Source organism: Ischnura elegans, chromosome 2, assembly GCF_921293095.1.
Source record: "Ischnura elegans chromosome 2, ioIscEleg1.1, whole genome shotgun sequence".
Classification (NCBI taxonomy): Eukaryota; Metazoa; Arthropoda; class Insecta; order Odonata; family Coenagrionidae; genus Ischnura; species Ischnura elegans.
The window spans coordinates 32,010,015-32,154,193 of NC_060247.1; the positions used below are offsets into that span (position 1 = coordinate 32,010,015).

General features: G+C 37.5%; 3 protein-coding genes and 1 long non-coding RNA gene across 9 annotated transcripts; 3 read left to right on the forward strand and 1 right to left on the reverse strand.

Moving 5' to 3' along the window:
• The first annotated feature begins 2,204 nt into the window (after positions 1-2,204).
• LOC124153554 (cytochrome P450 6k1-like) lies at positions 2,205-20,041 on the forward strand. Of its 4 annotated transcripts, none has more exons than XM_046526788.1 (8): positions 2,205-2,340; positions 6,919-7,173; positions 10,397-10,705; positions 11,186-11,382; positions 12,658-12,913; positions 15,886-16,107; positions 17,374-17,625; positions 19,333-20,041. In XM_046526788.1, the coding sequence occupies exons 2-8, from the start codon at positions 6,948-6,950 to the stop codon at positions 19,509-19,511; spliced, it is 1,641 nt and encodes a 546-aa protein (XP_046382744.1). In that variant the 5' UTR covers positions 2,205-2,340; positions 6,919-6,947; the 3' UTR covers positions 19,512-20,041. The 4 variants fall into 4 exon arrangements, with proteins under 4 accessions (XP_046382744.1, XP_046382741.1, XP_046382742.1 ...); XM_046526785.1 differs by lacking the exon at positions 2,205-2,340 and adding an exon at positions 3,536-3,684; XM_046526786.1 differs by lacking the exon at positions 2,205-2,340 and adding an exon at positions 6,167-6,339.
• Positions 20,042-29,930: 9,889 nt separating this feature from the next.
• LOC124153557 (small integral membrane protein 12-A) lies at positions 29,931-30,504 on the forward strand. The gene is made up of 2 exons (XM_046526791.1): positions 29,931-30,040; positions 30,124-30,504. Exon 2 carries the CDS (start codon positions 30,149-30,151, stop codon positions 30,431-30,433), a length of 285 nt encoding a protein of 94 aa, XP_046382747.1. The 5' UTR covers positions 29,931-30,040; positions 30,124-30,148; the 3' UTR covers positions 30,434-30,504.
• A 136-nt stretch (positions 30,505-30,640) lies between these two features.
• Positions 30,641-73,987, forward strand: LOC124153556 (anoctamin-1-like). Of its 2 annotated transcripts, XM_046526789.1 has the most exons (16): positions 30,641-30,978; positions 38,684-39,010; positions 42,493-42,564; positions 47,995-48,155; positions 50,422-50,590; positions 55,750-55,982; positions 56,256-56,416; positions 60,929-61,161; positions 61,456-61,620; positions 64,252-64,455; positions 64,546-64,643; positions 64,920-65,080; positions 65,199-65,404; positions 68,659-68,831; positions 68,957-69,062; positions 70,639-73,987. In XM_046526789.1, the coding sequence occupies exons 1-16, from the start codon at positions 30,883-30,885 to the stop codon at positions 70,942-70,944; spliced, it is 2,871 nt and encodes a 956-aa protein (XP_046382745.1). In that variant the 5' UTR covers positions 30,641-30,882; the 3' UTR covers positions 70,945-73,987. The 2 variants fall into 2 exon arrangements, with proteins under 2 accessions (XP_046382745.1, XP_046382746.1); XM_046526790.1 differs by lacking the exons at positions 30,641-30,978; positions 38,684-39,010; positions 42,493-42,564 and adding an exon at positions 43,330-43,419.
• A 1,260-nt stretch (positions 73,988-75,247) lies between these two features.
• LOC124153558 lies at positions 75,248-90,446 on the reverse strand. Of its 2 annotated transcripts, none has more exons than XR_006863694.1 (3): positions 90,350-90,446; positions 90,032-90,156; positions 75,248-75,639 (listed from the first exon to the last, which is right to left on the reverse strand). It is a non-coding gene; the product is annotated as an uncharacterized LOC124153558 (long non-coding RNA). The 2 variants fall into 2 exon arrangements; XR_006863693.1 differs by having other exon boundaries at positions 90,032-90,159.
• Positions 90,447-144,179: the final 53,733 nt, after the last annotated feature.

Consider the following 144,179-nt stretch of genomic DNA (forward strand, 5'->3'; position numbering starts at 1 on the left):
TTTCGGCCTTTTTTTACCCAGCCTGTGGTAGTTTCCAAGATCACAGCTAGAATAACGCATACTTTTAGTGCAATTGAGTCAGCAATTTGTAAGCAGTGGAAGAGCAATGACGACCATTGATCTAGCCGCTTTTAAAGTACTATGATAATTTTATATTGATAGAGGACTCGTATGAAAGTGGTATATGATGATTTTTTCTTTTCCACATTACCTGTACTTGATTTTTCGTTCCTTCTCTGGTGATAATCCATTCGAATCGGTTGAACACCAGAAGAAGATCAAATAATGGCTCAATGTTGGCCACTAGAGTGGAGAACACCCTACACGAGAAGTATCAAATCATCTTGTAGCCAATGGAGCTTAGATGCACTGATTCTGTGGCGTGTTCTCAAGTATTCAATGTGCTAAAATAAGATACCGAGCATCCAATAATTCTTTGATGAAATTACATATAAAATCCGGATAAAATGGTCGTCAATCCATGAAAATATTATCAATTATATATTATATACAGATGTTTAGAAAAATAAGATGCACGTTGCACATAATATTCACGTATCAAGTCACTAATGTAAAAAAATAGACACGAAAAAAGAAGAAACACTCACAGGAAAAATAAAACTTGGAGCTTTTGAGGTTGTAACCTCCTCCTCAGGTAAAGCGAAAATGATATTGTTGGGAAAAAGGGAAAAGGGATAATTTTCTCTTTAGCTGAGGAAGAGGTTAAAACCTCGAAAGCTCCAAGTATTTTTTTCCTGAGAGTGTTTCTTCTTTTTTTGTGTCTATGTTTTTAAACCAAAGTCAGTACGTAGGTGCATCTCATGCTCTCAGACCCCATAGCACTACTTTTGGTTGCGTCTATCGCGTCCTTTGCGTTATTTTCCCATTACCGTTTGTTACGTCAGATCATACAACTTAGGAGGTAGGACATCCTACCCGGTAGGCAGACCTCTTGATACGATAAATGGGAAAACGGAACTCTTAAGCACTCTTCACTTGACTATTAATCCTCTTCATGCAACTCCTTTTGCTACAGTATGCGTTCATGCCACGTTTTTGGTCTACACACCTACTTCACAATGCTGTGAAGCGGGGTATAAGCTCATCCCGTGCGCGGTACACGGAAATCATTTTTTCCATTGTTTCCTGCTATATATGTATACCATTATCATACCTGCTTTGTTCTTTTGCCTAAAATACTGCCATGTGACCATGAATTCCAGGTTCCTAGCTTTTCCAATTTCCTGGTTACTATCCTCCCCGAACAACGCCAGGTGGCCTGCTAGATACCTACTTTTAAAAATAGCATCGTGATGATGCTGATTCACGGCACTTTTTGGCAAAAGTAAACAGTTTAAATTCATGCCATAAAACGAGCTTCTTTCTTTCAAAATTACGAAAGATAAAGAATTATCTTTTTAAATATCGAATCAGTTACCCTGGCACTATGCCTCGCAGATCAACAATTGGTCATTTGCATGTATGCATCAGTTTCAAGCATTAAAGCTGGAGAAACATTTCATTTTAATAGCGAAATTGTTTTTTTGTCACGAAATTTCTATCTCCTGTTTAAAATGCCTCTGAACGCGCTTTGAAATGACTTTGATATCCGCTACTACAGGCAGTTCTCTTAAAGCATATCCAGTCATGACTGAATTGGGTCACGTGACGGTTATCAATTCTCCTTTCAATAGATATCTATGCTCTTGCATGAGCTCAAATTAAAATATTTGCCTAGTGAAGCAAAGGCAGAGCAAGGAAGACGTGTCAATATCAGAGTATCTGTATAGGACTTGGATCTTTCGACCCAAAGTATTTCATTTTTTACCTTCTGGTATGTACGTTGCACGTTTACGATCTACGATGTAGCACACATTAGACCTTTGGAAAGTCGTTAATTCGATGAAGATCATTGGCAATTTTGCAATTAGCCCTGTCAAAACTGCTCACATTTTTCAAATTCACCCTATCAAAATACTTTGATCACCTAGTCCCTAAAGTTTCACAGTTCCTAAAGTTTTAAAGTCCCTAAAGTTGATAGTCCCTAAAGTTTCACAGCGAAATTTTTATTGACTTTTTCCTACGATTCTTGTAACCTGTTATCAGATCATACTTTCCAATTAAGAAAGCAGGATTAGAACTGCTATTGAAATGAGTTTATGATCGAGTTCATGAGGCAACGCATACGGAGTAAACATATCTTAGCATGCATACCATTTTTATCACTCGAATCTTGCGATCTGCTGCTTCAAGATACAACTCTGATTGCTATGCGAGCTAAATAAAGTAGATGACATTGCATCTTCGCAGAACTAGAAAGGCTGTTTTGTCATTCTCAAGGTAAGCGTCTGGAATATACAGTCAATCTCTTATTATCTTTATTGATTTCATATCATGAAGCATGAGTTGATAGCTTAACTATACCGTAGATCACGTAGATTATGATATAAGTGATAAAGATGTCTGGTTTGGTGTTTAAATGTAGCTATCAATTACGTTTATCGAAGAGATTATCGTGTGCATGTAAATTCGCAGACAGCATGGTACACTGCTGGTGCTATCGATAGGGTTCCCGTTGTTATCAGTTGCCCCAGTCTTATATAGTAAAGAGTAGTCTTATTTGCAGGATTTATTGAGTCTACTACTTGCGTGATGTACTTGTTTTAGAGCTTCTGTAAGAAAAGTTATTCGCATCTTCATGACATCGAACTTATCAGCTCAACATTACAATGATATGCAAAGAAGTTCTCAGGTTTACTGCAAAATATCAATAATGATTTATTATTAGTCCAAGACTCGATTAATTTTCATAATCAATCGATTCCATCATGATTAATACTAGGTGTTAAAGTGGCTTTATTTGGAAGATTTTTGCTTGATACAATGGTTTTCAATTTGTGGTTAAAAAATACAAACTGCATGACTTTTCAATTCCAATCTATGAATTAATCCTCACTTTTTATCTTTAATTTCATGAAATTATCGCCATACCTGTATTATGGAATAATATTTGGTGTACATAGTGTGAACACTGTGTGATATAACAGTTATCATAATATAACAGATGATTTCATAGTAATCACGTATAACCGCCAGCAGTTTTGAACTCCGGACGTAAAAGCGGCCATATTCGTCCACTGAGATCGTCCAGGCTTCTTCATTATGAAACAGCGGACCGAGAATGGAAACGGAACCTGTTGTCCCGCAGAGGAACCTGTCATTTCGTGAAGATGGGATAGCTCTAACATATACGGATTGTATAATAGTTGGCTGGGAAGGCGTTGAATAAAAAAACACACACGCACATATATATATGCGTAGATTTTTTTCCGTTCGGAGATAATTCGCCAGATTCCTCCCCCGAAATTTCAGCAGCTCTCCACTTTCTTCTCCCCCTGACGATGGCTTTCCGCCCCCCTTCTCCCCCCTGCACACGGACGGCAACCAATCGCTCCTTTCCCACAGCTTCCCTTGCCCCCTCTCCCCCCTTCACATCTTCGAGAAGGTGGCGGCATACTAATAGCCCGGCTCCTCTTTTTTGTCCACCACTTCTGGTCACAGATTTTGCAGAAAAGAGCGAGGCACCGGTCGTGGCACTGGGGACCACTTTGGATCAGCTACTCCTCAGTCAAACTTTTTTTCCATTTCCCTCCTTTATATCAGTTGATTCTAGGTTTGAATCAGGTATGTTACACGCATCCCATGTGTTTTCTATTGTAAAAATTGCCATTTTTCTTTGCTAGCAATAATTCACTTTTGAACAATTCTCTCCAAAGCAGTGCGAGAAGGTTTGATTACTAAAGATGGTGGATTCATCTGCAAGTATTTCAGTGTCAGCGTTAACATATTTTTTCTAACGCAAAAAGTGGCATTTTTCTTTTCTGGCAATATTTTACTCTTGAACAATTTTCTCCAAAGTAGTGCGAGAGGGTTTTTGATTACTGAAGGTGGCGGATTCATCTGCGAGTATTTCAGTTGTGTCAGCGTTAAAATATATTTCAGAATGAGTGTGGTAAATTTTATTGTTACATTTGGTGGAATTGTCTGTGATTTCCGCATTCAAGGTGGAATTATTCACAAACAAAATAATGTAAGTGCACTAATTCATCGCAAAATAAACCTTTAATTGCAAACTATGTATTATAATTTAGATTCCGTTCAGTGAAAACCACTACTGGAAAAATGTAGCCTTCCAGGGACTAGATACATACTTTTCCGTCTTGGTGAATCTGCGCAGTTTCATGTACAAGACATTTTCTAAGAAATTAATTTATCAGCTATTACAGTGGCAGCTATTGCTTCAACGGGATTCGCTTGATTTTCCATTTCTTCCAATGGAATTATTCTTTAATTACTTCCTAGGTGACTCAAGATCTTGCGTTATTTTGCCGCAAAAAGTGAATTTACTTAATATGTACATACTGTTGTATAATTTTCAAATTTAAAAAATATCCTGGAAATGATTGCATTAATTACATGGTTTGCTGTCTGATAGTTATGTTGCATTGGCTTCAATTATGAATCCTTGCCGATATGAAAAAATAAGTAAATTTTAGTAATTTTAATAGCTTGCGGTCACTTCCCTCTAAATTCAGTTGAGTTAGATTTTTATGTCGTAGAATAGCGATGATATTTACTGTTGCGGAAATCGCATGATTTACGGATTAGTGTTCCAAATTATTTTTTCATAACCTTCTATATTGACTAATTCTTTAATATTTGTATATATCGGCTATTTCTCATATGTTTGTAGCAAGCAGTAAAAATGTATTATTTTATTTAACGCTAAAATGTTTTAATAAATAAAAGAACGAATGATACAGATAGGTGATACCCATCGGCTATTTGACGTTTTCGCAATATGGTGAAGGTCTGAGGTAAGCAGTCTATTATTCAAGATGCCGGTTGAGTAACATTTCATCTTTATCTAAATATGTAATTGCTACGTTATTTTCTGCTGCCCAGATTCTATGCGGGTGATAAAGCTTTATCGTGTTGTAAAAAAATTTCTCTTTGTTTTATTCCAAAAAAATATGTCACCACCATACCAGACTAGAAGTAGAGAAACCTTAGAATAAATACAAGGTTTGAATAACGTATCAGTCAGTCATTCCATTTTTTTTAAGCAAAAAGTAGCATAAATACGCCTCTTAAAATGATATTATAGTGCTTGAAACATTAAATACTGCAAAAATGGAGGTTAAAAATAAGAACACACCAAGCAATTTGAAGTTCTTCAGCAAAAAGAAATACTTCAAGATCTAATTATCATAAAATTTAGTTTAATTACGGCCTATAGTGGACGATTTAATACCTAAGGCTACTCTCGATCATCAATTTCATCTCATTGAATGCCGGCTGCACATATTGTTGCCCAAATTTCTCTCAAGCAGTTTACAAATTCCCGCGATAAAACTTTTTTTTAAATCGCTTTTCAAAGATTTATATTTGGGAAGAGGCTCAATTAAAAACGTGTATATCGTCATTTACAAAATACTTACGAATATACGTTGTTTCATGGCAAATGAAAAGATGTCGCATATAGATCAGAATGACGAGTTTATTCTGCAGATTATAGTTCAGTTGCCTTTGAGAAATTACTCTCTAGTGTAGCAATAAAATTACTCTGCTTGATTTATCAATGCGCCTTAAAGTTTTTCAAGCAAAGCAAAAATTGAGAAAAGTTTTATCTCAGATATGCTACCAATTGAGTTAAGTTTTTAACTCCTAAAATAATTCGCAACTATATGCTGTTACTTTGTATACAGGAATTTATCCATACTCTTTGTTTTATTCCAAAAACATATGTCACCACCATACCAGACTAGAAATAGAGAAATCTTTGATAATTAAATGGAATATATTTATATCGCTTAATAAGTTAATAAATTGCATTGACATAGACCTTGAGTTACTGGATGAAGCAATCTTTATTTTCTTAATGGGCTGTCGATCCCCTCGTGATCACTTTCTTGTCAATCACGGGTATCCATTGACTCACATAATTGACAATTGAAAAACTCTTTTTTATGAAAGAATGGCATAATTCTTGATAGTTAAATACGTATATTAATGATGAAGTATTATTCGCGGTTTAAATATCCGCGCCAAGAGCCATTATTCTGCGCCGGAAGACCGCATTCTTTGATTCTCGTTGGGATAGGATATCTGACGACCTTGCCCAAGCCAAACTCTAAGAAGAGCGTTAGCTTGTTGAGCGTGGTGAAGGTAATGGCTTTCAAGCTGCTAAACTAAGGTTGTATACTTGTGTGGAATATAGGAAAATCTACTACCGCAGTGATCTAGGCTGGAATTGTAACGTTCCAGAGTGGAAAAGTGGTAAATAATTCTCTTATTACTACGTATTCCCTCTTGAAGAGCTACTGATTTTTATGCTAAGTCAATCTACGTGTTGCTAAATTATCAATACACGCTACTTATTAGAATCTGAAAATTGTTCAAAAGTTTAGAAACTGTTGTAAAATAACTGAAGAATGCTTAGACTGTGTGTTGTGTGAGTACAGGCATCCATCAATATTACCAGATTTCTTTCCAGTCAATTTGCTTCATAAATGCAGTCTCTCACTTACTCAAGAATTAAATCAATTTTTTTAAGCGTCTATATTGATATTTTTGATTCTTTTGAAGAATTTCCCAATGGATCTGACGATAATACTGAATGAATTACGATAGTACCGATTTGAAAATAGTGTTAAAGAAACCGTGACATCTTGAATTTAACCAAAACCTTCCACATTATTTCTCCAAAATCTGAAATGAGCATTTAAATAGAATAGAAATTCACTTTAAGCTGTCTAATATTGGTTCGTAATTTCAGAAAGAGGTGAGTTATACAGTAATTCGTAAAGTTGAAACATAAATTCCATGAGTGCATGCTTAACAATTTCATTTCTGCAGGAGTTCGTGCATTGGAGTAACAGCCAGCTATGGTACTTACGGAGCTTGTGGTGACGGGACTCTCGGTTTCCGTGGCCATCTTCGTCGGTCTTGTTACGGTGGCCATAGTTTTTCTGAAATGGCGATTCGGGTACTGGCGACGAGCCGGAGTACCTTACATTGAACCCACAATCCCGTTTGGCAATCTTAAGGACTCTTTTCTTGGCAGACGTCACGCTGGATATGTCTTTGAAGACATACATAACAAAATTGGAGGTAAGTCGCACTTCTCCTCTTCATAAGACTGCGGTTATTGTGCCTCTTCCGTGTGATTTAGTTACTAATTGGGATGAATACATAAACGGTGAAAGGAAGTACATATCTTCACAATGAAAAAATTTAGGCTTACAATTAAGGTCATGGACGTTTTTTTAAAAGTTAAAATTTCAGCTATCAATATCCGGTTATTTAGTTTGGACATACATGTCTGCAATTTAAATAATTATCGTCTCGATGTACAATAGAAATCAATAAAAATTAGTCCTCCTACGATTGTTCTAACGACATATTTATTTGAATCGGTTCGAGCCATCATACATAGTGATAATAAAACTATAGTGTTTTTAACTTCTGGCATTAATTTTGAGTCCGAGTGCATTCATAGTGTTTATATTATTTGGTTAGTTCTCCCACATCATGATTTTATGAAGATCTCCGAATTAATAATCCCCTTAACGTGGAAATTCTAGCGCTTACAGTTTATTTATAGCGATAAAGACGCGTTAATGCCATTTTATATGTCGACCGATTTCATTTTTTTATTTGATGAAATATTCTTGCTATTTTCCTAAGATTTGAGGTCCACCTTAGATCCTCCTCTGTGAGTTTGATGGAGGTTATAAATTTCATCAATTAATTCAGGATGTTAATAAACGTTAAGTTAGACATAAGTTTAGCATAAATAAATGTTAAGTTGATGTCTTACTTAACTATTAATTGTTATCTGATAAATGCAATCTCATAATATTTAAACTGAACAAGAACCTTATGAAAATCTCAAGAACCTCCAAAGAAAGGTACGACAGAATATCCGGAGGCGAGCCCTGATTGGTCGTTCAAAGAAGCTTCAGTGAGAAATTTTTATTTTCGCGCAGCCAATGAGGATCGCATGATGGTTGTTTATGGAAAAAAATCTTGTCTCAGATTTTTTGTTGGGGATGGGGGGAGGGGTTCTGCAAGTGCCTTCGTGGAAGGAGACAGCCTTCTCTTCCAAGGGCAAGGAACTAATTTAGCATGAGCAAGATGACCGTGGTCTGCACTCCTCCCTATATTTATCGACCTTGACCTTGGAATTCGAACTTCAGCAGGAGATTGGACTTAGGCGCAAAATATAACAAAGCCATAGCGATTTAATTAAATGAAATTTTCTCCATATTAGCGAGCCGAAACGGTTCTGGATGCGCAATGAAGCGTTTCTCTTTAATCATATCCGCTACAAAGACCCTACGACAAATTACATGCTTTCAAAAAATATATAAATAAAAAACTAGATCAGGTGATCAATTTGGGATTCATTTTAACCACTTTTGATTTTTACTATTGTTCTCGAGTCCATTTCTCACTGCGGTGTTGGCAAACTTTTTTTGGTCTCTTACGGAAGATGGTATTGAGGAACGTCTTATTTGGCCAAAGGAATAAAATAATTGCGAAGGTGGGTGTCATTAGCCAATATGGTGAGTGACACAAATTTTTTGCATTCCATATAATGGCTTCAGCGCCACCGATGAATTATATAAATTCCTGTACGCGCAAGTGTACATGTTAGAGCTGTGCCGGTCATGACTGAATCGTTCATTCGAACGATTCATTGCTATGAACTATAGGAGTTGAATTACACTATCGTTTAAAATGGATCAAATAGTTTTTGTGGCTCATGTTAATCACGTGGTTATTGAAGAATCGTGGAATGGAAGGAAATATAATAGTATCACACGGAACGGAAGTTGGCCAATTATTATCTCCTACACTAAGAATTCTAGGCATAGCGCGTTATGATGATTAAAAAATAATTGTGAACATATGAATGACAATCGGAGAATTTCGAAGATAGCATCTCATGAAACAGGCTAAAAATTGTTATTATTGGCAAATTTTGGCATAAGATATTAAAATGAAACATTAAAAATTTAAACAATTTAAATTGGTAACTATTTTAAAATTTTCATTCGGGTATGCAATTTTAAAATTTCGATTAAAAATCTGCATTATTTCTGTAGTTCTACTGATTCACCATCGACATAGCCTACAGCAATAAGAAGTACAGTCTGCGATGTGTTTTATGCTCGTCATATTATTTTCGATCGAGTTATTATTTGGCTCACAGTGCATATTCTGATTGCTCTTCTTCATTTGGTTCACGAGGTTCATTATCTTCATTTGGATCATTGTGCTCATTTGGTTCACGTGGTTCATTGCGTACATTTAAACATTTTGAGCGATTTAAAAGAACGATTCATTTGCATGAACCAAGCCACATGATTTGAATCGTTAAAATGAATCGAAATGCCCGCCTTTATAGCATAAATCATTGATAGCTGACCCTGCTTACAGCTAAGCCCTCATTTTCTAACCCTTGATTTAGACAACTCCCTTGGGTTTCGTGAACATTGTATTGCCTATGCTACAGGACACTCGATATTATCAGGGTTTTGGCTCAACTTTTATGACGCAACTATTTTAGATTATTATACATTAATAACATTTATAGATTAACATAGATTTTTCTACCGCTCAAGAAAACTAGTCGTGGAATTATTGTGGCTGATTCACATATGAAACGGCTTTTTATAATAGTGACAATCGTTGAAGTATTTAAATAAACAAAAACTTGTATTTACAATTGTACGGAGTAAGTTCTCCATCTATTTATATCGTCTCTCAAAAAACTCATGCATGAATATTAGATCAAATTTTAAAGTTTAATTAAATGATTTTTTTTGATATTCTACAGTGATAATTACAGCTCTACTTCTAAAAGTTAAAGTACGACTTGATGCTGTTACAAAATACTTGGATTTGTCTCTAATGATATTGACTTTTGTAAATCCATGTTTTAGAACGCAGATTATAGTTGCCATTGAAATATGATTTTGCATTCCAATTATTTTTGCATAAATTCTTTATATCGGTAAGGTATGATGACTTATTCATGGCTACTGCCGAGATGAAGCACCCTAAATCGTGAAGAAATTTATTTTTATAATGTATTATTAATATGGGATTATTGAAAAATTCTCAAATAGCAGGACTTAATTTTTCCCCTTATATTTTTTCTTTTGTATGCGAAAGTACAGTTCAAAGGTATGTAAACTCTTCAGCTTAAGAGGAACTATGTATTTAAAATGATTCTCACATATTCTGCGAGTGACTTCTAGGTTTAGCGCAGTTTAATTCTTACAGCATATTTGACCTCTTTCTTTTTATATTTTTTTCATTTAAGACAAGCCATTTGGAGGAATATACATGTTCTACAAGCCTACGATCGTCCTTAAAGAGCCTAAGCTCATACGAGATTGCTTGGTCAAAAACTTTGCGACTCATTTCAATCATAGGGTAGCCAGCGGCCACGAAAAATTGGATCCAATGCTCTACAAGAACATGTTCATGACAAGAGGTGAAAGGTGGAAGAGCCTAAGGACTGGTATTAGTCCAACTTTTACTTCTGGCAAAATGAAGATGATGTATCACCTAGTGCAAGAAAAGGCGGAGGTTTTGGCTGATCAAATTGATGTCAGCATAAAAAATGGAGGTAAGTTAAAGGAAACGGCGACTATTCCCAGCGCTAATACCATTGAATTACACAAAAATATTTTCCTTCTTTGCAAAAGATATGATTTGACACATTGCATATTTTAATCTGATTTCCTCGTTGGAATGGCTTCGTAAGTAATACAGAATCAATTAATTTAAAAAAATACAGAATCAATTAAATATTAGTCCTTACCGACGAGGACTCTTGGGAAATGAAGAGGATTTTACAACTACTCCATGATATGATGGCCAGCAATTACTTCAGTAATATAATTTCATTCGATCAGAGTATCAATTTTTAACATAATTTTAACATATAACTACATCGTCTTCACCCAAAGACGAGGTATTTTAACGAGGAAATAAAAATAAAGTTAAAGCAAATAAAATCACATTCATGACAGTATAGCATAATGTTTAAGTACTAAATGGTTGGAAAAGTATTGAAAAATATAAAAATTTGTATTTTTCGTTCTAGCACCCACAATTGACGTGAAGGAGCTTCTTGCTCTCTACACCACAGATGTGATAAGCTCCTGTGCTTTTGGGATAGAAACCGATTCCCTCAGAGATCCACAAAACGAATTTAGACAAATGGGAAAAAGGCTGTTCCTTCTGGATTTCAAGCACATGTTAAACACACTGATAATATTTTTATTTCCGTCATTTGTCAAGGTGAGGAAATGCTCTCACACCTTTAAGTACACGGATATAATTTCCATCAATATTTTGCATTAATTTTTCATTTGGTTTTTTCGTGGTTTTCGATACGATTAAGGCTTTCCTATCATTTTAAACAAAAGGAATGTTTTGAGATGCAATGGAATTCAAGTCTACATTTAGACTGATGAAAATAGTAGTGATTTATTTTGTTAGTTCAATCCTTAAAAATGCAAATAGAAATGTAAGTAATAAAACTCCTTAAAATGCATAATTCTTGATAAGATATTCGAGCGGAATTACAGCGACTTTTAATCTGGGACGAAGGTAATTTAATTTTTTAACCTAACCTAATTTTTTAACAAAGTAAGAATTTTATGATCGTGGGGCACGTAGAAAGAGTAAATAGTGATCGTTTTAAGATAATTTATAAAATAAAGTATACATTTTATTCCTGAAAAATATTTGTACGACTATTTTGTAACCATAATGTGGTCTCCTCATTTTAGGCAAAATTTTAGAATTGTATTCTTTTTTTATATGCTTTTTTTCCAATCTTAGCCCTGTAAGTATGTCTTGCAGTATATACTTATGCATAAATACACCCGTGGTTCAAGTGTATAGACTTTAAAAGTTTCTTTGGTCAGAGGTTACTTTCGAGTAAAAATTTCTGCAGGAAAAACCTTAAGTTTATTTTCATTATATAATGATTGTTCTGAGCTGGAAATATAGGCATAGAATTAAGGAAACAATTCATAAGATGCTGCCAATGGAGCATGCTCCTTTGTGGAAGTAGGGACGTTAATAGCAGCAGAGAAGTCAATGAAAGCATTCGATACATGGTGCTACCAGAGAATGATGAGGATAAAATGTATAGACCGCGAAAGTACATTGGAAATGCAAAGCAGAGTAGAAGAAAATGAAAGTATTTTCAACATTCAATCAGCCGCATTATGAGTTATGATAGTCTGATGAAGGCAATCGTCGAAGGACTAGTGGACGAGATGAGAAGAAAAGAAAGGCTCAGAATGAGTTATGGAGGCCAATTTAAGGATGTAAAGAAGAATAAATTCGTGAAAATGAAAATATTAGCCGATAGGGAAGCGGAGTGGAGAGCTGTATAAAACAAATCTCTTTTGATGATGGAATGGATGGATGGATGGAATGATTTTAGTAAGCCAAAAAAATGCGTTTCTGTGAACATTAGATTTAGGTTTGATTGTGGGTAAAACTCGGAATGGAAATTTATTTTCATTTATGTAATTCAATACTGATATTTTCACATTCCAGATCACGGGGGCAGTCTTTATCGAGCCCGACGTTGCGGCATTTTTCCGGAAGGTAGTGTGGGATGTAGTCTCGGAGAGGGAGTCTAAAGGAATCTTGAGGGGTGACTTCATTGACCTCCTCATACAGCTGAAGAACACGGGCCGCATCCAAGAGACTGATGCTAAGGAAAATGCACAACAAAATGGCTTCGCTCAGAAGAATGGATCAGCTGGGGACGCGAAAAAATCCTCAAAACCAAGCGAAAACTCTCTGAAAAGTTAGTGATTGTCAGACTTTTTTTAAGGATAAGAGCATTCAGCACTAAATTTTTTACCTCGGGAGTGAAAATTCCACAAATGATAAATAGCCATTCCAATTGATGCAAATTGGTTTTTCTCCGAGAAATTTTTGCACTTTTTCTACTTTTGCGGGTGACTCCGTAAAGGTATGCCGCTGGCTATTCCGTGGTTATTTCCTTGAATAATTTTAACTTCAGAACTTCAGGCCAAATAACTTTATTTAGATAGTTGAATGTAGACCTCACCGCACAGTAAGCCTCAAGCATGTAAATTCCACGGAGGAGGAGCTTGGTGAACTATCGGGTAGGGAGTTTGGCTGCAGTTCAGATTATACCAAATTCAAATCAAGGGTGAAGCTTTTGGGCATGCATTCAAAATCTAAGGAACATCCTCCCTGAGCGAGGAGTCTTTGGGAAAAAGCTGAGTCCCGTATCCTTAACGTGAGAAGTTCAATTGCCTGTGACCTAGTCCGAGCTTTACCCGTACCTACCCATGGCAACCTTTGGGTTAAATGGCTGAGTGAGTTAGTGAATTTGAACCTCACCCTTGAATGAGAAGAGATATGTATATTTATAAAGGTATTTTAATCAACTTCTCATAAAATAACTATCTGCTTTTCTGTGGCGACCATAATAAACACCATGATTGGATAAAAAGCACCCTAGGATTGTAGAAGTAACTATAACAATAACCACAGCCATAATAATAATTATTTGAAGGCAATATTTTTACTAAAAATTTATTTACCATGGAAAATAGGTAACTGTGCTGGTGGTTTGAAGTTAACTCATAACTTTTAATCATTATAAATATAAAGTTCAGTTTGTATTGAAAAAATGCTGTTTTCGCGATGGGAAGCGAGAACTTAGTCCCGAGCTGAAGCCTCTGAAACTCAAAGTGTATTGATTTTCGGCCTCTAAATTTTCATGACGTGACTGAAGGCAATATTGTCTACATTTTCCTATATTTCAAAACAAGGTTTTTATACATATATTTCATACATATTGAGACACACATGTGCCTTGATATGTGTGATCTTTCATGTCCTACGTTCAAATCAAAACCATTGGTTCCCTCTAGCTCGGTTGAGACTCAGAACATGTGCGTGTTTGAGGACGGAAAGGAGGCAATAAATTTAAGGGTAAGAAGAATTATTCTCTACCTTCACCAGAGGAAATCAATATAAGAGGTCTGGAGAATGATAAGACGAATTGACCTCCACATGTCAAAGAATACGTTACAGCTGCTGCCTGCGTGTAGAAAATCATGAAATATAAAATTGAATTTTGCTTGTTTTAAAAGTTGATTCATATTTATTTAATGAGTCTACCATTAATATGGATAGAACTATGGGCCCTAAATTCGACATAAATTATTAACTGCGATAATCTTAATCCTTCTGTACCCAAGTGCTCATATCTGCAGAGCGTACACTCTTTGAAAGGATCTTCAGGATTTTTATGGGAGGCAGCATCTTCATAAAATTCCCGCGGTGCCTTTTTATCATAATCTTAATTTTTCTGCTATTTGTTCCATGCGCTGGCGGGGTTATCGCCACTCGGTATCTCTGGAGTTTGAAAGTTACTTCATTAGCTTGACCAGCAAATCTCTGAAAAACGTTGCAATAGTCCATAGCCATATTTTTTAGGAGCTTTTACAATTTATTTTTTATAAATCATTTATAATTACAATGCAGTTAATCCTCATTGCCTTTGTAATAAAATAATGAAATGTTGTTTATTTTCCTAAAGCACCATAATCATTTTTTAAGTATCACAGACATTTTTTCTTGCTCTTTATATGCGTCGGATTCTAGCTTGACTAATTTGAATTACTTACCTACCTACCCATCGTAGGTATTCATAAATGTATCTCAAAATCATTTCAAACTTCACCGAAGTTGTCTCCTTTTGATGAAATAACATGGTCAACGACAGTTCCTTTCCAAGCCAAACAGTTGGCTTATATACCTAGAATCATTTTCACGATAATAACTGATGCATTTGACCGGGGAATATTACACAACTTTCTGAGAATTCAAAGAGACAAGCTCTATTTATTACCTTGAGCATTAAGTTAAATTAACTAGTTTTTGGCCAAGAAACTTATAAGTGAAAAACGCATTTGAATCAATGAAGTACCTGCCTCGTATTTTATTGCATTAAAATTCACTTACTCGTGTATTCTCTCCGCTCACAAATATCTCCTATTCATACCTTATATTCAAAATATTATTATCTTATAAAAAAGTCAGGAGAAAATATTCCGCTCAAGTAACATCTGTCTGCTTTCAACTGTGTTTCTGCCTCCCGTCAAGTTGACGCGTCATCAAAAGTTCAGGCGTCTACAGTTAAAAAATATTTGCTCCGCTAATTGATGGCGTGCTGCCAAAGCGTGTCTGCATGATAATTGATCACAAACATTCTTGAATTGCTTACACTTCAGCTTTTCGACGTCATGAGAAACTAACCACTCCGTGAATAAATCCGTTTGTAGCAAGCTTTTTATTGACAAAAGACCTTAAATTGAATTAGACAAAGGCAGAAAACGGAACTGCCATCCAGCAGGAATTTGATTCTGGTAAAATAAAATACGTGGAAAGGAGATCACGAGACGTTAGTGCATGAGAGGCGATAACTCTCTTGATTACGATAGTTTATTCATGAACTATGATATGAGGATGGGGATTCGTGTGCCTAAAAATACTCATATTCACCTCATAGGCTTGGGTTAATGTTATGGATGACATGTTATGTTTACCATTGCGTGTAGCAACCACGATTGACTAATTTCGTGAGAAGAGTAGCATTCCTCCTTCGAAAATTAACAAGCCCATCTTAAATGTATCAATAAGCATGTCTTTAGCATTTGTTTGTGCCGGTAAAAAGTAGCAAATTTTGAATGCACTGCCGACTGATGTGGCACACGCTTGAAACGTGATGTTTTGCAGACTTCGACGGCGATGAATTCGTGTCTCAAGTCGTTCTCTTCTTTGGCGCTGGATTTGAGACTTCATCCACCACGGGGAGCTTTGCGCTCTTTGAGCTAGCCGCCAATCCAAAGGTACAGGATCGCCTGACTGAGGAGATTGACACCACTTTGGAAAAATATGGTGGAAAATTCAGCTACGAAGCAGTTCAGGGAATGCGATACCTGGATATGGTAATTAACGGTAAGGAATTTTTTCCGCAGCATCAAAAATCTTTTATGTATACTTTTTTCTACTATACCTCCTCCTACTAATCTACCTTATATCCATATTTTTTTTATTTCAACAATATCCTGCGTGATAGTAGCTTACAAGCAATTCAAAATAAATTAATGCAATTTTCATTTTTACTAACTTCTGTGCTACATTAATGGTCGAATTCAGATGCTTGGTAGTTACATCATTCGCTTCTTTACATTACATTTCATTGAGTATTTTATTTGACAAAAATAATTTTAAAAATTTCGCAAGCTTTTGACATTATTTTCATAATGATATTTATAGATAAAACCTAAGGTATTATTTTACGATAAGGAGCATAATGTAACATTTTGAAGAAAAACTCCTGTATTATTTTCAGAAATAGAATAAAACACTTCTTGAAAAACCCGCTTTTATAAAGACCATTGATAACATTGCATGCATTAGCTTTGTACCGGCATTCACTTTCAAATAAAGTTAAGCAGTTTCGTACACTTCTTATTGCTTTACCTCATGATATTTAGCGCCTCTCAATAGTAAAGTTATAATTGCTAAACATGCACCTTAACTATACCAGTATGATTCAACTATCCGATCCGATTGTTTACGATGTTGATTGGAGAATTTTGTAGCCGATTGGTGGCTCTAATTTCTGATATAAATGTCACTGAGCCTTATTATTCTTACCATTAGGGATATTAAATGCTCTTGCGTTAAAAAAACAAACAAATATATTTTGAAAATGTCGTGTGCAGCGTTTTTTTTTTAAGAATAGCAGCCTATAATTTTCAGTCTTTCACCTTGTCACATACTATTAGCGTAAAATTTTATTGAAATGTCCGCCATTTTGCCATCATTTCTGGCGTGCGACTGCTATCTCATGAATACATTCCTCATGAACAGTTTTTTTTCTTTCCACCTTATCATTCAGAAGAATTTTAGATTATCATACACTAATTAATCCGTAAAAGTGTGGCCCTAAGTGGCCGCTGTAAGAAGGAATTTAACCTCCTATGTGGCCATTGTCAAGGGGTTCAACTCCCTTCCCCCACGAAATTTGTGGAATTTTTTTTTATACCGCCTCCAAATAAACCCCCCAAAATACAATTCAACAACCTCAAGTTAATCCCCCACGTACAAAATAATTTTTCTTTGTCATTCTATAGCCATGGAACTATGGGAATCAATTTATATCATATAATTAAGGCTTTGTATGGCAGATTCATTTAATATGTTTTTACTTTACAGAGACACTACGCAAGTATCCACCACTAGCCGTGCTGGATCGAGAATGCGTCCGGGATTATCACAACGAAGAATATAATCTGCACGTGCCGAATGGAATGGCCGTGATGATATCCTTATTTGGATTGCATAAGGATCCTCGTTACTTCCCCGATCCAGAAACATTCAACCCCGATCGCTTCTCGGAGGAAAACTTCAAGAAAATACCAAATTACGTGTATATGCCATTTGGCGAGGGCCCCAGGAATTGTGTTGGTAGGTATAACTATTCAGTTTTCCTATCGTGTCGCCGCCGTCAAAAACTGAGGGTATTGATCGTATATGGCCTACCGCGCCTAATACAGCGAAACCTACCAGAAAATATTCTCCTATTCATTTGGATCGCGATCTTTTCGGATCCCGTGGGCACTCTTACCACCGGACACAGTCTACGTGAGGGACTTGACGCATTTACCTCAAGAGGTGATAATGATAATAGTAATAAAACGCCTTCATTGGGGCAAGATTGAGACTGACGTCTCTTTTTCTGTTTAACCATTAGTCAATACATTAATACTAAATATTCACAGTGACATTCGTAATAAACTAAAATGACGCAGAAAATATTTAAAATTTAGATTTTTAAAATATAAGCAATGATATACGACGCTGTGTTGACACGTTCTGTTAAATACTCCGAATTACTTCCTATTATTCCACTTCACTTACGACAAAAATTATTAGATTTAAGTGCAATGGTATGTTTTAATAAAATTTCCTGCAGAATTCACCGAAGTCGATGGTTTCCGCTAATCTCAATGTTTTTCCCCGATTTACTTACTTGGAAATGTGATTATCATAGATATCTTTCATGAGCATCGATCTAAACGACAAGATTTATTGGATTAGGTGTTATGCAACTCCTCAATTCAGTTAACAGGGGTTGATTTCGAAAACTTTCAGGCGACATCAAAACGTGGGGGAAAACAGGTTTGAACCGGTTGGCTAATAAAGGCCTCAGTAATTTTTATACGCATATTTCCAATCATACATTCATAAAATACCCTTTCCAGTCTCACATTTGTAAAATTACGTAGTGAAAATTCACAAAAACTTTGGGAAAATGGCAGAAATTTTTATTGAAATGGGTTAAAAATCACATCTGGTATCTTAAAATATTCTTTTGGGGTCTGGTTCGGGTATTAGGAGATTTGACTTACTCCGCCCTCGGTGTATATCTATTGGCTGGGAAATATGAGCGTAATTAAAAATTGACTTGGGACCGCAAGGATATACCAGCGTCTAAAATCAACTGGATGATAAAATAATGGGAAGAAAGGAAAACTTGATTTCCAAATAACGGCTGAATTATCGGGAAAAAAATCTTCTTATATCCAACGCTACGTCACTTTGAACGTCATTTTCCCCTTGTGATCTACTACTTACGCATTTATAGTATTTCTTATTTTCTGCAAATCATTATTTTATTAGAAATTATGTTACCCAGAATTATTTACTTTCAAAATTAATGAGTTTGCTCGGATCTTGTATTTTTAATAAGAAATGTCATTTCAATTGTCAAAATTTATGAACATTATTTTTTAATTGGTGTGTAATCAATGTATGCGCGATTGAGTAATAATTGTTGACATTTATCTTCAAATAACTGGTAAGATACACCATCAACAACCCCAAATCAGGATAACGAGCCATGACGAGACATTTTCGCCGAAGGCTACAGAATGAAATCGTACAATTATTGCTGAAATCCCTCTACTACTAGTCTCAATTTTAACTCCTGCAGAAATGTGAAACCTGCTCTGCTTTGTGGATTAGCATGGTTACCATATCAGAACCGTGGTTATCATAATTATGGTTATCTCTGATCATTCAATTTGGTTACCCAGATTTGCTCTAATACCTACGACTTAACTGGAAGATTCCGTCAATTAAACATCTTGATCTTTATAAACACTCTTGCAGGGATGCGGTTTGGAGTTATGCAGACCAAAGTTGGACTTGTGAATATCTTATCTCGTTTCCGAGTGGAGCTTCCAGATCACATGAAAGGAGTAAAAACAGTGCCTATCGATCCAAGGATATTCGTACTCGGCGTTAAAGATGGCATACCATTGGTGATCACCCGTAGGAAGAAGCATTGAACTAAGTGCGGCCATGTTATCTGCCAGAACTTGTCAAGATCACCTCGGAAATCAGCATTGAGATGGTGGTGGACTAAAGCTTTCGCTTTTCAAGAGAGTATCATATTTTTTGTGCTGTTTTGCGAGCTGTGGTCAAGTTTTTTGCTCATGTGTGGAATTGCAGCTAAGGATAATGCGTATACAGAAATATTTCGCGGATTTTTCTCTCATGGGTCCAATCGCTATCTAGGAATGGTTACAAAATGCTTTTATGATTAGCAAGTAAAACCACGGTGGAAAACGAAGGTACACAATTGGGATATTTTCAAATTTGTATCTTCATTTAATACATCGCCAACTTTTATTGGTGTTGAGCATTTAATGTATTCAATTGTCATTTATTGACGAGGAGTAATAATAATACGAGCTATATCTTGTGAAAATGGATGTTAAAGTACCGAAAAATGTTTTTATTTTCACTTTTCAATTACTGAAAACTGTAGCATCAGTAATAACATTTGTACATAATAAAGCTTTTCTAAATCTTGTAAGGCTACGTTATATTCATTGGTATCCTATAACAGTGCCTCCTTTTCGTTTACCTCAATTTGGCAGTTAGACTTTCATAATTTCAACGAAAGTAAACAATATTTTTGTGGCAGTATATTCACATGATACATCTACGCTTTCGATTTGGTTACATATTCATTTCCACGTTAAATTTAATGCTTAATTAACTTGTCAAGTTAAGTCGCACAAAGTAATTAGTCAATAGTAATTTTATAATAAAAAAGCGAAATAGTCAATTGATTGTGGAGCATTCCCCAAAATGGAAAATGAGGTGGAAAAATAAGTATTATGGACAATTATTTGGCAACATTGAGCATCTCAATTAAGAAAGAAACCAATCAATTTAGAAATTCATCATGGTACTGTACGTTTCTATTTGAGATTGATTTTTCCTAGTAGTCGATAAAATTTCCGTGCTGGCATTGAAGATTTTTTAGCTTCTGTTTTTTAAAACAAGAATGCCACAGATCTCACGCTCTCAGCCGATGGAAAATAACCCCAAGGACTTGGGATTTCTTAAAGTACATGTTTTGACCTTTGTATGATCGCGCAGTCTTTGGCCAGCCGACCGACCAGCCTCTTTTTTTAAGCCAAAACGGACCTCGTTCCGTTCAAAGACTTCTATATCTTTGAAAACGGTATGATTTTACGTGCTGTATTTATATTTAGAAATGCTATTGCCATTGAAATTAACACTCCGCATTTTTTTTCTGATTTTCGATAGATATTTATTCCAAATATTTACCCGAGAAATTGTAAAAACAGCGATAAATCATAGAAAAATGCTTTTAAGAACAACATTTTCAGTGAATTTCTGTTAATTTTTGTTTAGTTGAGGAAGGAGAAAACTCGAAAAATAAGTAAAGAAGAACATGAAGATATAATTAATAGGTTTAATGATATCCCTTTTTGAAATTTAATTTAAAATTTCGTAAGTACAGTTGAACCAGAAGTCATTATCATACGTGAATCGTTCGGATCATAATCACTGACAACAACCGATAATCATTATTTGATTGTGCGCGAATGGTAACCGCGACGCTATCACTAAACGATAACAATAATTATTCTCTTCTACTTTCGCTGCAGGGTTTTGCAAATCGACGAGATTTTTCAATCGGAAGCGTTCCACACAAGGAAAATCTTCTTTCAAACTGACCTGCACTACAAAATTTCTGATGCGGAACCTCGTCTGCATATTCTTCCTTCTTCCCGTGATCTTTCCGTTTTTCTTTCTTTATTTTCAAGCTCGATCTCTGGTCTGGAAGTGCTTGACTCCTTTCAAGGCCAACGACTCTTCTGCCCGAAGGGAAGGGTCTCTACGGCCGGAAAACGCTCTTTTAGTACTTGGAACGCTCCTCAATAATTGTTTTTTTTTTTAACTCTTCGGTCCGGTCCATCATGCTGGGAAAAATTCCATCGATTATGGGCCCAAATTTAGACGAAGAGGCTCCTCCGGTCCTGGAACATGTTTTCTTTCGAGTGAACCACTCATAAAATTCTTCTCATTCTTGATTTGATCAGCAATTACCACTCTTTTTCGACGGCCGTATAAAAAAAATTCCGGTAAATGTTATTTTTCTTTGGAATGCTCCTGCTCACTTTAATATTTTGCATTATATCAAACCCGAATGTGAGTTCGTTCAAATGCGAAGGAATAATTGATTTTTTTTCGGTTAAATGTATTTAAATTCAAGGTTTGAAACTAGATTATTTATGTTTTTGCCCACGTAATTTCTATATTTACATTCAGCGTTTGGAAATGAGTTTGATTTCACTGATATAAGTGGCAAAATTTATAAAGTCAATACTAAACAAAAATTGTTAAATATTCAAATAAAAATTATAAACTCGGACAAATGTCATTAAGTCTGTAAGGCAATCTAATTTCTGAAGACGACGCATTGCTCCAGCTCGAGTGGTATTTTGTTTACCTAGTTTAAAGCATAAACTTATTATCTTGAGATTCTCAGGGCATACAATTTAGGCCTTTTTTCCAAATTTCCGGTACCAAAAATTAGGAAAATTATACTCAGTATTTTCTCAGATGAATTTTTTCATATACATGAGAGAAATGTTAATATTGAAATAAAAACTCTATGTATCCTGAAAATTTCATGATGAGAACGTTATTTTTATTTTTTTAGTGTCTACGTAAAAGACATGATAAGAACGGTCACGAGTAGGTGATCCATAAACATCTCCGTATTGAAATTAGACTTTTAGAATATTTTCGCTCCTCTTTACGCTTTTATCAAAGGCCAATCCTTCAGCATAGCTGAACAAATAAAATTCCTTAAATTAAAAAATTAAATAAAAGAACCCGTACTTGCGTAGAAAGAAATGTTTAAAATTTTCTCAAGAGAAGAGTACACGTAAGCTTTTTCTCTCTTAATTTGAGGTCGAGGTTTCATATTGTCTAACGTATATGCATTTTTTCCACAGTAACGGTGATATGAGACTGGTACAAATACAATACTGAACAACAGATATTAATTCCCTATATAATTTTCCACTGTTTTTACGTGCTTATAATTATCCTTTTTGACTTTTCCTAATCATTGAGGTCACATTTCCCACAAAAAAATGTGATTCGTCGCGGGATAAAAAAATTGATGAATTCTAATTCATATCGGACTTAGGATTCACCAAGTGATATCTATTTTATCTCAAAAGTGAATCCAAGATGAAAGACGGTAAAATTAGATTTTAAAATTCTGTTTCATCAATTGAGATCATAAACGTAATGCGCTCTTTACTTTTTTGATTAAAAAAATATGCTCGTGCGATATGAAAACCGAATTTCAGTGATAAACTTGTGGTCAAAAAACTATTTCAACGAATGAGCCGTAAGGAAATTTGGCGATAAGAGATTTGATAAACGCAATCGCGTGACACTATCCATTCAAAAATAAATTACATATTGAGATAAAATCATATCTTCAAATGACGAAGGCTGTATCGCTTTATCGATCATGAAAAATATGATTTTTCCCTCCCATTCTTTTGAAAACGCTCCCAGAAGGAGGAGTGAAACGTCGAGCAGATAATGTTACCAACGCAGCATTTCCCGAAAGAAACCACCAACAATGATTTTCTCCACTTGCCAACTAGGAGAAAACGTAAATAATTGAGTTCAATTCTGGATTATTTCCACTAATTTAGCTAGTTTAGGATTCAACCAACATTTATTTATCCAACATTCAGCCTATAACGGGCTTGTGCCAATCACTGATAAGCATAAAACTCTGTGCATCGAATCAAATAGGCAACGGCAAAAAGGATATAAATAGAAGCTCATCTCCACATTTACTCGATATTGTCCAGAATGTGTCTCTTTTCAGCAGTTAAATTGATAAATTAACATTTTTAATCGTTCATTGTTTTCCCATTCAGCCTATTTCCTATGCACATAATATTACCTTAGCATCAACATCATTATTTTTGAGATTTTGAATTATTTTATTGCTGTTTTACAATAAACAATTGGGAATATATTAGAGTCTCATCCACTTTTATTAAATGGCTATAACGTTCTTCCTTTGCGACCATTCTTGGTTCGAGCCACAGCCTGGCCTGAGAACGCTTACAGCACTTAAGAGTAAATGGTAAGAGAAAAGTTTCCGTGATAAGGAGAGAAGGCACCGAAAAACCTGTCCAACAGATCACTTATCATTGGTTTCAATTTTTCAAAGAGATTTGAATTTTTTATTTTACAAACACTCTCATTTATGTATTCAAAGACAGTGAATATCATCCCCTCCTATAACGCAGTTTTTATTTCATCATCCATAATTACTTAGTGAGCGAAAATTATCCTGGTATCAATTACCTGGTATAACTACATCATCCTGGCATGCCGCAGTTTTTTATTCCATTATTTATCAAATATATTTACTTAGTGAACGAAAATCATCCTGGTTATCCATTGAGAATAATTGTCGAATAGACACATCAATTTCACTCATTCGTAAAAGTAAAAAAAATGATATGAAAAACAAGATATATTTTATCATGAATATTACGAAAATCACCATGCTGTCAAAAAAAGAATTGTTTTCGTTTGACAATGAGATCAACCGTTAGTTTTTAAGCCTAACTTTATTAAGGTAGCGTCAAAAAAGCAGTGACTAGTCAATTTTCGTGTCAACAAAGATGATCTCACCAGATCTGAAAACATCATTCCATTTCAGAGATAACAGAAACGCTTGCGATTATATGTGTTTCATCCAGTGGTTGCGGCTTATCAAGTGCGAACGAACCCTTCAAAAACTTATCAAAATTGATGTAAACAATTTTGGCGGTCAAGTATCTTTGAGCCACAATTTCCTGGGCTACCAAGATGGAAAACGTGCTTACAAAGGTAGGTACTTTATTCCGTAACAGTTGTCAGAAAAATAGTCATCCCAGTCATTGAATAACACGATATTCCAATCGTAGGAAAGGTTACTATAAAACATCTTTGCATGTTCAGGATTTCAAAGTCCATAAGCCAAGGCAAAAAGGGAATCTAAGGTCTAAAACAAATAATTAAATGCAAATAATTATTATGTAATGCAAAAATCGAAGCGAAAATATTGTGGCCCTCGTTTCTTATGACTCACAAATAACATGAATATTAGCCTCGTGATCTGTTGCTGATGTTATGTTATTTTCTGATAGAAAATACTTCTTCTTGTAATTGATCTGAGCCACTACCTATTGAAAGCACGGGGAAAAGAAACCATAAAACCTATTTGGCATTGAAAATATTAAAAGCTTTTGTTCCATTCTCTAACAGTGAATAGTTTTAACCCTCCATTGGTCGCATTGGCGTCTACCAGACGCCAGGCCATTTTCTTTTCTCTGCCCATATGGTATTTTTATAGTTAGGAAACTCATATTCATTGTATGTCATTTATTTTATGATTCTGAAATAGTCACCAATATGATTAATTGTTTTGTCACACTTCTGGAATAAATTTTGATATTTTGTTGCTTATGGAGTCTGGTCGACGCCACACGACAACTTGAGTTACAATACGTTACATGGTAATAGCTTCGTGTAATTCATCGCAAAGTTTTTAAATGCGTTTATAATTTAAACAAACAACTATCTAAAGCAGTAAATTTTGGATATGCATCATATTGATATGAAATTTTTATTTCAATCGATTTGATATTATTTCGATGAAAGAAATACTCTAAGAAACGTCAAATTAGTAGTATTCAGTCTTTTATTAATGCAAATATCTCGATCATTATAATGCATAAATTTGTTGTCAATTCATGAAATTAAGTATTCAATGAATGATTCATTGTAATTAAACAAGTTATTTCTACTTTCATGCATTTTGTTTGACCATACCAAAATGGCGTCGGTGAGACGCCGCGCGACAAATAGTGTTCCAAAATGTGACGCGACTGACGGAGGGTTAAGGTGGAATATCTGTCCTCAGTACTCTTTCAAAATATGCGGCAGGACGTTTCTTGACCCGGGAGACGAAAGGCACAAATTTTCGTCAGAAAATTTTTTACGCAAGCGATCGAATGCCGAAAATATACGTTTCCTTGCTCTCCCCCTTTTATGACGGTCACGGGTTCGCAAAGTTTGTTCCGGGGCCAACAAAGCGTCACTTAAAGACGGAGGACCCTCGAAATCCGGGAGCAGGTACCCGGACCCCTTGCCTTATATTACCCCTCTTTGCGGTAAGGGTCCGCGGTCATTCAATTGCTCATTCAGTCAATTTTCGAAATAAATATTTGTTCATTTCTCAAAAAATATAAACTAAGAATTGAAATCTTTCTCTTTTGAGCAGCGTTTACAATTTTTACACGAAATTCTGCGATAAATATAAACTTATATCTCGATTTCAGTATAAACATCAATATGCAAATTTTTTTTGCATTAAATGCATTAATATTGACGGTAGAGCTTCGTTCAAAATTTGACAATTCTCAGAATAAAACGAGGAATTCAATTCGAAGCCTGCAATTTACGAGCAAGCAACCGTTATCCATATAGCTAATTCATATAAACGAAGCATGATTGACCGCGACCCAATGCCGCTGATAGGGTTATAAACCCCGAAAGGAGGGAGCCCAACCAGGGGCGCAGCTAGGAATTAAGGCTAGGGGGGGTTTTAGTGTAACTAATACTTACGTGTGTGGAGGTATTGCATACCCACCAGGGTAAGCAGGAGTTGCGGAGGCCTTCCTCCGGAAAAAAATTAAGAATAATGGTTCAAAATAGCGAGTTTTACGGCTTTGTAAGGGATATTTGATAAATCCTAACACTATTCTATACGTAATACTGATCCAAATAAGTAAAATGGATTAAACTTAAATTTCTCTGAGCTCTGGGGGGGTTTATCCCCCAAAACCCCCCCCCTCGCTGCGTCACTGAGCCCAACTACCCGCGGAGTCCAAGATAATGCGCAGTCCCCGCTAGGAAGGGTCGAAAAAGGTTGGCGCTGAGAGCGCGTGAATATCAGAGAGACCCTTCCTAACGAATTCCCTTCAAAAATGCTTCGTACAGAGGCACGGAAGAGTCTTGGAAGAAACTCTTAGGACAGAGTCCTCTATATTGCCATATAATAACATGATGAGAAAGTAGTGTTGAGAGAGCAATCTAGAGGACTCTTGTCTTGGGACTCAATACAGCAGTCATGCTAAATCCTCAGAGTAAGGCTAAAGCGAGAACTCCACCGTCTCGAAAGGAAGCAGAGTATCCTTGCTTGCTCGCGCTAAATACCTGCTGGCTTTTTATGGGTGCCTACCCCCACCTTCTACTCATAGACCCGACGACTCATCAAAGCCTGACCGTGACCACAGACTATGCACTCTCTGGCGTGACTACTAAAGTACTCTCCTAAATAGATATATAGGCTCCTCCACCGAAAATTTGTGTCTATTCTTCTATCCTCACAGCTGCATTGCCTCGCTTCCTTCCAACTTAATGATATTTCTCGTAATTTATTTTAAAGTTATTTTTACTGTATTCCTCACTCCAAATTTAGTCTCCAAAAAAATATTTTAATGGCCCAATGTGCTCCATCAACCTCCTTCCATTCTCGTGGGTACCCCTGGATTTGGATTTTCATATGCATCTCTACACTACCCTGGAGACCACCTCGAAAAGCGTGTGGCAGACGGTGTCTAAATATCAACCGTTAATCTGTAATATTTTACTTCCCGATTGCGATCTAGCATTTATTAAAGTCCTTTGTTGCTTTGGGGGAATCGAATTCCCTCACCTATTCGTCTGAATTTTTTTTTACATTATATCGTTTGCGTCAGTCCTGGAAATGTGGTAATGTTCTAAGATTCGACGTTTGACGATTCGATGTTCTAAGACGTTCTCCGTGTAGCTTTTGGAGCAGCTGGTTGTCCATTCATTATTGATTGCCTTGAATATTTTTAGAATGGTTCCGTATTACTATCAAAAAATCTGATAACCGAATAAAAAATACTGTTTCTTCATGCCTATCTCACTCAAGTTTTTGTGAAGGATTGAACGGCCGATAATCGCACGGGTGCCGAAAAGAAAGCTGGTAGAAGTTCAGGAGAACCTTCCTCAATTTATGAATGGTCTTCTAGGAAAGAGTGAAAGTGGAATACGAAGAGGATCTCAGCCACCACTTTCTCTGCGTTTTCCCGCATAGATACGTCATCAATTGTAATGCACATCGTATAGACCTACGCAGGGCTGGGAATGCCGTCTAGGTAATAAGTGTGCATGACGAATTTAATTGGGTGATTATGATGATTAGAACATGATTTTGAATGTTTACGAACTTTCGATGGAGGAAGAAGATTAATATATTGCTTTAAAAAAAAAATATTTATCATAATAATTTGGCGAAACTTGACTGTGAACTATGCTACCGCCTTACGCGCGTTACGATCGTGAAAATGTTCTTGAGAGATGTCGGGCGAGCTTGGCTGATGATGAATCGTAAAAATTTACAAGTTGTAAAGACCTGTTTCATGAGGCGAGAAACATGAGTACGGGATGAATAAGGAAGGTCTTGATGCTGTTCGTAGCACATCTCGGCTACATACTGGTGACGTAAAGCAATATCACACCTGGTGAGAACAAGCTGACTGGACCCCATTCGGGAACCTCGATTTTAAAGAGAAATTCTTTGGTGGAATTCGCGCGATGCATTTATTCCGGTTCTTTCGCCACTATGGGTTAGCTACAGCCGCTACAGGTGACTCTTGTCTGTGGCGGATGCATATGGGGAGCGCGCACCCTCACCCTGCGGGGCCGCCCGCATTGCCGAACATCATAGAACCACAATAGTGACTTTTTCATATCATAAGATGGCATTGTCTTGTACATGTGTATAAAACTGTCTTTAACTTTGCCAGTGACTTTGATTATTTTTTTATTTTTGTACAAGTATTTATTGGTACAATTTCTCACAAGAATGGCGACCGCGTACGAATGACCAGCATTAGTACATCAACGAGAACACCTTAGTGTAGGTGGCAACACAAGTACAAACATAACGATATCTACATATAACATCTCCCTTCCTTAATAGAAAAACAAATCTTACCATCATTATTAGAAATTAAATAATAAACCTTCTTGGAAATAATACCTATAACATACATCAGAGTCGGAGTATCTTTTTTATTACGACAAAAGTAAAGGTACATCAAGATATTTTTGCGCCCCCTTTGAGTTTTTTCTGTATCCGTCACTGACTCTAGTTATTTGAATATAGTCATCGTAGTACCAATCGCTTATTTCTTCCTTATCTGATGATGATGATCCATCAAGATGCTGTATTCCCACGTGGGATCCTCCATCCCACGTGGGATAAAATATCCCTCAGAAAGCCGTAAAACTGACCATTTTGAACCATTTATCTTAAAATTCCGAAATTTATTAATCTCGCACCTACCGCTTATCCTGGTGGGTATTCCATATCCCCACACACCCAGGTATCAGTTGCACCTAAACCCCCCCCCCCCCCAATCCTTAATTCCTAGCTGCGCCCCGGCTCCAACCTACTAGTTTCCACGAGGGATCACGTACACTCCACGTGTCTCTCATATCAGTTATTCATGCTCCTCTTCAACTAAAAACATTTCCCTGTAAGATTCATGTTTTTAATTTTTATTCCATCTTCAATTGAAATTTTTATTTTGGTCGTAAAATTTTTATTTAGTGAATTTAATGCTTCGTAATAAATCAGTAAGACCCGCATCTTTTAAGCGTGTTTTAATCTAATTCAGGAATTCAGAAGTCTCCATAAATTCCATTGAAGGAAAGGTATATAGCTGTTACATGCTTAGAGGGTCCCCACAATGCTCGCGTCTGTCGAGAAGCGTATATGAAAGGGGTAATTAAAAAAAGACTCATATAGCAAAAGTTTTTTGGCAATTGTAAAATACTACTTTTTCATTAGTTGCTTTATTTAAATCATACTCAGTGTAAAAATATTATATAAAATAAAGGCGTCAGAAGATGAAAGACAAGCAATCGATATAGTTAGTATGATTGTTTGACTCAAGAGCAAATAAATTTGCGGTCGCACAAACTGGAAATTTAGTCGGTGCAAGGGGAATGAGTTTCGGGGGGTTCATTTCGAAGAAGTGCACTCAAGGCTGCACCTCCCATAAATTTTGGTGGGAGAGGAAGGAGTTGGGACCCCTTGACCCAACTTCCTCTGGCTATTTCTCAGCCATTTTACGCGCATTTGAACTCCCCTCTTATATATATTCGAAAATAATTAACACCCAAAATAGTGTTGAATATAAGAAATCTTCTGAGTATTTACCGAGACTAGAGTTTATTTTGCAGCGGTAAAAGAAAGTGCGTAGTTCCCCTTTTCTAGACTTGCAATGAATCTTATGAAGATGGCTCTGACGAACGGCGAATAACCACGAACAACAGAAAATGAATCCCGCGCTTTAACTTTCGCTTTTCGTTTCTCATCTGTTCCAGAAACTCATCTCCGGTCTCGTCGAAATTTATGTGCATGGTAAGGCGATTAAGTCCTGAGGCACTGTATTATTGTAAATTTAAAGCGTTTCTCTCATGTGAAGTGTTATTCTTTTCCTACAGTAATGCTGAAAAGTCTGTGACCGCGATGCTACCTGTACTTTTCAATTTCTTGCGAATATACGCTCCGTACATAACATTACCGGTGGCTGCAGTGATAGGCTTTGTTGGTTATCAGTTGGAGAGCAGACTATCTGATAGGTATACTCCTGTTGAACCAGGAAGTATTGAAGAAAGGAGGGAGGAAAGGTTGCTGAAAGAGGATTTGGGAAAGGACTTGACCAACGTCGACAGCTTGAAGGATAAGAAATTTGTGCCTAAAACGGTTTTTGAAAGAAATGTATCACCATCATTAATGGAGCCGAATAAGTAGTTTTATTGTTCTATTAGACTGTTTGTATATAGTGGTCCAGTTATTGGTATAAAGTTTGTATGATGAAATGATGTTTTTATGTGTTTCTTATTTACGTTCCCAGAATGCATCGAGGAAATGAATTGACTAATGAAATGCCCCTTGAGGTCAATGTGTTTGCGGTGCGAGCAAACTTCGTAATGTCGTGCAGAGTTAGATGTTAATGGGGCTAAAGTGAGATTATCGATGGGCCGAAGGAGTATATCATTCCCTGAGGGGATGTATGCATAACAGTCTAATCCTAGGTGTAACACCCTTCACTTGAGGCGTCAATTGCGTTTACATGGCCTATGCCGTGGAAAGTGGGCAAGTAGTATATCACAAGTGAAATTCTACGTTATGTGTCTGGATAAGAGAACTCCTATTCAGTGTGTCTTTGTGGTTTAAGTGGTGCACAGAAATACGTAAAGATGAGTGACGCCGAGGAAGAAATCCAAATGATGGATTATCCCAAATTTTCTGCTGGAGGTGATCATAATCTTGGAGATGGTTCTCATCAGCCAAGTGTAAGTATCGTTCATAATGACAATTTACAAACAATGCGCATCTAGATGCTCTGTACAAAATCATGATTCTGTCTATACAGATTGTTCTTTGTGCAATGGCATAAATTTTCCTCGGAGTGTAGTAATTGCACTCACTAAACACTGATGTTGTGGATTTGTAACACAAAAACGTTAAAGGAATGGGATTGAAATTCATAACGATTTTAAATTCTTGGTGGCTCAGTTATGGAAAAATACCATGTGACTTCATGGTATTCCATTGATATATTACTTCTTGTTATTACTTAGTAAAACAGGACAAATTTTACACAAGGTATTGCACGTCTATTGCTTCTCTGTAAATTCCAATAATGAAATATATGATCACGCATACACCACTTCTACACATTATGTTTTAATTTTTTCTGTTGTTGTTTCCTTACGGACATCAGCATCTTCAGAATAAAATGAATACATTTCGTATTGTTAAATGAAAAGTATTATACTTTAGCGGATACAGAAAAAAACTCAAGGGGGCGCAATGGATTTTACTTTTATCGTAATAAAAAAGAATCAAGTCACATGCAAAGTTTAAGAAAGTTTTAATTAAAGTGATTATACATTAATTAAAGACAGTGCCATCTTATGCTGTATGAAAGTTACAACAGTGGTTCTGCAATGTTTGGCTATTCGGGTGATCCCACAAGGGGAGGCGCACGCCACCTGCGCCCCCCATATGCATTCGCCACTGGTTTCATACGGTTTAATTCTTCGAAGAACATCTAAACTTGCATCATGGCATCATTTTGTGGGATAATATATTCTGGACATTGAAATTATTTGCAAAACCCTCCTACCAGAAATTTCAATACCACTTATAAGTTTCAATTTTATCTTTGTGACTCATAAATATAAAAAAATAAAAAGCTTTGCTTTTCCCCTTAACATGACATTTTATTAATTGATTTATTTTGAAAAGGGGCCTATGGAGTAAAGAGTAATGTTAATATTTTGTAGGCCTACTTCGCATGGATACTTTGGTCCATTGTGATGCTAAGTTTACATCAACTTTTTGTATTCAAATGTACTCTTGGTGCTGCTCTGAGTGGTGCTAGTGGCAGTGGTTATTCTTTCAACTAGAGAGGTTGAAGCAAGTGGAGGTTGCATGCATGATTGAATCATGATTGCATAACATAATACTGTGTTGAGGTGTGTACCTTAATGTGATCAAAAAATCACTAAATTATCCAAAGACCACTGACATAGGATCTAACTTAATGCAAGTCTAAAGGCCTGGTTACACGATACATTAACACGTACGGGTTAATTTCTAAATGTATGAACGTGTGATTGAACACGAAAATGTACCGTGTAACCACCCAAATTGTGCGAATGCATTAACGGAAAATAGAACCTGTTCTAATTTGGTTCATGCATTCGTACATGTTCCATTCCGGTCCACCAAAATCATTCACGCAAACGTACATTAACTTGTACGTGTTAATGTACCGTGTAACCAGGCCTTAACAGTTGACTGTCGAACAGTATTACACACTGCAATGGGAGAGAATCCCGTTAAGTTGATGTACAGATGACTGCTCTCCTTTATTCACCAAAATAATCATTGAACTAAGAATGATTTCTTACATGATGGCTCTCTGCTCAAGCATGTTATGCCTTTATTTTGGTGAAATTGTGTGAGCATACCCCATGCCTGCTTGCAGCATTGCAGGTGTTATCAAATGATGTATTTTTGGGGGCTCCCTCCCTCGCTTCATGATTCAACTCTAAAGCCATAGTTACACCGGGCTGTTTAGCAGTTGCTTCTATCTAACTGCTGGTAATATTGTCAGCTAGAAGTCTAGTCTGATCCAGAACCAGCGGCTGGTGATTGCCTGCAGGCTAGTGTTAACCAGCCGCAATCAGAAGTTGAACAGGTTTAACTCTCCGCTGGTAGTCACGTGATCTCCTTGCTGGCTCCAGCCAGCCAATGTGAACCCCTACTAGCTCACTAGTGGCTGGTGAGTTAAGGTGTGTCTAGTTAGTTTTATGCAGTGTTATTTACAAGTAAATATCACAGAATCAAACTTATCACAGAATAACGAAATCGTTATTCTGTGATACTTAATTTAGGAACTAACATTATTAAAATGTTCGCACAAGATGATAGATCTTCCTTGTCTTGTCTTCTTCAAAATAAGTCTTGCTGATGCCCTCATATCATTTCTTCTTAATATTCAGGATCTAACCCACCATCGCCTTTTCTTCTGTTTCGACATCTGTTCAGACATTCTCTAACTCCAATATTTAACACATGCCACAAAACGTCATGACTCACACCAATAGATGACATTTTGCATGCACACACTCAATGTTTTCAAGTTGTCAACAGCAACAGTACCAGATCCACTGGGTAATGGTGATAGTGGCTGGTTAGTAGTGGCTGCTAAACAGCCTAGTATGACAGTGGCGTAAGGCTGATTGGATTGGTGAGGGCTTACTTACTGCAAACTAATCCATAAGAATGTGAAAACCACAAATTCAGGGTAGGGGGCATCTAGCTCCTTTTCCAGGGCCATAATTATCTGGGATATATGAATTCCAAGGGCTTCACCCAAGATTTGAATCCAAGAATTTTCAATCAGTAGCCCACAAGTCCTCCCACTGTGCCACAACACTCCCTCAATATTAAGAAAAACTTCCTAAACATGCAATTGGTTCCTGCATGCTCTCAAGATAAGAGTATGTTCAGCACAAATTTGTCCTTTTAACATGCATCAAGGATATGTTTGTGTGCAAATGTGTTTAAGGTGCAAAGTTTGGACTTTTAATGGTTGAAAGGGGGTTCATCTTTACGGTGTAAATTTAGTACCTTTTCCAGCCACATTGCTGAGAAAACTAAGTGATTCCTGTGAAGGAGCCAGTTCTGGTGTAGCCAGTCAAATGCATGAATAGGTTGGTTTCCTATTATTTTTTTATTGCCTAAATCGAAAGATTATTACTCCTGGAGTACATACATATTTCATGCTTTTAAATTTTTAAACGACGATATCTATTTTTCGTGATTAAATGTTAATGCGACGGCTAAGTATGAATGCTGGGAAAAGCCCGTGTGACGTCTGGCTGTGCTGTGTGAGGCCACCAGGGTGCGAGGCTATGAATGCCGCTACGATGCAGGCTGCTTGCTGCCGAGCATGGAGGTAGTGTTGAGTACCCTGCTAGCAGGTAGGGCTTGGCTTAAAATAGGATTATTAATGCCCTATAAAACGAAGGAAATTTTCCGACCATAGGCAATTTTAATAGGTAATTTTTAAGAAATGTTTCACTGAGCTCTGTGCCTCGTGCATGTATTGGCAATCTCAGACGATGTAAAACTCCTATCTACTCTTATAGAATCTAGGTCCCTGTGACGTCACGTGGAGTGGCATCGCATGGGCGCCAATCTGGCCTTTTTCAAATGAGGTTAAAATTGACGTTTGTCTAAACTGGGATTTCTAAACCAAATAATTTGTATATTATGAATGCACTAATGGTGGGTAACGAATCGCAATCAATGCCTTTCATTTTCTTTGATGAAGGAAACTACCCTAATGCCATGAGAAAATATTCCCCTGGACTGGGAATCAAACCACGGATCTTTGGCTTTCCGGCCACAGTGCAGACCAATAAGCCATCCATGTTCTTTGAATCCCATGGAAATTTTACTGAGGCTAATGGTACTATACTCCCTCGCGGTCCATCAAGGATGGCAATGCGAGGGAGAGACAACTTCAATGAAGCCACAATTGGTTGAGAGCCTCAAACCTGCGCTAATAATGCATATAGCATGTGTAATATTCAAATCCTGCCAGATGAACGGCGGTGAAATATACATGAATTGCAATTAAGAGGGGTGCAGTGGCGGATATGTATCCAATTTTCACTTGATAGAATTGTTATTTTTTTCGAACCCTCACCACTGCTGGTAGGTTAACCCCCCTTGTCCCTATTCTGGATCTGCCATTGGAGGGGTCTGATAATCAGAATTCCCATGAGAGAAACGACAGGCATAGAAACTTTGTTTTGTACATTCCACTCTTCATTTTTATATACTATGTGTCATTATCTCAGTATTGCCCTGATAACTACACACTTTCTCATTAATATCAAGTTCTCGTCTTTTAACTCATTCATGATAATTACTCTTTTGAAATCCTGGTATGTAAAAATAAATTGTGGAATGTATAAAGCAAAGTTTCTTATCCTATTCAGTAATTCCATGAAGTAAAATGTGAAACCTTAAGTTGTGTAGATTTTGCAGGTCAAAGGATTTGAAGTCAAAGCAGATAATCTCTCTCCTTATATTAGGATCTGCTGGGTACCAGACCACACCTGATCTGGTTCCGCAAGGTGTCCTAATACAGGCATATCCCTTAAGCCATGAATGAAGGCATATTTTCTAGCTCTGTTTACATTGTTGAGGGGGAACATCTTACCCTCTATCACTTTAGCCATCTGACTCTTTCCTGCAAACTCAAGGTTCCTAAACGAGGGCAATTTTGACCCTACGCTCACACAGGATCCATTGGAGGACCCTTGAGTTGGCGTTGGTGTGTTGTAAGGTGATTTAGACTTTGCAAATGCTTGTCAGGCTACCTCTCCTCTGCATTACTCTTCAAAAGGTTCATCATCAGAGAATTTTGGATTCACCTCCTTAATTTGTGCTCTACTCGGGAAGGTCATCTCAAGAGATGAGGCTGTACAGGCCAAGAGATCCTCTAAAGTTTACCTCAGAGATGTACTGATGTACTGGGTAAATAGATAAATTCTGTGCTATGAGCCATCTTTCTCCCATTAGAGGGTCATGCAATGTGCCATGAGCCATCTTTCTCCCATTACTAAAAAGGGTCATTTTCTGCCATGAATCCTGACCTGCCTTTTCAGGATTATCTTGGTAAAGGGTCTTGCAATGTCTGCTGCAGAAGAATCATCTTCTGCTGATGTTGGGATATTGTCCTTAATAGTGGGGTCTTTAGGAAAGTGTGGTGGCCTAATGGGTCGAGTGCTTTGCTACTAATCTGAGGGCCTTGGCATCAATTCCCAGTTGAAGCCATCAGGAACTCCCAAATAAAATCCTCAGAATGTGAAGTGGCCCAGGGAAAGGAAGTGGCCTCCCTACCCTGAATGCGTGACTTTCATTCATCTGTGGTTATGTATGCGGTGAGTTTACCCTTACCTTCCCAAACCAACTTTCGGGTTCCAACTCTTAGTAATTGAGTGGAATCTTAATCACCAATGAATCAGTCCATTGAATGGAGGAAACTCATCAAACTGCAACCCTCATGCGCAGTCTACATATGTGCGCCAATGGGTAAGACTATACAAACAGAGGTCATCAGAAACCTTGAGTTACCCCTGTAACATACTCCCAAGGGATCCTCTAAAGTTTACCTCAGAGATGTACTGGGTAAATAGATAAATTCTGTGCCATGAGCCATCTTTTTCCCATTAGAGGGTTACTAAAAAGGGTCATTTTCTGCCATGAATCCTGACCTGCCTTTTCAGGATCCCTCCACCCTGATCTCCTTCGGACCGGAGACTTCTCTGGTGGAGGGAGCAGGTTATTGACAGATGGGTCTAAACTTGTCATCATCCTCAAAACGTCGGTGCACCTCATTGAGGATGAGGAATGAAGGGCCTCTGGTGGCTAGTTATCCCATCACATATGTTTTGCATACTGTTTCCTGGGAAGGTAATTGTAAAAATACCATTGAATACTCTTCTGTTTTCCATGATACCTAGCGATTATGTATTGAGATTGAGTTTTGAGTTAAATACGAAGGAAAATTATGGCCATGTATTTCATATGCATATGCACCACAGTTCCTTTACTATCATTGAATTATGTGAGAAAAACTCGAGGACTACTAGATGAATTCTCAGATTAAGCCAGTAAATTCGTATTTGTCTGAATTTAGTCCCCCCTTTTTTTTTACAAAAATGCCCATGGTAAAAGTAAAGGGGGGACTATATTCAAATCCATTTTTAAAATTTTTTCCTGAGACTCAAGCCTCAATATTAGGGGGGGGAGGACTATATTCAGAGGGGGACTATGTCGGAGAAATATGATGTACATGTGTCATGTTGGGAGTGCGATAAACTATGTACTATGTAATTGTAAGCAGAGCATGTGGATGCTGATCAAAGGGTTCAAGTTTTTAGTCTTGGGTGAAGCTTTGGGACACCCCTGAACAAAAATCCTTGAGGTACATGGTGTCACAGGGACAGGAACTCTCCCCCCTACCACATGAAACGTGTGAAATCCACATGCTTATTCCAGGATGAGCTGTACCCTAAACTATCCAAACTAATCTGCAAAATGAATCATTGAGTGAGTGAGTGAGTGCTAAAGGCATGTATTGATACTACTCACAATTTGTTTGGTACCGAAGAGATTCTCGCTAGAAGGTTAAATCTAAACTATCTTTAATCATTTGGGAAATCCTTTGGATAATTAAGAACCAACTACTGGCCCATAACTACCTAGTCCTCTGCTTGCTCTGTGTTCCTTGCATACCTTCGTCTGCTTTTCCCATTTGATCGGGTGTGAGACTGCTTTTAAACTTCAGTATATAAATATTCTTGTAGGTGTATTATTTTTAGCCTATCTATGTAAGTGAATAGGCATGAAAATTGATATTATGTGAGTCAAAATAAATCATGAACTATCATTGCTGCCAGGTAAACAATTGATTACATACAGTGCTGAATTTAGGTTCAGAAGTCAAACAAAAATGCCTCTATGATACACAACATGTAACTTATAAATTAAGCCAGTAAAGGTGACATCTGTTGACAAATCACGGACTTTTAGGGTTTAGTTTTATGAAAAATTTTCCATTTCAGAATAGACAAACCATTTGACTTTCACTTAACAATTATTTTATTCACGGCAACCTGGGTTACAAATTCTACTTTTGCAGGTAACAAATTCTCCTGAATATGATAAAAATTTTGACACCCAAATTATATTGTGCTTATGAAATAATAAATGTCAAATCAATGTATTAAATGAAAAATGTGAATTTTGTTGTTTATCCAACTCTATGACCAGAAAATGATTACCATGAACTGGTGTAACTTTGGCCCTACTTTTCATGATTTCTCTGAAACAAACAAACTTATCTAATTTTAAAACTAATAAATAATGTTTATAATGTGGTTAAAATTATTAACGGATCACATACCTTCAATTTAAGGTTGTTTCTGAACCTCCCGACTATTTGAACAACCAGGATTTTTTAAAAGTCATCTTAAATTGGGATAATCGTGGCCGAATATAATAAAAAATACAAATCTTGTTCCAAACCATGAGTGAGAGCAAAGATACCCTCATGAATTAACTCGTAGTATGCTGTTGTTAAGTGTTCCTTGATTTAAACCTGTAAATTTATTTTATTCGGGTAAAAATAAAAAGCAAGACTTCTGCTTGGAATAATCATATTAAATTGCAATGCATAAATGTATACATAACCAGTTAATGTTCAAAATTCCTTCCATTCTATGGAACTAAAACCAAAACTAATTCATGAGTAAATTTAGTGCTATTACCTGTCGCCTTATGCGAGAACTAAGTTGATAATACAAATGGCAAAATACAGAACTATGAATCCTTATACATCTCGGGGCCAAAGTTATCCCAGTTGACCGTAGTTAATATTTCAACTTGCCATGTTCTTCTTTGTAGGCAAATGGACAGCAAAGATCAGCATCACAGTGGCGACGTGAATGCAATCCATCATTGTATTTCAATGATGGAGTTAGGAGTGTCGATTTTGTACTGGTGTGGTCCATACATGGCTATGATTCAGAAAACACCACTCTTGTCCAATTAACGACAAATGCAGATAAGAGGGCCATTTTTGAAAATAATCTATTGCTGGAAGGTTTGGAGTTGGAACCAGCATTTGAAGAATCCAGCACTGTGGGACTCTGTTTCATGAAGATTCATGCTCCAAAGAATGTCCTCAGACGTTATAGTGAAATCTTAAAGTTGAGAATGCCCATGAAGGAGGTAAGGAAATCCGTGTTGATTAATTTTTAGCCTACGACATATTTTTTCTAGTTCTCTTATAAACGCATGCATAGATAAATGAAAAACTTTGTGTATGTCCACAGTATATATTATTGTACAACGCGTTTCAGCGAATCACCTTCGCTATCATCAGGTACACAGCATCATTACACACAGGTACATAACATCTCGCCAAACACCGTTGTATATGCATGCATATTTGATTCACTCCATATTTTTTTTCAAATTATTTGAAAAGTGTTTAAGTAGGGGGTTTTCTCTTAAGGACTATATTCCTGTAATTTATAGCACTTAAGAGAAAATACTCTTAATTATGAAATACCCTCCAGTTTTTGAGGATTCAAATATGGAAAAAATAGGTCACATGTACTCAAATATGAGTTCCCTATTACTATGTACTTTTTTCTCACATATTGTGGGTGTACTATATTCACTGCTAAAAGGTATTAATGTAGTATGTAGATGTATGCAAGCTCTTTGCAATAGAGGTAGCTAATTAGTGAGATGTAAGAGTATTTTCTGTACATGGTAATGCAAGTTTATCTTGGTAAGCGTTTAAAAAAAGTTTGGGAATAAGTCAGGATCATATCATAGATCATTATTGGGTGGGGAGCCCTGTACTTGGTGGGAAAATTGAAAAGATGGCTATCTATAAGGTGGCTCAGCAATCAAAGTTTTTATTTCTCCAGCTTAACGAGCAATATTTAAAAATAATTGATCTAAAATTCACTTGCTCATACATGCCAGGCATAAGGTGCATTATCGCTGAGAGGTATTGCATACCAGCAAGGCTCCATGGAAAGTAATGAACTGCCTTTCCCCCATAATAAAAACCTCAATCTGCCCCTGATTAGCTCTGTCAATTAAATTTGATTTACTTGGATCTATTTTCGATTCTTAGTTTGCCACATCACTTGTATTTTGCTGCGTAACTCCATATAGTTTGATTTCTTTACAAGAGTATTCAACTAGGCTAGTTACAATTTGGCCATATCTTTTTTCAATAAGGAATCGTGTGGTTTCCTATTATATTTTAATTGCCTAAATCGAAAGGTTATTACTCCTGGAGTAAGCATTTCACGCTTCTAGATTTTTAAATGACGATATCTATTTTTTGCGATTAAATGAAAAGTGAAAATTTTCAAAAGCGCCCGAAAACGCGACATTTACAGTAATTATTTGAAGTACGAGCAAGATGAGTTCGAAGAGCTTGTTCACAAGTTGATGAACCTATCAAGGCATCGAAAGTGTGGTTATCCTGAAGAATGCAGCACTGCATTGCAAATTTGCGTTAACTCACAGCTCAGTTTATCTATGGTGTCTCTTTCTTGCGTGTTGAGCATTTTATTGTTGATGAATAAGAACTGTGACAGTGAAGCATACGAATAAGTCGTCAATTAAAGAAACAATTTAAGCCACATAGTGGAATACAGAATATATTTTGAACTGACTCACAAAGTTACTACAAATTAACGGATGATGTCATCAGAAGTTGGGGGGGAATTTCACTATTGATCCTGATGCTATGTAGTATGTAAACTGTGCTCAAAGCATATTTTTTGGGGCCCTTCAAAATCAAATCTGCCAAAAAAGAATAGATTAGACTCAGACTGGTTAAAATTGGTGAATTTTTTAAAAGCAAAACCTGGAGAAAGACCCAGTGGCTTCCTAATTTAATGTGATATATTGGTCAATCATGCAGTTTATCAACTTGTTATTTAAACTTTTTTACTTGGCATATAAAATTATGGAGAAAATCTTGTTTTTTTACAGAGCTTGCCTACTGAGATGAAATTAGAGAAAATACCCTTTCTGCATATGTAGTGTGCCCTGGTGTGCTGAAGAAATGCAGTAGACTTTCGCTATTACAAAGTTCACGGGACCGAAAAACCGGAAGTTCGCAATAACGAAGCTCATATGAACGTTTCTTTTAGGAATCATCGAAAAAAAAACACTGTGTCAAAATTTCTTGTCTATTCAATCTCCCTCACTTATAATCTTCAAATTCGAGTCATCATATACGCGATTAAATTATGCGTAAGTCCTCGACGTACGAAGAAGATGCGTTCCGAGACCATGATCGTAAGTTGATAAACCGATACAAGGCATCGAGGAGAGTCGTTATCCTGCATAATGCAACACCGCATCACAATCGTGCGTTAACTCAGGATTGTGACGAACTGAACTAGCTTGCAACGTAGCCGGAGCCGAAAAAAAATCGCCGTCTGCAGGAAGAAAGAATTGACGAAACGCTGAACAGTTCCTGACTTCGCAACAGATAAAATGCTACTTTGTTCAGATTATGGCCAAAGTGCGAGTTCCTTCCTCTACGCCACGTCGTGTCGCATCGGCAAGCTAAAGGCGCCAAATTTGAAATATTGGGCATACTTGAATTTTTCGAATGTTCGTACCTCTGAGAGTTCGTAAATCTAATGTGCGTCGGAAGAGGACTAACTGTACGTCCTATTTACAAGCATTAATGAGTGGGTCACCATAATTCCACAGGAATGAAGCTTGTTTTATGATGTTGCGTGTATATTGAAGTATCTCCTTCTGAAGATAGAACCATAATTGACGCTCTTGGGCACAGTAAAAGAAGAGAACATAAACGTAGATCAATGATGATAACGTAGCGTGGGGTATATCCACCTAAATACCATCGCTTTTTCGAAGAACTTCATAATAAAGTTCATTTTGTAACCGCCGGGACGGAGACTGAGGTTCGTAATTTCGTAACAACGAAAATTTCGTAATAACGTTTCTTTTACTATGATTGGTTAGGCCTTTTCGTCGGGCCAACGATTTGCTTCGTAATAACGAGGACTTCTTAATAACGTTGTTCATAGTAACGATAGTGTTAAGAAAGTATTAAGAAATTTGGAGAAGTTGTGTACGGCTATTAACAGATTTACTATGTATCATGACTTCCAAAAAAGGAGGACATTTTGTGATTCTTAAAAGCATTGCATGGATACTGGAGGAACATCTGAAAAGGAGGACATGTTTGGATTAATCCGGACATCTGGTCACCCTAATTGCATGTCATGTTGTCAAAATGGGGATGTTGACCAAGTCACAAAAATACAATGCCTAACATCTAAAGAGATACATAATATGGCCAAAAAATTCTGCGTAGGAGACGAGTCTGCAAAATAAAGCAAAGTTAATTTTTGATTAAAAATTCTAATCCCCCCTTAACAACTTGCCAGTTTGAGTATCACACTACACACCACTCTTTAATTCAGGATATTTTTTAAAAAATCCTGAGGGGACTATTGGTTTAGAGAGTGAAAAAATCTTAGTACAAAAGGTTAAAATATGGAGTTGTTGGGCAGAAAAGAATAACATCTTTCAACAACTCTATTGAAAAAGATGTAGTTTTTAAGTTCTATGGTATGACTTTCTAGCTAAAGTATCCTTGAAATTTTGTGCTGTTACTTATGATTGTTTTTTATTCTCAGGTTCCGCACACTGACATAAAATCTGGAAGGAGAAATCCTTTTCATACAGCTACAATGTATCTAACTGAGAAGGTATAAGGTTATATCCTGGTGGCAAATCATTTGAGTCGGTACTGCCTATTAGGCAGTATTTAAGGTGCATGTTGTGCATACTAACTCTTTGTCTAAGTGACTATTTGCTTTGAAAATATATATGTATACCTTTGATCTTACATTTATGGTACACAATAAATATATGAACTGGTGATGTTTTGGGAATTATGTGCTTTATGGCATGCAATAGATGTTTGTATCAAATTTCTTTACGAGACAATGGTGCTAAGCACCTTTAAGTTAATTTGCTAATTTTCAACTAATTCTGCTCCATTCAATGAAAGCAGTCATGCATAATACATTAACCTGGTTTGGTTGTGTTCCTTTTTATCTCATTGATACTAATGTCTGTTTTATGATTCATGAGTTATTTTTCACTAATTGATTGAATTTTTTAATATCACCTATTTTGGATTTATTACTTCATGGATTGGAGTTGTAACTGGAATGGTAATTTGGCTCATTGCTTTTCTGCATGGCTTTTATAGCATTTATATAATTTATGTCCACTCATATTTTTTTGTCTGTCAAGTACACTCCTTGTACACATTTCAGTTCATTGTTCCGTTGGCATGAAGTTTTAATGATGGAATAATTTTTCACAATGTCATATTGTTTTTGTCCTTTTTGGTCCTACTTTTTATTACATTTTTGGTAGCCTTTTAGGCAGCTCTGAGTTTTTGTGCTGCTTTTTACAGCAAATTGGTGTAAGGGTTTGGATGGATGTGGCCAGCCTCCTGATCGTGGGAGGCTAATAATTGATTTGCAGTGCTAAAAACTTTGGGAAGTGTTTCGAAACTTCAAGATGTCATGAGTGATGGTTCATCTACTGATGTAAGTCCTACCTAATTACTTTAGGTGCTTGAACTTAAAGGTAATATTGTATAGACTAAAATTAGCATTTCAGTTAGCTGTATAGGAGATAAACCTGTAAAATGCCATCACATATCAAATCCAAATTTTTACTTGCATATTGAATCTGCTTACAGCTTATGTTGATGGCTACAGTATTTTGTACCATAAATCCAAGTTTTTGCTTTCTGCTTTCTGAACATAGTTGCTTTCTGAGGTCTTTCTATGTGGCTTTTCTACCTTTCTCTCATTTTCCAATTCTTTTCACTCATATATTTTATTCTCTGCTGTACGAATGATTTTTCTTGATTACTTTTCTAAAATTACATTGCTTTCCTGGAATACTTTATGGAGTGACTTCACCAATGAAGCTGCTAGGCAACACTATGTATAGAAAATCAGCAGCATGTATGGGAATGCTGTATATTCTTCTGAGAAATAGTAGCAATTGAGGGAATGTGGTTTAAGATAGGGGTGTAATGAAAGAGGGATATTATCTCTGTAGTAGTGAAAAAGGCACTGGGGTATACAATATTTTTTAGAAGGCCCAAAAAGTTTATACGATGAAGCTTAGGGCAGTTCATAAAAGGAAGGAAATAGGTTTGTATGTACAATTCTCAATGTAGTGAAACCCCTTGTGAAGAGATAATTCTCCATTTGATACTGCTGCTAAGTATGTACAGTGGCGGAAAAAATTAACGCAAAGCTCGTTGGCGTCTGAGAGCGGCCAGTTCAGGAACTATGTACTTGTCTTCCAAAATTTTGCCCTCGTAATGCTCTCATACAGCCGGGAGTTTTAAAAGCAATATATCCCTTATACCGGGGAAATAATCATGCCCGTCGCATTATGACAAGGGGCAAAAGATCCAGCTACGAATCCTAAAGTGGGTAAAGTATCATGCTTCAAATCAGAGGTTCCACGGATCAAGTCCCAGTGACAGATGACTTGATGCAGCACACACACACACTTTAAACATTTTTCCGATCGTAAAACTTCGAAATACCTACCACAAGGTCCATATGAAGTTGCATGGCTATTAAATTCTTACGCACTTATTTATTTGTTGAAATTCAACCACTATATTGCATAACCATTTGGGCAGTTGATTATGGAGTGAATTTTGACTACCATTTCCACGTATCCAGCTTTGTATTCTTCCCCATATTCTCCAAAGTATGCTTATCCCACGACTCACCAAGAATGGAGTTTACTCTTGGTGGGATATCTGTGGACACATCCAACATATTGGGCATTGAGACTGCCTGGGGGCACAATCGTTCCGGTGGTGTAGTGGGTAAAGTATCATGCTTCGAATCAGAGTCCCACAGGTCAAGTCTCAGTACGGATGATTTGATGCTGCACACACACTAGATATTTTTCTGATCTTAAAACTTTGCAAAACCTATCAGAAGGTCCAGAGGATGTTGCCTGGGTATAGAATTCTTACACCCTTATATATATGTTGAAATTCAACTACTCTATTGCATAACCAACCATTTGGGCAGTAGACTGTTGAGTGAGTTTCACTACCTTTTCCGCATCGTCCAGTCCTGCTTTGAGGCTCCTAACATTAGCTGCATGTGCGATGTGTCACAGCCTACTCCTCCTTTCTCCTTCCAAGGGAAAATACCTCCTAAGTTCTGCAGAGCTGAGTGAAGGCAGAATATCAAGCTGCCCAAAATCAGTAGTTTTCAACTGGGAAATTTTGGGTGTCTGTATATGGATTTCATAAGATACATTTAGCAAATGAATGAGCTAACAGAATTTTAGGCTTGCTATTGAATAATCTGGCAAAAGGTGCATCACACACGCATCAACATCATCATCATCATCATCATCACTGGTCAACAATCCTGTGATTGCTTTGATGCAGCTCTCCACTCAATTCTCCTATCAGCTTATCTTTTCACACCTACGTATTTCTTCTTTTCCACATACTTCTTTACCTGTTCCATATATTTTGTTAAGGTCATCCTTTTCCTTCCTTCCATTATGCACACATTAAAAAAATATTTCATCATTACCATGAAACTAATGTTAGTTTGAAGTCATAGAAATATTTGATTTTTGGCATTTTCTGCTGCTTATTTTATCCCCACTTTGAGCTAAGAATGACTTTTAACACTAAATGTAGGTTTATGAATAGAATAGAGCTCAATTATGCATTGGAATTTCGTATCATAAATGCTGTTGTAAAACAGTTATGTTAATTTGCATACTAATTTATAAAATCCACTAAAATGGTATAGATATTTGTTGTTATTCATTCAAAAGACTTAGTTATGAACCAAAATGTAGCAAACAGTAAATGACTTGCTGGAAATGGAAATCGCGCATGCTGCTAATTTTAGGGGTTTTGAAGCAGGGCTGGATGACTGGAAAAGGTAATAAAAATTCATTTTACAGTTAACCACCCAAATGGTTATGCAATATAGTTGTTGAATTTCAACAAATAAATAAGCACATGAGAATTCAATAGCCGTGCAACATCCTCTGGACCTTCTGTTAGTTTGCAAAGTTTTAACCCTTTCACTGCTGTGGACGTACCTAGTACGTCCGCACGGCAGACTGCGGTGGACGTACTTTTTCTTCCTCCCTGCCATGTGTTCAGCCCTTACGCCGAACCACTTCGAAGAGACCCACTAATCCGCGACCCTTTCCTCGACGAACTCACCCACGCAGGACCGTCTCATCGGCCCTACCAGCGGGGGCCCTACCTCCGGAAAAGTGACCGCTCTGAATGCAATTTGAAAATCAATCAATCAATCCGATCATCACAAAATGATTGTTTTCATCGCACTCCTGCCAATCAAGCAATCAAGTACGTCTTTGAACCGTGTTTCTGCGATGAAAAATAACGATTTTGTTAACTTTGATATAATGGCCATTTTCCGGTGGTCCGCAGCCACGTTTTGTTGCAAAGTTAACAAAATCGTTATTTTTTATCGCAGAAACACGGTTCAAAGACGTAATTGATTGCTTGATTGGCAGGAGAGCGATGAGAACAATCATATTGTGATGATCGGATTAATTGATTGATTTTCAAATTGCATTCAAAGCGGTCACTTTTCCGGAGGTAGGGCCCCCCGCTGGTAGGGCCGATGAGACGGTCCTGCAAGGGTGAGTTCGTCGAGGAAAGGGTCCCGGATTAGCGACCCTTCGGAGGGTATACCACACCCATCCTGGAAGTACCTGCTCCATGGGCCCAGGAAATGCATTTTAACATTTTCGCCGCATGTGAGGAGAAGGTTTCCGGAGATTGAACAGCAGCGAAAGGGTTAAGAACAGAAAAATGTTCACAGTGTGTGTGCAGCATCAAACCATCAGTCACTGAGATTAAACCCCTGATTCATAGCATGATACTTTACCCACTGCACCAATGGAAATATACATAGAAATAATTTTCGTGAGCAAGTCTGACAAGTTTTAATATTTATAAGGTGTTGACAATTCCTCGACCCCAAGAATGACTGAGCCTATTGGAACAGGAAAGATTTCTCAGGGCCGTAATAAAATGAACACCAGAAGAGTGCATGTAGAATATCAGGTGCTCTCAGGCAGTCTCAATTCCCAATATGCCGGGTGTGTCCACAGATTTCCCGAGGAGAGTATGTGTACTCCATTCTGAGTGAGTCGTGGGTAAAGCATGCTTCGGAGAATATGGGGAAGAATTCATAGCTGGATCTTTTGTGCTTTGTCAAGGGATATGGTTATTTCCCAAGTATAAGGAGCTAAATAGCTTTTAAAATTCCCAGTTTTAAGAGAGCATTATGTGGGAAAATCTTGGAAGACAAGTGGTTCCTGAACTGGCCGCTTTCGAACGCCAATGAGCTTTGCGTTAATTTTTTCTGCCACTCTACATTAAGTTTACGTGGAATGACTTGAACGGCATTACTGAGTATTAACAATTTAGATCTACATCTACATGAAATGAATAATAGGAAGTTATTATTGTTTACAATATCATATTTCTTTCTGACAAAGATTGATACTGGCGATTTTCAGGATATTCATTATACTAAAACACTTACATTCTTAAGTCCTTTGTCAAGGAAATAGCTAGTGTTTTCCAATGCAGTAAACAATTATGTATTTCCATTTCCCACCAAAGCATTATAAAATTCGGTGTCGGTGAGCTTTTTGCAAGACATGCAAGCAATATTTTTTCTCAAGCTTTTCCCAAACCCTATGCAAGCCTTTCAATTTTGCCTGGGGTGGCAGCTTAAGGTTTCCAATTTTATCGCATAAATCAACAGTTTGTATTGTGCTATTTTTGAATACTCTGTGTAATGAAATCAAGCTTTGACAGCCAAATTTTCTGGTATACCATCAATTAAATGGCTTTTATTAAAATATCAGGTGCTATTCTATCTTTGGCAAGTATTCATATACTGCTGCTGTAACAATATCATCAAAGATTTTCCTATTTTTAATGCTACTTGTGGCATATTTATGCTTTGAATAAAATCTGATAATTATGATTGTAATTGAGGGATGAAAAGCAGTGAACCTTCATGTATAAAATGTATTGATAAGACTTTTTCTTTTCGTAATAGATTCCTGGTTTGCATGAAGTGCAAGAAAGAACTAAATCAATTACTGGAGGAATTGATTCTATGGCCTCCTATTTAAAAAGCAAGTTTATGGTAGATCCAGAAATATTTCCTCCTTTGCCCCAGCGTTTTACTGCCATATACAGCAGGGACAAGGAATATTTGTAAGTGATTTTCTCAAAAGAAGAGTTTATTTTGTTTTTCTACTTCCTCAAGTGCTTGGTGCCACTTCATTGCACGAATTTCAATGGTATATATTCCATGGGAGAAAAAAGTACCCCAACAAAGTTCGTGCTACTGCTACATGTGTGGGAGAGAATGAGATTCATTTTTTTGGCTCATTATTCTCAGGAAAAATCCTTGATGAGAGAAATTCAGATGTTTTACATGGTCTTCCTCATAAAAGTGGGAGACTTAGTACTGGCAGCTTGCCTACCCCTAGCATAATATGTGCTGATCATGTAAATACTGGTGTGTTACATAATCCTTAGTTAATATCCTTGAAACTTTCTGTTTAATTCTCTTGCCAAAAATTTCTCTCATATTTCCTATTTTCCTTCTTTTTCCCCAAAAATTATTCCCTACTCTTGCACTTGAGCCAGCTCCAGTGATTCATTCACTGTTCACTTCTGCATCCATTCTCTTTTGCCATTGAGGAAGCAGTGGAGGTTATGCTCTTTGGACTTAGATTTGGGGGAAAAAACATGAAAAATGCTAATGATATCTGTGCTCTAAATAAATCACAATTGGTCATTTGTAAAATCCAGTGAACTATCCAAGTAATTAGTAGAGGATGGAATTTAGAGATTCATACGTGAATAACTTACTGCTGGAAATTTTTAAATATGAGCTGAGCGATAAACAGCCCATTAATCCATTAGTGCCTAGTGATGGCAAAGGGCAACTGAATGCATTACTTTGCATTTTTTGATTTTTGAATTAAACTTGTAGAATACTTATCAGGGCCCAAAGCTCCTTTAATGCCTAGCGATGCCAAATGTCACCCATTGATGTTTAACATAAATAATAACGTTTTTAAAAGAAAAATGTTATAATTCATTTCAAAGGTTCATAATAGGGTGGTTTCCTATTATTATTTTATTGCCTAAATCGAAAGATTATTACTCCTGGAGTACGTATTTCACGCTTTTAGATTTTTAAATGACGGATAGCTATTTTTCGTGATTAAATGAAATGTGAAAATTTTCAAGCGCGCGAAAATGCGACGCGTAAGTATGAATGCCGGGAAATATCTCCGTGTGACATATTTCTGGTTCCCGCTGCCACCCAGTGAGGTGACCTTGAGGCGAGGCTTAACGCTGATACGACGCAGGCTGCTAGCGGGTAGCTGAGTACCCTGCTGGCTGGTAGCGCTTGGCTTAAATAAGGATTATTAATACCTTATCAAATGAAGAAAACTTTCTGACCTTAGCCAGTTTTAATAGGTGATTATTAAGACATGTTTCCCTGAGCTCTACGCCTCATGCATGCATTGGTAACCTCAGACGATGCATAACTCCTATCTTCTCGAATAGAAACTAGGTCCCTGTGACGTCACGTGGAGTGGCATCGCATGGGCGCCAATCTGCCCCTTTTCAAATGAGGATAAAAATGGACCATTGCCATTCGTCTAAACCAGTATTTCTAAAATGAAATAATTTGCATATTTTGAATACACTAATGGTGGGTAACGAATCGCAATCAATGCCTTTCGTTTTCTTTGATGAAGGAAACTACCCTATTGTTACCAAATCGATGGCTAAGTTCTAACAACACGTATCTCAAAATTTTGCCGGTCTGAGTTAATATGTGCTGCTAATACTGTTAATAAAAAATAAAATTCAAGCAAAAATCAACTCTTTGTTTGCAAAGGTATGCATCTTTTGCAGTTTTATGTATTTTTGGTTTTTAATTTCAATTAAAATTACATGCAATTAAAAAAATAAATCTTTTATTTGCTCTCCTGAAAAATTGCTATTTTTGAGATATGTGTTTTTCAATTTTAGCCATTATTATTATAATTAGCCATCGTTATGATAAATTTTGAACAATTTGAGAAAAAGATTTATTCAGGCGTTAATGGGTTCAGAATGGCACTGTTTGTTCTTAAGGAACAAAAAAATTTAAGCTGGAAGTATGCTGCCATATTTGGTGCACTTGAATAAGGGAATTTAGCTGAATCAGGCTATCTGGCTGTTTACATGTGGGGTAATTTGAGCTGAAAAAACAATAAGGGTGAAAATGCATATGAAAACAGTCTAAGCCTATCCATGTATGAAACGTGCCTATCATACGTTTTGAATTATCTATTCCTCCAATAAATATTTAGCCTATTTATTGACTATTGCTTTTATCTATTACAGCACTTAAGTGTGCCATTGTGATATGAATAACTCAGTGTATGTTTTTGTTGAATTTTTCACGTTTTAGGTTTGACACCGAATCTGAGGATTTCTTCAGCCCTGGTATTCGTTCCAGAATTGTGCAGTTCATTTTAGATAGGAAGATTTTCTCCACCAAAAAGAGTGATCCCTATGCTTTTGGAATTAGGCGTCTTATTACTGAGGGGGCTTATTGTGCTGCATACCCTCTTCATGATGTAAGTATTTATTCGATGATGCATGAAAAGAAAACTATGAAAATGCAGTCATGCATATGATATTCTATAATCCGTGAGTGGAGGCTGTAGGAATAGAAAGGTCAAGGAAAATATCAAGGTTTGCTTTTTGTGGTGGAAAGTGGACAGTTGATTACATATCATTTCAATTAGTTTAACATATGTTCTTTGAATAGTTTGTATAATTCAAGCTAGCATATAGACTCCTCTGTTCTTTCTATTGCTTGTGTTCTTTGATCAATAATTTTCCCATCAATCCTGGCCAACTATGTATTAGTGAAATTTGTATACATGTATCCACACTTGTAATGTATTTATTTGTGAAAATTCTGATTGAGAAACTTACATTTTGCTTAAATTCACCCTAAACTGTCTCCCTGTTCGGCTTAAAGTGGTCCCCCAGTTAAGGGCATAACCTTTGCTGCCTTTTTGACTGAGAAACAGGTGGAGAGCATGCACTTTGATGGAATAATCACTGACTTGTGGCCTTATTCGAGAAAACTGAACCATGCATTGACGAGTGTATTCATATTAGGTTATCCTCCTGAAAAATGGTTCCTAGCTTATGCAACTGCCAGGATTTTTGCCTGCAGGTTTGACATTTTCAGACGTGAAAACTCCAGTTTGTGTGCATAGTGTAGAAAAAGAAATCCCTTATGATCTCTCTAAGGAAAAACATGTAGCTGTGATGAATCCATTTTCTTAGGTATAACTGTGGACTTTTTGATATGATGACAGTTTTGCTGGTTTTCCACCCGGTGTCTTCAGGTCAAATATTGGCAAGTGGGTTGATTGACTCATATAAGGCCCTAGTGGCAATTCCTCTCGCCGGAAAATGATTGGTAGTTTTGATTTTTTTTCAGAGAATCCTCTTCCACAAGCTGTAGGGGTGAGGTGTCCTCTTGATTAATGTCGTGGGTGTTTTAAGTATTTTTCATGACTTCTTAGATTAACCTTTGATATTTTTGCCCCTCTTTGGCTGTGATTGTTGCCTCATTGAACAGGATGTCATATCCAGGTTTGCTCGAGGACTTGAGGAATTGGTATTAGAGTCCTACATAAATCAACCAAACGGTCTCTCACTAGCATTTGACCGGAAGATGCTAGGTAGAGAACTAGTGAAACTGTCGTCATATCAAAAAATCCCCACAGTGAAGAGTGTGTGGACCCATCATTGAATTCATGTCATGGAGAACTAACATTCAAACATGTCGCAGTTTCAAGAATCTTCAAATCACTGCAATGATTTAAACTTGCACAGATTTGACTATGATTCAATATTGCACTCTATGTATGCTATTAAAACTGACAAGACTGGTTGAAACCATATTGTTTAAAATTTTGGATAATGCATGTGACTGTTTCTTGGTTAAATCTCTCTCAGATTATTGTGTACTGCTTTTTTTTTGGAGTTTTGAGGTGTAGCATGCTTAATATATTGGCTGTTGCCCAATATTATATGGCCCTTGCTGGTCACTTTTTTGAGGTCATTTTTCCCTTAGAAATAGTGGCTAGCAAATGTCTAAAAACAATGGGAAGCAATAGATAGTAGGCTGGGTACATCCGTAAACTGTATAAAACATATTTAAGTGATTTAATTGATAGAAAATGAAATATGATGGCATATATATGATTTTTTTGTGTACATAATACAGTGGAACCTCGTTAAAGCGAGAACGGGCTATTGTGAGACCCCCGCCATTACGAGAGATAGCTGAGGCACCGTCATTTGACCCCATAATAAGCATGTTAAAAAAATTCGTTTTTACGAGGCCCTTTTGATGCTTGCACTCGCCATAGCGAGAGTTTTCATCGCTGGAAAACCTTCACCAAGAGTTCCTAATCTCTCTAATTTCTTGTGATCTGTAAGAAATGAAGTTAATATGGAGTGCTTAGTCTCAAATTCATGTAGTAAACTGTCGATCGATAAAGAAGTAGTTCATTTTGCCAATATACCTATTGGTTAAAAATATTATAGCATAAACATTCGCGAATGCTTGATCTTCTTTTGTTCCTCGGGCGGCAGAAAGCAGTCGGCAGCATACCTGCACGTCCGTGAGTTACATGCATAGTAAGCATTTGATGGTAGACACCATGGCTAAATACGTCTAAGCAAGAAAATAAAAATATGTAGTAGATTAATATGAGAGTGGCGTAAATAGTTTATCTTCCTATTCGCTCATCTCAATAAAAAAAACAAAAGCACCTAAGGAATGGAGACCATGAAGAGTTAGAAGGAGCTTTGTTCAGTTGGTTTTGCCCACTTCAATCTGCGGGAACTTCTGAGAAAGGGGCTATTCCTAACCCTAGAGCGGAGTATTTCAGGGATAGATTGCGAATCGAGAACTTCAAGAGTTCGAAAGGTTGGTTATACTAATTCAAAGCACCAAAGGGTAATATCCTGTCATAATTGCTGGTGATGTCTGCGGTGTAAACCCGAAGTCGTGGAAGATAAGACTCGGATCCTAAGTATCTTAAGAAGTATTCCCCCCGTGAAATAACATAGATGAAACGGAACTCTTTTACAACCTACTCAACAAAACCCTTGCGGTACGAGGTATATCTTGCAATGATACTTTTAGAGGTAGGTAGTGCGCCTTAGCTATGGAGTAGGATGTACGATACAATGACACTCAGCGTGAATTGTCCAGATGGACGTATTTATTCTCTGTTGCGGTTACAAGTAATAGTCACGATCACAATGTACTATTCACAAGGGTGAACAATTCGCATCAGTGGTCGGAGTTGTTCTGGTGCTTTCTTCCATCACCCGGATGGCTGAGCATCCTCTGGTGGCCGCTGGAAGAACTCAGAGAACAACTAACTCTTGTTTGGCACCATGTCGTATGCATTCGGCGCGGCCACAGAGGGCATATATAAAGAGCTGATGCTGCGCTTTTAGTTTATTTAATTTAAAAAATTCTGAATTCCTTTTTCATGTTTCTCAGTCATTTTTGAGAATGTTAAATTGATAAATTCATACTCTTAAGTTTTTTTTTTGGCCTTAGGGTCCATCAGATGCGTACTATGCCTTTCCGTTTCTTTGTCGCAAATATTACCCATGTCAGTTATATTCGTCGCTGTTTCTTGTATCTTGCTTTGTTTTACTGAAGTGACATCAGCATAATATCTGCGTTACATTTTTTTGTGAAATAGTATCACGTTAATATCTTTTCTTGTATAACCAATTTTACTTCAAATAGTTTTTATTGCAGTGCCGTGCCAAACTCAGTGTATTATTTCAAATACGTCGCGAGCTTAACACTCAAAAAGGAACTTATTTTTTAACAACGGCAATTTTAATCCCATCATTTTGCACGCGTAGCAAAATTTTTACCATAGTTAATGAAGATATTACATTATATGATAGAAAAAGTCTTCCAAGGCAGTTATACAACCTTCCACCGTTTTTGTCTGCAGAGACAATTGCGATACCTCATTTCTATTGCTGCCTCTGATATATTAACTGCTGCGTAACATACAGGAACAATAAGCATACACCAGTGGAAGCATTTGAGGCATTAAATAACCGCGATACAGTTTTATCTGTTAATTTTTGAATTTTCAGTGGAAAATACCAAAATAATAGAATGATCACGTAAATTCTCTAATTCATAGAAGATTGGCTTCGTCGGTTGTGCATTGGCATAATGATTGTCAATGCAATGCTTTGCATGATTTTTATTCAGTACGGCGCTTATAAATTGTTTGAACGGTTAGTTGTTGTTTAAGTAAGGAAATTTAGTGATGCAAAAAATCATCGCCTTTCGTCTGGATCTATGCTTACGTTTATATATTACGTTTTACTATCGGATATAAATTTATCTGTCGCCGCACCACTCCTGTTCCTATTTAACTGTTCGCAATAGGTATATTGGCTATTATTTGCTCCACCTCCGGTAAAACGACAATTCGCTATAGCGAGTTGTCGTTTTTTATGGAGGTTGCATGGTAGTTTTTATTCTCAGAAAGGTCCATAATATCATTAAGAAGGAAACTACAGCATACTCCCGCTTATCCAGGCTAATGATGGGGAGTGGCTGCACAAATTATCAGAAAACATGGATAATCATAACTTTCACTTTAATTTCTTGTAATGTTCATAATTTAAGTAAATCAAAGAATGTATATTATTATTATTATATATGCAATTATTCTGTTATTTTAGAGTGCTTCCCGGACTCATTGAGAGATTTCTTTACCTTGCTGCGATATTTTTAGTGGCAATAACATGATTAATCTTGTAGTCTTACTGCTCCATAGAATACTTGGTTTCGAAAGCCATGCATCCTCGGCTGCGTGATCATGGATACAGGAAAGTGGTTTGCTCGAATGCTTCAAAACCACTGTGCCATGTCGGAAACAATAGACGTCAGGCATCACATTACGTAGTCTCCTCTCACAAAAGTTGCCTGGGTTGCAACTGCTGCAGGATGCGGATCCTTGATCTCAGAGTGTGATCACGCACTGCGAAGCTTGGAAAACAGGAAAATGGAGTTCCCGTAAATACAGCTAGCGCGTTCGTGGCATCATTAAGCTATGGTTCTTGGGCTGTACATCCTAGCAGCTGCCAGGCTATGACTCATACAATCTCTGCTTCTTTCGTCTCTGTTTCCACTTCCCCCCTAGCCTTCATTTCTGCAAATACCTTTCTCTCCATTTTGACCTTGATTAGTCACGGGGCAAACATGCCTGAGTGCGATGAAATTTCCAGTTCCCATGGGCTGTTCTCAACCGCATGTGAGACAATCGCAATAATTGTGCATTTGCAATATGAAGCATACATTTGAAGGTCGTGAATAACATTTTTCTTAACTTAAAATTACTTAAAGAATCTTATAAATTAATCAATAGTTTTTCTTGCTGCTTACATTATTTTTCAATGCTAGAGGAGACGTCAAAGTAATCTTAAAACATTCCTTGTCAGTAAGTAGATAAAATAATTAAAAAAAATAAATCTAATCAAAGTTTTCTTTCAAAATATTTCCATCCTTGTCCCATATGATAGTACATACATCTTGCACTTTATTTATTCAAGTGGTCCTTTACCATTCTATGGGCAGCTTCCAATTTCCTCTGTGCTTAAGCTGACCTCATTGTTAATGTTTGTTTTCATTCCGTAGAAATAATTTTTCTTCTAGGGTGATTTTCGGTCTCCTGTAAGTTGGCGGCATACCCTTTACAAAGAATGGGCGTCAGTGAAGAATTGCCTGCAATATCAACCTCTAGATCATATCAAGGAATATTTTGGTGTGAAAATTGCCCTCTATTTTGCTTGGCTGGGATTCTATACCCATATGCTTATTCCTGCGTCCATTGTTGGACTTGTGTGCTTCATATATAGCTGCTTCACACTGTACTCTCATGGGCCTAGGTGAGTGTGCAATGATCATTATTTAATAAAATTTATTATATACATACTTTATTTTGCCTGGCTGGAATACTGTGAAAAAAATGTACAATTAATTTGAAAAACCGACTAGTATATGAATGAAAGTTTATTTTTTGGAGCAATTTCAGAAGATGAATTTTCTCTTGTATATTTGAAACTACTTAAGGATTCTCATATTAATTTTTGGGTTTTAATATGAAATTTAACATTACATATCACTATTTGATTATGTCTAATTTTTTCCTTCTCTGGCAGTGAGGATATATGCAACAAGAATCTAGGCATAAAAATGTGCCCACTCTGCGACTACTTTTGCAGCTATTGGGATCTTGAAGAGACTTGTCTGCATTCACGTGTCACATACCTCTTTGATAATCCTTCGACTGTATTTTTTGCCATATTTATGTCTTTTTGGGGTAAGTTTTCTTTAAAGTACCGATACCTTCCAATTTTTCTTTTGCTTATTTACCAAGATGGAATATTTTTAGAAAATCATTTGAAACATGGGGGAGTCAATGTAAGGCAAATCTTAGATAGCAAATTTTTTTATGTAAAAAAATTTGGTTGGGTTGTAGTTTATATTTTTATTTACTCAGTTAAACCCAGCTAGCACAGATTGGTCTTTTGTCATTGTCGGCAAAGTTACGTTAATTCATGGGCTAAGCTTTGACGTTTGGCTGGTAAATTAACAACAAGTACCAAGAAAAATACTATCAGTTTTTGAGTGAAAGCTGTCAATAACAGAGAAAAAAATAGGTGGTAGAGTAGCCACGTATAGGTAAATTTAAGTAGTATGTAATAGCCCACTACTCTTGCACTTTGAATGACTTTACTGTCATCTATGTGTCTTAAGCCTAACTGCAAGGATTCTTGAGAGCACCCTGCATATTTGTAATAATTTATTTTCAATTATAAATAGTAAATTATTTCCAAAATACCCATTAATTCTCATAATTGCTAAGATGATTCAACCATAGCATAGTATTTCCCCTGCGCTCTCCAGCAGGCAATTGAGGAAACGAACTCAGAGATGTCCAATTATTATATTTATTGCCACAGCATCAAAGGAACATATCAAAACAGCATGATAAAACACAATAGAAACTATGTGCAATTATAAGTTGAGCACATAGAGGCCAACCAGGTGTTAACTCTACGTGGAGCCAAATAATAAAAACAGTATTTGCCATTAAGTGGATTTCATCACCCTTTTAACAATCATCATTCGCTGTATTTCATGTTAATGGCAGGAGGTGAACATTGTTTACCTGTGATCCACAGCCTGAAAAAGACAAGAAGGCATTCAAGCAATATTTTATGCAAGTTTTTCATCTTAATTGATCTCGGAAGTCAACTTTGTAGAAGATTCATGCGTATCAAGATTACTACTGCATAATACATAACTGAACTTTTTGGACAATATATTCAGGGCCATTTACTTCTTATCAAGAGGTCAGAGAAATCAGTTTCTGAATTGAACAACATTTCCAAAGACACTGCTTTCATTATATGTATTACAATAAATGTTAATCTTTCACTGATTGCCATGGTATGGCTGCTAATGAAAGTAGCCAATAACGATTGTAGCATTCCTCATTATAAGGAACGGAAAAAATACAGGAAAAAGCTGATGGATTCCAGTCTTTCCTTTGAGTGGCTGCTACCCATTTCTCCTTTCTTGCTTCATTTTTGGGAAACTGTAGGAAACCTAGTAAATGAAGCTGGTGATAAAATTAATTTATATACGCCCATCACCATGTGAGTATTTAAGTCTCTGTAGGGTTGTAAAGTTGTATTAAGTAAAGCAAGCTTACCTCTGGAATCTTTATTCTTCCTTGTTGTCTTTTGTTTGCCACATACACTTCTTGCTCAGTCCTTATTTGGACACATGTGAGCACAGTATGACGGCATGTGGTGAATATAAATTTTTACCACATGAAATACTCTTAATTTGTAATGCACACTTTTCTCCTAACACTCTCATATCCTCCACAGAATGCTACTACAATAGACTTGTTATTACAAAGTTCACGGGACCAAAAAACCGGAGGTTCGCTATAACTAAGATCGTATGAACGTTTCTTTTAGGAATCATCAAAAGAAAAAAACCATTCCTTGTCAAAATTTTTTGTATCTTCATCTCTCGCACTTATAATCCTCATAGTCAAGTGTTTAATATACGCGATTCAATTATGATCAAGTCCTCAATATACGAAGAAGATGCATTCTGAGACCTTGCTCGTTAGTTGATAAACCAATACAAGGGATTGAAGAGAGTGGTTCTCCTGCAGAATGCACCATGCATCACAATCGTACATTAATGCACGATTGTGACGAACTGATCCAGCTTGCAGCGTAGCCAGAGCCGAAAAAAATCGCTGTCTGCGGGAAAAAAGAATAGGCGAAACGCTAAACAATTCCTGACTTCACATGGAATTAAATGATACTTTGTTCAGATTATGCCCAAAGTGCGAGTTTCTTTACGCCAGGGGTCTCCAATTTACTAGGCCACGAGGGCCACATTCCAAGTTCCGAATCACCCCGCGGACCAGATAGCAAATTTGCCGATGACTGAAGTATTCGATACCAATGTCTACTGAAGTATCCGGTGGCGTATTTCTTATTTACGAACAATTGAAGGCAACTTTGACGTGCAGTACAGCGCTGCAATGCTCCTAGGGACGTTTCACAGAGTGAAACGTACGAGAATCTCGCCCTACTTGAAACGAGTGCGCGGGCCGGATGAAAGCCCTTGTGGCATTTTTTTAGTGTCTCCCACCCCCCAAAAATTTCTGGTAACCCCCCCCCAGAAATTCCTCGAACTTCTTCAAACTTCCTCCGAAATTATCCGCAGAACTTCTCCCGCTAAGGACTTTTCGCGCTAAGGTTTTTCGCGCAAAGGCCCTGTAGCAAAAGGCCCTGTCTCGCAAAACCCTGTCTCCGGAAAATGCTGCCTCCGGAAAACAGCCTCCGGAAACAGCCCACGAAACAGCCCCGAAACCAGCCCCCGAACCAGCCTACCTGCAATCCAAGACTTATATAGGACTACTGCGGAGGAATACTTACTCCTTGGCAAGCAAGGGGAAATCGGTGCTAAGTCCATAGTATTGCACTTTGGAGTGAGAAGTTTTACCATAGTCCTATCATAACTCTCTCTCCCTCCAACACCTCACCCCACTACGTCTTTCCCCTCCTTGTGTTCCAATGAATATCCCTGTGATTTGACTGATGTCTCCAACCCAGAAGTTTGAGGGGAAAATTCTGGGTGGTATGCTGTTGACTCAAACCCAGGGACGAGGTTTTGCGGAGCAGCCTGTCAACAGGGGCAGTGGCGCAGCAGATGAATTCGCCTTGGCTACCCCCTCCGCTGCTTGGAAAAACCCCTCCCCTCAAATCCTGTCTCGTCTTGCAATAGGCAATCCCTCTTCTGCTCGTAGCCTGGTAGTGGACGCATGTTTAGTGAGACATGGCAAATTTAGAGAAATTATTCTGCGGGTATTTAGCTGGTAATGTTTCCTATGGGATCATGAATTACTATTTTTGTTTTCTGTAATACTTCTGATTTTGAATACTCTACTTGGAATAGATTTTGAACAGAAATACTGGTAAATTTTTTGGCTATTTTTTTCTTGTGAGCTGATTTTGTTGTTTGTGGAGTCTTTTCCCTGATCCAGCTTGTGACCGACGGTTGGAGTATTTCCCTATGTCTGGGCTTACGTGAACAATCAACTAGATTTAGCGACGTATCGCCACACCCTCCATGGGCCAGATCTGGCCCGCGGACCCTATTTTGGAGACCCCTGCTCTACGCCATGTCATGTCGCATCGGCAAACTCTGAAGGCACCAAATTTGAAATTTCAGGGGCGCTTGAATTTTTCGAATATTCATACTATCTCTGAAAGTTTGTGAATCCAATGTGTGTAGGAAGAGCACTAACTGTACGTCCAATTTATGAGCGTTAATGAGTGGGTCACCATAACTCCACAGGAATGAAGTTTATTATATGATGTTGCGTGCATACGGAAGTATCTCCTACTGAAGAAAGAACCAAAATTGACAGTCTTGGGCACAGTACAAGAAGAGAACTTAAACGCAGATCAATTATGATAACGTAGTGTTGTGTATATCCAACTAAATGCCATTGCTTCTTCGTGGAATTTCGTAATAAAGTTCATTTTGTAATCGTCGGGACCGGGACTGAGGTTCTTAATTTCGTAATAATGTTTCTTTTACTCTAAATTGCATAGACCTTTTCTTTGGGACCAACGAATTTCTTCGTAATAACAAGAACTTCGTAATAATGTTGTTTGTATTGACCAGAGTCTGCTGTAATGCCTTGGTGAATATTTAATTCCACTGCAACATAATCAAAAAAGTATTCTATAAAAAAGTCTAAGCTTCACAATGATTCCTGTGCAAGCCAGTAAGTTAACAAAAATCATGCTCGAATGGTGGAGTAGAAGGCAAGTTGCTTCAATTTCTCCTGGACTCAAAAACTTGAAAAATTAATTATTGCTCCATTTAACTATTCCCATCTTCTGGTAAAGTGCAGCATCTTTTTATCCCTCATCTTTGAAATGGCTAACAGTTTCAATGAATGTCAGTGGATGAGTATTTTGGTACTGGGAAGAGAGATTCTTTGGCATAAATTCATCTTAGAAACAAAGAATTGCCACCAAAAGCATTGCTATGTCATTGCTCCTTCATTTACGCTAATAGTTTTGACTGTGCTAGCTGGGAATTTGAAACGAAAGCACTTGGTCTAAACCATTTCATGTTATCAAAACTTTTGTATTTTTCCCCACATGGCAATTAACCTGTGAGAGCTCTTTTGCTTGCTCACTATATTCTTAAGCATTAAGAGTAATGAGAATTTTTTGGAATTTGTGACTTATTTCTTGCATCATTTCTAACTTTCTGTCATTAGCGGCTGCATTTCTTGAATCATGGAAGAGATATTCTGCTGAAATTACTCATCGTTGGGATCTCACTGGATTTGATGTTCAAGAAGAGCACCCAAGGCCTGAATATTTAGCTAGATTAGCACATGTTCCTAAAAAGCAAATTAATGTGATCACAAATACAGAGGAGCCATATGTACCATTTTGGAGGATGCGATTACCAGCCACTATTCTCAGCTTTTCTGCTGTTATCCTTCTGGTAAGTTGAATGACTATTTTTATGTTTTACCACAGAGTAAGGATATACAGAGAAGACACTTTGGAGACACACGATTATGATCGTGTAATCTTAAATTTTTTGTGAAATCTGTGGCTAATTGAGTTTAAATCTGCATTTTAAATTGGTTTTTATGAGCGAGTTGTTATGAACTTCTTGTAAATTTATAAACTCGAAGGATGAAGATCACAATGAAAAAATATTTGGATTAGTCAGGGTATTAACTTCTCAATATCTAGTTATTCATTGTCTTATATTTTCATGAACTTTTTTCAGGTTGCCATAGCAGTGGCTGCTGTGCTTGCTGTTGTACTCTACCGTATGTCAGTTCTTGCTGCTTTAAGTGTGTATGGAGAAAATGTGATTACCAGCTATGCTATACTTTTTACAATATGCACAGCAGCAACAATTAATCTTGGATGCATTATGATTTTTAATTGGGTAAATATTTTGATATAATTTCTTATCATAATAAGAGGGAACTACATAATTGCTTAGGTAATGAAGTGCATGGGTATACAGTCGGATCTGGATTTAATGTCTTCACATTATCGTTTTTCTGCATTTATCTTTTATTTTTTGGGGTCCCAATTCATTCCCTATTAGAAAAATGTAAAATATTTTATTATTTAGTGTTTCTGCATTCTACGTTTTTTGCCCATTTATGGTCGTAAAAATTTTCCCGCACAGGATGTTTTTGCCCAATTTAAAATTTTTCATGGCGGTTCATGCAAATAATTATCCAAATATTTTAATTTTTGCTCATGAACAAGAAAATTTTCATTAAAGTTTTTGCAAGAGTCGATAGAATATACCAGGGAACGCTTCTTCATCTGCATTCTTCCACGAAAGCAGTGCTGTGACCTTCAACTTGCAGCTGGGTGATTTGTCTTCTTGTAATGTTTCCCTCCCCTTCTAATCGGAAAACCAGGCACTTTTTGGATCAAATACGATCTAATGGAGCCAAGTCATCCCTTAATATGTAACCTGTAACTATCTTATCTTTCACTTCTTCAACTTGTCTTCGATGATTAGGTGACGACTGATAACACGAGTTATTCTCTGAGGGCCGCTACAATGATGGTTTTCTGGTAATGTTTTCAATTGATGGCTTATACCCCTTTTAACTCTACTCTCTACGGGCAGTCCATTGTTATCCCAATATTTATCTAGTCGACTAATTTCTCTTTTCATAAGAGGATCCCAATCATTTGCGCAGTTCGTTGGAAGATTCTTTCTATAATCCACACCAAGGCCAGTTTCCACAGAGGAACCACGAAAGAACCGAAGAAGTGTTTCCCCTGACGTGATGTAGAGTGAGAGCATTCTTTCCCTACGGAACAACATTATTTTAGATCACAATTTAGATATCCCGAAGCCCATGTACCGACATGCGGATGGTTGATGTCGGTGTTTATTTAAAGATACATTTATCTGATGCTATTTTATATCAAAAGAGAATGAAAATCGGAGTTTTGACAAATGATCACAGTCCATTGCTCATGCTGGAAAAAAATCACTGCATAATCACGGTAAAATAGATGAGCACTGATAAATACGAAAATCCTGCTGGAATCCCTTGGTGGTTGGCTTCGACATAATAACTCTGATGACATTGCCTAACTCCAGAGGCACTGACAATTTTTCAGATTAAAGTCAGTTGTGTTGAATATTAAACCTTTTCACTTAACAGAGTTTAGCCAATCGTTACTCAAGGTCCATCCAAAGGCCACGGATATATGGCAACGTGGTGCTACTATCGTGTTGAATCACTATCGAAGTGTATGCCTACTGGAGATAGGAATCGGAATCCAAAATGTGTGCACAGGAGGCTTTTTAAAGGCTCATATGGCCCTAGTTTTGCTGAGGCATCAGAAAACATTTATTTGGCAAAATTCCAGAAAACCTTCTGTTAAATAGATATTAGGTACTTAGTTTATAATTCGGTATTTGCAATTTTCTGCTATCCCTGTATTTCACTCATATTTATTGATGCAATGACAATTTTTCGAGTGCTTATACCTTTTCTATTGCATATATTAGATATTCTATAGTCACCTATATGTCATTACAGAATAAATTTTTTTAATTTCTGAGAAGTGCGTAAAAATGAAATCATTAATATCCATAATATTATTCTGTGTGGGAGTGCTTTTATGTTAATTTATATTAAAATTTTCTTAAAACATCATCCTCTCATTACTTAAATTTATTACCCATTTTTTAGCTGCTTCCTGAGAAGTACCTTCATTGGAAAGAGAGCATTTAATCAATGAATTTTTTGCTGCATGTAGCAATAGAAAGCCATTCCTATCATTGTAGACCCTGAAACCTGAAAAAAATGGCAGGTCATCATTTAGTGTTTTTCCGCATTTAGTGTTTTAAATTTTGTGCCCCCGTGAAAAATGCTAAATCAGGATTCTATTGTATTTTGAATACTTGGGGGATAGTAATGAGAAAGACCAAAGAAAAAGGTGACGGGGGAATGGGGTTGGTTTTCATAGGGTTAAAAATCTTGGTTAAAACATTAAACAGTTGCAACTAACTATGTACTGCTGACAATCTTCTACTCATTTTTTGGCTCAATTCGGGGGTGTTGTCCCCCAAGGCCATCAGTGAATGGGGGTGGAAGGAAACAGCCTCCTGGGTAGGCTGGTTGATTAACATGCATGGGCTGCTTGAATTAAGGATTTTTCTGCGGTTGGGCGAAGGGGGTGATGGTAGGGCGGTAGTAAACGCAAATATGTATTACAATGGTGGATTCTCCATTTGGACACTAGATGTCACCCCATTTACATTTAAATGGATTTACAGTGGTGAGCGCTCAAGGTGATGATGTCAGAGCAAACCAAATTTCATAGATTAGACCATAATTAGGCTGGGTGTCCACTAACCTGTAAAAATGAGAAAATCTGGAATACTCAGAGAATTTCTGTCCTCTGGAAAAACTAAGAGAGTTGATCTAGTGTCCCATAGAAATACTATATTATGAAATTATCTAACTAACTTTCTGCTACATAATAGTTAAAAAGTTATGTTTCTATTTAAATTTTACTTTATCAAATTTTTCAGGTGTATGGGTTTCTAGCTGAGTATTTAACGGAACTGGAACTGCAACGCACACAAACTGAGTTTGATGACAGTCTTACTCTAAAGATATATCTATTACAGTTTGTCAATTATTATGCTTCCATATTTTATATTGCATTTTTGAAAGGAAAATCTGTGGGATCTCCTGGAGGGTATACTCGCCTCTTTGGATATCGCCAAGAAGAGGTTTGTTGGACATATTAAAATTTTTAAGATATGCATAATTCAATTAAAATATTTTCAGTTCATGGAATTAAAATGGGATATTTTTTTTAGTGTGGCCCAGGAGGGTGCCTTCTTGAATTGTGCATTCAGCTGTCAATTATCATGATTGGAAAACAAGCTATGAACACCATGATGGAAATGGTATTCCCGTAAGTTATCAATAATTTCATCACCATGTATTTATCTTGTATGATATCATGTATGATGTCATGTACGAATTTATATTTTGTCAGCATTTTTAAATGATCCAAATCATCAAGCATTATTTTATATCTCTATCTAACCCTTTTGCTAACAAGCTGCCATTAGATCTTCTATGGCTAATCTGGCCAAAAATTCCAGGCCACAAATGTATTTTACATTATCTTTTTAATAAAAGCCTTGGGAGTGAAAGAGTTAATGGAGTTTATATCATCTATTTTCAGCTTAGTCATGAAGTGGATCAACACAATAAGGCTGCGCAAGCGAAGTTCCCCTAGTGGAAGTTGGAGGGGTAAGGGCCGTCGATCTGCATATCAGTGGATGAGGGACTACAAACTAAATCCATGGGATACCAGGAGTTTATTCCCAGAATATCTTGAAATGGGTATGAATAAAATGGAGCCATGGAAAATTGATGAATGGATTTTCAAGCTCGGTGCAACATGCATTTATGGTTTTCTTTAAATAATTAAAAAAATCTTATTTCTTTCTTTCCAAAATAGTTTTGCAGTATGGATTTGTCACCATATTTGTGGCTGCCTTTCCTTTGGCTCCTCTTTGTGCTTTATTCAACAATGTGCTAGAGATGCGTCTGGATGCTAAGAAGCTCCTCCGATACTATCAGCGCCCTGTCACCCAACGAGTGAAGGACATTGGCATATGGCTTGGGATATTGGACTCAATCAGTAAGATAGCGGTAGTCACAAATGTAAGCCATTGAAAGACTAAGCAAATTTATTTCATCACAGTAGCACTCATTGCTTACACCCAAGGGTTGGATGTAACCCTCTAGCAGTCACAACTCTGGGTGAAAGACAAGTAGCCACACTGGTGCATTCTGTGCGCCAATGACAATTTTTAAATGTTTTCCTCTAATGAATTATTTTATGTAATGTTATAACTAAAGATGAGTGGGGTCTTAATTTTTTTCGGTTCTTGGTACCGTTTCTCCCCCATTGGTTCTCGGTTCTAAGGATGAACTCTTATTATCTGAATTAATGGCAAAATTAAATAAACAACCACAAGAAGTGAATGCAAATAATTTCAATAAAAATGTAAATAAGCAAGAAAGCTCTTTAAAAAAAATTTAAGATCGTATCCATAATTTTATTTTCCTAGTAAAAATGTTTAAAAAACACGTTGTTAAAGAATGCATGACCGACCAATATGTCACATTATATCAGGCAGCCCCTGGTTTTTTCTCCAGGTTTTGAATTAAAAAATTTAACATTATATCCCATCTGGGTCTAATCTATTCTTTTTTTGGCAGAAATATTGCCTGCAGTATAGAACAGGCATTCATTGAAAACAGTAGTGGTCGATGTTGATTTTGAAGGGCCGTGCAAAATACGCTTGAAACACATTTTACATACTGCATATATAGTTAGCATAGCATCAGGATCAATAGTGAAACACCCCAACTGCTGACGACGACATTCATTAATTTGTTGTAACTCGTGAGTCATTTCAAAATATATTCACTATTCTGCGATGTAGCTTAAATTGTTACTTAAATCGACAACTTATTCGCATGCTTCACTGTCACAGTTCTTATAACCTCAACAATAAACTGCTCAACACGCCGGTAGAGCAACACCATGCTGAGCAGCTGTGAGCTAACAGAATATTGTAATGCAGTGTTGCATTCTGCAGGATAACCACACTCTTCGATGACTTGCATAGGTTTATTAACTTACGAACAAGCCCTAGGAATGCATCCTGACCCGCATATGGAAGAATTACTGTATATGTACAAGATTCAATCGTGAGACCGCTTTCAGACGAAATGATTATCTGCCAGCTGCCGTTCACTGCATGGCACACGGCATTGCAGAGAGTAGTCTCGTCTGAAAGCCACCTGAATTTCACGTGAACGGCGGCTGGCAAAGAGTTGTTTTGTGTGAAAGTAGCCTCGGCAGTCTGTGGTTGTAGTCCAGTACACACTCCCAATGCTCCCGAGTGGTCCCGCTTCAGACGCTACAAATTCGTGGTCCACTTTCGCTCCTATTGCTCCCTGTGCTACTGGTGCTCCATGTACTGGATCACGGCTGGAGTGATTGTAGCATTTTGTTAGTCGTTTGTTTTGCTAGTATCGCATAAAGGATTGGTGTAGCCCCTCGTACTTTACTTAGCCAGTTAGAGAGTTAATTAATATAAATAACAAAAATAATAGGGCTGAGGAATGATTATTGATTCATGGGGTACACCACAAGAAACCTTATTAATTTTAGATGTGCATTGGACACCATGATCGGAGAGACGTATCAGTACCTGTGAATTTATCCCTGCCACATTTATCAATGAGTTACAATCTGCTCTCAGCCATGTATGGGTAATGCAAGCACATGTGTATGTCAAACACAGTAGAACAGTGTCAACTCCTTATGTTTTATCATAGTTAATGATGATCTGTGGTTTACCGGTTGCTGGTTATAGATTGGCTGTCATGAAATGTGGATATGAGAGTTGCAGCTTTTTTATTACAATAGGAGAACAAAATCATATTATTTGGGAAACCTAACGTTGAAAAACCTTTCTTATTTTTTCCATCAAACATGAAATCAGTGGGAATTCTTTTCTGTTTTTTCTAAGGGTGCCGGGGCATGTTATATTTTTCCTCAGTAATGATTGGGTAAGGGGAATGCTTCTTTACCAATTGCCAATGGTTAGATTCGGATAACTGTCTTTATTGGGCTTGAATAACATATATTTACCAAATCTGAAGGAGAATTTAATGAGCAAAATGTACCCTCTGGCTGCTTTCCGCAATATATCTCCATGTGACATTTTGTATAAAGTGACTTAGTCACATGAAGCAAATATTTCAATATTTGGCAGATGTACTTGGCATATACTTATTGTACAAAAGAGCATCTTTTATCTAATGGCTATAATTTTACATCAACAGTGTCATAAATGTTATGAGTATATAAAAGCTGATGATATTAGGTTATTGCAGAGTTTATTTTGTGAAATTGGTTTTTACCTGAAATTTCTGATCATGCAAAGAAAGGTGCCGAATTTTTCAATTTTTCATGGCAGTTACTGTGATTTCTTATTTCATTTTTAGTTATACTTATGTGCAGTATTTGCTGCTTAAATATGTCGGAGACCTGGGTCGTGGTACATTTCACATTTTAGACACATTGAAGCACCACCTATCCACGGGCTGGCCTGTTTCATTTTTTTTGCACTAGCACTTGAAGCACATCTGTGAAACTGACTAGAATTTTTTAGCAATTGGTCTTTCAACTTGGTATGCCAAGGAGTTGTTGAAAGTATACATCTGTTTATGAATATATTTTTGGAAAAACTTACTTTTCAATACAAAATTGCACTCCTCTTTTGTCCAGAAATAACAAATTATTCCTTTAGCCATTCATCATGAACAGTTATTTTTTTCCTCTCCATTACTTTGAATTAATTAACTGGCTTAATATATATTTTTCAGTTACAATGTCTTCAATTCCCATGAGTTGGGTATTTATCTCACGATTGCATTGCAGGCAAGGAAATAACTTAGGAAATTGGTGCAATTTTTCGAGTGAGTGCAAACAATTTATCAAATCTGCTCCAAACACTCCATGTGAATGCTGAGGTGTTTGGAGCTGTCAAACTTGGCAATACTGGCCCCAAAGCAAACTTTGCAAACTTGGCAAACAGGTCCCACCTACTGAGCTTCAGAACCCTCCAGAGCATGAAACAGACTGGCTTTAGGTGCTTGATGCATGAAATGGCCACAACCCTGATTAGGTCGTTAATTATTGTTGCAATAATTTGGTCTTATTTACTTGTGTGGACTTGAACAGAATCTATATCTGTGTTGCGAAAGACCTAAAGTTTAGCCATTATGTCAGAAAAAGAAGTGCAATAGTTTTGATGGTAAGCAGTATTTCAAAAGTGATGCATTATGATTTTTGTGACTGAAATTCTGATATGATTTTTTATTTAATCTTTTTAAAGGGCTTCATCATAGCTTTCACTTCAAACTTCATTCCCAAGCTTGTTTATGTTTTTCATACAAGTGAGGATCAAACTTTGAATGGTTATTTGAACTTTTCACTGTCATACTTCAATGTGAGTGATTTGGAACCAGGATCTGCTCCGAAAGAGTACTCCAATGTCACAATGTGCAGGTAATAATGATTGGCACAGTGAAAACCTTTTATATAATTTGCATATCTAATTCTTCCTATCAGGATTAGCTATTTCAAGGGTAGGCATACTGTAAATGCTTAATTACAATTGATTTCATTTTCAGATATCCGGATTTCAGAGAACCTCCTTCTTCAGAAAATAAATATGAAAGATCAGCTATGTACTGGCATATATTGGCTGCAAGACTTGCCTTCGTTGTTGTTTTTGAGGTAAGCAATGCTTAATCTGGCTGATAATGAGTATATGTTGGATCCCTTAAAAATTTGCTTCAATTCATCAGTAGTGCCCTGCACCGAGCAATCATTTGCTCCTTTGGAAACTGACTGATTGGCAGACATTCATGGCACAAACCACTGAAGCAGGTCGCAAGTTAAACTGGTTGGGCAGAAAGTCTCTGGATTGGTCAATTTTTTACCAATTCATCTCTGGTTTGATTTCCTGTGTGCCAAGCATGTTCTACCATTGAAATGATATGCTTTTGGGCAATAGGCCAATTACCAACAAATCATTATGCTATAGTATTTAAGCTTGGTAGGGCTTTTTAAGAAAAATTGAAGTGAACCTGTAAAGTTCAATATGGGTGTGAGGAAAACATGAGTCATGATTGTTGATTTCCTCCGGAGTGTCCAGATGTTGAAATTTGAGTTATCAGGGTTGTAATGTTGATCATATGGCTTCTAAAATGCTTAAAAATAAACTTAAAACTCGTTACTGATAAAATTTCCGGGGGCAAAATCGCTGGTTTGCCCCTCCCCCTCAATATTTTTTATAAGTCGGCATCCCTGAGGAACATGGAATGTTAGATCAATTAGGACCTGACAAAAGCTATAAAACTTGAAGGTGCAAATACGAAGATTGAATCTTGACGTTTCTAGCATTAAGCGAAATGAAGTGGCCGGAAGAAGGAAACTTTTGAAGTTGAAGCTATGGGATTATGCATCCTGGATCTGTAAACAGTAATACTTGAGGTGGTATTATGCTGAGAAAGATTGCTGGAATGCTGGTTAATTGCTTTCTGCACTATAATAAAAGGATCATCGTGGCTAAGATCAAGACCACAATGTATATGAACACCAAGTAGCTGTGATGAAATATTTATCCAGCTCAACAGCAACGGATGAGATTAATAGAGCAGATGATAAAGGATGTAAAGTGGAAGAATTATGTGGGTGCTAAAAGAATGGCGGATAGGAGAGCTGTGTCAAACCAATATAAGGATTGATGACTGCTGATGATTTATTTTATTGCCCTGTAGGGACTAATCAGTGACAATTACCATGAATTTTTTGAGCTAGTTTGGTTATTCCTGGGATTTATGCAGAGGTGAGGAAGGAAGTTTACTAAGTGTTATGATGCTAAATTTTATGCCAGAGATATTTCCTCCCATGAAATCATTCTTTTTGAGGGAGACTTTAGTTTGAATTGACAGAAAGATACATAGCAAAGTTCAATAAGATTCTTCTGGAGAACTTTTCTACGTGGGGGAATGGGTCTCTGCCATGCCTGCCCCTTATGATCATAGTACCTTTATGAAGGATTTGAGTGGTAGGTCAAAGAGATAGAAAATATGGAAGCATAAGGCTTTTAGCCAAAATATCAAGTGATAAAATGTGTGAACTTTGTGAAACTAATCTCTGTGAATGTGTGATATTATGAATGCTATGAAATATAAAAATAGTTACCTATTCATGTGGGATAAATGTGTTTGTAGAGTGTTATTGTATTGGCAATGCTTCAAGTATGTATATGAAAAATGGCTGCTCATTCATGTGGTTTTTTTTGCAGAATGTTGTTGTACTGGTCATGCTTCTTGTGCATTGGATAATCCCTGATGTTCCTAAATCTCTGCGGGATAGGATACGACGTGAAGCATATTTGACGAATGAAATAATCATCAGGAGAGAAACTGAAAGGGCCCTCGCTAGCGGTGGTGCGTATGAGACAGGAGATGGAACTCCTTGGACGCCATTGCCTGAGGATGGATCGGAGACCAGTGATAGATCTTTTCTACTCATTCCGCCCTCGAGAGCAAGGAAGAGAAAGGGAAGTAAAAAGGACAAAGAGCCAACTGATGTACCAATTACAGTATAAGGCAGTGATCGATGATAATCAATTTTTCAGTTATCCTAGGTTTTGATTGGAGATGGGTCAGTTGGGTCCTTGGTTCAAGTGGTTCTGAAGTTAAGAACTGGAATTGGAACCAAAGGCAAAAAACATCAGTACTGAGATAATTTGCTGAAAAATCAGTTAAAAAACATTTCTTGAGCATTATGTACATAACATGCTACGTTAAATAGATTGATGCTATGAATCTAATCATGAGGACTCCTTGATTTTTTGGAATAACAATGTTTGAAGCTTCATATTTTTTGCATTTTATTACATAATCTTTAGATTTTGTGGCATTCGTTTACAGTTTTCTTCTCAGTTTTGGATTGTGTTCAGACCTCATATAATTTACAAAAACTGCTAGCAATAATGAGCTTGCAATAATTTGCATTTCTGAAAATCAAGGAGCCCTAACTATCACTTAAGAAGTAACTTTGTGTTATTTTAGGCTGTTTTCATAATAAGCCTATGCAAATCATTAATAACTTTTCAAATGTATCTCTATAAATGGAACACATGATTAGGAAACAGAATCTTAAACCGGAACTGAGAGCTAATGTTAGAAACCAAACTGGAATAGGAATCGATAAAAAAATGTTACTGACTCATCCCTTGAAGGCTGTTTTACGCAGGGTATGTTACTGGACAATTCAGGACTGCATTTATTTCTCAGTCTGATGTGCAATTGCATCAATGCATGAACAAATTTAGACCGGGGCTATTTTGCCATCTTGCATTCATACATTCTCACTTGCGTTCTATCAGTTTGGCACTTTACTAAATGCTGTTGGAAATGCATGCTCACACACACAGCAGGGTGTGGCAATGGAGATTTCTGGTGTGTGTGATGAAATTCTTCATTATTGGTTTCTATGGCATTGGTTACTATGGCGAAGACAACTGTTTTGATCTTCGACCTGAAGACGTAAGCAGTAGTGCCAGTGAAACTGTTGTCTTAACATCAATAACTGATGTGTTAGTAACAAAAAGTGAAGGATTTCATACACCAGCCTTGATAAGTATGTACTCTGTGTAAAACAGTCTTTAGTTTTGATTGCAATTTGTGGATACACTGATATTGTATTAAAGCACACTCATGGTTATCATTCATTTTCCCAAAACTTTCTTCCATGTGTGTGACCTCAATTTTCTTAGACATGCAGCGAGAGTGAGAGAAATATCCTTGCACAAAAGGTAGGGAAAGCAGTTTGCATTGCAGCTTACACTGCCATTTATGATTAACTTAATTAGATATCTTCTTGTGCAAGGTTATTAATGATAAATCATATCCTGAAAGGCAGCTTAATTTGCATGCACAGTGTAAAAAATCGTTGGATTTATTTATGTATATCTAAAGGTTTTTAATGTCGTCTTACTTACGAATTCAATAATTATTTTTTGCGTAAAAAGGTAGTATGAGTTGATATATTTGAGACTTGAATGTATTTTGTGGTGAATGCCATCTGAGCAATTTTAAGCCACTTTCCGTGCTATTGAACCATTGCTTTGTTTGAATTGATAACATTGTGGATTGGTGAAATCAAGAAATGGTGTGTAGATAGTGATCTCTAGAATTTTTTATGAAGACTGATGTGATTAGAGTTTTTAAAAAGTTATTTGGCCGGCAAAGTAGCCAAAATAATTTTGGCATTGTTCCACACATCATCAATCTGTTGTTTTTTTACAGTTGTTGCCTTTTTAAAATCACTTGCAACTACTATGTGCAATGTGATGTTGTGTCATTTTTACAACTCTAATTGTGAAATTTTATAATGCAGGTAGCCAATAGGAAAGGGTAAATGCCATATCTGGAGCCAAATATTTTTTCCAGTTTTAATATGGTAATTTACTTAATTTATATTCTATTTTTTAAAATGTAGTTTTATGCTGATGCATACAGCATTTTTTTATCATGAGGTTCTCTGTAATTCATTGCTATTAGATGTGGTAGATGGAAAAATTAAGTGCAGTCAAGATCTTTATTTCTTTGGCGGGTGAAATCTCTTTTGAGGAGACAGATTTGAATATTTTCTCAACTGACTAGTTGTTAGGGAATGCCATGAGCCATAACATAGAGGTAGAGAGCTATTGGGTCTTCTGGTGAATCATCGCATCCATTTATATAAATTAGATGTACTGAGCTAGTTCTGTATATGCTTATGCTATGTCAAGGCTGGCAGTTTGACAGATTTAGTCTAGTAGCTCCCACAATTTCTTTAAAATTTGTTAATTTATTACTTGATGAATTGATAATTTATTACTAAATAAATATTTTGTAGCATACTATGCAGTAGTTCCCTGAAAGCATTGATGTGAGACCTCATGCTTATTGTGCAATACAAACCTCAAGGAATATCATGATAAAGGAAGGGGGTAGGAAATGGCCTAAAGATATCGTGTAGTGAGTGAGCGTAGCTTAAAGTAATCAATTATTTGTATCATAGTGAAGTAAACTTTTACAGCCTCATTGCTTCCTTAATAAAGTTCTCTCAGATTTCCAGCTGAGTAATAGAACCAATCATATCTAACGTGATGGACATTGCTTGAGCGCCTGACTAAATGGATTCTATCACCAGGCTGGAAAGCTTGTGAGAACTTTATGGAGTTAATTCTCCAGGAAAGCATAGGCACTTCCATTGCTTTCATACTGCTAGTAAAATGAAAAAATCTGTCTCTTGCTATCAATGAAACCATATCTATTTTTATTTCTTCCCCAACTTAAAAAAAAAAAATTCATGCTCTGGCTCAGAAGATGCTCTAGTATGCGAGACAAATCTATCCCCTTTGTTACTTCTTGTTACTGGGAAAATAAGACTGCTTAGGAAATTCTGTGTTTCTGCTTGTCGGCATTCCGCCATGACTTACAAGAGTAATAGGCTTATATGGGTGCTGTCAGAATCTTTGGATGGGCTACGGATAGTTATTTACAGTAGAGTGTTGTAGAGAAGTTTTTTCTGTTCAATGGCTGCGATTGCAAAACAGTTGTATTACTTATGTTCCACCCCAACTCTTAATTTTTTGTCATCACTTTTCTTCAAAAGTTCCAGTCTTCCCTCTATCTCTCACGTGTATACATTATTTTTACCTGAAGATGTAAATCATCTGGGGAGTCCATATTTATTCCAGATGACAGTTTTGCCAGCATTGCAATTGCCTTCTTCAGATCACTGAAGTAATGATGCAACATCTTTTCAATTTTTATTTCCTAGCTAACCATAAAGTTGCTCCTGATTGGTTTTTGCCAATAGCTGTAGATCTTGATTGGTTGTTGGAGATTGGTTCTTTCTCCGTTACACATTTCCATGCCTGGGTGTGGTAATAGCCATATTCCCCAGTGAAGTGGTTTTCTTTCTTTATAATCCTTATGACGTGTACATGCGACATCGCTACTTCAGTGACCTGAAGAAGTCATCTGCAATGGCAGTGAAACTGTCATCTGGAAGAAATGTGGACTTGTGCAGAGTAAAGCCAGGGAGATATAGATCTTCATTTACATCAATCTGCTTAAGTATTCTTAAAGAATTATTTTTATCTTCTGATAAAGCATTATCTCATCATCACTCATTTTTTAAAATTTTAGCGACTCAACCTACGAAATACATAATGCTCATATTGTACTCAGTTTAATAAAATCTAGCAATATGGATTTTTAATATCTTTTATGAGTTCATTCAATTCCAGTAATATCTTCAGGGCAGCATAGAAAGTTTTGTGTCTTTCAAGCACCATGTCGTATGTAATGTGCATTGAATGCTTCTAATGTTAGCCATGAAGCTGTGTGATTAAACCAGTTTTCTTGCGATAAAAGCTATGCTCTCCAATATTTCTATTTCATCTAAACTCTGAATGTCATCTAAAGGTTGGATGAGGAGAGACTTTTGGTGCTTTAGTGCAATGAGCTACATGTTTGCACTGTTGATGTACATATATGTATGTTACACAGCTTTATGTGGTTGTGATCATCTGCACTTCCCTATGCAATTCCATTGAAAAGTAGCTAATTCACTTATTTTTCACTGCAATTTATTTATGAATGGTAGGGAAATTAATTCACTCATTGTGGCTCTACATATACATATTTTCCAGGTTTTCCATAACCAAGGGTAGTAGACTTGGAATCAAATTGAAAGCATTTGAGAATAAATCAGTCTCATTCAGCCCATCCTTGTTAACCCTGAGCATGATTGCAAACATTAAAATATCAAGTGCAGACCACATTAATTTACCTGACAGTGTATGCTGATATTTTTTCCCTAAAGTGGGTTACAAGTTTTCTGAAATTACCATCAGGAATATCTTGATAAATTATCATCATCCATAAAGTTCTCCAATGTTGTCTTGACAATTTCTGTAGTTCCTTGCTTTTGGCAAGTTTGAGCCATCCCCATTGTACAGAATTTTAACTGAAATAGTGAGGAACATATCATTTATTTGCCATCATTAAATAAGTATTTTAGTAAATTAAAATTCACACAAATGCCAATACCACTTCACCAATGCTCCTGCATGTAATCACTTATTTTTGCTTTGTCCTTCACTTGAAATTGTTCATCTTCATTTCTCACTCCCTAGTTGGGTGATGGTTGGCAGTAAGGTTTCGCACTCTGGATGATGCCTTCAGAGCCTTCGCAAGGGAGGCCTTTGCTCTAGGTTGTTTTGGCTCTATCCAATGGGCTACTTTATGGGTATATATCCAAGAAACTCTATTAGATGGTCCAGTTGATGACAGTGTCAATCAGTTGGTTCCCTTCTTCCATTTCAAGGTGCATATATTTTGGCAGATATCGTTATTTTTCCCAATTTTTGACATATTTCAGATTAATAAAAGTTGGACTAATGTTCGGGAGATGATAAAAAATTGCATCTTGCATTGAATATATTCACTGGCTTTCTCATCTGCTTAATGGATATATCATGCTTTCATTGAGCAAGATTTTTATTATCTGCCTATTCCTGGATATTACTTTATTTACTGTGAAAACTGTAAACCAACACCAAGATGTTGACTTTCATTTCAGAAATTACTTGAACAAAGTGGGTTAAAATATTCTTGAATTGGCGTAATGAATATCTTGATAAATTATTAACTTCAATAACTCTCCTCTAAAACCATTCTGAGAAGTTCTAGCATTAATGAATTCTGTATTTGTGTTTCTATAGTCAAGGCTGTCTGCAGTATCAAACATGTGGGTGTATAACAAAAATTTTACATTTTAATAAAATATCTTGATACTGTGTGTTCGTGTGCAAACTAATCAGGTATCTAGGTACTATCTTTGAAAATTTCTGGCTGTATTCAAGTTAACTTGTAATTTATCAAAATAACCACTATTATCTTTAAAAGATGAACTAGTTTTAGCATTATCCTCCATTGATAAATTTTTGAACTACATAAGTATATATTTTTGTTCCAGCTGAATGTCTTACTAATAATTGTTCTTCATGGTAATCCAATGATATTGTATACATTATAAGTACATTTGATTGAGAGAGAACACAGTTAATATTTTCAGATATATTCGTAGTTGAATATGTATCTCCTGAATGTTATGGTGAGTCAATGGTAAAATTCAAGAAAAACTAATTATTCCCTTTTTTAATGATACGTAATATGAAATTTTGATGTCTTATCAATGTGTACATTAAATTACTGAACTTAATGAGTACTGCTCAAGCAGCATACTTGAGATTACTTTTCTAAAATATTCCAAGTGGTAACTTACGAATAAAGTGCCTCATTATATATATGGGAAGAAAAATTTTCCATGCTTTAAAAGCAATATTTGATGAGCATTGTTGTTAATTTATATAGTCATGTAAAGATGGAATCAATGGTGGCATATTTGGCTTTGCAATTGGATTGAAGTGCCCTTAACCAATGTGATTATTTTTCCGTTGAAGCTACAGTGAAATCTAAACCCTACTCGTTTACTGATTCAAAAATATGGTGCAGGAGTCTCAATTGCTATCCTTTATTATTTTTATTTGCGTTTTCCATTTGTAGGAGTAACTTCTCATCATACATAAATTGCTTAAAGTGATATCAAGGCAAAATAGCACAGAAAAACTGAGGTAATCATACCAAATATAGCAAGACTTGACCCAGAATCAGCAGCATTGATTGATGAAAATGACCCTCCATTAGAATTGCCTCAGCAATTTATGCAGCTGTGAAATCCTCAGATAAAATTTTAGCGCGATAAAAATCCAACCAACAGTCAGTTCAATTCGAGGAAAGAAGTAACCTATAACACAGGAGCAGAAAAGATTCATGTACATAGTTATATTAAATTAAATATTTTATGCTGACTGCTAGGGATTCTACCTATTAATATAACCTAAGTTTAGGCCCGCTGCATCAAACAAATCTTCCTTTATCCCTTTTTGAATATCACATAGATTCCTTTGCTGTCGTTTTGCTTCACAATTGTGGGTTGTTAAGGTAAGGCCTCTTTTGAATGCAAAGAAATGGAAGCACTTATCCCATTAATCTCATTAGAGGTGAACTGATGATTTATCATGATAAATGATATACATACAGTAAACTCTTGATTTTACGAAGCAGGATTTTACGAAGTTTTCGATTATACGAAGTGATATTGCGGTCCCGGTGAAAAGCCTATTATAAATACATGGCGCTATTCGATTATACGAAGTTTCGATTATACGAAATGTTTTGAATTTACGAACCTCGGCTCGGTCCCTAGGAACAAATGGCATTCGTTTATACGAACTACGGCGAAAAATTTGTCAACAAAACTAGTTACGCCGGCGTAAGTAGCTAAAAAATCAGCGCTTCCAACTGTGGTCCATCAAAAGTGCGAAATCGTAAATGATAATGCAACTTTGGAGAGAAATGGGTCGCCAAAAACCTCACTGTGGGAATTTAGGGGGAGTAGGAGTACAGTTAAAATATCGCGGCTGACATTATACCACTATTTACGTGCCTGTTCGTAAACATAGCATCGACAATAATTCGTAGTTTAACATGCCAGGAAGGTTGCGCGGAGTATTTCGTACACCCCTAATTAACCCTTTGCACTGCTGTGAACGTACTTCGAAGACTACTTGACTACTACTCGCCGAAGCACTTCGAAGGGTCCCTAATCCGGGACCCTTTCCTCGACGAGCTCACCCTCGCTGGCCCCTGAAACTGGGCTATTTTTTAATGCATTACCTGACGCAACCCTGGGTTTCAAAGGGCAAAGGTGCCATGGGGGGAAAAAGAGTAAAGTGAGTGTTACTGTGGGGCTGTGCGTCAACCAAACGGGCACGGACAAAATAAGCCCGATGTCATTGGGAAATTTGAAAGGCCACGGTGCTTAAAACATGTAAAATTGGAAGCCCTCCCCGTTTTTTACCATGCAAATAAAAACAGCTGGATGACCCGAGAAATTTTCCAGCAAACGGTTATACGTCTACAGAGAAAAATTGCTGGAGAGAACAGCAAAATTGTTTTAATAATGGATAATGCCACCGTTCATAAATACGTGGAAGATCTAAAATTGGCTAATGTTCGAGTCCTCTTTTTACCCCCGAACTCGACTAGCAAGTCCCAGCCCTTGGACCAAGGCATTATCCAAGATTTTAAAGTCCTGTACCGGAAGAAGCTTGAGCGGTATTACTTGCGATGGATCGGTATGTATACATTCATCTATTTTGCTCATGTGCGTTTGGATATCGATTTAGATATTTTTATTCATGATTATCATTCTTTCAAATCTATTTGCTACTTTTATAAATGGGAACAGAAATTAATAACATCCCGAAATGGACGTTGATACATGCAATCCGCGCCATAATATCTTTTCGTGTATATATTGGCCTTTGTGAATGAACAACTTAAATATCTTAAGTATTGGGCTCTATTTACCGCCAATTTATATTTCAGGCTTCTCGTAATGAAGACGCACTTCCAAGTCTAACCATGAACTTTCTTCTCACGCGCTTCCCCGTTCTCCCATGCTGGGGTTCTGTCTTTCAAAAGCCTTTGTCCCTTCCCTCCTGCCGCCTTTGACTGATCTTGCTGACACCCACCTTACGCATCCCAAACCCCTCCTTCCCCAGCATTTCCCATTCACTCCCTCCCTAACGTGACTGAGCTTGTGTGCGTCGCAAAAAAATACATACGGCCCCCAAAAGTAGACTGAGGCAGAGCTGAAGGCCATTTCCCCACCCTTCTTTGTCCTGCCCCCTTCACCAGTCCTTGTGATGACCACACTTCTTCCCTCAGGCAATCCCCATCCCACTCTTATTCACCCCACCCACTGGGAACGTTCCCCGATTGTGGAGAAGGGCATGGTTCATCTTTACCTGCGACGGGGGGAAGTTATTAACCGGAGAGAGGCGGAAGAAGTATCTTCCACTATCGGGAAAATGGTGCCGCGCTTATAATCGTCTCCCTTCTTCTCAGCTGCCTTTTTAATTGAAATTAATTTCTTTGGTCTTTCCACACTATATTTATTTACGATTATGGCGCGACTATTTTTTAGTGCTAAAACTAAGAAAATCTTTTCTCTATGTCAATGATCCTTTGCCTAACTTTCAATACGGCGGAGAAAGGAACACGAAAACTAAATGAGGTGACGGTACAGGTTTTTGCGTGTCATTTTTTGGGAATTCACGCTAGCGAACCAATACTAAACCACGTTGAGAAATGATAAAACGTCTCTTGTAGGAAAACAATCAATGTGGATAATAACGTTTCTATCTATATTTCTCCGATACTGTAAGATGTTTCTCCTGTCGTTTTCCGGTTGGAACCTTGCTCCTGTCGGCATAAAAGGAGAGAAACATACTATATGAACAGGTCACCTCACACCCGGTATGAAGAATACAGTCCTGATGAAGAATTAAGTCTTTTATGGCAACGTCTGCGAAGATGATGGAACACAGTAGTCGGACGGAGAACTCAAACAGAATTTACTTCAAATATTCGCCAGAAGATAATTACATCCTACATTATTTACGATCGTAATTGAATCTCAGTGAAAATAGAGCACATTCTGCTGAAAATACGAAGTAACTCGAAATATTAACTTACGAAGGTTATTTTGGAAACAGGCTAAGACCCTTGTTTTTCTTTTTTTCTCGTCACTGAGCGATAGAGGGCGACATAAATGGCGGTTAGGCCGGCTGCCGCTAAAATTCCGTGGGTGTCAGAAACAAATATCTATCTTTTGCATACTTAATAGTAGCTATTGGCTCCTAACCACAAATTTATTACTGTACATTCTTATAATAAACATTGCAATTCATTACTTGATTACGTTTTCTAAACTGGTCGGGAATTTCTTTAGCGATCGTTGATGTTGAAGTATGAACAAGAAATGGGAATTTTATGGTGGTATAATTATTTAACGATTTTTCACATCATAAATCGATAGCAAAAAGCCTTTTCTATGAATTATACCGAGAATAACCACCGAAAACATTTAAATAAGACCACTAAAGACAAAAAACGGCGGAAGAAACAAAAGCGAACATTTTTTTCGTGACTTATGAAAAAGGTTTGAATTTACGAAACTCGATTTTACGAAGTGCCAATTTTCCGGTCCCACTGACTTCGTAAAATCAAGAGTTTACTGTATGTATATAATTTATGTTATACCCTGCTCTGCACGTATCCAAAATTAGCCAATGAACATCCCCCTGAATTATAGAAGGACTGCTTGGGGGGTAATACCCTTTGTTGTGCCAATGGATTATTTAAATGGTATAATAAAAACTTTTCCTGATCTCTGTTCTATGTGAAAGGGGAGTTGCACCTTCTCTAAATTAATTTTTGTGCAGATACCAAAATCAGGGCAGTCTCAAGGGTAGAAGGTGCAATTAATTTTGCCAAGTCGGTACTGTGCATTAAAAAGTGACCCACTACCTTCGATTTGGAAGGGGTAGTTCCCTGTCCTCCATCCCTATGAGGAGGGAGGAAAATTCCTCCTCCCAGGACCCGTCGCCCACAATCTTAGATTCTGAGTTGATTTCCTTTGTGCAATTATTTGATGATAAAATATCTCAACCTTAAAGTGTCTACCTCATTAATGACAGTTTATTTTTATAGTCTTGTCTGGCCCTTCCTGTTGTACATTTCGGGATTTATTTCCTTTGGCAAGAAAACTAAGTTATTATTTCTTCTACGTCACATTACGGCTATCAGAGTGAAAAAATTAGTGGAAAAGGAATATTTCCTTTACCTCTTACGCTGTCATTTTCAAGTAAGTTTACCCATTTGTCTAAGGTGAGGAATATCAACTCAGGAATTAAGATTAAACAATAGACGAGTCTTGAATCTCAGGGCAAGTAAACGATGACTACACAATTTTATTTGACTCCATACATACTTATTCCAGCTTCTCAAATTTAATGACATTTATTACAGATCCAGGAGGTCAAGGAAAGGTTAAAAAAAAAACAGTTGTTGAATGGCCTTGAAATGCATGAGAAATCCAGAATCACTTGTAATCCATCCAGCTTAGTGAAACACACTTTCTCAGACTTTTTTCGACTCCATAACTGTAGAATATTTTTCAGTAAGCCAATTGTCTTATGGTGGTCATTAAAAATGTATGGGAAATTTATTGTTTGCGCATTATGAATTTTTCAATAATTTTACGTTGGTACATATTTTGACTACTCATACTCAAAATCATGAGATTCCATTGTTTTGCATCCCTAATTGTGTTTGTCCCAAGTGGTACTACTAAGATTTCACTGTAGTTCCCTGTTCTTGTTACAAAGGTTGATAAAGTTCCTTTGATGTTGTTATATTTATTCATCCAAGTATCCAAGAAAGTGTTTATATATATTGATATAGGGGTAAGAATATGTTGGCTCTTTGGTTGATCATAGCTAAATATTTTGATGATGATCTATTTTTGATTGAAGTAATATTCTAGTCATGGTAATGTAAGGTTTGTTGCGAGTTTTAATTTTACATTTTTGACTCTAATTCACTTTACATTTGTTTAAAGTATAAAAATTTTGGTCAGGTTATGTTCACCTTTGGTATAATCATCATTGTGATCATGTACAAAATACTGCTTAGCAAATGTATACCATTTCGTGTTTTTGTATCCTTTCTGTTTTTAGAAACTTTATGCAGCCAGATTCATTATAAATCTGTATTTGGTATGCAATTATTGTGGTGTAAGGCTACGAGAAATTAGTTGCCAGAGTAAGTGACCTGAAATACTCTGTGATGAGTTGATATATAGTGGCCAAATATTTTTAAACAGTGGCTTAATTCTTGCAAGGCAATGGTCATTTTTTGAGTGATTGTCTATATTGGTTTAAAATTTCTAATGATGGAAATTTTAGTTACTATGTATACAGCAGTCTAATTTTGGAGTGTTGTTAAGCATTATACTTGTGATCATTAATTAAGTGATTAAAATTTTGAAGCTTTTGCTTTATATGCATAAATTGGGTCTTTTATTTTATTTTTCCACCAATGAAGTCCCTGACCATGAAAAATGAAATTGTGTACCATTGAAACTGTAGGATATAGAGCAATCAGTTGAGGTAAAGCAATCTAAGTCTTCATGTGATTTCATGGTGTGATGGACAGCAAATGGCATGGGAGCATAGTTTTGTTGTCTGGGATTAGAGATGATGTGGGTAGAGGGATAGGGATAGAGATAATGTGAGTAATAGGTAGTAAGTATCTGGAAGCTGCGAAAGAAATAGTGGGAAACTTGGTACCAAAGAGATATCTTACACCAGCTGTGTTTGCTATTGTCATAAGTTGATGGAATAAGGAGGAACTCTTGTTAGTGACTATGCTGCAGGGTGTCTCACATTTTAATCACTTGCCACTTAAAAGTTCATGGAGCTGATCTAGAAAAGAAAAACTCATTTACTTTTACCAGTATTCGAAACTGGATCTCTGCATTAGGTGATAATTGCCCTACCACTTGAGCTAATCATGCAGTCTTAACATGGGGTTGGCACTCTGGATCAAGAAGGGTACAATGGCCTGGGAGCCTGGTGAAGACTCCACAAATCGTTCAATCTTGAGGAAAAGGTGGTTTATGGTTCTAGGCAAGTGATGCCACGTAATGCCATGTTTGTGTGTAGTGCCATAAAGAGAGTGGTTAGCAAAATTTTCAAAGAAACAGAATCTTGCACATAGGAAAAATAATAGTGAAGCCGGGCCTGACCTTGAATGCCCAACTAGCTCCTAAAATTTCAATTTAAATAGTATCTTTGAAACAAAGTTCCTGAATATCAACCTCACCTTTCTCAATTACTAGCTTTTTGTGGAACTCAATCTCCAGCTCCATGAACTTTTAAGTGGCAAGTGATTAAAATGTGAGACACCCTGCAGCATAGTCACTAATTGAGCAATGACAAAGTCATGCATATTTTGATTTGAGCATTGTTTTTATCTCCTGCTATCAGTTCTTGAAAATATTTTTACTACTATATATATTTTATTATTTTTATTTTAGTGCATGCCTGCTCATGGGTTCTCCTACCTCCGAATTCCAATTCCGCACTCTAGAACTTCTCCATTAGTATCCATGGCTATGCCATTCATGTTGTACACTCTATACCTTCCCTTCATGAAGATAGCTCTTAATCCACTTACAAAAGAAAGATACATAAAAGAAAATCTAAATATATATTGGTACATATGTTGAGTAAGACCAGGACACTTGTGGGGAAGGGATGTTGTAACAAAGTACATCATTGAAAGTTTTGGGAGTCTTGTGCACTTATATTTGGAGGTTTTACTAAAAATGAAAACAGATACGATTGATGGTAACATTGTTACAAATAGTAGCCTTGAGAAATATAAATGGGCAGTTTTGACTGAGGGATGATCAATGAATTTTCGGGGGTTTCAGCAATTGGTGGGGGAAGGCAAACTGATGTGTGAAACTCTTACTAAATAAAAAGTGAATGTATATGTATCCTTTGGAAACTTCACGATGAGAAAAAAGTCAATGCACAGGATTGTAGGCCTTGCATTGACTAATTATCTACCACAAAGGTTAGCTTAATGCATTGAATGGTGAGGTAGTATTCACTACACACTGTGCAACACAATTTTATAAGTTTTGAAGGAAGAAAAAAAAGAAGAAAGGTATACCTTTTTGCTTTTTGTCTTTGGGGAATCCCACTAGTAACCAATGTATCTCTTAAACCACAAATTATTTTTGAAAATATATTAAGCTAATCCTTGAGTGGTGGGTATTATGCACATTGAGTAGAAATCTTCACTGCAGTAAAAAAGTCATCACTGATTGAAGAAAGAAAATAGATATTGAAAAAAACTAAAATAAATTGAGTGATAGGTGAAATGTTTGTAGAAGATGGAATTTGGGGAATAATATAGTGTGACAAATACAGAAAGCAAATGTTGTGGTTGTCATGGCATAACTATCGATATGTGCTGGGGTCATTAAAACTGAAATGCGATTCGACATAACATGGGCAAAGGGACATGGATAAAATGGGAGGATAAGGTTTGCTTTCATGAATTTAGGTCCAAGATGGGTGGGTTAGTTAAATTATACCATTATGATCCGGATAAGATACCTTTCGTAGTTTAAAATAAGGTTGGGAATTAAATTGCTTGGTAAGTCTAATGTCTAATACTAGCTCAGCTGATGGACTCAAAATTCACAAATGATTAGCTCTTACATTTGAATTACTGAAATGGATTTGTCATGTCCAGGAACTAAAACTCTGGCGGTCTAGAGAGAGAGACTTATGTTGCAAATATGATTGGTGCGAGAGGAAATGATGTATCAGGAAAATTCAATATCAGGGCTATTCAATAGGATATACCTATACGCAACAAAGTTTCGAAATAGGTACAAAAATATTGCTACTATTTTGTCGATTTAAGTTTAACTGATTCTGGTTGGGGAGTAGATAGAAAATTGGCGATGGAAATTGAAATATTTTTAAGAGGAAATAACTCCAAGAAAAAATGACCCAAAATTCGATCCTTAAATGGAAATTGATTGCTTATATTTTCATACTAGCTATTTCAACTAGGTGAAGACTACCTTTCCTATCCTCCTTATGTATTCAAGTTGCCTTGAGAGCTACGATCATTTCTCTCTCACTGCTTGCATCTACTGTGGGTCAATCATCTAAATGTCAAAGGCTTCTTGAGCTTAAATTGTTGAGCCGTAAAACTCCAATGGCCGATTGTCAATTTAACATCATAGCTTTGACATCTTCAACAATTGCATAAATGACCTGCTGATATAATCAAAATTACTCAGGAGAAGAGGAGCACCTTTTTCATTGGGAAATTGCTTCAATAACACACTGCTGCATGAGTAGTGCTGTAGTTGGGCCGGTACGGGATACCCCCTAAAATCCAAACTCGTTATGAGCGTACCAGTTAAAATACCTTTGCAGCCGGATGTATAATACATGTTCATCTGTTGGAATTTTTGGTGAGTACCTCCTAAATTTTTTTTCCAACTACAGCACTGTGCATGAGAGTAACAGCTAAAGGATGGACTATACAGTAGAGAAAAAGATTCTCAACACTGTCAGTAAATTCTGGTCAAATGGGGAACATGATAGAAATAATTAATATCAACACTGAAATCATAATAATTCATTCTATTTCAATTAATATGAATCTCTTTCCGGTGCGACAAATTCATTCGGGGTATCCATTACTAGTAGGTATGTAATACCTAATTGTGCAGGAGGGTGGAGGTCCAGAGACAAGCTGAATTTACTCAAGCAGCGATTTGTTGCGTGGGCCACATTACAACGAACATTAATATCACATGCATAGCGACTTGGCATAACGTCAGAGTTGAAAACTTGAGATGAGCATCTTTTTGTTCATAGCAACTTAAACGAGTGTAAATTTCATAACAATTAACGTTTGAGAGAAATTAACAGTTGAGAAAAATTATTTTTATAATTCCAAGAAGAGCCATGCTCACCCTCTTAAGTTATATATAGCACCGCAAAATAAACAGAAACAAAAAAAAACGGGCATATATAAAGTGGGCACCCAGGGTGCAGGGTAGGGCGGATCGCAAAAATCGATTTTTGTCAAATCCATCTGGCCCAATGAAAAAAAGTTGTGGGACCGATCAAAAATAAGGCCTGAAAAATTTGAGACCTGTACGTGAACCCCTGACCCTCGCTCAAATGCAATTTAGGGGGGGAGGGTCAAAATTCGAAAAATATAATATTTTATGGTCATTCCCTATAGATTTTGCCGAGTTACTGCCCTTTTAGGGCAAAATTTTCGTGCATTTTGACGTATCTACCACCGTTTAGCCACAAAATGCCTAATTTGAGTCCGCGTCCGCGAAGAAAATATTCCAACGCCCACGCAGCGTCGCGGATACCAGAGCCGCAGGCCGATCCCTTCCCCTCCACGCTCGCTTCTCCCCCTCCCACGCCTCTAACACAGCAAAATTCATCCCGCGCATGCTGCTAGGAGGTCGTTTATCTTTGATAATATAAATCAGAAGATGGTAGAAGGTAAAAAGCGATGCGTAGTGAGACGACTTGTCCCTTATTTGGCGCCTCGTCGGCGTTAAACAAATCGATGTTACCAACTTTTAGAGAAGTGATGAAATAATTTTAGACCTGCGCACGCAGGAAAGGAGACTACGGTCTTGAAGACGCCTCTCGAGTGGCTATGAAGGTGTGCGAACTATGGTGACGCGCTTCTCTTCCATTATGAATGTGACTAAATGGATTTTGCGGTACCACAGGAAGTACTAAAACTTACGGAAAATCGTAATAGGCCAAAAGTCGGGTTTTATTGAAGTATAAGACCTAAACAATTTTAAAGGAGCATTTTAAATTATGCGATATTTTTGCGTTTAAGTGCATGGAGGAGCATAAGGTTCCCCCAATGAGAAGTATTTTGAGAGACAATCTGACGAAAAGAAAGATGATGGCTGCTGGATTTAACCCTAAAGAAACTCGACAACCGAGGGAAAAAGGGAATCAAAGGAGAACGTTGAGTCATCATCGTCAATTCTTGTACGGGAAAATAGTATCAAAAATTTTCTTCATCAATACATCCAAAGAAAATTAAACTGGCGAGAAATTAGCCGATTTGTATCTCTACTTTCCTCATGAAATAAACATTAAGGACTATAACCTCAAATTGGAACTTCTTCGGGGAAAATGCGTCTGCCAACTGTGATAGAGGTAAATGCAAGAACCAAGCAACAGCAATGATCGTTCCCGTAACTTAAGCTGGCGCAAAAGTCATAACTTCATAAGATATATCAAAGCTAGAGTACCAGAATTACTTACGTAGACAGAAAAAGATGCTAATTACTGTGAGTAAGAAAAGAGAGGTGTCATCAAAGGGCCTTATTTTATTGGAATGAAAGACTATACTCTTGTCTGATGAAAAAAGGGAAGAGGACTTATCAATACAAGTTTAGAGGGGAATGTGTGGTGTTAGTTGAAGAAACAGGGTCCCACATTTGGAGGTTTGCCTCCCCCGTCGGAGGATTAGCAAAAGTTATATAATCTGCGATTATCGATTCCTTTCCGAGTGAAAATTAGATACACAGAATTAAAAAGGATTTGATTATGATGGTACCAAGCGAATACCGCCCAAAAAGGAGGCATCATCCCTTTGCTATAAGCATAATTCCAACATCCCTTGCAGTGTGGGTAAACTCTTCTCGGGATTCCCACCGGGTTAATTTTTCCATAATGGCCAACATTTCAAGCTCCGACTGGGGGCTCATCCTAAGGGATAAATTTTGTTGAACCCCGAAAAGTGTTTACCCACATCATTCGCCGGGAAAGCATCAAATCTTATTTCATCCCTTACAGTGGTATTTTTACTAATTGCACTATGATGACTTGGATTTGCGACGTAAACGTTGGGAGGGTAATCTAGGGACCCAATTTGCGTTGCTGCAAGGATGCGTTTGGCGACCAATCCGAGATTTTTTTAATTGCTGGATTTTAATATCGACATAAAGGCTGATGATATATTGGAGAGAGACTCCGGTTCCTTCGGCTATATCTGAGCTTAGCGCTGTGGAATTTAAAAATCTATTGATGAAAGTTCAAATTTAAATTTCAATATTCCTTTAATTATACATACGGACGAGAGATTCGCGAAAGAATTCACCAAAACTTTGTTAACAGCAGCAAAAGACGAGGAATGACACTAACATAAGAAATACAGACTGGAAAGCAGGTAATTGAGTAATTCGTTCGTGATTGTTCCTCTCTGGACAATGCTGATACAACAAATATTAGTAAGACTAACGAAGAAAGACGCACTTGGTGTGAATTTTGTTGCATCTGGGGCGTTCGAGAGGGGAGCGGGGTGGGTACGCCGATGGCCATCACCCTTATTCATCCATTTAGTCACAGCTGTCGGACAATACCGGAATAGAAATGCATAACCTATGTTCCCAAACCTTCATAGCCACTCGAGAGGCGTCTTCAAGACCGTAGTCTCCTTTCCTGCGTGCGCAGGTCTAAAATTATTTCATCACTTCTCTAAAAGTTGGTAACATCGATTTGTTTAACGCCGACGAGGCGCCAAATAAGGGACAAGTCGTCTCACTACGCATCGCTTTTTACCTTCTACCATCTTCTGATTTATATTATCAAAGATAAACGACCTCCTAGCAGCATGCGCGGGATGAATTTTGCTGTGTTAGAGGCGTGGGAGGGGGAGAAGCGAGCGTGGAGGGGAAGGGATCGGCCTGCGGCTCTGGTATCCGCGACGCTGCGTGGGCGTTGGAATATTTTCTTCGCGGACGCGGACTCAAATTAGGCATTTTGTGGCTAAACGGTGGCAGATACGTCAAAATGCACGAAAATTTTGCCCTAAAAGGGCAGTAACTCGGCAAAATCTATAGGGAATGACCATAAAATATTATATGTTTCGAATTTTGACCCTCCCCCCCTAAATTGCATTTGAGCGAGGGTCAGGGGTTCACGTACAGGTCTCAAATTTTTCAGGCCTTATTTTTGATCGGTTCCACAACTTTTTTTCATTGGGCCAGATGGATTTGAAAAAAATCGATTTTTGCGATCCGCCCTAGTGCAGGGGCCTCCTTAAAATGCAGAAAATGAAGACAAATTTAAACAGCAGTCTGACTTGTTTTGATGAGCATGCTCAAGGGCAAGGCCGCAGCAAACAAGTGCTGTACCTCCGTAAATAATAATACTTTAAATAAAAAAATAAAATAAGATGGGATGAAGATAATGGGAGCGGCCGGGATGATTCGCTCTCCCTCCCCCCAAAATGAGGATCTATACACGACACTGCTAAAAATTAATGCATATTTGAAATCTTCTATCTAGAATCAAAATGTCACCCTTTTTCATGCAAGTTTTCATTGAATGTACCGATTGCAAGATTGATTTCAGAATATCGGCATCATTTTGTGGTTGGAATTAAAATCGGTATTAGTTTGAGCGTTAGTGAGAGGACTAAATATGTGCAAGATGGTATGAAACGGGTGTTATGGGGGCACAGGTCATGAAAAAACAGCAAAAATGGCCAAAATAGCATATTTTATATTTTTCGCGGTGTTCCACCTCCTAAATATTCTTTTTTCATTACATTAGCCGAAAGGTGTTTAAATAATCCTTCTAAAAACACGGTTTTTCTTTGTGGCCCTCTCAAAAATATTTTATGAAAACTAGCGTTTGAAATTTTCAAATCGACGCCATTTCTCCTTATGCCACTGAAAGGTTGTGAAAAAATTGTGCATCTGCTCCATTAAGAAAACCCTCAAATACCGCAAACTGCATTGAAAAATATGCTTTCTACCCCGAGATATTTAAAAAACAGTGTAAATAGAATTTTCGAGCTAGCCGGCCCTGGTGGGCTTCTAGCGGGCTGGAAGTGTGGAGAGAGTAGTCCTATTTGATCCCAAATCCGGGATTCCTATTTGATGCCCCTAGTCCGGGAAAGGAGGGGGGACTTTTCAACCTCTCATTCGGCTATGCCCTTTCAACGGATGACGTCTCTTACTAATCACTTTCGTCCAAAAAGGCGTCAAAAATTTGCTTATAAACGGCAACCATACACAAAATTGTTCTGAATTCCCAAAAGGCTGCATGAAAATCTACTCACCAAAACATTCCTAGCCCGAAGGATTACGGAATGAAGTCTCTAGTGGCAAGGATTACTCTTCTCTAGAATGGAGACAGTAAGAAACCAGGTCCTCGAGTCTACGAGACGACACTTGGGTGTAAAACCTGCTAATGGAGATAAATTAAAAATAAGCAGCTATTTAGAATTATACCACGGAAAGTAAGCATGGCAGTAACCACTTGCATTAGTTCACTGTCAAATCATATATGAACTATGTTACTAACCGTAAAAATCTATACATTGTGATACAACGAAATACATGCGTACGAGTACCTAAACTGAGCAGAGGGGACTTACACTGAAAATGTGGAAAGGTCAGCACATTCCAGTCACACCATAGCAGTCCTGATCCCGCGGATTCCACACCTCCAGTATCAACGAAGAGCACGCACGATCCGAATAGATGTTTTTCCGCGGAAGCTCTAGATGGCGCGCCTAATATAAATAGAGCCCCATTCAACGGTGTTCCCTAGGAGTCAACCGACGAATGAGCCGGGGATGAAGCCCAGCGTTAGGGAATCCAGATAAGCCGACTCACGTAGTACCCTCAATTATAAGATAAGAATAAGATGGCTCGAACATGCGAGGAATTACGAAACATTGAAGTTCTCAGTTCTGGGATTCGTGCGCTCGCAGACGACAGTTCTAAAGAAAAAATTCCCTTTTTCCTTGCTTAGTCCTAAGGAAGAGAACATAGGTGAGTCAAAGCTATGCCGCAGTGGAGTGGGGTATCGTAAAATAGTTCTATAACCACGATTGTAATGGCAAAAGCCGACATAACACGAATACTTAAACCTGATTGGCTGACTGACGATACAGACGAAAAGTACAGAAAAGTAAGATTTTTCAAACGCATTTTTTTCCGATGTTATGTCACAAAATTTAGTAAGCAAACCTCAGATAGGGACTAAAATATCCCAAAATACATAAAAAAACGAAAAATCAGAACTACCCTAAAACTTGTCTCCAAAGGCCCATTTTGAGGGCATCTTGATTGGAATAATATTGCTTATTTCGACTGGATTTTTCCATAAGATTGCGATGACTGTAGGAATGAGTCTAAATAATTTCGTAGTGGAATCAATGGTGCATGCCAGTGGAGAGCTAAAACTATCTAAAAAAATCAAAAACAGTGACGAATCCAGATGGGGGCGCGCCACCCCCTTACCACAACTATAACTTTTTTATATCATAAGATGGCATTTTCTTGTGTACGTGTGAATTAAATTTAACTAAAATTTTCTTAAAATCTGCATCTGACTTGATTATTTTTTATTAGGATAAAAGTAAAGTAACTCAAGATATCTTTTGAACCCCCCCCCCTCGAGTTTTTCGGTATCTGCTACTGGAATAGCCAAGAGTCACTATGTCAGCACGTACATGTGGCTTGGTGAATGTTGGGATAAAACCCCTCTGCCAAACACCCAAAAGTTGGCTCGTTGGGTATCATGTGTGTGCCATGAAGATTGGTTCAGAGGGGGTGCAGAAATTCGTATGAGGGCTCATCGTGGCTATGGGAGGGAGGGGATGGGAAATGGCTGGAAGCGGGCGGGCACTCTGCGGGTTTAGCGGAGTGAGATGGGCCGCGCGCGCAGATAGGAATTCGGATTTCTTCGTCGGCTTGTTTTTCGCCGCTCGAGGTTTCATCAAAAGAATAGGACGCCCCGGGCAAAGACTGGGGATGAATATCGGAGGTTTGAGTGTGGGCGGGGGCAAGAGGGCTGTGCAAAGGGGCTACGTGATGGGGAGGGAAAAATATCCTCCCCTGAGAGATGCAGTGCTTTATCCGAAGCTAATGACGAAGTTGCTGCCCTCTCGTCACCGAGGGAAAGGATTAAGGCTTCTCTCCCTTTCAAGGTACCTGCACCTCCCTCTTCCTCTGTTTATTCCGCTGTAAACGGCATTAAGGTGAGATTTTCATCCTCCCCACCTCGGCGCTCCCGGCGATGTTTTCCGCGAAACCTGTGTTCACGCACTCCTTTGTCCCTCGTGTGCAAATTGCGAAGGGCCCCACGGCGAAGAGTGCATTTTGAATGCATCGTAAAAGTGTGGAAAATGAGGTAAACCTCAGGATACATTCGTATAGTTGGTATGCTCTCAAATGTTTCTTCAAAAGAATCGGCTCATGATGCTGATGGCAGAGAGAAAAAGACGAAGTTTCGTGTTTCGACGAAAGAAAAACCTTATTCGAGGCAATAAATGGATTACGACTGAAAGTTATTTTTTCAATTTAATACGTAACGGCAACCATTTTCTTTTACACAAGTTAGTGATACTGCCAAGGGAACTGCATAAAGAATGCCCAATTCCATCCCATAGAGGGCTGATTTCTGTCGCTATTTCGGTCTCATTTTAATCGGTTTTCAAACATGTCCACGGTGCGGTGATGAGTGCAATACGACGCACTTTTATCAAATATTTTGCAGCATAATGTTTGTCATTGCGAGGAATAGTATTGAAAAGTAATGCATTGGAGAGATCACATCATCATGCGGATAAAGTTCGACTGATACCCCTAATTATACCTTATTTCGCTGTGAAACTCGGATCAATTTGTCCGTCTTTGGCAAGTGACGAGTGGCGACTTTTGTTAACCATTTAAATGCGCGGTGAGTGACAATGCTTTTATTGGCCAACTTGAGGATCCTCTATTTTAATATTCGTGGATACTGCATCGCAGATATTAAACTTCTAAAAATCGACCCCAATCGCAAATTACGGAATAAGAAATTCGTAGAATCCAATGGGCATCGTACTATTATAAATGAGATTCAAAGTTTTGATATTGCAAGCCTTTTTCGAATCTGATCGTGAATAAAATCACAGGAACTTGAAATACAAGGTTCGTCAAATTGCTAGACGGAGTCCTGTTAGTTAATATGGAATTCTACCAAATATTTAAGCAAACAAAAGTACGGAAAACACAAAAATAAGTAAATTTTCAGGGTTCAAATGGAAAGAATGTGGGGTAAACTACGACAGCGATCGCTCTGAAGCTTGAAACTTAATACTGCGTGAAGATATTTTTTTTACCTATGCATAAATATTTTTAGTTTCATACCGCTCAAAAAGAACGCATAGCAACCAAGGATGATATTAATGATTTTTAGGGATGGGGCAATTTTTAGACCTTATTGAACGCTTCTATGTAGTCCACGACCTCCAGCAGCAGGAAAACAGTATTTGTAATTAATTTTTTTTGAGATTATCAACACTTTTTCCAGAAGAAACATTTGTTATTTCAGTAATGATAACATAAGCTGGCTGCTCTCTTTTATTTTATTGGTCAAATTAACTGTCCATGCCATTCATTAGTCAAACTAACAGGGTGATATCAAAAGTCTAAGAATAGAGCTAGTGGAATACAGACAAGGGCTAACGTCAATGCAGGATGCAGGAATGCAGGAATCCAGGATGCAGAGAAGAACAGCCGTTTTCACGAAGAGGGCTGGAAGATAGCCACTCCCTTCAGCGCGACGAACTTTTTGTGTACGAAAGCATTTGTATTAATTGAATCGGCATGATGCAATGAGGATGAGGCCGTAGTGTCTTAGTGATTCGAACAAGTTCCTCAACGAGAAAAAGAAATATGATAAATGATAAAATGAATTAAGAAAGTTCTTTTCAGACGGTATTCGAGAGAGGAAAAAGGCTTGCACTGTCAAGAGCAATCTATACGAGCTTCTCATGCTTTTGATGACCGCCGCTGCTAACTATATTGCAAGTATTGAAATTTAATTCTAACTATTCTTGATTTTTTCGGCGATATCTCCTGCGTATCATTTTCTTTCATTAGACAATATGATATTCCGATAAAGAGACGTAGGAGGTTCGCAGCGACTTGCTAACTTTGATTATTAAATTAATCAATTAATTAATTAAAGGTACATGAAGCAGAATACGATAGATTATGTAATTTCCATTGACAGCCTCGTAGCATGGTAATCAGTATTGCCCGAGCAGGACTGCGATTTTATTCGGCTCCCCCTACTCCAAGATCAAAGACAGGGGGGCTAGGTTAAGGGGCGAAAGGAGGAGAAAATTCTAATTCGCGTCGGGATCGAATTAGGACTACTATGGCCTCATCGAATCCTAGGGTTTCCATAATTCCTGTGCCGAGTGCTAACAGTTACAACGACTAGAGGGTCCCAGAAGTGGATCATGGACTTGCACGTATATACTCCAACCCACCTTTGCCACTCCGCATCTCTGCAGCAGTCCCTTAGAAAAAAATTATGAATGAATTCTTATGCGAAGAAAAAAATCAAATCACGTGTTCGGGATGAGCTGGCAGTCATTTTGCATCTGGGATTTTAACCCGGCTCTCACTAATGTATTTCCAATCACTCCATTTCGTTAAATCACCAATATATTTTCCGGCTTCGCCGTTACAAATATTCATGTAAGTATGAGTTTTACTTACCTCATTAATGTCTCTCCTTTCATCACAGATTTTCTGTTTGACACGCACAGCATCTAATTTTGTATTTGTAATACGCGGGTTCTTATATGTGTACTTAAAAATTATCCAAATACTTTTACTAAAAATTGAGGATGACCATACACACCACATCTTCCTCATTAACTAAAGCGATCATTTTTTCATCATCGCCATATCTTTAATCACATACAAGCCCTGAAGAAGGAAAAATAAAATTCTGATGCTTTGGCAAATTAAAGATCGTTTCCATATCAGACCGTAACTAATTACGTGCGTGATATTAAAAAGGCCGAAATTTTGTTCACACATCAAATTCGAAGCGTGGTATCCGGAAAAAAAGGAAGCGACAGTACCGAATCATTGGACTAGTTCCTTTTGGTGAGCGAGACACACAAAGAACGAGTCCGGGGGAAGGAACGAAACTGCCCATGTCAGCGAGAAGACTCGACGACAGGGGGAGGGGTTGAAAGCTCGTCTCAAGTCACAAGACTCCCGTCCTAATCGGACAATATGTAAACGGTAGTTATCGTGTCCTATATACACGCTTTACACGCGGTCGATAGGGACGATTTATTCGACCGTGAAGGGACGGAGGATCGGGAGACGAAAAAGAAACGGAAGGGAAAGGAGACAGAAAACAACAAAAAGATGCTAATAATAATAAAAACGAACGAATAAAACTCATCGATAGGGATCTACGCACCCTAACCACCGCGCCGGAACATTCCTTTCGGTTACCCACTCCACACGAGCCGAAATAAATAAATAAAAGAATAACGAAAAGACCCGCAACTCATACCTCGTCTTTTCCAACCTCCAACCCTACCCCCCTCCAAACTTTTCACGGTCAGCATGAGAAAAAACTCGTTAGTTACAGCATCCATCCATTTTTATTATCATTTTCGTCTCTTTTTCTTTCCAGTTCTTCCTCACCCTCTCCCGAACCCGAGTTTGTTTTTGTCGTCGGAGTGGAAGGGGATTTTTTTATAAAGGGGTGAGGGAAAGGGGACTTAGAGAACGAGGTAGTTACCGACTGAGGATGGCCACTAGCGCTCCCACCTCCTCTCCGAATTTCTGTGGACGCCGATAAAGCAATCCACGCCCATTTGAAATAAAAAAAGCGGTCCGTGAGAGAGGCTGCAGATGGGAGAAGGGGTGGGGATGAGGAAAAGCTATTTTTCGTCGATGGGGAGGAGGACAGAGCGCGACAGCATTCGGATATGACCGTTGAAGGGTAATATGAGGTTGCCGGCGCACAGTGGGCCGTTATCGAAAAAACTGGCCAAAACCTCAAAATTGATTTTTTGTTTTGATTTGTGTCTGGAATTGGAAATTTTGTAGAGATTTTGTCAGTACGTTAGTGCGTGTTGTGACGATACCGTTTTAGATTGGTTACTTTTTTTTAAACAAAATACATAGCCTCAAATTTGAAAACATTTCGCCAAAAATGCCCGCATTGAATTTTTGTCGAAATTTGACATCTTAAAAAAATGGTACACGTTTTATAGTAATTTATTTGTAACAAAAATACACAATATTATGAAATGGTTTTTATATTATTCATTCTCATCAAGTTTCATGACATTTCAGTTGTTGTGTTTGTGGTTGATACGATGCAGAATTTGTTTTCCGTGGAATCATTGTGTTTGTGTAGGGTAATAAAAAATGGATCATCGAGGTAACTCAAAGTATTTTCACCACATATTCAACAAAACCGGTAGAGTGCCGGGACGTTCCGGATAATGACAGCGGGGAACGCTTACAGAGGGAACTTGTTGGATATACGCCGCATAAAAATGGCAGACACTCATAAAAATAGGCTATATATGCCTGATTGAACGTGAAATAATCAACATAACTCGTAAAGAGCAAATCCTTTAAAAAAAATATTTTTAAGATTTTTCGAAAATTCGATCGAAATGAGCGATCCGCCACCTCCCTCCAAAAAAGGGAAGATTATTAATTCATTTTTTACAAAAAGAACCATTATAAAAGGCCAAATAATGATTTTAAATACATTAATGTAAATGTAACACATTTTTACAAACGCCATAAATGTCACATTTTTCGAACATTTGATCGAGATGTGCGAGAAAAAGACATAATTCGATTTTTAAAAATTCTTTGCGATAAGGGTAACAAGAAGCAACTTTTCCGCGCTATTACGACTCGATTCTGACACTTTCGTGTTTTTCGGCCCACCCTATTTTACAGTCGAAGGTCCCGCAACGATATTATTCCGTTCTGGAGGACCGATCGTGAAGAAAATAGCATCATATGATGAGCCTGCATTATTTCCTGATGAAAAATAAGTTAGATGAGGATAAATGCTTATGAATGTTGCTGTGTAAAAATGTGCTTCGTTAAAAAAAAATGAAGTGTAGAATGGCATAATTGATGACTCATTGTACGAGTAAAGACATAATCGGCGCAAACATTTCACTAACGAAGGAGGACGAGGAAAGACTGGATGCGGGCCTTATTATAAACTTAAGAGGGCAGTCCAAGAGGGATAAAAGACAGGCTCGGGCACTTTTCGAAACTCGCCACGCAAAAAACTAAATTCACTGGAATTATACTTTAATAATAAAAAAAACTTTAACTGATCTTGATCCCACCAAGAAGAAAATCTAACTTCGTCACTTGTTTCAGACGATGATGAATCTAGAAAGAAACTTCTTTGCGGTGTCATTGAGGAATTAATTTTAAGACAATGATATGCTAAGTTCAAATAATAACGACGCAAGGGGACGCTTTGGGCTTTGCAGGAGATATGTTTATGAGTTGCATTTGTTTCAAAGTTATGAGATAATTGGCCAGAAGGGAGGAGAAGTCATTAGTAAACAGGGTGAGGAAAAACTGGAGGGGAAACTAGCCGTTTCCTTCGGGTGGAGTGGAGACCGTCATTAGGCCCGACCCAGGGAGCTGAAACCACACGATTCACCGCACTTTTAACCCCGTCCTATTTGTTCCCCCCTCCACTCTCCCGTTTGCCATTGCAGCCGCCCCCTCCTCCTCCCTTCGACCCCTCATGTCCCGTGCTGATCCGTGACCAGCGACTCGAAGCCATCGGAGAACGGACGTAAGCGAGGCGTGTGACGCACCTCGGCATGGGCTCTGTTCAAGTCCAGTAGGGTCATCGGGGAGGGTGTGGGTGGGAATGCGATGGTGGCAGGTGGACTCAAAATAAGTTACGGGATGTTTTCTGTTCCGGTTAAGGTTTTACACTATAGGACGGGAGGACTTTCTGAATGTTTTCGAGGCGAGGGAGGGTTTCCGAGTCTCCAATGCAAAACAGGGCGTGTTTGAGGCGAAAAGTGTTCCGGTGACGCTGGATCAAAAATCTCAACGTCCTTGGTCGGAATTTGGCAAACTTCGACAACATATTCTATTATCGCCTAAATATTTTCAATAAAAAAGAGGAATACAGAAAAATGCAATCTACAACTAATGGTAATGAGAAATGCAAAAACTCCATCATTTGGGGTATCAGTTTTAAATAGAATGTCCTCGATCATGAGAATAGTGTATTCCTATTCTATTGCAGTTTAGAGGTTATAAGTTTAAAACTTGGCGATCCAAAACATATTATGCATTTCGCATTTGTTGTTAAAATTTTAGCTATGATTGATGACTTCTATCAAGGTTAAAAAGCAAAACAGGTATAATAAGAATGTTATCCTTCCTTATTTGTTAAATTTAACTCTTTATTTTCAGCGGTTTGAGACAACTGTAGCGTCGATTTCATGTAACAAACGTGATTGGGTTTAAATAACTCCATCAGCTTGCTAAGGACTAGAGAAGTACTCAGGAAACAGTCACAATTTTAATTATATCATGATTTCTAAAATAGGATTTTTTGCAAATGAAATACATATTCTAGCATTATTCAATACTTTTTGGTACAATACTTTTTGCATGGTAGAAAATTATTGCCACAAAACTTTTATAAAACTGCGGATTATTTTATGAAAATTCCAAGACTTAGAGCCCTGAAAGAATTGATATTGTGGCTATTATGCAATTAAAAAACTATTTTAAGGTTGTCTTTGAAAATTTCTTGAAAATTATGCATTCTTTGCTGCTCAAACCAGCTTCCTTAAAAAGTAAAGGACTCCAACTTGTTTCTATCTGATTCGTCTCTTACTACTCGACGAATCGCTGGCGAAATATTAGTTCTTAATCCTTTGGGAGAAAGTTTGGATTGGAAATTCAGTGACATAAGTGATTACTACCTTACAGTCACGGCGGACGCACAGCACTGTATTTCGCTTTCCTTCCTCTCCTTAAATATTTGATTAGGTGACAAGTTTTTGAATGAGCGGCTGCTTTTGTGGTGTTAATGGTTTTAAGCCACTATTTAAATGCTGATGTTGTGGAAGAGGGATCAAAATGTTTGTATGACTGTGGTTTTTTTAAAAATATGCATGGCTACGTGAAACGCCAACACTTGTGGAAATTTTTATAAAAAATCATTCATAAATTAATTTTCACTGTATACCTTCTCTGGAAAACGCCATACTATCTTCCACTAGGTTCGTCATCTTGGTAAGCATAAACATTTTTTATGCAGGTCAGATGCTGATACTGAAGGCTGCAAATATTTGTGCTTGCGGGCCTAGATTTTACATTTGCTAAAGCAATATGAGACCCAAGAATATTTGCACTCTTTCATTTTAGAAAGTAAATGCTACTGTAAAGTAAATGCTACATCATCGGCATAAAATGTTTCTATAATGTCAAAAATCATGCTAAATTTAAAAATTATTTATAGCAAAGAGGTTGATATCCTCAACAATCGAAAGCCTATTTAATCTAAAATGTTTCTTGCACTCGGTTGATCAAGTCCGTAAATAAAAGGATTAATTTGGGAATGAGCTTCTAAATGACCATCTGGATATGCTCTGAGTATTTTTTCCTCATAAATAATTTTTGAAGCTGCAGTAATTAGAAACTTAGATGAATAATCATATTGGAATCTCAAGTTTTTCAATCAAGCTTTTGGTAAAATTATGCTTCTGTAACCGAGTATTCCACATCATGGGCGTACCCAGGATCAAAACTAGGGGGAGGGCAAGCCATGGTTGTTCAAGTTATAGGTAAGATTTCAGCATGGAAAAGGTGAATGAAATCAACATTTTAAGGAAACTGTAACAGCTCTTTAATAGATTTTAAAATTATTTGCTTGAAAAATATTATTTCCCTTAAAGATATTAGCGATTTATGCTTCTAGGGGGGTCAGATGCCCCCTCCTGCCCCTCGCTGGGTACGCCCATGTTCCACATGGAATAAGATTGCATTAAATAGCATTTATGAATGAAAAAAAATGAAAAATTTTAATCTTCATTGCCTTTTGAAGCCCCAAAAAATTGAGTTGCAATATACAATAAGATAATTCACGCTGCAGTCATGAAGTTCCTCCAAGAATTGGGCAATAAGAGCATGATCGAAAATCAAAGAATGCTCATTATATATATTTGGTTACATAATGTTTTTGGAGTTCTTTGGTGGGAGTATTCAGTCTCCCTCCATCAAATTCTCCATTGAGCATCACGAAGTTGCATGCTATTCGGATAATTATTATCTTTCAAAATATTTTGATCTCATTGTATACTCACTAACTCTTTTGGCCACGCAGAACCGAGTCGATATTTGGCCTCGCCAACATGTTGTCTCCAGACTCCTGTCCTCCGTCATGTTCTCCTCCAAGCAGGGGCGCAGCTAGGAATTAAAGGCTGGGGGGTTTAGGTGCAACTAATACCGGGGTGTATGGGAGTATGGAATAACCACCAGGATAAGCGGTAGGTGCGAAATTAATAAATTGCGGAATTTTAAGATAAATGGTTCAAAATGGTGAGTTTTACGGCTTTCTGAGGGATATGTTATTAATCCTTACACTATTCTCTTATTAATATCAATCCAATTAAACAAAATGGATTAAACTTAAAAATTTCTCTGAGCTCTCGGGGAGGTTTTATCCCCCAAAACCCCCCCCCCCCCTCGCTGCGCCACTGCCCCCAAGTCTTCTCATGCCTTCAACCACTTGGTCATCCCATCTTGTACTTGGTCTTCCTCGTCGGCGCCTTCCTTCTAGATGACCTCTCTACACACTTCTTAACATTGCATTCTCTCTACTCTCTTCTTCTTACATGACGAAGCCAGCAAATTCTCCTATTTCTTATCACAGCCACAATCTTCTTCTTCTGAACAGGTTCCTGAGCTCTCTGTTTTTCAGTATTCTTCATACCCCTTCTTCAAATGTTTGATCATGTATAATTCTCAATATTTTATTTTCAAAATTTATTGACTAAATTAAATGTTATATTGTTTATTTTAATTTGATTGCGTTATGCTTATAAAAACATTACAATAAGCTCACTATTCCTCCTGAACACTGAATTAATTGGCTAACTTTTCAACATGATATTATCGACTGAAATACCGTTTCGAGGATTACGCGGAATATGTTATTAAAACTTTTCACGGCAATAGTGCCGCGGGCTACTCGCCCGCAAACAAAAACTTATCCAGAAAAGGGAGCGACACTGACGAAACGAAAGGAACAAAAAAAAAACATGGCATTCCTTTCATCTCCTCCACTCGTTCCTCGCGCCCTTCCTTCACAACCACCTGCTTCGCTTCGGCGCGATATTTATCGGCGTCCCCGCCTATCATCCTCCGCGACGCCCCCCCCGAGGGGACCGATCGTCCCTCTCCCCACTCCCAAGCGTGTCCCCTCTCCACCCCGACGGGCCAATGGGAGCGTGAGAAAGGTGGGCGGACGGCAGGCCGCGGCGCTGCTGTCGTGAGGGCGCAGCTCCCCCCTCAACACGGTCGGAAACAATGCGCCCCGAACAATGGGACCGCGGGAGTGTAAACAATGCGGCGGGACGATAATGGCGAAGGAAGGCGGGGCAACTGGGGACGGAGGGTGGAGGCGGAAGGGTTGCTGGGGAGGGGGTAATCAAGGGGAGAGAATGGGGGGTGGAATAGGGAGGAAAGAGGCTCGAGGAGGAAGGGTAGATTGATTCGATTACAACCCGCTACTCGTCGGTCCGGACATAATTTGCATCCATTATTTCGAAAGCTTTAATTACGACGTCAGTTAAAGCCTGAATCACACGATTATTTTTAACGCCTAAATCAAGGGGTATTTTCTACGAAAAGGAAAGGTAGGGAATGATGCTGTTCAAACCTTCTGTTAGATTTGGTCGCATACATTCCACTGTTCATTGATGCAGACATATTATGCATTCATTATTACAATTTCATTTTTGGCCTGAATCACATGATTACTTTTAACGCTCATTCCCAAGGGTGTTTAAAAAAAACTGTTCAATGATACGGAATATTTTTTTTGAAACCTTCTATTACATTGGGTTGATTCCGCTGTTCACATATTCAGGCATGATTTGCGTTCATTATTGCAGGCTCAGTTTTTTGCCGGAATCATATAATTATTTTTGACGCTTAAACTCGGGCATCTTTTCACATTTTAATGCCATGGAATATCTTAGCTGAAGCACAGAAGTAAAATTGCCTGGAAAACCAATTTTTACTATAATAAAGAGCAGTGGCGTAACTATGGGGGGGTGAGGGGATATATCCCCCCCTCAAAGCCTCGGAGAAATTAAAACGATATTTAAAACGATTGTCATGTTTAGACATTTAATAACTGCACCTGCTGGAAGTTAAATTTTTAGAGTCAAAATGATGCAAAATATATTTGCAATCCTGTTATTTTTCAAAAATTTTCACAGACTGCCTGGGAGGGGGGTAGCCACTCCAAGCCACTTCATCCCCCCAAAGCACATTCCTGGTTACGTCACTGATAAACAGTATTTCATCTCAAATTGAACTCACCAAAATTGAACTCACCATCCATTTAACGTCACGAGAAATAACTACTGAGCTTTCCGAAGTATTTGCGCACCATGACTAGCACGATGGGCCTACGCCAGTGTTTACTATATTCGTACAGTAATTTTCGTTAAGGGTACATTATTTTCAAACCTGTTATTCATTGTGTTATCCTTTTCACTGACAGGCGGCAATCCAAAATATAATTGCTGATTAGCAGCAAGGATAAATGCGTATATTCAGGGACGGAACACGCAAAGATCAGATTTGCTCTTTAAAAATAGGAAAAAGGAGAAAAATCACTGCCATTGATACAATTGCGCGCACTGTGGAGTGAAAATATCGCGAGGAAATGCAAAATCTACCTCAAGACTACTGAAGCATCTGCGACTGAAACACATTTCAATATGCAATGAGAGGGTGACAAAATTCGGGTGAAACAAACTTGGGGATAATTCAAATTCAATCGATGATTTTTTTGATGATTGAAACGTATTTTCATTCCAAACACAAGCGTAACAGTTTATATCCTGAGCGTGTAAATGTATTAGTGTTTTTAAGTATCAACTTAAAAGATTATAAAATTGATTTTTAATCAATAAAAATATTAATTTGGCAATCTAAATAACATTCCTTTGATTGTATGTACCCAAAAGAAACTTGAATAGTTTGTCTCGAGGGATAAAAGGAATTCAGACCCATAGTGGACATTTCAACTCGCGATGGAGCAGCGCCGACAATGCCTCGACGTCACTCCGAGTAACCATCCGACAATGCAACCAAAATTGTAGAGATATATAATGGTTCCTTGTCATTTATACTCTAATATTTGACGTTCATGAACAAATAGTTTTATCTGCCAGAGTTACAAGACAAAATTGCAGTTCTCAACTTTAGTCGAAATTTTTTGTTTATGTAGAATCATAAAGTAATGTCACCAAGTTACATCAATGCATTTACAGTTTACGGGTAGATTAGCCCAATTCAATGATTTATTCATTGATAATATTTCGATTCAGGGTCACCATTGCAGCCACGCATCCACCTTTGACAATCGTTTTTTCAAAAAATACTCTTTCACCCCCAAAATCGTCTACTTCGCAAAGCTTTCGCGGGGAATGTAATGTATTTTGTTTTTCATACCCCCTTTCATGCACGAAAAAAGCCCACCCTTCCGCCCCTGTCTTCATCCGCGTCAATTCCTCCGTGGGAGTTCCCCAGGCCCGATCGATTCCATCCCAAAGTCCCGCGGGCTAATATTTTTCCTCCCATAATATTTCCCCACCCTCCTCTCCTCACTATTACATATTATCTCCCCTGACCATCTCCCTCTCTCTTTCCTCGCCCATCCTTTCCTCAAAGCCCTCCCTGTCATCCCCTCCCATCACCCCCCCGGGCAAGGCGACCCTTCAACCTCTCTTCCATATCTCTGAATTCCGCAAATTTTTCCACTGCGAAGGCCGCGTCTGCGCCGCGTTCCGCTCAAAACGGCTCGCCGCGGCAATGCTCGGGTGTAAACGGCCACGAGAAATTTTAGAGGTCGCGGAGTGCCTCGTTTTTGCTGCAGACCGGGGCTGAAGAGGTTCTATCGAAGAGCTGACGAGATTTCATTTTTATAAAAAAAATCCCAAAATGTAATACTTGTGTAGGCTTTTCCGGAATTATTTAGTCGAATCGCCGTTGCTTTCGGAGTTTACTCCGCGAGATTTCATTGTCTATGACGACTGTATCACTATCGAAACACGTTACCCGAAAAATAGCTATCTTTCCAAGATAGATGGTGAGAAAGTTAATATAAAAAAACAAAAACGGGAATAATTTCAAGCGAGGAGACAGCTATCCTCTTCCAAATGTGTGGAAAGGCATATTCTGCGGGACCTTCGGCAAAGGTAGCAAACAATCTCGAAGAGCCAGGCCCCAACATATGTGGCATACATAAAGCCGTCGAAATGATATATCACCACTTGATTGACCAGAAAAAGCTAGCTGATACGCAGGCAAAACTGTCGTCCGAGACATTGGAGACACACGGAGTTCATTTCGAAAGCAACGGTGCATCCATCATCAATTCCAATTTGAGCTCTTAATACCTTCATCGGCTGACGATAAAGAATTGGTCCACCCAATATATATTTTATGGGCATTGAATTCCAAGTATGAGAATTTGCTCAGACTCTAATATAGTTTACACAAGTTGGTTTTGTCACAGAAATAATGCTCATTATTGCTACACTGTGATTATCCCTGGGCCAAAAAAACTACGCAAAGCGCCGCATACCATGAGAATCGCGATAAAAAAATTAGTCCCACTTAACCATGAAAACCTTAAAACCGTGAATAAGCCGTGAATTTCGTCAACCGTGAAAAAAACCTGGAAAAAGCCGTTAATTTCGTCATTAAACCTTAAAAATCTCTCAAACTTGATTTTAGAACTACGATTGACAGGCCAAAAGAAAAATCGATATGCGATCATTTTTCAAGGTCAGTCACGCACAGACACTGTCCACGCATTTAACATCACACGTATATTCGGAGCGCAATTATAGGTCTGCGTACCATGACGACACATTGATGTTGAGCCTGTGATTGGAAGACCGGTAAAAAAAGTGTTCATTAACTCTGGCGAAAAATCAGACACTTCTTCACTTCCCCGCCACCCTGCTGCCTCCATTTTCCCACTCACAACCTTCAGCCGGACCTGAATTTTGATATCGATAGGTGATGTCATGAGAGAGCGCTTTCATTGCTGCGTTTGCATTCACAGCGTCTGTCCGTCTGTCGCGTTTGATAAATTTTTAGTTAACGTGCGGCCGGTGATTGTTACGTCATCAATATTTCTGCCTAAAATGGCTTATCAAGAGACCGTAAATTTGCCGACATTTAGACCGTGAAAACCTGGAGAAAACCGTGAATTTTATTATTTAGTCAGGGTGGGAACCCTATCACAAATCAACAAGAGAAAATAGAATAAGTAGAATATATCGTGTCTATTTTATGAGACGAAAAAGATCCTAAAGAAATTTGGATGAAAGCCTATCGGTGAACGTGAAAATTGTATTTCATACTACCCTACCGCCTGGAATAAAAAATTGAGAAATAAGATAAAAAGCGAACGAGTTGCGGAATTAAACAGTTGGGAAAATTGCCACATTCCGAGGAAAGCTGATGTGACGGAAGGGAAAGTTGCACTGACGATTGAAAAAAGCAACAAATGCGTTTCAAAAATCTTTCGAAGAAAAGCATATGCAAGCATTGTCCTTATGCAAGTTTACGAATATGCAGATGTTGAAGAATCCACGTGTAAATTTAAAATTAAAAAGTGATATTATTGACGTATTGGATTGAATTAATTCTATAAAGGGAGGCAAATGCCATAGATCATTCCAAAAACTGGGAGAAATGGCGACATATTCAGCGCATTAAGGGTCATTATTATCAATCAGATTCTAAGAAATGTTTGGTTATTAACGGCATGTTTAAACATTCTCGTATTCTATCCTTCGATCCATCTTTAAAAATTACGCATAACGCAAACAAATATAACACGTTTAATAAATTATCTTACCAATGCATCATCGCCATACGTCAAAACTCCTATTTTTACCCCTAAAACTCCTACCTATACTACAAAACTCTTCAGATTTGTCGTAGTCCTCCATTCCGCTCTCCGGTCTTCTACCCTTTTCATTGTGATTTACATCTTCTCTTTTGCCTCCTTAACCCTGCAGGACTCGCGCCCCTTTTTGGAACGCGAGTACTCGCGCTGAGCCTGTCAGGCTCAATTTTCTTTTTCAAATCCTCACCTAGTAAAGTCGATTATTTTGCCTCTTCTTTTGTTTAAATCAAACTAATAATGCTGAAATGGCCCATTTCATGAAAATCAAGTCCATTTACGTCTGATAAAATATGTAATTATTTCTTCATATCGAGTGCAATATAAAATAGATTACCTTTACTAGTTATTGATTTATTGACTCGTAAAACCACTATACAGTGTTAATATTAGGACAGAAAGAATATTATAAGGCAAAATTAGCTATGATCTTATTCTGCAAGCATGCACCATACAATAAATGTGTATGCTCGAGACAAATACACTTTCCACTATTTTCGCAGACATACCCGGTAAATATATTTTTCGTGTACCCACAGTCTGCACACATTTTTCAAATTTCAGTGAAATTTGGGTTCTCTGTTTTTTAAGTTGTCTTTGGTTAATCTATTCTGTTAGTCTTGATAGGCTCGTCTTATAATTAGCCCTAACTCTTTGGGGAGCGATTGCGCGATTCTTTACGCGTGTCCATCTACGAGCCCAGCTGACAATTGCCTAAATAACGCTCTACGAGATTTCACTTCTAAGTTTTTGTTTCCGAGGTAAAAAAATGTTGGAATTTACCACAGCAATATTTAGCATAACGTAAATACTTGGCATTGGACAACGCCGTGCATTTCTTGATACATTGTACGCCATGCATAACTGATCTAGTGTATCTACTCTCGATTTTGTCATGTCATAAAAAGGTATCATTTCTGGCTTTCTTTCATCTCCACTACATTCATCATTTTTTTGTTATAGTTCATGGTTGATATCATAAACACAAATTTATTCTTTCTTGGAGTTTATGACGCAAAAAAACAGTTCTTGCAGAAATCAAATGAACTGGATTTCTTATTTTTTGTTTCAACGAAAAAAAGTAGGGAATTCCCGCTTATTTTTCCGAATTGTTCCAATCACGGCACGTCGGATTTTCAAGAGTCCATTTACTAAACAAAACTGGCAAATAAATTTTCAATCAAAATATTTCTACCAGAACTGCTTATGGGGAGCATAACCTCTTCATGATATCAGAAGGGCTGTTGTTGACCGAAAACGATCCATCAGGTGGTTTACCAGCATACACTTCAAAGTTCTAAGTACAAAATATTCTAGCAACTACCTAGCAAAGCAAAATTTTTTATACCGTATTTGTTGGGCATACTTGGGATTTTTTCCTGGAATGAGAAAAGACCTCGAAAATTCATAATTTTCTCATAAATGGTTGTGTATTCACCAATAATGAAAGAACTTTTACGTTTGTCAAATATCTCATGAAAACAGCTATCCTATCATTTTTTGTCTTCTTTGCTGTTATCATTTGTATTTTCTATAATTTTCGCAAGCAAAAAATCACTGCCAGCATGCTGAAACAGAATACTCCCGGTTTTGTGGAGGAACTGGCGCAGTTGAAACTTCAGCGAGAAGAGCACCTCCAATATCTGTGCACTCTCTAGTCAGAATGACCGTGTCCTCCGAATTTTATGGCCGCCGAGTGGCGAAGTGAATACACTTTTCGAAAAGAGGTGTAATTATAACGAGCGGTTGCTTATAACATTGTGTGAAATCAATACAAGTACTTAATTTGTGTCAACTATAGCGCGCTTGTAATTACAGTAGGAAGAGCAACATTGGCTTCTCAGACATACTCCCATGTAAATAGTTTTGACTTTCAAAATATCAATCCGATTTGGCAGAAAAAGAACCTTTACTAGGAGTATATTGTTAGAGGTTATCCATAACAACCTACATTGTGTCTATACAGGCAACCAGAGAAAAAGAATAGGCCAAGGGTGAGAATCAAAAAGGTAACGCGAGCACTCGCGTTGAGCCTGAGGCGCTCACACCACGTGCATACGAAGTAAAAGTATCATATTCCAACCTTATGATAGGTTGAACGGGATATTCTGCGCATGTAAAACGTAGCCAAAAGAGTAAGGAAAAGGTAGAGAAAATCTAAGCGCATTATTGAGAATTTGTCAAGAACTATTAAGAAAATATCAACAATGTGAGCCTGTCAGGCTCAGCGCGAGTTCCGGAGGGTTAATAATCTGTCCTAAGTTATTCATTTTGGGACATCCCTTGCCCTTCTTCCCGTCCATCTTTCTTTCTACAATTGTTTTCATATGCCTCATTACTTGGCTAACTTAGTTATTATACTTCCTAAGATTTTAGAAGGTTTCTCTTTTTTCCACTCTTCTCAGCACTTCCTCATTACTTACTCGATAAATACATTTTATCTTCATTACAGTTGGAAAACCAATTTTCAAAAACACTATTTTTCTTCCTCTCCTTTAAATCCTAGAAAGCATTACATTTATACAAAAAAAACTTAAAGCGTACATGCATAAAATATTCTAATATCCACAGTCAGAGTACTGGAGGAGAGAGTTTGATAAGTACTAATCCTCACAGAATTGACATTTGGATGAAAATCTTTATCAATGGGGTATTTTTTATGAACGAGCTGCCAATAAGTACAAAATATTTTCTAAATTGAAAAAATAAAAAAATGATCTCGAATATAAAAGTTTCAAGTCAAATTTTTTACAGCATGGAAAGAGTTTTTCGGTAAATTAAATAAATGCCGTTTGTTTCTAATGGGCAAGTGCAGAGTTGAACTTATGCACAAAATTTATTATTGAAGGCAGTGTACTGTAAAAGTATTAACTATTGACGAAACTACGCATTATTTTGTATACACCTATAGTGGATTACTAATTATTATTGGCCTAACAGTATCAGACCTGAAAAGATAAAGGCCTCAAGACGCTGTGGTCCCATGATCATCCGTGCGGTGACAAACCAAAGGTGGGCACGCGGACAAGTGCTTGGATCAAACGGAATGTGGGAGGGTTGACTCGTATGGAAGGGTGAATGTACCGTAGAGCCCAAAAATTCGGCTATTATTCCCCAGACAGCTCACGAGAGAAAGATATTTCCGTAACAAATTGAGTTTCCGCACTTGGCGAAATGCAGTAAAACTGGCCGCTTCCCCAAAGCTCATAACGCATCGAGTTACCCGGTTTGGCAACTAGGCTATAAATTGGCAAACTTGTGCTCGGACGGGTTTACGTTCATTTCCGCCAAAAATTCTCCTTGTTTCGTGTTACACGGCAAAAATTTCGCTTCTTTGTATAACGGAGGAAGCAAATCTCACCCATCAACCTTTCACAAAGTTTCGTTCTCCCAGTAACTGGACACTTTCGACCCAAGTTCGACATGCAGAGCAGTGGCTCTTGACTGGGGTGTATCTGGAAACACCCTTTACGAATCCAAGCACAAAAATCCATGATTACACTCGTAAGAAATAAAATTTATTCAGGAGCGGTTAGTAAACTTGCCGACTCGAAGGCAAATTGGTACTCTGTTATCTCGCGAAGACGTCATATCGCTTGGCATGGTGTCTTGGCAATCAATTGCATACTTCCTACCTTCACTTGGCTCAGTGATCACATTTCAACTTTGCAAAAATATAGTTTTACTCGTGATATAAATTTCATAGCTAACGAAGAAAAGTAGAAATATCTACTACTGGATGTGCAACTCGTTATTTGCGGATATAAACTTCTTGGCTTCTGGGGAAAATGAGGCTATATTGTAACCCGAAGCCACAATATGAAAATAGAGTCAGAAATAGATGGAAGTAATTAAATTCACATAAAAAATAACGCTTTCTTGAAACTCAGAGTTTTCATATGGCGTATCTCAAAAAATAATGTATACTGGCTCTTGAGAGTGTAAATACATAGGCTTCGATAGAAATTTTAGAAGAGCGGTAAAAGAAGTAGGGAAAGAAGAAAAATTTGCATTGACGTTCCCATTTTTCCACCATATTTTATCTGCTATAAAGCATATGCATAAAAATGAGGGTAAAATATGATGGAAATATAATTTAACTTAAGCAAAAATTCACAAAGAATGTAAGCTGAACCATGATGGAAAATTTTTGTAAGAATGATTAATTAAAAATATAAAGGATAATTAATTAAGCCATGAATGGGTTAGTTAATTCCGAAGGACAAAGATAGGAATGACTTGATTTGACCAACAGATATGTGAAAAACAATAAGTAAAGAAAAGTACACAAGAATTTGATTAGTCTTATTCTGTGACGCTCAAAGCCAAAACAAGTCCAGAAATATACTTACTAAAAATAACCAAACCAGAATCAAAATGAAAATAAAACGCCAAAAACTAGGATATAATTAAAAAGTATTAAATAATATAAAAAAGAAAATGTTACAGTAATGCGAAAAGTCGGGCACACTGTTCTCTGAATATGCAAAATGAAACTACCTTTGAAGTGGTATGGTAGTAAAACCATCAATAGGGAAATACACCTACGATATTCCTCCAGAATACGAGATAACGAGTAAACTATGCATCAGATGACTTGGAAGTAGCTAAAAGAGAAATGTAGGCATTGGTGAACAAAATGGCCGGTGGATTAATACAAAGGTAAAGCAAGGTAGAGAAGAACCAAAGCGTTTAATTGTTGGGGTATATTCGATAAGTCAAGCACTCATATTTAAGACTGAGGAAATAAAGTTTGCTAAAATAATTAAGTAAAAGTGCGTGAAAATGCTAAGACACACTTTTGAGCCAGGAATTTTCGATTATAAGGTAGAATCTGGAGTTGGCAGTGATCTGTGAATTTGTATTTTGAGTCGCCGACCTTTCAGAGGCGAAAATCGGTTGACCGACACGCCAAAGCCCAACAAAAAGGATACAAATGAATACTGATTGATTGAATAATTACCAAGGAATAAAATATCCGATGGAAATAAATTTTACTAAATAAACTCTTGAGGGCTTGGTAACCGCCTTGTGGGTCGAGCACTTGGTTCCCGACACTAGGGTTGAAATCCCGAATGAAGCCTAAGGACACCCCCAGTAAAAATCCACGCAGAGCGAGGACGTCGACGAGAAGAAACTGGCCACTTCCACCCTGAATGTGTCACTTTTAATCACCAGTGTTTTAGTCTTAGGAGAATTATACGCTCACTTCTCCATACGAAGCTTCGAGTTGAATCAATGAGATATAAACTCAACCATTTAATAAAATAGTTGTTTTGGACTTATTTTCACTTTTTCCATTTTCACCCAGCACCTTCATTAATTTGTTGTTGGCTTTAGCAGCAGCGTACCTGAGAGAATTGAATGACAGTTTTGAATCCACAAAATAGATTCTCCATCATCCCCAGGCTAGGATATATGATTTATGTACGAGTTAATGGTGAAAGAGGACAATAAAATCCTTGAAATATAATGGGAATTTAAATGTTGGAAAGTAATATTCTTTGTTTTTACTGCCTCCAACTAAACGTAATGACTTATTTCAATCGTGATGGTTATATTGTTAATTTTAAAATGTTTTTGCAGTAAAAAGAGCTGACAATTATATTCGCAATATGTGCTTCATTATATCGTTCTAGTATTGAATGCAAAAAATTGAAGGTCTAAAGATTAGTGTCATTCAAATGGAGAGGCAGCATTAAAAATATCTGGCAGCGCATTAATGGCAGAGAAATGCGAATGAGAGGAGAAGGAGAAAACGTAAGAAAGTATAGTTTTAGGGCAGAAAAATTGACAAAACAAATTATCTATTGTTTTGACTCTTCTAACAACGTTGCGTAGTGGAGAAATCTCCTCGAACAAATATTAAAGTATCATGAGAGTTGTTTTTATCGGATGTTTTCACGGCGTATCGCTATTTCAGAACTCGCTGTAACATTTTTAGATATTCATGGTATATAAAGCAGACCTTTTTTAACATTAATTCTTTTGTATCTGAAATTTGAAGAAAGTTGCATTTGAGAAAATACTTAGATAAAATTTCCAAATTGAGACACAGGTACATGCTGGCAAAGGTCTACTTAAGTTTCCTGGTCTACTTAAGTTTTTTGCAAAACAAATCATAATTTGTGCCTGAAGATGATGATAATTCATTGAAACCCGGGTCGCGCTCTAATAAAATAAGTGGTATAGGTGATTGTCTGATATCCAGGAAACTTATAATGGAACACCACAAAGTAAAGTAAGAGTTAGTGAATTTTTATAAGGTCTACTTTACATTTTTCTATGAAAATTTACAATGTTACTGTAAATTTTGATGGAGTAATATGACATGAAAAAAAGGCGGCTGAGCGGGATTGATGCTTCAACTTAAGAATTAATCGCAAATTCTGAAAACCTTTAGCTGCACGGCAATAATGGACAGACTTCATGCCAACGCCTCCATGGATAAACAAAGAAGTGATATGAGTGGCACAACCGACTACTTCGGCTAAGAGGTGCTTATGTCTTTATTTTTGATTTTCCAAGTTCTATAGTCACGAACACTCGTGGCACACGACTCTTTTCCCTCTTTGAGCCGAAGTTATGGCGTGGCAGTATCTTGGCAAACTCAAATATATAATACAAAAAATTCTTTCGGGGCAATAAATCACGTGAAAGGCGATTCTGATCACATCGGGAGAAAACGAGAGGCGCAGGCAGATCAATAAAAAAAAACATCATCAACGTATAACCGAAAGCCATCGGCACATCATATATAATCTTTCCTAACATAATGGCCCTTAAAATGTCTTGAATGCGTGGGAGGGCTCGTGGGTGGAGAAGCCGGCGGAGTGAACAATTTGGGGGCGGAGGGCAGAAGTGAGGCTGTTTATGGATGGAGGCGAGGGCAGAGCGTTGAAGGGCGTGGGAAGGGTTGCGGCCTCGAAGGGGTGTGAGAGGGTCGAGGCATTTCGGAACACAATAAGGCTGCGTGAATTCTTTTTCCCTTGGCACAGAGGGAGAGAGAAAGAGAGAGAGAGAGAGAGAGAGTGGCCCCGAGCTGCTGGGCGTGGGTGGACGCGGAAAATGGCCCGTGAGTGCCTCTCTCCGTTCCCATCCCACCCTTCTGTTGCCTCCGTCTCATGGACGTACGTGGACACTATCGAATAATGGTACGTGGTAAGGTCGGAGCTAAAATTAAAACGAATGAAGGTCCGAGGCAAGGGTGTGGTAATATCCTGCACTTTTAAAAATAAATCTAGACAGAACGCTATACGGTTGGTAAGGAAATATAGTAGTTTAGGACTAAAAGTGGGAGAATATATTTTATGTTCATTATTTTTTATAAATAACCAAATTGTGATTTCAGAAAACACAGATGAATGAGTTACATGATTAAGAAAGGTCACGATGCATAAGAGAAGTATGAACTCGCTATAAACAAAAACAAGACAGAAAACGTGGCGTTTTAAAGTGATAAAATGCCAGAATTACGGCTATAAAACGAGTGCGTGAAGGAAAAAACCACAGAAAATTTCTTAGAAGTGACATTGAGCAAAAGAATATGCACTAAACAAGATATTAGAAACAGAATTACGATATGTAGAGCCATCATTAAGCTCTCAATGGGATAAACAAAATAGGTCACAAACAAAAGTAAGTAATACATAAAATAATGGAAGAAATGTGATTGCATATGAAGCACATGCATGTAAAATTAAAGAAAGGAATAAAAATTGGTTATTGGCGTCTGAGAGATTTTCATGAGCAGTTGCAGGGAGAAACTCGACAAAGCAGGAATTGAAACAATAATGAAGAAGATGAAATTGGAAAAGGGTATAGGTAGTCGACAAGGTAGGAAGAAAATAACAATTATAGTTTGGCCATTTTAATGGATTGGATGACGTCAGATGACTTCAATTACAACAAACATTGGTATGGAGAACTCTGTAAAAATATGGAATGAGGTATTCCAAGAGTGAATAGAAGACAGAAAATACTGAGAGCAATGGAGACAAGAGGAATGAAAGGAAAGGAGCGTTATGACAGAGAGAGATGGACACTAAGTGCTGGAAAACGAGGACAGTTGGCGGATCAATGGGCGGGGCGGGGTATGTCTGATGGAGCTACATTCCCCATTAGCATCCTCTGCATCAGGATCGAAGCCTGGAAGGCTATTGAAGCTAATGTATCCCCACAAATTAGTTCAGATTTCCCAAAAATATTGCGTGCGATCGGAAAAAAACACAATTTTAGTTAGCGTATGATTATTTTATAAACATTATTTTGTTATGAATGCATATTTCAACACGAATGTGTACATTTCTCAATAAAGCGGCCAATCTAAAGAGAATGACTCATATGACCCCTACCCCCCTACCCTCAAAATACATTTTTACCAATATGGCCTCCCAGTTTAGAATAGAATGCGTTATAATGGGGTTTATCCTCTTATCATCAACTTTGAAAGAGATGAATTTTGTTCTGAAAGTTAATGCTGCCGGTACTTACGTGCGTGCAATTAAATAGTGCGTGGACATGAGCAGAAGGCAAAATTGTTCTACAATTATCGGTGGATGTAGGTTTGAACCAAGAGATGGATAACTGAGCGTGGGAAAAGCCCCCAACCGAGGAAGAGACTGGAGCTCCCTTGAAAGTTTTGGATTCTCATGAGCTAAATGCAGCAGTTTTAGGCTTTGATAAATTCTATTCAATTACATCTTTCCTATTTTTTAGTTGATTTTGCAATAATCGCTTCCGATCGGAACGCACTAAAACGTGTAATATTGGCCCTTCAAAGTTCACAATAAATTTCTGTTTTAATTTTTAATGGCAGGAAAATTTGCCGATAGATTGAACCATATGCTCGTTCTAAGTTATATCCTTCGAAAATCATTATTTATTTTTCTAAATATGCTATAGGTGGCAAAAAAATAAGGGCTTCAAACCTCTCACGATATGCAATTCAAAATATAATATCATTCTAAGTATAGAGGCCATTTAACACGCTTTTGGTTATTTAAAATTGTTTACGATACTTACTACATTAAAAATATAATAAATCAATGATTTATATCGAGTTTATCAAATAATCAGCCAAATATTGCCATTTTGAGTCATGAAAATCTAAAATTTTTGGTGGATGTATGAAATTCGCTTACACTGAGGGTATTCCTAGATCACTTGTGTGCCTCGTCCTTGTTCCAAACCCAAATCCGTTTCTGACTGCAAAAATAATTGACTTTTGCTTATTTCCGCCATCATTGGTACATGCGGGCATTGGTGGCATAAAGATTCGGAAAAATACTTATTTTGTTGATTATTTGGTACCGTGTGGGTACATCACGTGGGTATTTACGATATATATATATACCTGTCAATTTCCAAGTGCAATCCCACCTCACTTTTCGCAGCCTGCTAACCAGCACACTTTTTACGTTATTAAAATCTGAATAGCGGTGCAACTCGATTAAATTATCATTCATAAACTTGTCTCCATAATTTCTCGATGGAGAAATTTAATCGAGCCAATTAGTCAAATGTAAATTTTACCTCCATTTTTACGCTATTTTGCTACATACGTCACGAAAAGCTGTAATTTTGAACTAACGCAATTGATGATGCAAATAACAGGGCAAACGCCTGTTGACCTCAATGCGTGATGGCTTATTCTTATTGCCTCCCACAATATTCTGAAAATTTTCAAGAATTCGTCTTCTTTCTCTACTTCATTTCGATATATATTTCAAAATTCACACATTTATTTAATTAAGTATTCTTTCAAAATTACTCGAACCTGACTATAGTTGCAAGCCACAGTACCCAGTACGTAAGTAAAATTAAAATGAAAGTGCACATTTTCACTCTGCCATACAGAGAATGCAAGATAGTTAACAATATAGTCTGCATGACTCCGTCAATGTTGAGATGGCTATCTTATGAATATGTAACTGTTATTACGTCACATGAGAAGTTCTCATCGTAGGCGTGCTCGGTGATATCAAGGGCTGAATAATAGAAACTATAAAGTGCATTCCAGCGTGCAGGGTGATATGGGCGGATGCACTTGAGGCAAGCATGCAGAAAGATGACCTTTTCGAGTCCCTTCGTCTGCTTCTTGCACTCCATCCAACTGCGAGGGAATAGCGTATGCAATGGCGGCACGCGTAGCTACGCCGTTGTGACTGGAGCCCCCCCCCCCCCCCAAATCACCGGAAAATGAAACGGCAGGGAAGTAGCATGCCTGAAATATGAATTAAAAATTGTTTCTATGTGTTAAATTTTGACATAAATGGGGATTGAAAAACATTTTTCTTCATTTATAATAAATGAATCTGGCTAATTAACGGAAAAGCAGTTAATTATGAAAAATACAACCATCCAAGTTCAACCAATTACTAGTAATTAAGGTCAAAGTTCCAATCACACTCAAAACTTCAGTGACGTCATCATCGACGTCTTTTGGGAAATAACTGCAGACAAGGCAGTAATAAGACTTAACGGAAGTACAGCAGATGCTACGAACTTCCCTCACGCGTTTCTACGAAATGTCAGAGAACGTTAACGCTTTACCTTAAAGGAATTGAAAAGTAAGCAACTGGTATATGGAAGAAAAAGTAAATTGCCGTTCAAAAATTGCTTTGAATCAGCGTTTCAAAGTCCTAATGCTATAAAAGATATAAGCAATGGTTTTCAGCCCAGCAGCGCTGAAATAAGTACACAAAAGACACGGCTAATACCTTCAGGAATAGTAGATGCACAGTGAAGTAAAATTAATTGGTGCATATTTCCTCTGAACAATGAAAACGTGATCATATGGCTACATAATTCATTTGATTCTGAAAATTCATGAATGAAATGGTAGAATATTGTTAATTAATCTTAAACACACAATTCAGCAATTGAACGTGCTTCAATAAATAATTTTAAAAAAGTTAAGATTTTCTGTCATGGATCATGGAAACGCCCTCGAATACAAATTAATGGGTTCAACGGACATATACCGTAGATTGAGCTAGGACGGGCAGTTTTTATAACATCATATAGCCAACGCACATGCCATTATGTGACAAACATCATTATTTCGTGCGTAAGCGTACATCAGGTACTCTTTGGTCCCTATTTCAACTTTCAACGTTCCCATTCAATGATTATGGAGATATTTCAATCATTTAACACGCACTCAAACAATATAGCGTTTATAATGCTTAATATTAAAACAATGAGCTTTTGAAAAATGTCATCGAGGAGGTCGCGAACAAAATACATCGCACAGATTAGGCTAGGTTTAGATTGCTTGAGAAATTGAGAATAGATATCTTTAATAGCGACACAGAGAACATCAATTTAGAGCCCCACGATATTTTCAGGTCCGACAGAAGCGACGAATTAAGAGAGATATTTTTCCTAACGAATAGATATGGGAATTCGTTTTTATCCCGAACCATAAAGGATTTTAATTAATTTTAGTCATACTTAAGTTAGAGCATTTGCTTTTTAACTTAAACGGCTAGTGTCCTAGCACCCCCAGCCACCCGCCTTTTTTGGCGGTTTGTAGATTAGACTATAGACCCATCCGAAAAAAAAACATGTAAAGCACCTCAATTTTCAATGGCTATACCGTTCTGTTGGCGATAATAGCCGTCATTAGTCTTAATTATTTAAGTTAACCTATCAATAAATTTAAATGGGTAAATATTTTGATGCCCGGAATTCAATAGTTAAGTAAGCATTCTACTAAGGCACAGCAATATGTGTGCAATAACATGTGTAACATAATAAAATTTCATACGAGTATTTTGTAATGCTTTAAATACTTATAACTGAAAAAATCAATTGCCGGTGGGTTTACTTGGTGGAATCGCGTTATACAAAATATCACAATGTGAATACAGCAACGCCTCTTTATAGTCATAGTATTTATAACTAGTTCGACAAATGTATTCTACTTTGGTAAAGTGCTGCGTTGAACAAAAGTTTTATTACCAGTTTCAAAGAAATCATTATATTCATGATCTAGTAAACTGAGAAACTACGAATATTGGAATGGTTGGAGTTGCACAATCTTTATTTTTGCAACATATGGTTCTTCCCAAAGAAAAACTTTTCAACATGGACTACTACCCTATGGAAAAAATTTTAGGATGATGAAATATTTGATCCTAAACCCATGGAGCACGTCTAGGTGGCGAGGACGGAACTGTGTGACCTTTGGAGGACGAGGAGCCCGGAACCAGTACACGACCCATTGGGACTCCCCGGGTGAGGCACGCCTGAAACACGACGGAATGGGAGAGAAAAATCATTGCGAGTTATTTGTTTTTGACGGGTATTTCATGTGTAGTTAATAGAGGAATATTTTTCAGCGGGGATTTGGTGGAGGGAATTAGGACCGAGATGAGGGGAGCGGAGATTTCGGGGGTGGGGGAGGTGAAAAAAGGTGCGGGGAGGAGGCTGGGGTGGGGTGGGGACGGAGCGAGGGAGAGGAATCCGAGATCCAAACGACCATAATAAAAAGAGCGACGGACCTCCCACATGGACGTATCGAGGAAGCGGGTAAGGGGGCGACTGCGAGAATTGGACGTTTCTGGTTGTAAGGGCTGCTTGCTCGCTTGCTTCTCCCTCTCCTCCCTTCGTGACGACGACGGAGCTGCCGTGAGATCGTCTTTAACAAATCGCGATGGCCCGAGTCAAAAATTAAATCCAATTAAACCCATGTTCCTCGCCGACTAGTCTCTCTCCTGACGGTAATATATCAGATAGTCAGCCCGCACGAGGGGATCTGCCTCGTGTTCGATTCGAGGATCGCCTCCGACGCAAGCGTCAAAGCATGTGTTTTCCGTACGCGCGCGAGGGAGGGAGATATTTTGTCAATCAAGCTATCCTGGTAAGTTACGGCTATGAAATACTCTGTAAAGTAGGATTTGAAAATAAAACATTTAAGCTCTATAATGATGCAGACGGACCCTTTAATCATCGACCAAAAATACAACGGTACTTTTAGTAACAATCGCTATTGTTGGACATAATATTTCTATGACTAGTTCTCCTGTGTTAAAAAAATATATTTAAGGAAGCTGCTAAGAACGAAATGTGAATCATAAATGACATTATTAAAGAGAGATCATTTTTAAATTAGTTTTATTATAATTCTAGAAGTTATGTTGTTCATAGGATGGTCAGGTCAGTTGGTATCTTGAAGCTTCTAGTATATGCTCTATTTAAGAAAAATTTCCTATGATAATTTTTAATCACTTAAGCTTATATCTAAAAGAACAATCGCGTGTTTCTCAGCGAGGTAATATTTGAGGAGTAATTCGTAAGAATACACAGAAGCGAGAACACTACGGAGGCAAAATCAGGATATGTTGGCTGGAGTAAATTAATTTTCCTCTTCTGAAATTCAAACGGAATATGAACTATGACCTTAAAGGAGAAAGAAGAGGAATGTGAGAGATTCCACCTTCCACACATATTGGCATTTAATGCTATTAGCGATGATTAAAGGAAATGAGAAAAGGAAAATTGGGCACACTGAAGAGTTGGAAAACTTGAACCATTGAGTAGCACTGCTATTGGAAAAAACTCCTCTGATAAAAGAAAGGTGCATTTACTTATTAAATACACGGTAAATGAAGGCGAAATTAACTACTGTAGTTAACTGGGACTAAAACTAAGCAGCTGACAGTCTGTGGAGAATTTGGTGGAGATATATTAAACATATTAAGTGAAATAGATTCCGGAAAACCTTAACGAGTACTCAATTATATGCAAGCCTAAACGAAGAGAACACTAAAATTGCAAGGTATTTCAATTTTCTGAAAAACTGATACCTCAGGGCCAATTTAAAGTTTGATACGTGAGCGCTAATGAAGATGAAGCGAAAAGTAAAGCGAATGACGTTAGCTGCATTGTAAATCATGTGCGGAATAAAAATAAGCATGAGCGAAACGAAGGAAAGTGTGAAAATATTGGAAAATAGGATCGTAATTTTAAAGCACTTGACGCGATTCTTTTCAGTTTATTCCTTGCTGAGGCTAAAATAAAATTTCATTTTTTATGGCGATAGATAGCTGCTTTCAATGGTAGTAGTTTTGCTTACGTTCCAGCACACGTTTTCAGGCCGAAGAACTTTGCCTGGGAAACATGAATTTTATTTCCCTCATTATTTTGCATAGAGTGCAGTGAAAATAAGAAAAATGAATAATATTTTCTTGAATTCGTATAATTTTTAACCAAATAACATTAAAGTTCTTAAAGAGATCTCATTCTTAGATATTTACCATACTTTGCTAAACGGTTGCGTTTTCACTTAGCAACTAGATTGGCAATAGAGTAATTTCCTTCGTTTGATAGGGTAATAATTATACTCATTTAAGCCAAGCGCTACCTGCTAGCATCGTACTCTGCGCTACCGGCATGCTCGGCTTTTCTTCGCATTCAGAATTTCTTTGCATGCAAGCATTGCGCATAAAAATCAGTAACGAAATTTGTTTGCCGGGTGTACCGTTATGTGATTATACATTTACCGTTACAGATTCTCTCACACTGTCTCGTTTAGAACCTTTTGAAGGCTGTTAGTGTTGCACTCTCGCTGTCACTTGTGTTTCAATTAAGTACCTTCAATTAATATTGACGTGAAAAGAGAACCTCACTAAATACTAAGGTTTCCATGGCAAGCTCAATGACTTCAGAATCTGGCTTTGTTAAAGGGAGTTCGGATAATCTACCGAAAGTGGATATGACGATATGGCCATGGTGTTGGAGATCATCAAAGAAGATGTGCTTCTTAAAGCATGTGAAATTAGAGGTGAAATTAATTCCTCTAATTTATAGTTCTTCTTATCATATTCACTTTTTTATGTGCCAGAACCAATCGTGAACAATGCGATTAAATTTTTTTATATTGACCTAGACGTGCACCACTTTTGTAAATGCATTTATAAATCTTGGAAGATCCATTATGACACGGTTGTCTAAGATACTGTGTATTTGGAGTGCAGGTAAAACTTCATTTTTTCTATGAGTAATATAGTTTTTGTTCGAAACGTTGAAGGCATCCCCTAAGATGGTGCGTCGTCTGCATGCATAGCAAGCAGCTTTCATCGTAGGAGCGCTGATAGCCTCGCACCAAGATGGCCTCACACAGTGGCAGCCGGAACCAGAATGACGTCACACGGGATTTTCCCAGCATTCATATTTAGCCGTCGCGTTATCACGCGCTTAAAAATTTTCACTTAGAAACGCGAAAAAAAGATATCGTCATTTAAAAATCTAAAAGCTTGAAATACGTACTCCAGGAGTAATAATCTTTCGATCTAGGCAATAAAAAAATAGGAAACCACCCTATTAAGTCAAATATTACACGCTCAAAAAACACGTCAGTAATATTTTCGGTAGTACATATTTATGGTTTTATTGTTGACGCATTTTTAATGTTAGATCATCTCTCTTTTCGCAGCGAAGATAAAAACATTTAACACAGACCATGTTAAATTAAACCCTAGCTATTTTCCTTTTTATGATAAAATGCGTTAATCCGTGAAAGTAACAACTACAAAAAAGTAAAGAGCATTTTGGTATGGATATATAGCACTTCTGCTAAGTGAATCCCACGTTGCCGATCGTAACCGTTTGTCAGGTTGTTGCTTGATCTTATAGTAACAATAAAAATTCCAACGAAATTAATTTTTAGGATTAACTTGACACTATGTGAGATAAAGCACTCGGGGCTCAAGGTTAAAAGCATGCAATTATTTGCATAAAAAGGGGAGGCTTTAATTTTCCCTCTATATATATAAATTCAAGTACCTTATCCTTAACTTACACCCGGCGCCAAATGAGTCAATCAAAAATACCTCTGTGACTTTCTGCGCACATATATTTACTAATGGGACTTACTGTTGCTGATCAAGCTCTTTCACTGACTGACCCTGGAACTCCCTAAACAGACAGTGGGGTACATAATTTACTATCTTCCTCTGAAGCCTCTATGGTGGCTGTCTCCTCATATTTTACGCGGATTCTTGGTGCTTAGGAAATAGCACTGGCCTTACTGAGAAGTGGCGGCATAATCTCTGTTCCGTACTTAACGGCGACGGAATTGGCATAATTTTTCGAGATTACGATCTTTAAGCCTCGAGCGTGTTTTGTGACAGGGCCAAATAAACCAACTCGCACTTTCCCCCCCCCCCCCCCCACCCCGATGGGAAATATTTAGCATTACCCGAGCAGCTACCCTTCCTGTGCCTTAACTGCGCTCTGAATGATAACCATAATAATGAACACGGGTTGTATCAAAAGGGACTCCGTACTCTGCGATCCTAATTGAGTGACCAATTCAACAGGATTCGGAGCATATGCGAAGGTGGAGTGGTCCGTGGGGATTTAGCGCATTAATTTTATTTCGGCGACACCGCCTTGTAGCTCTAAGTCTTTTATTTTTAACTCCTTACCCCTGCAAGATCACCATCCTTCCTCTATCCAACATAAGACGGAGATCATGTTGGGACTATTCGAATTGATACTTGTATTCCACCGATCCCAATTTATTGAGCCTCAAATGGCGTAAATATTTCGAGTATCGAACCTCGTCTGCTTATTTATGCTTGGAAGGTTCTCTTGGCCTAGCTCTTTCGGATTTCTTACTTTATCTCGTGCCAGAGTAAATACAAACAGGAACGATTTTTGGCGACCAAGATTGAAATGGAAAAATCCGACATCAAGTGATATGGTTTTACTTGGCTGACTATGACGGTGGTGTTTGTTTGTATTATAATCATTTAGATTGGAAATTTTATTTCTATTGAATTGAATGCTCACAAATTAGGGGAAGAATCAGAATTTCAATAAATCTTGTTGTATGTATTTTATTTGCTACTTTTTTCATTTCTCGTGACTCACTTAAGTTGGATTTTCTATTTTGGTCTCGGGCTTTAGTTTCTGCTTACAGCCACCTTGCGCGGTCTTCTACATATTTCTATGCTGAGCCACAAATCACATTTTTGTATAACCTGGTTTTTATGTTCCATCGCTTTGGCTACCATTTACTCATTATACTTGGTTCGAAGTGGCTCATAGCTATATGGTGATGAAAGACCAGCATGTCTATATGAAATATTTCTAAGGCAATCCGAATAGTTGAACAAGTCCCAAAGTGTTTTCCTCAACTGGAAGGAACTCATACCTTTAATAATATTTTATTTCCTCATTAGAACACCCTAGTATTGAATTCAGCAGACTCTTTTACTCTGCACTTCATCCAGTTATATTTATATTGTATACTTTATAGTGTGTATTAAGTTCTTGAGAATGACGCCTCAGCGTCGAAACGCGTCGTATCAATAAATAATTTTCCAGTGAAAAGTTACCAAAGTTGTGTATTTTCATTTCAACATGGATTTTCACAAAGTTAAAGCCGAGTCGATTGATTTCACTATTAGGAATTTTAAGAGCTGATTAGTATTCTGACAAACGAATGAAAGTAATGATGGTTTTAATGGAAACACTTAAGATGAAACACTTTTTTTTCGGATTTGCTCCATTTTTTAGTTTTTGCGGATCGTTTCTTCATCCTCAACCAACATACCCAGTCCGTGAGATGCTTGGAAATATGGGCTGACATCCTCTTTGATCTGATTAGTAACCCATTTCGTGTCCTCGTCCCTCTCTGCGGCTTATGAGTGACATTTCTCGAAGGACAACTTCTGGCACCGCCGCCTTCGCATGGCCACAATTTAAAGAAAATCTAGTGAGCTAATATGAAATAATACTTTTGCATCGTATTAGAAATTTAAGTGAGGATTGGTAACTTAAGATGAGCCTGACACCCTTATCTCGCCTCACATTAATATCCCGAAAATAAGAGGAAGCCTTTTTCAAGCCCAAGTTAGTGTGAATGATTAATGATCCGACCCGGAGTTGGAAACGGCGGATAAAATGGAGTATTTAACCCGGTGGGAATCCCAGGAAACTTTTACCCGCCTCTCTATATCGGTTTATTGCTAAAATTTGAACATTTTGCCTCAGTAAATTTTCAAATGTAAAATCACTGCATTTTTGATACAGGTAAATTTTTATAAAGGTCATCTCTATCCACCCTGACAATTCCAAGATCATACGGTAAGTTTTGCTGACAAGTAGCTCATCACGAAAAATACGGCAAAATACGGCTGGTAGAGAGGTAGTGGAGCGTCCTCTTAATTGCATACAAATTCTTAGGGATTGAAGTTTAACTACACTTTCTCAATATCTTAAGTTTCTCTTTATCGGGTCACCCCATTTTTCTAAAGAGCGAGCTCTCTTTAAGTCCTCAGTCACCACACCCAACCCGGGGTACATTTGGAAGCCGACATTCCTCGGTCCGATACTCAATCCATTCCCCGTCCCGCTTTGCGGATTACGCGGGGCATTCTAGTCGCATACCACGTTGGACGACTCCTAGCACCGCGCAGCAGCGGCCTTCGTCGCTTGACCACTATTTGGGACGACGCTTTTGCCCACTTCCCTCCCTGGACCGTGCCGGCGGCTGTGAGTCCTCACAGTGGGAGGCAGAAGGTAAAAGAGAGTGACTGTAGAGACCCAGTTAAAAAAAAATACAAAAAAGTCCAACTGGTTAAAAGGAGTCCCCCGAAAAGAATCGGTCCCATCGGAGTTCAACTCGTCTCCTACCACTTCCTCTGCAAGGACATCTTTTATTCCATTCCACCCTCTTACCCTCTTGAATGAGACAAATTGTGCTAAGAGAGAAGTGCAGGAGGGCGCGGGGTGCCTCAAGAATGGACTGCGGGACGATTGCGGCTGCGAGGGGATTCCCCTCTGGGCTGGGCGGTAGAGGTTTTGCCTTTCGCCGGCAGATGTCACGACGGGGACGCGTACATTTTGACCGTGGCCGCTTGGTCTTCGCCTGCGGAAATTCGACTCTGCACATTAGGGAGGTGAATGCTTCAGAACATCGATTGCAGGGCCGGAACGAGGGCGGGGAAGAGGGGAATGTTACCCAGGTCAGTGGCGCAGCGAGGGGGGGGGGGGTCTGGGGGATTAAACCCCCCCCTAAAGCTCAGAGAATTTTTTAAGTTCAATCCATTTTACTTAATGTATTAGTATTACTAATAGAATTGTATTAGGATTAATCAAATATCTCCCATAAAGCGGTAAAACTAGTCATTTTGAACCATTAATCCTAAAATTTTCTGGATGAGGGCCCCCGCAACTACCACTTACCGTGGCAGGTATGCAATACCTCCACACTCAAAAGTATTAGTTGCGCCTAAAACCCCCCCTAGTCTTAATTCTTAGCTGCGCCCCTGCTCCAGGTGGCAGGGTTCGTCAAAATTTGTTAAGTTTACTAAAAAGATACAGAATTTCTCTAAACAAATTATATAAATAAATAATTATTACTTATAAAATAATAAGCAATAAAATTCGAAATAGCAAACTTAAAGTTTTTTATTTCAATTACCGCATCTTAAATAAATTGCTTATTGATGTATTGTATTTTAGTGGAGGGGAGGGAGGGTGGTATGCTAATCTTGTCCCCCCTGACAAAACTCCTTATTCTGGCCCTGATCGATTGGGTGCCCCTTTTATAAGGGAAGGCAGAGAGCGGAGTTCATTTGCTTCAGTTATGACCGTTTCGTTCCCGGCGATTCAATGTAGGCACGAGTACAAGGGTTGCATTTTTCAAGGATAGTAAAATAAATTTACGTTTTTGATTGTCTTCTAAACTCACTTGGGAGTAAGAGGGCTCAAGATAGCCGCGCATGTAATCAAAATTCGTGACCAATACAGAAATCCTCTGCCTCCGGTTTTATCAAGGGAAATGGAAAAATTTTGTGAATGATTAATTTTTTATTTTAATGCCGATACTTCTACTTCGTGAGCATTGAATGTTATAGAAATTTAAGGTAAAATATAAATATTCAACACGAGTGAAAGCTATAACCTGAATCCATCAATCAGACCAGATAAACCAATCATATGATTTCGGAATTCCATTTTAATCTTTGTAGCCAGAGAAGTAGCCGATATCATTTATTTTTTACTTCAACCCAGAGGGTCTGATGTCTGAAAATTGTCTATGTATCTCATCATGAATGCATGTTAGTTTGCCAAATTAAATACCTCACGCAAGATGGCTTATTTTCACTACGAAGATCTTCAACTTCTCATAAGGGATGTATCGATAATATGCAATTTAAACAAATTTGGTATAAATTTGAAAAAAAGGTTCATAGTATATGGAGCGGTTGTAACTCGGAAAGCCCTCAATCAGCTTTGTTGTAATGAGGTATTTTAATAAAATGGTTGAGATGGTGGTGGTAAAGAAAAAATTAGATTCACTTTCACCATGGGAATGGGAATGAGATATGAAAGTTATCGCGATCGGAAAAATCGTGTATCATATTGACATGAATTTGCAATAAATAATTCCAACCCCTGCGAATAAACGGGAACCTTAGAATAAAAATAAAAAATACTAAAAATTGGCAATCGTGGAAAGTAAAAACCTGATTGATAACGAAAGTATATTCTGGACTTTCCTAATCCTTGAAATTAGCAATGCAATCACATGACAAAATAAGAAAATTTTCTCGTTTGCCGATGTGATTTTGTACCTACCTAAAAAGATTTTTTTGGAATGAAAAACAGTGGTTCACCAAAAAATGAAAGAAAAAAAAACGCAAAATGTAATGAGCTAAATTTTAATTCCCAGTCATATAAAAATACATGGACTTGGTTGAGATTAAAAATTTATTATTTATAAAATTAGTTAAATTTATAGAGAAATATTTTAGAAAAAATAAGCATGACATTGTTTGAGATAATGATAAAAAATATCTTCAATGAAAGTGAATATAAATATTAATTTCTCCCGAATTGATAAATTTTGACCCACTTTTATGCATTAAAACTTACTAGCGTATTCTTTAATGAAAACCTAAAGGGAGCTGGAATTTATTTTCTGACGCGGAGACAATAGTTAATTCAATTTTTCCTCGATACTTGAAAGGTTTCCAAAATTTATTTGAAAAATTCATGCATAATCAAGGCATTTGCAGACAATATTACAATAAAAAAGATTTATATAAACATTTATGATAACACGAAATATAAAGTGAAATAAAATAGTTTTCTTTTCTGCTAATGATTTCCTTTAGAGTTTTGTTTTTTTACCACGTCAGGATATCCTTGCTTGAGTTTCTGTTTTAATCTCAAATATTGTCCATAGGGCAGTTGCTCATATAATTATATATATTGGTCCAAAGACCAATACAAGAGTTGGACATTGGAGCGTTGGTACGCATGGACTAACTGGAAAACAAAAAAAATAAGTAGATTTCTACCACTATCAATAAAAAGTAAAATGCTTAAAACTGTCGTTGAAACGGTTTAATAAGCGCGGAAACAATCTGTGGGAATTGGCGCACATAACTCATAAAAAATTCTCTGCATACACGAGCTAAATAAGCGTGAATAAAAATTAAGTAAACGTCATTGCATTTGAGAACGTTTTATTGGAACAAGTGCGTAATCTCATTCACGAGATCTAATAAAACATTACAAATAGGAGTCCTCTGTCGACTACGCGCTGTTCTGCTCGTAAACCGGGGTTTCATTAAAATTTTTATTCGTCACGTTTATGACCTCCACCGCTTAATAGTCCAAAGCAAAAAATAAATTTTTACTGGCTAAGGAGACCCTGGAACTAGTTTTACTACACATTTGCCTAATCTGAAAATCAAGGACATTGAAATGATTTTATCTCCAGTGAATACGTCCCCGTTTAAAGCTTAATTTTTGTCACACTTACTTTTATGATAAATTCTTCTGGGAAAAATCATTCATACAAGAGGGGAGAGAGAGAAAACGCTGATGAGCCGTTATTAAACCGCAGGAAACGCTTGCTTGCCAAAAGATGAAGATACGTACCTCATGGTCGGGGTGTGTGAATGAGAGAGCTGCGAATGCCGATGCTCCAGGACGGGTTCTCGACGAGCACACAAATTTTATATTCAAGGAAGAACTGTTACAGAACCGCCATTTCCTCATCGTGAATGCAAACTCGAGCGTTAAAAATTCGCATAAAACTGCAGGATGACTCAACGGTAGGTGACATTGCTTACTCTCGTGAATTCTTTTGACGAATAAAAGTTGCCCGCGTTCCCGAAAACCTCGTCTTGATACATACATCCTCAATGTTTCATGAACCTTAAATTCAACTACTTCAGGCCAAAGCAGTGATAAAAACTGGTTTATTTTGCAATTAGTTCGATGTATTCGGACGTTTTTCCAATTTTATTGATCCAACAAATTGGGACTGAAGTAGCGAAGTGGTGAGGTCAGCCCTGGCATCAAGTATCAACAATTACATTCCCCGTGCAAGCAGTTAGCTCTCCTACCTTTCAAATAATAAACTCGTTCCTTCCGTATTATGCATCTATGCGCATATGTTTGAATCATCAGTAAACTTTGTCTACTTCATGTGAGCAACCTTTGTGGAAATTCTCAAGTTTTAGCGATCAACAACCCTTGGAAAAGGCATTTGAAGGCATAACTCTGAGAATCAACATGAAAAGATGAGAGGTATTTTTAACATATATTAGGACCAAAAATTCCTTATTTTCATGTGCGCAGGAAGAGGAACAAAAAATTAATACCTGTATAACTGGTGTAAAAATAAAATTATGGATCCACCTCGGTCATCATTTCAAAAGTTGACATTACAGACACACTATAGGCTAATACCATGTCAAGAGTAATTTAGTTTTATTTATGCCAGATGATTCTCCAACATTTGTGGAGTAATTCCTGTAGTCAATCTTATGGATACTTCAGGCTATTTGGGTGCATCTAAATGTAAACTAGGTCTCTAGGAAGTGTGCAGGATGAGATGGAAGTGGCTAAAGTAGTGAAGCCAACCTATTTTTTTATTATTATCGCACACGGAGCTAGGACAACGATTACACAGGCCAACAAAAAATTTTGTTTGAAAACCTTTTGTTTTAATAACTGATCTTTATAGATTTGAATGTGCTGAATCCAAACCTGGCCTTAGTTTTTTTGTATCGCCCATAGTTTCCAAGCAATGTGCATGTTAGTATTTAAAAACTAATTTCTAATTTTAGTCTGATACCCCTATATGGTATTTAGGGAAATCAATGAAACACTGCGTTACATCATAAAATTGTTTGTATTTACTGTTAAATTACTAGAATAGTAATGTGGCGTGATAATACTGGGTTCACTTGTCAACTGGAATAGGTCTACATTTTCTTTCCTTTTTTTCCTTGAAGCTTCTATTGTAGCTTTTTCTGCGATGAATCGCTTGCTGAACTTCTCGGTGAAGTACCCATTATCTTCGTTCATTAGACCTACTTTTTCAATTTTATTAGACTCTAAAAAAGCTGTTAAATTCTAAATATATTCATTGATTTCATACATTTAACTGTAAATTGTGAAGAAATGGTGGGTGATACAACTTTTTAAGCATAACATTTGAATTCAGCAACTTAAAAAACATAAGAATAAGGTATTTTCAGTAAAAAAGTTTTTTCATCGTTGGCCTGTGTTATCAGACGACCTCTGGAACGATATGAATCAGCAGAGTCTATGATTCAACCGACAGCGTCACGGTTTTCCAAAGTTCTAGGAATTCTATTTTGAAAGAAAGCAGGAATAACTTTCGCCATGAGTCGAACTGAATGAGGAAAAAATGCACCCCAAGCGCTAGCTCTGTCTCACGTACGCATTGACGACCTTCTTCTCGTTCCATGGCCTGCTAGTTAAATGCGTCCCACCTTTACAAAGGTTGAGGACTTCATTTACGGTTCAGCGTCCAATGGAACGCGAAGATCTCTTATCCTAAGGCACGCCGCACCGACCTGCACACAACGCAGCAATCCAAGGGAAGGCGGTCTCAGCAGAAGGCAGTGGGGTGAGTGGACAACTTCAGCGGTTCCCTCGCCCCCATTGCCAGTTGACGCTGAAAAAACATTGCTAAGGCTTACGTACTCGATCGCTGGAAAATTATGCGTAATAAGCTAGCGAATTCAAGTTACGCACCATAGGGCAGTTTCCTTCATCAAAGAAAACGAAATGCATTGATTGCGATTCGTTACCCACCATTAGTGTATTCATAATATACAAATTATTTGGTTTTAGAAATCCGAGTTTAGGCGGCAACGGTCAATTTTAACCTCATTTGAAAAAGGCCAGATTGGCGCCCATGCGATGCCAGTCCACGTGACGTCACAGGGACCTAGTTTCTATGCGAGTAGATAGGAGTTTTACATCGTCTGAGATTACCAATGCATATATGAGGCACAGAGCTCGGGGAAATATTTCTTAATAATCACACATTAAAAATACCTAAGTTCGGAAAGTGTCCTTCGTTTGATAGGGGAATAATAATCCTTATTTACGCCATGCGCTACCTGCTAGCAGGGTACTCGGCTACCTGCTAGCTGCCTGCGTCGTATCAGCGCTCAAGCCTCGCCCCAAGGCCACTTCACAGGGCGACAGCTGGAACCAGAAATACGTGACGCGGAGTTTTCCCGGCATTCCTACTTAGCCGTCGCGTTTTCGCGCGTTTGAATATTTTCACTTTTCGTTCAATCGCGAAAAATATATATCGTCTTTCGAAAATCTAAGTGCGTGAAATGCGCACTCCAGGAGTAATTATCTTTCTATTTAGGCAATAAAAAATTAATAGGAAACCACCCTATTTCTGAAAAAATGTGAAGTTACAGTTACAATTTTTCCGTCAAGAAAAATAATTTCATAAAATTTTACGCCAAGAATATCTGGTTTTAACGCAAAAAGTTATTTTTTGAAGATTCCCTTAGTTAGCTTTGTTAAAAAGCTTATCTTATGCTAAATACTTGTAAGCACCACTTACTTTATACTCCCAACTTCATTTTCGATTTGAGATCTATATTATCGGTAGAATATTGAAAGACGGAGGAGTAACAACATAAAATAACCAATCGTTGTAATATTTTCTTAATGAAATTGAGATTTCTCTACGGGCAAGTTGCGTGCTCCAATTCTTTCAGGTCGAAATTCATATAGTATCAACGAATACAGCTAACTGAAATCATTTATTAATATGCATGGACAGTTGAATGCATAAGAGACAAAATTTCGCGCGTCTGAAAACAATTAAATTAAATGAAACTGTATTTTTAACAGTTACTTTAGATAGTTAATCCCAAGAATGACCTAGATTTAAACCACAACAAATGTTCACCTGACCTGGATTTTCCACAGCAAAACTTATATGCGTCCAATTGTGATCAATTAACCTTTCTCGATGTGAAATGCATCCATTAAATGCTAAATTATTGTTGCAGTCTTTCATTTCAACACAGAATAGACTAAAACCTCGCGCGAATAGGAAATATCGCACAATTCGAATGGAACGAAACTCTAAGAGAACTCTCTCCAAGATACCACTAGAATCAATGCTAGACCGCCGATGTAGGGTGAGACTGGCTTCCATTTAAGTACTTTGCCGCAACTTATCGAACTTTATAATCGGAGATACGACACATCACAAAAGGATCACATTGTAAGGGTATTGCGGAGAGAGGGAAGGATTGAGAAGGATGGTTGGAGAACTATTCAAAGCACTAAGAGCTTACGGAGAGATATAAAACGAAACTATGAAAAGAAGGAGGGACGTAAGTTTTTTCTCAAGGTGCTGAACTTGAAGGAGGAGTAAGAGGGATTTTAAAGATGGGCAATATTACCTGGAAGGGGTCGTGAGGAGTAGGGTAAATGAAGGGCGAGGTGGAATGGGGAGAGGAGGGGAGGGTTGGCCGTGGCAGCCGTAACTCCTCCAGCTCCGCCGGAGAAAATTTTATGAACGCATAACGTCATAGTTCGGTTGTCGGGAGAATGGCTCCACGATTTTCCTCCACGATACAATCTTAGCCCGGGGGGCAGTAAAATTGTCAAGCTGTCTATTAATTCAGTAGCATCTTTAAGGATCATTGACCCGTGGTGAAACAAATCATCAACGCATGAGCTGCGGCGGTTACTTTGCGCACCTGCAAATCCATTTTTAATTGTGAAAAGGCGTAACTGACTGGTCTTAGGGTAGCAGGAGGAGAAAAAAATGAGATAATGCTCTTCGGTGAGATCAATGCCTGCATGGTCTACCACCGATACTAATGTAAGTAAATTCTTGTGCATTAGAAATACTTATGCTCATTAATGCACACAATCTAGGATTCAAATTAACAGACATAATATATTTTTTTATTTTGAGTGATTCATCATTTAAAAATATGAATGTAATGGCGAAATCACTTGAAAAAATGATGGACATACAAAATTCGATGGTTAGGAATTGCACACATTGGCGTGAAATTTTTAAATTGATTCCGACCAGCCACGTCTATTTCCATTTCGGCACGGTCAGTTCAAAGTAAAAAGTAATATATTTCAAGGACATCCAGTGAAATCCAACCAGTACATACAGAATGCGAGCAACAGGTAAATAGTCTGGAAGAGACAGAAAATCATAGATAAAAACATTTTAACGCGAATGAAGAACACTGTATTGCTCTATTATATAATAAAATATTTTGAAGCAAAAGACAATTAGCTAGCAAAAATCTAATTACCGGTAAAGAGGAGGACTCTTATTTCATGAATAAGATGACTTATCAAAAAGTAATTTTACTCTCTGAATATGTCAAATAAAACTCTCAAACGATGAACGAGGTTCATAGCCCATGATAAAGGGAAATAGCTCATAAATCTAATATCAAGCAATCAAAATACCAGTAATGGGTGAAATGTTATTAATCGCTTTATGCTTTAATAACTCAATTATTTAGCTTGCTTCTGGTTTAGGTAACGCGCAGTAAACACAGTGGAAGATATCACGATAGATTATATGCGAAAACAAAGCAATATGCGACTTTAATGCGGAATAAAAAATATACATATGCCTTACATCATAAATAAGCAACTGATGTCAATAAGATAGGCTAATAAAAATCACGGAAAAACAGTGCTATGAAGGAGAGGTTTTAAGCAGGAACACTATTTCTTCTTTTTTACATGAAAAATTGATTGCTTTTAGAAAGCTGTGGTAAATAAGGTGACCTAGGCAGGTCGGTGAACAAATGCGATGTTAATTGAAAAGCTATAATTTTTGACGAGAGACAAATAAAAAATATTCTTTGAACATTTATAAAAATTTACGCAAGAGAGTTTTCCATTTTTTTAGTGTAAACTAGGATCTTTACAACAATTTTAGGCCTAAAGAGCACCCAGAAATACAGAGAAGCCTCATTTTCTTTCTGCCCATCATATAGCATGCTGTGTTACACATGTTCTTTTAGTTTATTTTCAATTTTGTCCCTTCGCTTGAACGCTAGGATTCAGCAACTCAAATGTGCTCAATGACCTCAGCCTTTGATTTCCACCAAAAAGTCAACCTGACCGTATCAAGATCAATATTCTATTTCTGCAGTAGCAGAACATGGGGTGCAAAAGATCACTGCGCACAAATACGGAGGGAATACTTTTGGGTGAGGAATGCATAAGATTTACGTGGCTCGCGAAATCGCGAAAAAGCATCTTCGAAATATTTTGGGTGCATTCGGGATGCGATTTCCTCGAGGGCAGGGAGCAGTTGAATGATCGCTGTTTACACATTGTCCCTGACCGCCGAAAGTTTTATCCCCGAAGGCGTGGAAGGGCGTTGTCATTGGCGAGGAGTCTTTAATTTGGTTTCTCTCCTGATTAAAATCATCCGTGGAAGGGCTGCGGGTTATGTAGAGATGAACAGAAAAAAACCGACGAGCCTGTTTGCTCGCGAGGTATTGCGGTAAATTACCTCCCCGCTTAAACCTCTTAGTAAATATATGCGAGAGGGAATCGGATTCAGACCGAGACCAAAATGGCAAAATCCAAGATTATGCGAAGGATGGGTCTTCTGCGTCTGACTGCCTGACTGCGGCGATAGTGTCTGTTTTTATGCAGTCCATTTCTGTGAACATTGGATGCTTCTGCCAAAAACAAAACTTTTTCATGAGGAGATTGCTTGATTGATTGGACTACCAGCATCATATGACTCATGAGATGTGATACGTATATACGATTCGTAACAACTAGCTGGAAACTAGCATGTCATAGATGAGCTCCGGAGGTGAAAATATAAACTGAGAGACGTCATTGGTTCACGTTGATGGAAGGACCAACTGCCTCAATAGTGGCATATATAATGTACTTCTTTCAATGCATTATCGATGGCTGAGAATGCTTAATTTATTTCCAGCGCATTTAATAATTACGATTGAGGAGATATATCAGGAAATTATTAATATGATTAGAAGTACATAATTCATTCATAAAATTATTACGTATCTATTAATAATAATTAATATTGGTTTCCAATCTTGGCCTCAGATTTTGCTCATTTGCCAATCAATGAAATGTAATTTGCGATGCAAAAATAGCAAAAATGTTATTTTCCACTTTTATATCACTACTTTGTCAGGCAACCAATGCATAAACTGTTTCGTCCGATTAAAATAATAATAATAATAAGTTAACTATTATTATATTCTGATAAAACTGGTCGTCTAATTAAATAGCTATTAAAAAAATTTTATTCGCCTACAGATGAAAGAACAAGTCCACCACATTGACCTAAGTAGGCACTTTGAAATACTTTGAAGTATGAGTTTCTGTTTAGGCTCTTCGGGCGCTCATGCGTATATCTTCTCTGAGGAATGGACCTAGTTGCGCATCGCACGCTTCTCATTTTTTTGTATTCTCTTCGCCCATCTTACTCCGCCGAGGGCGGGGCAATCCTTCGTAATCCTTTTTCTCTTATCCTATATCGGAAAGAAACCTCACGAAATAAGAATAATTCCCGGAGTGGAATCAACGGTTAATTCCGCATCGCGGACACCGGAGATCGAATCGTGGTAAGTGACGTATTATGAGAAAAATCCTCTCATCAAAGCGAAGAATCGGTGTCCGATAAGGTTGTTTTATGCCTACTTAACTGTAATTGAGTTATACTGTTAGCTGTGTTCGGGAGGAAGGATCCGCTTAACGGTAATAATTTTCAGAGATCTTTTCTTTCTCTCCCGCTCACACACTCTTTGAAGTGCGGGTAGGCCCACCAAAAGGGCGAGCCGCTCCCTCCACCCTCCAATTTTTTTAAATTTTTTTTAACCCTGCGAGCTAATGACAGGTTCAAAAATCACGTTTGAGGATTCATTAATTCGTTAATGTTACCTTTAAGGGCGTTCGTCAAGTTTCAATTTCCGAATGCCCTGCCATCTCGCGGAACGTGCTCCCCTGAAACGTACAGCCTTTCGGTCCGTCCGAAAGTGGTCTCGAACGTCAGGGGCTCTCCGAAGATTAATCGTTTATTAACTCGCAAGGATGGACGGAGTTTGCAACTTTTTGAGTAGCGTACGGAATTCCTGTACAATCAAATTATGTTATCTTTGAGAAGGTAGGCAAAGTGCTGGAAGATAAACGCACATCGCACGTATCTCAAAAATAGCAACTTTGCAGGAAAGCAAAAGAAACAATTTTAATTTTTAACTGTACACCGAAATTTAAAAACAAAATTTCATAAAACTTAAAAAGAAGCATACATTTGCAAACAAAAACTCGTTTTTTGCTTGAATTTTATTTTTTAAATGTCATTTCATTTTGTTTAAGATACCTGTATAAAACCGGCCGAATTTTCAGATACGTGCTGTTAGAACTTAGCCATCGATATTCAGAATTCCCATAAACCTAATGAAATATCATAAACTTTATGCGTGATAAAATTCGAGTTAAATGGTCAATATTAGTGTGAAAGTCTTTATTGGAATTTATGGGCATTTATTGCCATAATGACCATGGCACAAATTAGATTAACGAATTTTAGGATATATTTCAATAATTTCCCGTACAGGTACACTGGTTTTATACTTACTACTAGCGTAAAACCAGTGTACTTGATGATGATACAGTAGTATTACAACGCTCTGTGTTCGATTAAAAGTCTGAGTTAACTTTGTGAAATCTTTTCTTTATATATCCTCGTAATATGTTCCACAACATCTCGTCTGACTCGGTTGACTATCTGAACCGGAGCTTCTTCATAATGTAATATTGATAGATGATTACTTATCACGTATCGGAGCCCGAGTTCTATCTAGTCAGTCTGACTATACACGTAAAAAGTAAAGGAAATATGTTTTAGCTACCTAAAACTGAAGATAATTCGAGAGAAATTTATAGAGAATTACAAAAAATAACTTTTTATATAACCGCATCGGATAATCATGGTGATGAGAGAAAGCCTCATGGAAATAAACCCTTTCCCTCACATCGTTCTCTGAAGAAATAACTACTATTTTCTAAAATCAGACGTTGGATATATGCTGGCAAAAAAGTAATGATATTTATCCACGATGAAACTTATAGAGGATTCTCATGTTTCAATTTTTGCAAGTTTGGCAACTCATCCATCCTAAATCGAACGACTTTTTCTATTCTACGGTGTAAAAAACGAAAAATCAAGCAGAAGCACTAAGCAAGCTAGGCATCACACGAGTGGTTAGACTATCCGTGGGTAACTGTCTAAAGAAAGGCGAACACTCATACCTAAGAAATACAAAAGGGTCAGCCTAATCGAGAAAGTGTTTCATCTTGCGATACGATAACGCTACACATCCTAATGTCTTGTAATATCTGCTTAACACTAAATTTATGGCTTTGATAACCCGTGCAGCCGGGATGACTTCGAACAATAGCTCCCATTAAGCATGAGAGATCTTAAAATCGCACGACCACGCCCAGGCCGGGGGCTAGGAGTCGATTTTGCTGCTTTCGGAATGCGTGGTCGAAGTATTGAATGCGCGATCAAACCAGCAATGCTGGTTGAGCAAGGTTATCTCCTGCAGCGGGAAGTGTAATGAGTGTCAATACTTTTGTCCAATGGTTACATCAATACCTAGCTGCCAAAAAGTGTGACGATTGGCGGAAAATACGGTTACATCAACTTCATTTCCAATACTACAGGAGGGTTAAAATGAAAAAAAGGACAATGAATAAATAGGAGTACACTTCTCGACGTTGCCCTCAAAAAGTGTTATATCAGCGAATTTTTCTCCATTTTTTTCGAGAAAAATGTATGCAACTCCGTTTTTGTATGCATGAGTATACAATATAGAATATCCAAACGCATATTTTAATTTCTGTCGACAACGCCATTCAAAACCACGAATGAAAAATCACGACATTTCCTCAATTATTCCAGTTTGTTGTCTTTTAATCATGGCGGAATAAATGCAGTCAGTTAACATTCTGCAATAAAAGTCCAATATTTGCAGCTATTACGTGATTTCTTAATTTTTTTCGATCAAAACCGCGGATAATTGGGGAGGAAAGGGCATAGCGCGGGTCAGAAGAATAAGCGGTTTTTTTTCACATTTTTTGATGTGACTACCATATATAACATGGACAAATAGGTGTGAAGAGCAGCACAACTATCACCATCAATAGTTATATCTATCATAAGTAAAAGCCAACTCGGAGTAGTGAGCAGTGCAGAAAGGGTCCACTAACCACTATTAATTGCTTCGTGCTGTTTTCTTACGAAAGGTTCGCAAAGGTTTTTACTTATATTTTTCACCAATTTTTCACCAATCTTTAGGGCAAACAGAAGGACTGTCAACCCCAGCGCCTTCAGTGATATACATACCAATGCAAATCGGACCCACCAGCTATGGCCGCTCCCAAAACAAACCGTAAACATAAGAGGCAACAATCAGAGATATTGACGTCCAATTCTGTTAAAGCTGAGCAGCTAAAAATATATAAAAAATGAAAACAAAGATAACTGAATTTTCATGACCCAGCAGTTGCAGGAAGACAGAGAAATCTAAGAACAAAAATGCCATATCAGATTTCTTTTGCTTGGTGTGCTCTGAAAAATTCAGGGAGCCAATTATCGAAGACTGGATAGCCAGTGCCAAGGATGGCCACACGAGAACTGCAATTCATATGCAGGAGTAGGCAGCTACTTCTGAAATAATTGTCAAAACTAACTTTTTGATTTTTCAAGTTATCCTTTTTGCCCTTATAGCGTATCCGTTTTGCCCGGATACTACGGGCATAACGGATAATTGGTACGTTTTTATTTAATTGATTTGGGGAGAAGCTACCGTTTAAGTTCTCATTTTTTTAAATTGCTCATTCCATAGTTTGTGGAACAAATTATTGATTAATAATGAAGAAATTTCTGTTAGTCATATAGTTGTACCATTTGTCTACACCTTCCCTTAACATATGCGTCTTTCCCGATATGTTGTAAAATTGAACGGTAACGCTTAAATGGAAAATGTCTCTTAAAACTCCAAAAATTAATCCTTATTCTTGAATATACTGAAAAATTTAAGTGCACTCTAGCTAAAGACCTGTTCACGGATTACACGTGCGAGTTTATATGCAAACGCACGAATGATTTTGGGGTATTGTGATGGAACATGTACCAAATTAGAACACGCTTATTTTTCCAAGTATGCATTGGTACAAGTTAGGTCGCTATGATGCATTTCCGCGTTCATGATTTTAAACATTAACTGATACGTGTCGACGTACCGCGTAACCAAGAATTAAGATTATGTAAAGGAATGTGAAACCATGATGGTCTCCAGGAGAAGATTTCACCGAAGAAAAAGAACAATTTTTAAATATTATAGCAAAAAAATGTTTTGTCATTACAGGCGTCGTCCTTTAAGGCTTATAAAAAAAGGGTACATAGAATGCATGTATTATAGACCTAAAAGCTTTAAGCCATACTATTACAGCTATAGGATCTAATGGTTGCGCTATTTTCACGCAATGAACGTGATGTGGCTTCAATAACGGCATTCATTTGCTAATAACACGCTAACTAATGGATGCCTATAATTTACTTTTTAACACATTTCTCATGGTATAACTAACATTATAAAAGTTTTTTTTTGTCAAATATACTTGCATAATCTCACAGTAATGAAAATGTTTCGTGTGCTTAGACAAATGCTACTATCAGACTATGAAAATTTGTGCATTTTTAATAAATGTAAATCGCTGAAAATAAACGACGAATAGCATTTTTTTAGCTCTCAGGCGATGGGGCATAATTAGAAGAGCAATTTTGAGTTTTTGATGAAAATGAAGCATGCTTAGTCTCTCGCATATGCATCTAACAATAATTAAAGTGAATTATATTACCAAATTATCTGGGAACCATAAACTGGGTCTCAGTGTTTTTTTCCACCATTAAAACCGCGGCAATGTGAAATTAATTGGGTTTCCTAAATTGGTAAGGATATATTGAATGCGATGACGTACACTCAGACACTCGCATGCAGGTGATGTCGTAAATTAGAGACGCTGAGGCGATTTACCTACATTATATCATCCATACATGGCACCTTTCTGTTCAGAGTGGGCGTTAAACGCTGTCTTTGTCACTTCGTGTCCATGCGGGAGTGAAAAGGTAAACTTTCATGAAGACGTCGCGATGCAAACAACTTAAGTGAAGAAGCAGCCGGCCAATTACATGAATTGTACCCTACTTGCCATAAAATTAATGATTCATGTAACCAAGAGTGTGATTACGGTTTACAGAAAATAACTACTTTATTTAAATCATATATATTCTTTCGGTGAAATCAGTCATACCCTTTGTTTAGAAAGTTTGCATGAATTTTGAGAAAGGATAAGATGAGAAAAGCCCGCAAATGTTTAAAATAATATCGAGAAGAATAATGTCGTCATGGTGCAGTTTGGTCCGTAAGTGATTCGGATGACGCCAAAAACATATGTTCTTAATGCTTGCTTAAAAAATGTATGACTGGATTCAAGGTTATATCACTCATTTTATTGCGAAAAAGTACCAACTTAGTGGATATTTAAGGTCTTTTTAATGTATTACTGTCAACGACCGGATTAAACAGATTAAATCATAAACACCCAGTCCAACTTGTGAAACAATGGATTAATATACAACCTTGCTCAATTTTTTTAATTTACTAAGAAAAATTATGATTCCATAAATGATGACGATGACAATTGTGTGTTTAAAGAGTCGTCTTTAAGGTGAAGTTAGATCTAAATATTTTACCTGTGTAAAAAAACCTCGCGGAAAATCTTAAGAAAATTCTTTTCAACGATAATGCATTTTCCGGCTTCTGCACATGTTTAGTAATAATAGTTAAATAAATTACTTGCATCCAATGGTTTCACTCTCATTAGGCTACTGTTACTATCTTTTGGAGTTAAAAATAACGATATGGTTAGTGAACATAAGTTCTGAGCGCTCTACCTTCCTGAGACAATCATTTCCTTCAACATTCTTTTCACTTGTCCTAAACGGCACCTGTGAGTCCCCATCTCCAAATAATACCCACAAAGAAGTTAACACGAAGCATTCATAATTCTCTTTGCTCATCGTGCGCAGAGAGCAAGCGTAACAAAATCTGTGTACGCGCGAAGTTATGCAAAAGTTCTTTTGGATTTTTTTTCCTCGCCTTTATCCTCGACGATCCCTAGGCTTGGAGTTATGAAGACGTACAGGGCGGGGACAAGGGCGAAGGCAGATGGGAAGATAGGAACTTCCTCCGTGGGCCAGCCTCCCTGCAACGACACCGAATTTCCATTCATACATTTTTATTCTCTCCCCAAGACTCCCTCCCTTCTCCTTAGCTACCCATTTCTCCCCCTTCCACCGTTAATGAGGCTCTGTCGCAACTGGGCAAGTTGAAACGAATACTCTTCGTCATTTTTGTTAAAATAAAATTTTGATTTCATAAATGACACCAGGTTAATGCTGAGCAAGAAAAATTACGTGACACAAAGTATGGAATCTTCAGTACTTGTACAATGAAACAAATGCTTTCTCAAGTTTTATGAGGTGCCCGCAATTCCATTTTTAAGTGAGTAAACTGATGTGACTTCACTTAACACTTTACAGTGTCAATTTGCTCAAATAATGATTAGTTTGGTGAGGTTCCTACATTTCATTTTTTTATAATTCTTTGCTCACTCATTTGTGATTTAGCTTTAAGGTTGGTTTGGATGCGTAAGAGTAGAGATCACCAAAGAATAAGCCACAGGCGAGTAATGTCACGTATCCATGCCAGTTATTCGTTGTGTAACCGTCTCGCATATCGAGGATTTTTTGTAATGGGTGTCCGATGGCTTCACCCGGGATTTGAACACAATACCTTACTCACAAGACACCCCACTCCATGTCATTTTTTTATGGCATTATATAATTTTTATAGGTTTTTTTGACTTATCACAATGACTCATACTTTCTAGCGGTATTAAATATTTTTATCATGGTTAGATCAGCGTTATCATAAACGCATAAGCTAAAAAGTCGAATTTTTTATACAATTTCCGTAACACAAAGGAAGGATAGCCTTCTTTATCCTGTCTCCATTCGATTATGTGTATGCAATCAGAAGAGTAAACATATACAAACTTAACATGCTTAATACTTTGGCTATATTACATCCATGGTAAAAATTAAAATCCATTACTGTTTGGTATCTGATAAATTATATCTTTCCGCTTAAACTTGTTTCAAACGTTACAATTAAATTTTCATGTTGACGTGGATAAAAGAGCAATATTTGGCACTTAAATGAAAAGGGAAATTCTGTCTTTTCTCGATGGGTAATTCCTTAAGAGTACCATTGACGCCACGGATGAGGTGAAAATAGAGAACAAGAGGCAAACCGGTAAGGAGGTTGGGAAAAAGCGGACGGAAAACGCGAGAAGGGATAAGAAGAGAAACGCAGACGTACAAGGAGGAATAAGGAGCGAGAGAGAGAGAGAGAGAAGGGGATTGTGTAAGCGGTAAAAGAGGAGAAAGAGATGGAGTCGGAAAAGGCGGTTTGAATTATTGATAGTCAGTCGGCTCTGTTTGACTGAGAGACGGGGGAGTGAGGGGAGAGGGGAGGGGGCGGTCCCGGAGGGGTGGGGGATTTTTATAATGGGAGGTGGGGGAGACGTGCTATGAGAAGGAGAAGAGGGATGGGGGCTGGCGCTTTGGGAGTGTGGGGAGGAGGGAGAGAGGGGGGTAAGGAAAGGAAGAAACGGGTTAGGTGGGTTTGTTACACAGCGGCGTCACGAATCCGCCAAGAGTGATAAATTACCACAAGACAATAATACAAGGATGAATTATTAGATATGAGAGCTTGTTAGAGTCGAACCGACTTCTTCCCCTCTCTCCTATCCCCTTCCCCTCTTCTCATTCCACAACACACACACACAAATACCTTTCCTTTTATCCCCCCCTTATTTCTTCCCTTTGTACTTGCACTTCGCCCCTTACATCTCTTTCTATTTCTCTCTACGTCCTCCGTTTCTTTCCTTCCTTTCTCCCATGCCAAGTGGTCCGTATTCACTACCCCTTCAAAACCCCTTCTCGCGCAGTTTTTTTTTTGCTTACCAAAAAAAGGGGTGACTTTGCAACTTCTCATTATTTTAAAAATTATCCTCTAAATTTTTATTTTCTTTAAACTCGCTGTGTTTTACTGGAATGCTTTAAATTTATTCCTCTATCAAAGAAAATACATGCACGAGAGCGCATGGCTGCACAGAAAAAAACTGAGGCCAAAATGGTAAATAGAAAAGTTTACGAAATAAATAATTATAAATAGACTTATGTCCTCTAACTAATGACTTCTTTGTATAGTTTTTAATCGAAATTAATTTTCAATAAAAAAACAACTTAAAAACAAAGGCTATCGTCGTCGTTAGTCAACGAGATCCATCCGATCCATCACATGATTTCGATTTCTGCCATTTTATTTCGCCGCGGTTGATTTTTTTATTGTTGGACTTGAGGAATAAAAGGGGGTCTGAGGTTTAGCAGATAGCACTGTTACGTTTTTTCCGCAAGTTTATACATCTCTTTCACTTAAATTATAGCTGTAAATTAAAATTTTACCCTTACTAAAACCAGCATCGTTATGGGCACCTACATAATCTGGATTCTAAAGTACAATTTCCATATATTACACAAATTTAGACTAATATTTATTATTGTTAATGAAGTAAAATCAGGAGGCCATGATTTTTAGCTTTAATGGAATTGGCAACTCTTTTATTCAGATACATAACGATGTTTTGATGTCTTCATGGATTGCTATATTTAGTTATCAATACATTTTTTGCTTTCTTGTAATTACCTTAGAAGAAAGTATTTTAGGCATTTGCTATTTCTGACGCCTTTTCATTAATTTTCAACTTTAAATTGAAAATGAATTCCTCAGGGAATATTTAATACCTACTCATTGTATTAAGATGGATGTGACGGCAAAAAAGAATTTCAATAAAGATGTTACTACTCTACAATAAAGAAGTTATTACTCTCGTCTAGTACAGCCTACCGCTTTCATTTATTCACCTTTTTTATTCCGAGTCCATGGCGCCATGAACATCGTTCTTTTCTACCTCAGATAATTTAGGTAAATTATGAATATGCTTATAAGAAAATATTGGTCTAAATGCCACACTAATAATGACTGCCGTTATCCTTTCGGGCGAAACTCTTCAATTATGATGAGATCCGCTCGACCTAATGCGTTAGCTAGTATCCTAGGGACCATACAAGACCCAAGTATCATAAAAATGTTTAATGTGATAAAGGTTTCCATGTCTATTCGATTATAAATGAATCTCACGTAGCTGGAAAAAGGGATAAAAATTGAAAAAAAAAATTGAGGCTTGGTGAGAATTGCATCAAGGGAAAGAGAGAATAAAAAAAGACTGCGCAAGTGCGTGACTGATAAACAGTAGAGTTCCTCCAGCTCCAATACTTCCACGAGGACACTGAATTGCTGGTACGGCTGATTATCATACGTGGCCGGACAACCCACAAGGCAAATTTTGCCGCTACCATGGGTGTATCGAGAAGCTGACATAAAGAAGCTCATTTAAAAGGCTACTTGTAGCGTGGAATCAAGCAAGTATTCGTATTACATAACGCCAATCTATTCATTCAAGTTTGGTAAAAAAATATCGTGAACGGTCAGGTCCACCTAAAGTCACAAGGAAAAAATAAATCTTTTATATATAAAGCCAAAGTAGGAAGAGCGTATTTAGTTGGAAGACTTTTTAGCGCCAGTTTTAAATAGCCTTGTTTTCAAGGGGGTAATGAGTATGAATTAATTTTTATAAGATTTCTTCAAATC

What these genes read in the sequence shown, in the direction of transcription:
- LOC124153554 (XM_046526788.1), top strand. Translation starts at nt 6,948, where the DNA reads ATGGTACTTACGGAGCTTGTGGTGACGGGACTCTCGGTTTCCGTGGCC. An exon ending in TATTTCCGTCATTTGTCAAG is followed by an intron (nt 11,383 to 12,657) that starts GTGAGGAAATGC and finishes TTCACATTCCAG; the next exon opens with ATCACGGGGGCAGTCTTTAT. An exon ending in CCTGGATATGGTAATTAACG is followed by an intron (nt 16,108 to 17,373) that starts GTAAGGAATTTT and finishes TTTACTTTACAG; the next exon opens with AGACACTACGCAAGTATCCA.
- LOC124153557 (XM_046526791.1), top strand. Translation starts at nt 30,149, where the DNA reads ATGCTACCTGTACTTTTCAATTTCTTGCGAATATACGCTCCGTACATA.
- LOC124153556 (XM_046526789.1), top strand. Translation starts at nt 30,883, where the DNA reads ATGAGTGACGCCGAGGAAGAAATCCAAATGATGGATTATCCCAAATTT. An exon ending in GCATTATGATTTTTAATTGG is followed by an intron (nt 61,621 to 64,251) that starts GTAAATATTTTG and finishes CAAATTTTTCAG; the next exon opens with GTGTATGGGTTTCTAGCTGA. An exon ending in CCCAGAATATCTTGAAATGG is followed by an intron (nt 65,081 to 65,198) that starts GTATGAATAAAA and finishes TTTCCAAAATAG; the next exon opens with TTTTGCAGTATGGATTTGTC.